At 43.2% G+C, this 144,179-nt stretch overlaps 2 protein-coding genes across 2 annotated transcripts; both read right to left on the reverse strand.

Annotated features, from left to right (window-relative positions):
* Positions 1-11,492: 11,492 nt before the first annotated feature.
* On the reverse strand, positions 11,493-22,259 carry FAM3B (FAM3 metabolism regulating signaling molecule B). The gene is made up of 8 exons (XM_027742008.2): positions 22,162-22,259; positions 18,352-18,489; positions 17,450-17,573; positions 16,692-16,750; positions 14,487-14,537; positions 13,773-13,860; positions 12,911-13,043; positions 11,493-11,582 (listed from the first exon to the last, which is right to left on the reverse strand). The coding sequence occupies exons 1-8, from the start codon at positions 22,178-22,180 to the stop codon at positions 11,493-11,495; spliced, it is 702 nt and encodes a 233-aa protein (XP_027597809.1). The 5' UTR covers positions 22,181-22,259.
* A 12,823-nt stretch (positions 22,260-35,082) lies between these two features.
* Positions 35,083-83,891, reverse strand: BACE2 (beta-secretase 2). Its single transcript, XM_027742039.2, has 9 exons — positions 83,484-83,891; positions 59,550-59,638; positions 52,733-52,949; positions 51,028-51,156; positions 49,668-49,802; positions 46,418-46,519; positions 42,862-43,011; positions 41,527-41,695; positions 35,083-36,382 (listed from the first exon to the last, which is right to left on the reverse strand). Exons 1-9 carry the CDS (start codon positions 83,793-83,795, stop codon positions 36,129-36,131), a joined length of 1,557 nt encoding a protein of 518 aa, XP_027597840.2. The 5' UTR covers positions 83,796-83,891; the 3' UTR covers positions 35,083-36,128.
* Positions 83,892-144,179: the final 60,288 nt, after the last annotated feature.

Genomic DNA, 144,179 nt, shown 5'->3' on the forward strand with positions numbered 1-144,179 from the left:
CCTGGCCTGATGCACTGGCCTGGTTTTGTTCCTTGCAACCTGGAATTGCCTCAGTTGCTTCACCAACTGGTTGGTTTGCTAGTTCAGCATTCCCTTGTGTCTAATTTCAGCTGATACATTACCTCAGGTTTCTTTCTTCTTTTATTTTCTCTCTCACTGCTGCAATTACTGGGACATGTTAAGCCTAATTTATCTGTTTGGGAGCTGTTCATCATTCCCCCTCTTTGAGGCTCTGAGGCCTGTCTCTATGACAAGACTCAGGAGCCTCACTTCTTACAACCATCACATACTTTCCCAAAATGAATCACGGGGATGGCAGGTCAGTCAATTGCTTCATGATTTTCCAAATCAAATATGCAAAATATATGCAGCAAATACACAGTGCTGCAATTAAGACAAAGCATAATAGGGTTAATATTAAGAGAACAACAACAGGGTGAAGAGAACAACAGCAAAAACCCCTGTAGCACTCAGTGACCCTCCCAAAATTGTGCCCCCACCATTGATGTTCTGCATGGATAGCTGCACCTTTCTTCCCACTGTCATGTTTTCCCATTTGAACACGAAGAGCCTGGCTCTGCTCATCCTCTGGAATGCAAAAGAAAGCATCTTTTAAATCCAAAACAGTCAAATAATTATTTTTTCCACGATTATTTGGTTTATTGTTCTCAAATCCTACCCATACTCCTGAGAACAAGGCTTCTTTATCGGTGTCTGATTCAGACTGACACTCTCTCAGCAGCATTCAGGACTGCATTCAGGATGTCATTCCCAGGTTCCTCTGAGCTCTGGTTCATCAGTGAACAGATCAGAGCCTTCCATGCTTTTTCTTGTGAGATACATAGAGCTTTCCAAGAAGTTGTTTGAGCACTTAACTTGCATAATGCATCTTGTCCTAACAATGGAAGGGGACATTCTGGCATGGTAGAGACTCATGAGACAGTTGAGTATCTCCAGTTGTGCCCTCCATGAGTTGTAAGAATGTCACAAAGCTCATTTTCCCATTACCCCAACAATCAGAATTGTAACTTTACTTAGCAGGCCCTTTCAGTGAGTTATTACTGAATGTGTGGCTCCACTATACATCAAAAATTCCTGGTTTCAGTTGATATATTATCCTGAATTTATTTCTCGTATTATTTTTTTCTGTAGCTACTGTAATTACTGAGACAGGCTAAACATAATTTATGTATTTGGGAGCTGTGCACCCATGTAGTGACTAGATTGTGAATTTTCAGCAGTGTCTTTATTACATGATCAGTTTGGTTATGGGGCTTTGTTTAATCACAGGACTATGTTTCTCAAAAAAAGAACAATTCTGGGCAGTATAACCTGCTGTGAAGGGTGAAATAGGGGTTTTCCTTTCTCCACATGCCAAGATTTTGGTTCTACTATTTTTTCCTGAAACAGCAAAATAGAATCTTTATCCCCTTAGTGGAAAATGCTTTAATGTAAGGCATTGAAAACAGTTTTCGTGTTTGTGCAATGATTTATAACAACCTGTTTCACCAGCAATACATTTCTACAGATTAAGACAACACAATAAAGGATGTTTAAAACAATTAAGTAGAATTTCATTCAAATCTGAGAGTGTAGAGTATGTTTTGAAATAAATTTAATGAACAGAAAAATGGGACATGATGCAGAAAATGAATGACCAAGCATTTGTCAAAGCCATTTCAGATTGTAATTTAAAAAGAACTATCAAAATGTAATGTAAATGCACTAGTTGGCAGGATCATTATGTGACATAAACCACTAGGAAAAACCCTTAATCAAAAAATTACTCAGATATCACACTAGGTGTTGTCCAGTCAATCTTCATAAATCAAAGTGTTTCAGAGAGCATTGCCTCGGGCTTTATCCCATTTAGTCTTGAAAGCCCTCAAGTATGAAGATTCCACAGCCTCACTATGAAATTAATTCAAATGATTAACTAATGATTTTTTTTTCCTTCTTCTTCTTCTTAATACCCAGGTGGATATATCCCCCCCCCCCCGTGTTTCAGTTTATGCCCCGTCTCTCATTTCCCCGCCATGCATCTCTACAAAGAGCTCAGCACCATCCTCTCAGGCACCAGGGGATGCCACAACCCACCCACAGAACCATCCCTTCCCGAGTGTCCTGGCTGGGAAAGAGTTGATTTTCTTCCTAGTAGCTGGTGCAGTGCTGTGTTTTGGAGAATATGTTGATAACACAGGGATGTTTTAGTTGTTGCTAAGTAGCACTTACCCTAAGTCAAGGACATTTCAGTTTCCCATGCTCTGACAGTGAGGAGATCTCACAAAAAGCCAGGAGAGAGCTCTTTATTAGCTCCTAGGCCTGCGTGGGATTTAAAACCAAACTGAACATCTCCTGGTTGGTCAGTTTTCTGTCACTCACACCCAAATGGGTGCAAGATGGGAATGAGAATCTTGGGTCCCTGCAACAACGCAGAAAGTGAGGAGAGAGTGGTTCAGAGGATGGAAGCTGATGGTCTTCTCTGACAAGAGGTTGTTACTGCCTGGAGGTGCTTTGCAGTTCAAATGCAAAGCTGGTTCAGCACGAGCTAATGGAGACAAAAAGCAGTTTGTCCCTTATGGCAGGAAGGAGTGGGTGGTGAAAGCTTGAAAGGCTTCAAGCTAAACAGAGAAGGGGAAAGGTCAGAGCGAAAAGATAATTGGGGTAGGTGAATCCTCAGGTCTGTGTATGCATGAGGGGTCTAAAAAATACATCAATGGGTACAGTACTCTCCATGGTTCAGAGCAGTGAGACAGACTTAAGTCAGAGCCCTTTTCTTTAGTTACGTGTTTCTGAGCCTTGCTTTTCTTTAGTAAGGGATGGGTTATAAGGATTCAACAAACAGGGTGTGTATGAACTCTTCCACCTCTTCCTGCAAAGGTCTCACGTGTATTTGTCTGCTTTTTGACTTGGCTGAAGTTTGGATCACAGTACCAACTGTTGGACATGCAAGTTTCATCCTTACAGATGAGAAGGAAATTTCTGAAGAACATGAAGAAGGGAGTGAAGTTGTCCATGCGAGTATCTGTCACTGTGTGGCTTCCTATCGGTCACAGAGAGGGAGTCAAGACTGTGATTTGTCTGAGTGTGGTTTAGTGAAGCCTGATTGTCTTATGTAAACTGAATATTGCAATCAAGGGGATCTTTTTCCAGCACAAAATTTGAGAGATCCAAATTATTCAAAGCAGTGGGAGCTGCTGACATCATTAATACCAGAGTAATCCCACATGCACTGGACTAGGACTATCCAGATAATGAGTTTTCTGCAGTCTCAGGTCCTTCCTACCCTCACCCAGTGGGCTGTGCCCTCTTCAGCTGCATGCAGAGACTTACAGTTCCTGTTAAATACTCACTGCCTGGGTGCTTTCCCTTCTTCCACCTGCCCTGCACATTTGTTAGGTGTCATGCTTTCTGGGCAGAGAGGTGGTTCTCAGACCAGTGCCTGAGAAAAACATGTTGAACTACTCTGGGGATGCTTTGCAGAGGGAGTTGTAATGATATTTGGGTGAAAATGCTGTAACTGTGGGTCCTGGTCACAAATTATCTGTGCTGGTGTGTTTGCCAAAGTAATTTTTCCTGTCTGGACTCTGAATCTTGAGCCAGTGTTTTCCTTTTTTACAGTATGAAAACCTCCCCTCCTGCCCCCAGAAGTAGCTTTAAAAGAGTGTCTAAAGGAAGACAGTCAGAAATGAGCCCAGGAACTGACATCTGAACTCCCTCTTTGTTGTTATCCACACTCTGAGTTTATTTTCAGCTACATGTTGGCATTTTCTTTCTCCATTGAGAAAATGATAAAAATCCTAATGTACAGGGGCTAGATGGTACAAATTCCACTGAGAAAAGGAGTAAACATTTGCTAAGAAGCAGTGAAGCAATGAACCCAGCAACAGCTGACAAAGTGACGTATTTTTCTGTCTCCAAATTTCAAGGTAATCAAAGGCAAAAGCAAGTAAACAGAGCAAAAACTGAAGTATCAAACAAGAAAGAGGAGCTTTAACCATGCAATGGATTGGGCACCCCCTCCCCCAAAACGAACCCCACACAACAAAATAGCCAAAATAAATTAAATAACCCCGATGAATAGAATCTATCAAGAAGCATGGGGAAAGAGGAAGAAGCGAAAAAAAAAATCCCCTCCTCAAAGAGAGAGACCATTTCTTCATTTTATATAAGGCAGTGTGACTAAGAATTAAAACTTTGTTATCTGGAGTATAAACCTATTTGTTCAAGGGATATTGACATTTGTTAGTCATCATTATGATGATGGTATCTAAACAGTTGCCAGGAGGTAATGGATCCTGACATCTGGATATTTACAAGTGGTGATATTTTTATCTAACCATTTTTAATACTTTCCTTGCTTCTGATAATGAGAAAGGAATAGAAGAGCATGGTCTGTTACAGACAAGGCAAATAAAGTCACTTCCTCACAGATCTTTAGCACTCAAGCATTACAATTTGCATGGGGTGGGGAGACACTGAAACCTAAAACACACCTTGTAGTGTATATGATTGTCCAGGAACTGCTTGGGTGCAACCAGCTTTGCATGAGCTTCCTCCACTTCTGTTCCTTTATCTTGTTGCTTTAAAAATTACAGAGATGAGCTCCTCGACTCATGTAAATTATCATTGCCAACAGGAAACTAAATAGTAGCAAAGGACCTGGCAGAATAATGTTGGGGGATTTTTGTATCCCTTGAGGCTAATTAAGCACATATTTGTGCTTGAATAAAAAAGGACTTAATGAACAGTGTCTAGAGCAAAGTCCTGCTGCCCTAACTTGTTCTACAAGGCCTGTGCAAAGATGTGGCATGGGCTGATTCCTTACACTCGTGCTGGGATCCATCAGGTGAGTGCTGGCACAGGGCACCTCAGCCCCATGGTCCGTCCTCCAGCACCAGCCCTGCTGTCCAAAGGTGGCCCCTGAGCGCTCCCACTGCACCATTGCCACAGGACAGAGCTGCAGGATTTCTTATCACCCACTGGAACTTCACTCCCTCACAGGGAGCAATCCTGTCTCAGGAATCCCTGCTTCCAGCCAGGGTAACCCTTTCTTGCCCTCTTTCCCTCCATGCCACATCATTCCTTGGTCAGGAATGACCATCGCTGAGCAGTTACAGTTCGAATTATCCCTTCTATGCCATAGTAACCAAACAGGTTATGAACTTAATTAATGCTCATTATTTGTCGCGAAATACGTCAGTATTTCACTGACAAATTCACTTCACCGCAGCAAAACACAAACAGGGGCTCAGACACCAAGCAGTGGACTGTGAAAGAAGGAAAATGCTTTCACCACAGCTGAGGAACCCATTCAGCGCAGGGAGCTCAAGCTGCAGGTTGAGCTCTGGGTGGTGGGAGCTCCAGGCAAGAGGCTGTGAGCTGGCACCAACCCTTTGCACAACAAAGGGCACAGGGACCTGTGGCACCAGCCAGGTGACCAGACACTCAGGGACAAGGCAGGAGCCAAGGACTCAGGAGGAAGAGGGGATAAAAGTCCAAGGTTCCTTAGTTTGGGGTCCCTCCTCAGAGGCAGCAGCTTGAGCTGTTTTTGTGTTATTGAGCTGTGGATAAAGTGCTGTAAAGGATCCAGATGTCTGAGACTCTGCTGTGGGAAACCTGGGGTCGAGCTGGGAAGGAAACCTGGTCTGACTGTGTGGGTGGGGTGTGCAGGGAGTTAAGCAGGGCACCTGTTGGGTCACTGGAACTGCCTGCCATGAAAGTGCTTCAGTCCCAGCAGAGGAAGCCTCTGGTGGTGGGACTGTGACTGCCAGAGTGGCTCCTTAATGGTCAGGCAGGAAAATTTCCTTAACAGCGGAATGACAAAATCACAGAAGCATTTAGGTTGGAAAACACCTTTAAGATCACTGAATCCAGCTGTAGATCTAACACTGCCAAGTGCAGAGGCAGGCCACGTCATCTCGGGAATAAACATGGGATAATAAACGGCATCATGAAATCTGCAGGGCCAGTTCCATGCCTGAGTGGCATCAGTTGTGTCTTACAAATGTTCAAGTACTTCATAAACAGGAACAATGTGATGCCTGACTGATATATATATGTTCAACTGATGTTTTCTGGCTAAATTACATATATGTGAAACAAACCTCGTAAATCTCTAAATGCAAATTCCTCTGTGGGAAATCCCTGGGATATCAGACATTAGTTTCAGCAGCACTGGAAAATAACAGTTGTAGTGATATATGCATAAACAAGGAGTACTTAAGCTCTGCTGGGCAGGATGAGGGGGCTTTCCTTAGTTTTATTGCATCCCTAATGGAGCCACAGCCAGCCCAGATAGTTAGGGGGTATGTTGCATTCCTGCTGAGGTGCACTGGCAGTAAAAACTGGGAAATTATATCAGAAAACTCTTGAGCCCTCATTTTTGGTACAGTGCCATAAAAGTTTTAAGTGAACAACAAGAAAATAAAACTTCCCTTTTTTTGTACTTGGAATATTAGGCAAGGGATGGGAGGGGTGCACCACTGGGCTGGGCTCCCATCAAAGGAGAATGTTACACAAGTCAGAAGGGGAGAGCTGTGGGTAGCAGGAGGAAAATTTACTTTGTTGAAGTTCCTCGGGTGAGAGGGGAAGTACAACCTCCCAGAACAGGGTTATTCTGCACTCAAGTCTCACCAGCCCTCAGCCCTTCCTCTGGAGGGGGTTCTCAGCAGCCATCAGTTGGAGCTGGACATGGACATGGGGTTTGTGACAGGGAAGCCCATCAGGACCTGAACTTTCTGTGCTCCTGGCCCATTCTCTGAAACGACACAAGAAAGCCCTCACAGTTCATTCATCTGAGCTGCCAGTAAAGAAGAGATCACTCTAAAGCAGGTGCTGGCTGTGTGCAGAGCTGCTCAGTGTTGTAGTCAGTGAAGTGAACAGGGGTGCACAGAATTCTGATGAACTCTGAGCTGCAGACACTTCGTGTATCCTAAAAATCACCAGTTGTTTCTTTGTGCAGGAGCTGTAGCTGTGTCCCCCAGTCCTGTCTGTCACACTGAGCAACCAGTTCATAAACCAGGTCTGACTGTAACATTGCACATGCACTTACAGGATGCATTCTAAATGAAAGGGATCAAAAGCCTGATCAGCAAATCCTCCAAGTCAGGAGAAAGCCTGAAATACCACAAGGAATGTCAGATTTCTTGATCTTTGGTGCTGGGCAACTGCAGAGCAATTATGGGTGGTGTGTTGGGTTATAAAAGACAGACTCATGAGGAGTCACAGCAGTGACTTCTGAAGGGGAGGCAAACATTTGTTTTTCATTCTTCTGCAAAACGGGGTTGCTTTTGTCTGGCTTTAAACACATCAGCTATGGTGGCACAGGGAATGAGAGGTGATTTCGTGTATCCAGAGATACTGAAGGTGTAATTCTTCCACTTGCAGTCCTTGCAGGCAATAAAATCAGGTAGCACACTATTAGATAGGAGCAAAAGTGGAATTTATAGTCAGGAGTGACTCTAAAACACTAATAACCCTTTGGAAAATCTTACTTTCAGACTTCATTCCTCTTTTTCAAGTCCAGATTGTCACAGATCCTGGGGGAGAAGGTAGAGTTCAGTCTCATTCCCAAGAACTCTGGTAAGGAATTCCCAGGAGATAGAAAGTAGCTATAAAAAGCACAGCCATCTAAGATCTATCTGAGAAGTACAAAGTTGAAATGTGTATTGCTTTTGGCTGAAACATTACTATTAAAAAATATTTTTTATTTTTAATGACATCTGCAGTGGGGCAGGGACTGGCTAAAGCACCTGTCTGCGTGCTCTCATCTTTGGAAAAAGGAGATGCTAGCGTGAAGTTTGTGCTTTAAGGAGAAGCTACATCTCCTATGATGCTCAAAATCTCTCCCAGAAAAAAAAAACAAAGAGAAACACAATACAAAAAACCCACAAAAAAACCAACAAACCAACCAAATAAACAAAACAAACAAACCCCACAACAGAGAAGTGAAATCAAAACTTCAGAGTCCCAGGAAAGGAGGAACTGCTGTCACTCAAACATTATTAAAACCACCCATCTTAATCCCCTGAATTATAATCATCATTCAGCATTTCATTGCAGCTAAGAAGAGATCAGATAAATCACAGTCATACATTACTTCCCTCTAGGCATTGTGTATAAGTAAAAGCAGCAGTTTCTCTTTGCTGGTCTTCATGGATTGCACTCTGTGGGAGTTTTCCTTTAAGCAATGCCTGCCCTGCAAAAGGGGATCTTTCACCCAAGAACTTTTCCTTTCTTGTATTTTTCTTTTAAATACAGAGGAAACTTCCCACTTTGAGGCAGATAACACTACACAAAGAACATGAAGGAACAGTTAGCACTGAGAAACTGAAAATGTTACCTATTATTTGATCAATATTTCCTACCGCTGCCATCAAATTGGACCGTCAGGGATCCAGGGATTTTTAAGAGGCATGTCGAGAACCTGAAATGCTTTTCATGCTCTTAAATAAAGAGAAAAAAAAGTGCCTTTTTTCCAGGTACTTTGTTCTTTGTGGGATTGGTTGCCACGTTCACACTGGAGGTGAAAGCAGGAGCATCCGAAATGCCCAGCTAAATGGTCAGAGGGTCCCAGAGACATTCCTGTGTGGAATGCTGACTGGCAGGCTGCTGCTGGGGGGTGGATATTTGAAATGGGAGCCTGCCACTGGCAAAGCCCAGGAAAGGAAGGTCTGGAACGTTAGAGGCAGAAGCTGTTGGCTTCCACCCAGCCACAAGGGAAGGGCAAGGTGACCTCCAGCCGTGTCCGTGGCTTCCAGTGTCTGTCCAGGACAGGTAAGCACAGACAGGTCGGGTATTTCTACAGAGATTCGGAGGATCTGGAAAGACACTGCTGCCACCTGCTGTGCCATTCTGCTTCTAAATCCACAAACCCACGCCCTGAGTAAGGCCACTGCCCAAAGCTCATGTCTTCCCGTGGGATTTGCCTGCTGGGGTTAGAAAAAGATGGACTGATGTGAGGTTTTAACCTCATTTCGTGGTAGTGACCCCACTAACCCCCCAGAGGTACTTCACAGGTGAGACCACAGCAGTTATGCAGCCCAGGAGAACACAGCAAACCACTTCCACACAACCACACAACCACACCTGCTGCTTGTGGTTGGCAGTGTCACCTGGAATTGAGAGCATCCACCTCCCCCACTGGAGCTGGTCTGTGGTCTAGAGCACCTGACAGAGAAGGTGAGGGAGGAAGGAGATCTGTGTTAGGGATTCTACACCCCATGGCCTCACCCCCAAACAAAATTAAAGTCTTTAACTTCATGATCTTTTGGTTATTTATAAATCCAAAGCTACTTAACCTTTCCCCAGATTAATTTTTCAGGATTACAGTTCCACAAAAAAGCTTTTTCACTCCTCCCCAGGAGGCAGTGCCTTTAAAAGCCTTCAAGACGTGGGTGCAAAGTCAAAATCCCACTTTCAAACTAACTCCCTGTAAGATTGCTTCTAATCTGAAAAATGCTTGAAAAAGTGGCACCCGTTTTGCCTGAGTGATCACTTTTCCATGATTTCTTCAGATCAGAGGGTTATCAAAGCACTTGAGGCTCCTCTGCCTACCATGTTTAAACACTGTGTCATGAACAAATTAAAGCAAAGCTGATTACAGCTATTCAGTACTGCAGATTATCAACACTCTTGTCCAGATGACTCAACTTCATCTCTGAAAAAGTGAAAACACCAGAGAGTCAAAGGTCATTTTTCATGAATTCGTGCTGTGAAAGGCTCTCGTGTGGTTTCATCTTTGATTCAGACTGCAGGATTACAAAGAATGAGATACTTGCACAGAATGAAGAACAAGTGTAAGGCATGAAAATGCACTACTTGGAGCTCTTGCACAGTTCATGGCAACTGCTAAACAGAAATTGAGGTAAAATTTAATTGTAATTGCTGTAAGATTAATTGTGGCCTGGAGCAGAAGGCAATGACTTGTCAGACTCCAGGACTCTGAGGATTGCCAACAGTTAGCACTGTAATTATGTTATTTTTATAACTCAGGCAAGTAACAAAGGGGTGATTATAAGGTAAGGGTATAAATGTTCTGCCAGTAACATGAACACTGCCTGAATAAAATATTATTATTACAAGAAGAATGACAGATGTGGGAAAACATTGAAACAGCCATTGAAGTACTCAATTTGTAACCGCCTCATCAGCAGCAAGGTGCTAAGGAGCAACCATCGAGTCTGCCAAAGTCAAACTGATTTAAGTGTTTCTTTGGCAGCACCCCTGGGACGTGGAGCAGTTTGCAAACTAGTAGCAGGAACCTTTAGGGACTGGTGAGGGATGTGATACCAGAAAGCTGCTGGGAACACAGCAGTGACTACAAGTAGGCGGTGACAGCTGTGACAAGGGTAGAGATTTGAAGCTGCCAAGCTTCATTTGAGGTTTCAAGAGGGCTTCAAGCAGGAAACACAAAGCTGCTGAACTAATGTTTTAATGCTGAGAAAAGTGTAAAGAAAGATTAAAACATACCAGGTGGGTTCAGCCAACGGAGGAGAGAGCTGATGGGGACAGTCTATAGATGAACAATGGACTGGCATAAAAAGAATAGTGATGAGTTATTCTCCATGTAATTGGCTTGGTCCTTTTAGGTTAAATCAGGATGTGTGGGGAATAACTACAATAACAGTGGAATGCCACAGGAAGCAACTTAAGATGTGGGATCTGCCATATGGGAGGCTTCTGAACAACAGGGGGACAAACAGCAGTTAAGAACAGTCCAGACATACTTGCTGTGCTTCAGAAAAGGGGAAATGGAATAAAAGGTTCTGTGATTTCCTTTCAACCATGTGTTTGATTCTGTAGTTTGCATGAACAGCACTTGAGCTTGCTTGAAGACACTACATTTTTTTAAAGTTAAACTTACAGGGCGAAAAAAAAAATTAAACCAAACTATTTAGGTTTTCACCTTAAATTTGGTAAAAAAAGTTCAAGTAACTGTATTTTTACATGTTAACATGCAATGTTAACATTGCTATCCTGTGTTGTCAACATCACTAAAATCAGCTCAAGAAATGTGACTGCTATTTCCATACTTTTTCTGAAGAGAAAGAATGTTACTAATAAACTAAGATAGAAGTAATTTTCTTTCTTGCTAGGGATTCTATACTACAATTTAGGTTAAGCTCTATTTGCATATTAGTATTTTAAAGGGAATCAAAAGAAAACACTTGCTAAAAAAAAAAATCCAAGTAAAACCAAACCCCTAAAATATACTAATGTATACTTACTTTCAAAAATCATGGCATTTTATGGCTGACTTTCTGAGCATTGTAATTCCAAAATAGAGTATTTTATTTCCACTTTTCATCAAAATACCTATTTGTTTTCAGTTTAGAATAAAACCACAGAGAGGAAAGAAAGGCTTAAAACTGTGCATATGACTTATTTTACAATTAGTGTTCAGCTGCTTATTGGGTTCTGGAGGCCATTCACAAGAGTCATAGATATGAAAATATAGAACTGTCTTTATTAATGAGTTATGCATTTGTTCAAATCAGGTTTCTTGGGATACAGCCTTCTATTTGGATTTCAGCTGGCCAGCCATTGTATCTGTTGGTCTTCTGGTCAGAGTGGTTTATCTGTAAAAATAAAATAAATTTCAAAAATCAACGTTTAGTTCTCTCCATTTACACACTAGTTTGTCAAAGCTCATATAAGAGAAAGGGGTGATGGAGGGGGACCGGGAAGCAAAGTAGCACATCATGCTCGACATAATGAGTGAAGATTCCACCAGTTTCTCTCTTACATGGAGTGCTTTATTTATTTCCCAGATGGCTGTCGTGATATACACTCAATTGAATACCTTTGTCCAGCAGAAGCTCTGAAATGTGAACAATTCTGCAACAATATTTTGCACCAGTACAGGTTGGGGGCTGACCTGCTGGGAAGCAGCTCTGCAGAGAAGGACCTGGGGGTCCTGGTGGACAAAGAGCTGTCCCTGTGTGTCCTGGGGGCCAAGGAGGCCAATCCTGGGGTGTGCCAGGAAGAGCACTGCCAGCAGGTCAGGGAGGTGATCCTGCCCCTCTGCCCAGCCCTGGGAGGCACATCTGCAGTGCTGGGTCCAGCTCTGGGCTCCTCAGGACAGGAGGGATATGGAGCTCTTGGAGCAGGTCCAGAGGAAGATGTGAAGATGCTGAAGGGACTGCAGCATCTCTGGGAGCAGGAAAGGCTGAGGGAGCTGGGGCTGTTCAGCCTCCAGAGCAGACACTGAGAGGGGACCTCCCCCAGGTCTGGAGGGGCTGCAGGGAGGGGGCAGAGGATGGACCAGGCTCTGCTCGGGGGGCCCAGCAATGGCACGAGAGGAACGGGCAGGAACTGATGCCCAGGAAGTTCCACCTGGACATGAGAAAAAACTTCTTTGCTGGGCAGTGACCCAGCACTGAGCAGAGACCAGAGAGGGTGTGGAGTCTCCTCACTGGGGATATTCCAGAACTGCCTGGACACAATCCTGTGCCATGTGCTCTGGGATGGCCCTGCTGGAGCAGGGAGGTGGGACCAGATGACCCACTGTGGTCCCTTCCAGCCTGACCCATCCTGTGATTCTGTAATATTCTGGGAAAAAAAACCACACTATGGCAGTTTGATGTGGCTTTGGAGGGAACTAGCATCATCAAGGACCTGACACCTGTGTTGGGTTTCCTCTCAGAATAAAATGTCTCTGCACAGGACATCAAGTTGAACACTTCCAAACTGAGCCTCTTTAGAATCTCTGGTCACTTCCAAAATTTTTCTACCATTGATTTAGTCCTAGTGTGGTACAAGTCAGTTCTAGCACATGGCCCAGTTCCAAAGCACAGAATGATGCACAAACAGCCTGCAGTTGTTATAAATAATTCACAGATTCTACACCTGAAAGTTATACCTTGATATACAGACAAATATAAAGTGAAAATAAAATGAACATGACCTTTTCTTTTTGGATATCATCTGGGAGCTTGAAGCCTTTGGCAGCTATAAAAACCCAGCTTGACCTGAACTTTATATTCATTATTTCTTTGCTTCCCAGTTCTTCTACTAATTTTTTGGCATCATTTTTCAACCTAGGAAAACGTAGTGAAAAAATGTGTTAAAAATTCAGGATGTGAAAAATGTTGAAAAAGATCACAGCTGATTCATACTTTACAATAAGCATTAAACCAGAAGAAGCAAAAATGAGAATTAAAAAGTCCTGAGAATTGTGTTAGCAGCATGACACTGAATTCCCCAGGAGAATTCATGTTGAATTCATGGAATTTTCTTCCTCCTCAACACGTTCCTGACGTTAATACAACCTGTTTGTAACAGCATAGCAGAAAGAAAAATGTATCCCAAACACTATCTCATATTCCAACCCTTCTTAAGTAAGGACAAGGGCATCAAATGTGGATTAAGTATTTTCCTGGATGATTATAAGATCATGAATCCAGCTAAAAATCCCATAGGAGTCAAAAGCACCCGAAGAATCAGGGTAAGATGTAAGAAGGAATGAAAACTAGGCACATCATAATTGTAAGTGTGGATAAATAACATATAAGAATAAGGAAGGTTGTGACTCAGAGGTAACAGCAGTGTCCTTTGGGGTGCTTTTAAACAGTGTAACGCAATTATCCATCTTTGGGAACATCAACATACCTGATATGTGCAGTCACGGAAAGGACATGGAATCAAAACCTTTTAGGCAGGAAATGAGGGAACAACTCTTGACTATAGAGTGGAATTTACCATTCCTTCACCCCATGACTCAGCAGTCACTTCCCAGCCCTGCTCCTCAGCCTGAATAACCTGCTTACAAGGCGCTTCCATCATCGTGAGTCGCCATCAGCAGGAGGGTCCCTTCCTGGGCATTCCTGATGAAACTCATCATCTCTCCCGAGTGGTCTGTGGGAATCAATCACACAACTGATTATTCATCACACACACATCACCTTCCTGTTCATGCATGGAAGGCCACAAGCATTTTTAAGTGGTCAGAGAGTCAGCTTCCAGTGCCCCAGATCATTCTGTTTCTCCTCAGTAACTTACTGTTCAAAGTTTAGAAAATGTGTATAAACTACTCTTCAAGTAGATCACCTTTCTGGTTACGTGGAAGGATGTTAAGAGACAGACTAGAATATCTCCTATGATGGTTTTGCAACTAAAATACGACAAAATATGTCAGGAAAAGGGATTTTGCTGAGTGAAGGATCTGGATGTAGTATCTGGTTAAGGGCTACTCCTACCAGATTGAAATAATGGAGAAAAAAAAAAGAAAAAAAATGGGAAAAGAACAATAATTTTTTTTTAAAAAAAGACAACTATCTCAACCAACAGGAGAAATTCAGCTTTTAAGGCAACATTTGTCAGCATATCTGGCCAGAGCATATTTTATGAAGACAGCAGCTGTTTGTTTCTAGCTGACCCCTGTTGATGATACAAACATAATCATTGGAAAGAGCAGAATAATTCTGTAAGTCCTTTCTTAGTGCTGAAACTCTAACAAAGCTCTATTGCACTCTTTTCCTTACCTCCTGTCCACATGTCAAAAAATTTTGTTGATGTAACTTTTCCTGTTTTATCTGTAATTAAAAAAAGACTTGTGTAAATATGAGCAATTATTATTTTATTCAATAAGCATATATACTTACCAGTTTCAGCTAAAGCTAGGCTCCTTGTATTATTTGGCTTCTGAGCTTTTTTTGGTTTCAGTTTTTAAATAGGAATATGGACTAATGTGAGTTTAAGATTTGGGGAGAATATTTTGATTCATGTAGTCTTTGAATCACCAAGTGTGACTACAACATTTTTATTACTTCTTGTTTGAAAGAAAAAAAATCAATTTCCATGTGCTTCCAGGTTTTTATATGTAAATATACTATACTAGGTCACAACCATTGATAGGAAAATTAGCTAAGCCTAAGAATATTTGAGTGAGCTTAAGACTATTCTGTGAAGTGTTTGAGATGCTCAAGCTTTCATACCATTTGAATGTCAGCAGACAGAAACACAATAATCATCATTACTGTATCAGAAACTGGGCATGCAAATAATCAATAATTCCAAAACATTTTGGCCAATATTCATCATCAGTTATGCTGCTGTTCAGATGCTTATCTTTGGTTAAACAAGACACGAACAATTGAAAATATTTTACAAATTTCTAAATCCATGCAAACCGAGTTAACTGATTTTCATTATCCAAGACCCTGCTTGGATCCCTGCTGTGTGAGAGGATTTTTTCCATTTAGAGTGCATCAACCAATTTCTAGTGAGAAGATCCAGCAGCTCCTGATTCCTTTCTAGCTTGTCTTTGATCCCTCTGTGGTAAAAATTACGATGGCAGATTGTGCTGAGTACAGGACTCTGCATGGCAGGTTTATCAGTGCTGATGAGGGGAAAAGGTGGCAAAAATCTGTCAGTGGTAAAACAGAATTCTAGGCCTGGGTTGCTTCTGAGTAGAGGTCACCAGAAAATTGAAAAGCCTGTAGTGGAGGCAGGAGAAATTCACACAATCGTTTTTTATTCCCTCTGTGTTGTTGGTTTAGGCTTAATAGTTCTGTCTTCCTTCTTACAAAAGACCATATTCCTTCATAAAAGAAAGTTATCATCATGGAATAAAAGACAAGTGTGATGCCATAAGACACTTGTTGAGCAAAGTCATTAGTTTGACTGATCTAATTAGAGGACATGTAGAAAAAGTGTCTCACTCCAGATTGGTGCAGGATAATGGACAGATTTACCTGCTCCTGTGTGCCATAATCTTGCTTATGCATTCAAGATGGGTATTTGCCCTCTTACTCTACAGCTGTTTGCTGAAAACTAACTTTTTAACCATTTATCTGTTATAACCAGTAAAGTTTTTATGATTATTGCAAAAAAAATTGCAGTAGTTATCTGGAAAAAAAAATGGAATGGATTCTTGTCGATGGTTAATTCAACCTTCAACAAAATCATGCAAGTTTAGACAAGATCAAGGTCTTACTTAGACAAAAAAATTGAAATATAAGTGTTTTGTGATCAAAGTCAACTTGACTGTGCCTAAGAACTCCCTTTCTTCCTCTCCTCCACAGGATTTAGGCATTCATTTTTCCCTGGATCCATAATTGAAGACACTGCTCTTCATCATCATTCCCATTCATTTGAATCAAAATGGTGCCTCCAGATCTGGAATAAAGAGCACCTTCTGCTTCCCAGTGATTTCTACTGCTAATAAAGACTTATATATATAATGGCAATTTAATATTAATCAAGCTTTGAATTTGTCTTTCTGTCCACCGACCAAGACTGGAAAATGAATTTGTGCCATGGCTGCACCTTGTGGCAGAGCTGCACTTCCCAGTTACTGCTTCCCCCTTATCAGTGGAGCAGAAGATATATTTTTTCAAGGATTGAAGCTGAAAATTCAGTCTTACTGCTGGAGATCACAGATATCTGTGCTGTGCTACAGGTTTTTTGTCTAATAAAATACACTTACACCACCTCTATGCACACATCCTCTATTTTCTTATACTGGTTTCTGAACATGTTTCTTTTGTTTACCCAGAAGACTGTTTTTCTCACACAGATTTGTTTTTCTTACATTTAACATGAATCAAGTTTGCAGTATTTTCCTTTCCCTTCCATGCTAGCTGGTAAAAACAGCCACAAACCCAACAACCCAACCCCCCAAGAACATATGTAATTTATCGCTGTGCAAAAATATGTTTCTCTCTAACATTTTTTCTCTTACTTACAATTCACAGTGGCAATGTTTATACCTCTTCCAACATTACCATTCCCTTCACTTATGAGCCTGGAATTGAAATAAGTACAGCATCAGCAAAATGAACCTGGTCCAAAGTTATATTTACCAGTGCTAAGCAATTTTCTGATATTTATGTTTTCTTCAGTTACTTAGTTCAAGACTTTGTAGTAAACAAGACATGTGGCTTAAAAATCTTGCCCATTGTATCAGTTAGTTTCCTTTAAAAATGGGTCCTTCAAAATGAGCCAGATCAAGAAAATACTTCATATAAATGCAGACAGAAAGATAAAGGAGAAAAAAAAAAACCAATATAAAATGTGGGTTTGTGGCACTGTTCTTTGTTGACTGTATCTTCAGGAAAGCTCACTGCAAGGTTCTGAAGTTATTCCACCTGTCCAGTTTGAAAAGCCATGAAAGAACCTGAATTTCAGAAGGTGTTGACCACTCAACAGTCTGTAAATTTGCTGTGCTGCTCCGTGGAAATCAAAAATCATACCGGAAACTAACAGTTGGATGCAGCTTATCCAGAGGAACAAAGAATATAACATGAGATTAGTTTTAAAAAAAGCCCACAGAACAAAACTAAACTGGACAAAACAGCTAAATACTGTCAGTTATGCTCAGAAGTCTTTCACCAGAATAGGAGCCCCCTGGTAGGAACTCATTTGCTGCTACTGGACCAAAACAACACACTCTTTCTCACACTAAAAAGCACTTGTTTGGATGCAAAGTTAGACTGGTACTCACAGCTCATCCTCAAAACAGATTTTAGCCATCTTTCCTTTGCCCCCACCACTGAGGATCCGGTAGGCATAATTCCCAGGTGGGCAGGGGCTCCAGTGGTCACATTTTTGCCTTTTGGGGACTGGGGCTACAACAGCAAAGGTGGGAAAACGTTTTGTTGGATGCTGCATAAACAATTTCTGCGTGGAATGAATAATCACTAAATGTCAACACTCTAAGCTCAGACATAAACACACAGAACCCCATCCTGACAGTTTTCCTGTATCATGGCAACATTATCACAGGTTTGTCAGGGCTTTAACTTATCATTGACTCTTATCCAGGGAAAAATGCCCCATTTAATATGATCTGAGTAATTATTTTGTGCTATTCCATACAACAGGAAACAAGGGCTAGAGGGATGAAGGTTTCCTAGCAAGAGCTTGAAGTTAATAGTTATCATTCTCATTTTAAGCCTTTTTTTTTAAACAATAACATAGTCACAGAATGAGAAAAATGTACACATTAAGCCACTTGGTCAGATTAGAGATAAAAATAATGAGAATCTAATCACAAAGTCTGGTTAGTGGTTCAACAGTTTATCATAATTAGGAAATACATGTGATATAAGCAAAGCTGTAGCTTTGCACGTATATGCCAGCAAACAAATAAGGTGTTCTTCCATCACTGTTCAATTAATTACATTTGCATACTGGCAAATATAGGCTGACATCATATTTCTTCACAGATAGTGTCCAAGAAAAAGTTTGGCCTTGTAATAATTAATTTTACACAGCCAACTTCCTTCTTATAATAGCACATACTAAGTAATTTCTTAGCTAACAAGCCATTTCTTATTTGGCATATAAATACACAATATCAGACATAGTATAAGAAAAAAAAAAGAAAAAAATACAATTACACACCCCTCAACACTGGTTTCTTTCTGATGCCTTGAAATTCAGCATTAGATATTGTCGTTTGGGGTACCCGAACAGCGATGAAGAATCCCAAATACCAAGCAGCCAATGATGTCAACAAGAGCCCTGTTAATCTCACAAGACCTGTGAAGGGAAAAATAAAAAGAAAAACCAAAAAATCCCACAGCAGGACTCAAAATCTTCCATTTCCTTCTGGCATTGCTACACGAACTGACTGTTTTCTGCCTGATATACTGTGTTAACCACAGCCCTCAGAGTCATGGCAAGAGAGGATTTGTTTTATTCCCATCCCTTTTGTTTCTAAAACTTGATCTTCAGGCAGAAAACTCTCCCCAGGACTCCCCTTTAATCCACAGCCATAATACCCCAAAGAAGCATGAAATTCAACTTAATCCTAGTAGGATTTTGACTGTGAAAAGTAAGTACCAGATGCCACACAGGTATTTTGCAGTTACTATTGACTTTCTGTGAAAGGCAAACGCCTATCAGGAATGGTTTAAAACACTTACCATACAGGGAAATCCTTCCATTCACCCTTTTAACATGCTGGGTAAAAATAACTGAAGAAGGCCCAAACAACCTTGTCCACACAACGAGCTCTGACTGCATTCATAGAATCATAGGATAATTTAGGTTGGAAGGGACTCTCAAAGGTAATCTAGTCAACCTCCCTGCAATAAGCAGGGAAATCTTCAACTCCACCAGGTTGCTCAGAGCCCTGTCCAGCCTGACCTTGAATGTTCCCAGGGATGGGGCATCCACCACCTCTCTGGGCAACCTTTGCCAGTATTTTACCACCCTCATTGTGAAAAACTTCTTATATCTAATCTAAACCTGCTGGTTTAAAGCCATTCCCCCTTGTCCTGTCACTCCAGGTCCCTGTAGAAAGTCCCTCTCCAGCTTTCTTGTCAGCTCCCTTTAGGTAGTGGAAGGCTGGTTCCCTGACTCAGGTGCAGCATCTTGCACTGGGCCTCATTTAACCTCATGAGATTCCCATGGATCCACTTCTTGAGCTTGTCCAGGTCCCTCTGGATGCCATCCCATCCCTCAGGAGTGTCAACCACACCACACAGCTTGGTGTCATCTGCAAACTCGCTGAGGGTGCCCTCAATCCCACTGTCCCTGTCATTGATGGAGACATTCAAACATGACTAGAGTGACTGTTTCACCTTCCCTCAGCCATATCAGAGTTTCCATGGACTGTATTAGCAGTGCACCTACATAATAGGACCCACAATTTTCATGGCTATGAAGAAATATATGTAAATTCCATATTGAATGTGTACTCTTCCTCAACACCAGAAATGGTATCAGGAATTCCTGATCTAGAAGAAATGCACCACCTAGTTTATGATGCTGAACAAGGAAGCCTCACACTGCAACTGTGGAACACAGATGTTGCAATGGCATGAGACACCTCCTGATGTGTAAAGAAGCATGTGCTTGAAAATAAGGGTCTGCTGAAACAAAAAAAAGGAAAATTATTACTTTTATAGTCCTGAAAACTAAGTTCAACAGAACCAGTGTCCAAAAATATTCAGCATGTTCACTTTTACAGCTGTCCAGAAAATGTTGTGTATTATCAAGTCTAAATCTTTCTTATAACAGTCTACACTTAAAAGATACTCCCTTCCTTTCCTTCTTGGAACTGCCTTTTATAGACATTAAGATTTCTGCCCTACTTTTTCTCTAGAATAAGGCCAAATTTTCCACTTGTCTTCCTCATGTCCTGTTTTGCAGGTTTTACCACTTTCCTGTGAATTCTGCCCAATTGGTCTGCATCCAAATTCTGAAAAACTGCAGAATGCACACACTAGTGCAACAAACACATTCTTGAGACTTTACTTCTGGTTATATGTGCCAGAAGGAACTTAGCCCTTTTTTTTTTTTTTCATAAGAGTAGACTTTATTGACTCAGGTTCTGTTTAGAATCTATCATAAAGACTGGATTTTACCTCCATATCCTGTATTTGTGCATGTGGTTATTCCTGCATTCTACCTGGCTTTAAAAATCAAAAGCCCAACAAAACACTGCAGAAACATTTGTGTGACTTTAAGAAAGATACTGTGAGAAATTTACAGTATTTTAATTGAAGGATTAAGACTGAAAGAGAAATATAATGAATCTTCAGATATTACAAATTTCCTTAATTATTACATATGAGAAATTTCTCACTCTATGACTAGTAGTGGTGCAAACCCACACAAAATACAGAAAATTACTCCAACATTTCATTCATGCAGTCAGTGTGAACATGAGCACTGACAAAATAAACGTGCATAAATAAGGAGAACTGGTGGAACCAAACAGAACAAAACTCACTTTTTCTCTTTTTGAATACTAAAAAAAAACCCAACAGATTTATACACAATATGTATTTAATTTGTAAAGGAGACCAAGTCACGAGTTTCAAAACCCAGGAAGAATTAAGTGAAAACTGCAAGTTTATTGAGAGATTTTAGTGATTGTTTTTGGGGAGATGGTGGGGTGCAAAGACCTGTGAGATCATCAGTCAGATTTTCTTTTGCTTTTTCTATTATAGGCTTGGTAGGTTTATCTTTACAATGATTTTTCACTGTTTTCCATCAAAACTAAGGAGCAACTCTGTTGCAAAACAGTCTCAACAGTGCAGCATTTTACCTAAATAGAAGAGAAAGTACAAAAGGTCTAACTGCTGTTAAGTCTGACCGTGGTGCCTGGGAAAATCATGGAGCAGATCATCTTGAGTGTGATCATATGGCACAAACAGGACAAGCTGGGGATCAGGTTTAGGAAAGGCAGGTCCTGCCTGACCAACCTGATCTCCTTCTATGTATGACCAGGTGACTTGCCTGGTGGATGAGGGGAAGGCTGTGGATGAGTCTACCTGGACTTCAGCAAAGCCTTGGACACTGTCTCCCACGGCATGCCCCTGGAAAAGCTGCATCCCATGGCTTGGACAGGGGCACTCTGTGCTGGGTTAGGAACTGGCTGGCCCAGGGTGGTGGTAAATGATGCTGCATCCAGTTGGCAGCTGGTCACTAGTGGTGTCCCCCAGGGATCAGTGCTGGGGCCAGTTTAATATCTTTATTGATGATCTGGATGAGGGCAGATGGAGGGCACCCTCAGTAAGCTCACAGACAACCCTAAGCTGGGTGGGACTGTTGATCTGCTGGAGGGCAGGAAGGCTCTGCAGAGGGATCTGGACAGGCTGGATCCATGGCCTGAGGACAGTGGCATGAGGTCCAACAAGGCAAAATGCGGGATCCTGCACTTGGGTCACAACAACCCCCCTGCAGCTGCAGGTTGGGGGCAGAGGGGCTGGAAAGTGCCTGGCAGGAAAGAATCTGGAGGTGCTGGTCGACAGCCCTCTGGGTAAAGAAACATTCTCCTAATATCCAAATTAAGCCTCCCTTGAAGCAACTTCATGCTATTCCCTTGGGTCCTGTGTTAGCAGTGCTACCTTATGGCAACTCCCAAATTCCCTTCTCCCTCAGGTGTTCACTTGTCCCTTGGCAGCAACTAAAGCACTAAATATAAGCACAGTATTGGGTGTGTTTTCCATGCTTAGCTGATTAAATATCCCCACGCAGCCCCACCTCGCTCATACACGCCCACCCATACGCAGCAGGACTTTAACAGAGAGAAAAAAACTGAAAAAGGAATATATTTAAGACTCAGGCATTAATTATTCCAGACTAAAAGCTGGGCGTTGAGCTGGGAACAGCCCTCCCTTCCCTTCCCCGTGGTGAGAGGGGTCTCGGGGGGCTCCTGCCTGAGGAGGGCATGAACCCAGAGGGGTGAACCCTACTCACAGTGCCGGTTCGGCTTCATTATTCTGCCTTCTCCTATTCCTCTTCCTGCTCCTCGTCCCTCTCCTGCCAGCACCGGGAAGGGGAGCGGCCACTCGTCAGTCAGCGCTGCACCGCCCCAGGAGTGAAAGGAAATAACTTTTAAGTTATTCTCTGCAGAAAGCAACCAACTGGAGTCCACCACTAGCAAATTTGCACATGACACTAAGTTGGGGAGGAGTGTCCCTCAGCTGGAAGGCAGGAGGGCTCTGCAGAGGAACCTGGACAGGCTGGAGAGTTGGGCTGATTCCAACGGGATGAGGTTCAACAAGGTCAAGTGCCAAGTCCTTAACTTTGGCCACAACAACCCCCTGCAGCGCTACAGTCTGGGACAGAGTGGCTGGAGAGCAGCCAGGCAGGAAGGGACCTGGGAGTTTGGACTGACAGGAAGCTGAACATGAGCCAGCAGTGTGCCCAGGTGGCCAAGGCCAATGGCATCCTGGCCTGGATCAGGAACAGTGTGGCAGCAGGACCAGGGAAGTGATTCTACCCCTGGACTCAGAGCTGGTGAGGCCACCCCTGGAGTGCTGTGTCCAGTTCTGGGCCCCTCAGTTCAAGAAGGACATTGAGGGGCTGGAGCAGGTCCAGAGAAGAGCAGCGAGGCTGGGGAAGGGACTGGAGCACAAGTGCTGTGAGGAGAGGCTGCGGGAGCTGGGGCTGTTCAGCCTGGAGAAGAGGAGGCTCCTCACTCTCTACAACTCCCTGACAGGAGGGTGTAGCCGGGGGGGGGTTGGTCTCTTTTCCCAGACAACTGTCAGCAAGACAAGAGAGCAGGGTCTTAAGCTGTGCCAGGGGAGGTTTAGGTTGGATATTAGGAAGAAATTCTTTACAGAGAGGGTAATCAGCCACTGGAATGGGCTGCCCAGGGAAGTGGTGGATTCATTGTCCCTGGAGGTTTTTAAGATGAGACTGGATGTGGCATCAGTGCCATGGGCTGGGAACCAGGGCGGGGTTGGATCGAGGGTTGGACTTGATGATCTCGGAGTTCCCTTCCAACCCAGCTGATTCTATGAAGGCTCACACAGCACCCAGCAGCTCATTTGGAAAGCTGAACTTTTTCCTGTTTTTTTCCTCCAAATGTCATAATCATAGAATCATACAGTGGTTTGGGTTGGAAGGGACCTTAAAGATCATCTAGTTACAACCCCCCTGCTGTGGGCCAGGACACCTTCCACTAGCCCAGGTTGCTCAGAGCTCCATCCAGCCTGGCCCTGAACACTTCCAGGGATCCAGGGGCAGCCACAGCTTCTCTGGGCAACCTGTGCCAGGCCTCACCACCCTCACAGGGAAGAATTTCTTCCTAATACCTAATCTAAACCTATTCTCTTTCAGTTTTAATCCATTGTCCAGATGAAAGTTATTTTTGAATCTGTTGAACCCAACCCAGAAGGCAAGCAAGGGCTTTTTCCTGGCAGCAGCCAGGGTCTGCCTGGTCCACTGGAACCCCCTCTCCTTCTTCTACCCATCATCTTCTACCCTGGGATGACACAAGTCCCACCACGAGCACCAGCCCACTGGGCCAAGCCCTTGGTTCATCTTTCCTTGTGAACAAGGTGTCATGCACCATCACCTGGAGGCTTCCTTCAGGTTGGTCACTCCTTGTTTGCATCATACCACCAAAAACCTGGCACCACTTGCACTTGGGATGTGGGGCAGTACCCCTGCTCCTCTCCTTCTCCTCAGCTTCCCAGCCCAGATGCAAGGAGTGCGAAACTAGAGCACAGTGCTGGCAGCACACGGTTTCCAGTCTGTGGCAGATAATGTGAGATAAAGGCATTGCCCATCAGGAGCCTCATATCATGGGCTTGGTTTTCTGCTTTTAAAATGTCTATTTTCCAACATGCTCTGGTTGATGGGTGTGTGGGTGCTGAGCCCCAGCAGCACCAGTCAGTGCTGGCACTGAACCAAAGAAACTACAGCTCACACCAAGGGCAACTTGTGAGGACTGAAGTGGCCACTCAAACGTGTTCAGGAAACTGGGCTGAAGACCTCCAAGCTGGGCAGAACCCTAACAAAGAAACCTGTAATTTCACAAAACCACTAAATCATTTAGGCTGGAAAAGACCTCTAAGGTCAGTGAGTCCAACCTTTGACTGAACACCCCTTTGCCCCCCAGCCCAGAGCACTGAGTGCCACGGCCAGCCCTTCCTTGGACACCTCCGGGGATGGGGACTCCACCACCTCCCTGGGCAGCCCCTGCCAATGCCTGACCACCCTTTCCATGAAGAAATTCCTCCTGATGACCAACCTGAACGTCCTCTGGTGCAGCTTGAGGCTATTTCCTTTTGTCCTGTCCCTTGTTCCCTGGGAGCAGAGCCTGAACCCCCCTGGCTCCCCTCTCCTGTCAGGGAGTTGTAGAGAGCAGTGAGGTCTCCCCTGAGCCTCCTTTTCTCCAGACTAAACATCCCCAGCTCCCTCAGCCCCTCCTCATATGACTCACTCTCCCGACCCTTCCCCAGCTCTGTTGCCCTTCTCTGGACACACTCCAGCCCCTCAATGTCCTCGTTGCAGTGAGGGGCCCAAAACTGGACACAGCACTCGAGGTGTGGCCTCACCTCTCTAATTTTCATTTAGAAATTTAATCAAACTACACTGTGATTTAGTAGCTGCCCTTAAAACTCTCGGATTTGGTTTCCCTTAAGCTTTTTTCATTCCCTCTGCCTTTAATGATGCACAGAAATTATGTTTAGTTCAGCAAACAGATGAATAAAATCCTGTAGGAGGGCACATGTAGGACCACAGCCAGATTTGGGCTTTTCATTCCTCCCAGGACACCCATGAAAGCTATAAATGTTTCCAGACCCTGGAGGAGAGGTGTTTCTTGTCCTTTTCTGTGAGTGGTATATTATAATAGCCTACAAATTGCAGGTAAAACCTGAGGGAGTAATTGCTGCTGGTTATTTTCAAACGTACTCGAGCTTGCAAATGAAAAGTAACATCCCATAAAACCTGGGGTGTGAATAATTAAAGAGGTAGCATGGGACAAATAAACTTGAGGAATGAAAAGCACAGGATAGAAAGGGAAAGGAGTTATGAGAGGGCAAAAGAAAATTAAGGACACCACTAGTCTGGGTTACTTTTCCAAACATGCAATTATTTCTGCAGGAAGTGTTGTCCTGCAAAATGGCACATCAGGAAATGGTGCTAATAAATGATTGAAACTGTTGAAGAGTGCACTTCTAGTCCTTAAAGTAACAATAATATGGCTTTAAACCCAAAATGCTATGGCTTGTGGTAGCCAAATGAAAAAGTCTTCTATTTTTATTTAAGCAAGGGACATTAACTGGGACTTGGGATAATTTAATTTTGAAATAAATTTATATTCTGTGAGCATTGGTGGCTCACGCTTCATAGAGAAAAATTTTAAGCCCTTAGGAACTTGGTCACCACCTCAATACTGTGAAAACCCCCCATCATTAGCAACCAGTGTCTATTGGAAAACTGCCATTTTACCTCTTTTAGTGTAGCAGGTTACTTTATTTTCATTATTGCCTAAACTCCATTGACCCACACCCAGGCATTTCCTACAAAACCAGTCAACACAGCAAGTGCCTTGCTTGCCTGACAAATCCCAGGGATCCAGTGGTCTCCAGCTGAGGGGATTTTAAATACCTAAGGACTAGAAATCCCTTAAATGTTTTACTTCAGGTATCTCAGTTTGGTGTCTGCAAGAAACAAGCACTACAGTTCTTTCTTTAGTAATTAATCACAGATGTGGAACGCAGAAGACTTCCAAAGCATCATTTCTGATCTTACTCTCTGTACCCATTCACTCTGTAATTTGAAAGCTTAGAGGAAAAACTTATAAAAAATATTATTCTTCCCTCTTGATGCTTTGTGAGGCCGTGAGACCCTTCGGTGATAAGCAGGAGAGGGAATCTACTCGGGAAACAAATGGTTCTTGCAGACACTAAATGGCACACAGTGTTAGTCTTGTCTTATCATCACAAAAGCCAGCCAGTAGAGGTTTATGGGCTAACACAGTAAAACTACAACAGAGCAAGTTCCTGCTTGTCCTTTGAGCCAATGTTCCTCCAGAGGTATTTTCTGCATCCGCCCCACTTGACTAGCAAATGAGCAAAAGTGTCACTCCAGTCCTCGTAGCTATTTAATTTACATGTTTTCTGCTCATCCACCAATGGATTTTTAATCCCGCTAGGATGAGTTAAAAGAATTTAATGGTTTAAAATGGAGGCAGAATCCGTAAGGCAGAAAAAGAACACTGTACTAAATCTTTGCTTGTAGGGGTCACAAGAACTTAAAGGGCTACCAGAAAAAAAAAAAACAAAACAGACCACCTACATAAAATGTGCAACTGCTGTTTAAGTTAAGTGATTTTACCTAAGACTTGGGGCGGATAAGAACATACACATGGACAACAGAGGGGTGGCAATGTGAAAGAGCAAGTATTTAACTCAGTCATGCTTCACCATGTGCTTGTGCCCATAATTCAAGTGGAACCTCAGCCTCCTGGCAGTGGTAGCATGAAGAGGAATGTGGAGAAATAGTAAATGTATATTGTAATACAATTACTGTGGGTTTTTTTCTTTTCTTTTCTTTTCTTTTTTTTTTTTTTCTGTTATACCTTGAATGTTTTTATGAAATCCAGGAAGAAATACTTAGAACAAGGTGACAGCTTTTAGACATGATATATTAAAATCACCTTCCTCAGGACATGCAAAAATGGATCATATAACAAAGGGAAAAAAGCAAGCATTGATTACTTTCAGCTGATAAGCTACAAAACCTGTAAAGCTTGTGAGTCTAGGACATTGCTGGCCTGTTAAACAACACAAAGGTGGGGCATATTTGTGTATTTTCCTTATGCTTTGTTAATCTAGAGAAATAGGTGGAAAATGTAATTAACAGACAGAAGATGTTGACTGAGGAAGTTTTCTCAGTATTAGCAGTAGTAGCTTAAATATATTACGTGCCCAAATCTAGTCCTCCTTAATACACAGCAACCCAAACTTTTCCGAGGAGGAAGGCAAGGGTAGGGAATAGGGCAAAATGAGAGGGAAGGGAAAATCCTTCTGTTAAATGCTGGGTATTTTCACATGGCTTTGCACAATCCTACAGGATATCTGCTGACTGTTTCCTTGAAATGCAGCTGTCAGCACACTCATCAGGCCCTCAGGTCCCTGTTAGGACAGACCCTGTGCAACCCCAGACAATTCTGCAAGCCCACTCAATCAAGTGGAGATTTACCAGAGGGAGCTGGATTGGTGAGACCCCTTTTATCAACAGTCCCAAAGCTCTTGTAGCTTGGTGACATCCCGTGGTCCGTCCTGGAGCTCCTCCCTGATCCATTCTGCCAACACCAGGTGTCTCAGCAGGGTCAGGCTGATGCCACCGTGACAGACTCAGGTCACCAGAAGGTGATGCTAGGGATCTAAAAGAGAAAAAAACCCACAAGAAATCCACTTTAGAAGCCAAATCTGCATAGACACTGAAAGAGCTGGATTTTTTTCCTGTCTTCTAGAAAAGGAGAAGAGAGAAAAAACCTATCACCTTACCTGGGAGGTGACATGAGCAGTCACGGTGGGTTGATACTTCAGAGCAGTGTGGGGAAAAGGTGGGTATTAGTTAGTCAGGGGAGACTAAAAATACATCAGCAGTTAAAAATCGGTACAAGACAGCAGCCTGGAGTTTGTTCAAGATGCACAACAATAAAAAAATCCTTCATACAGTAAGAACACAGAAAGCTGAAGTTAATGTTAAACTTACAATTAAAAACCACTCAAAGGAAAAGTAAATAGTGCTCCTAGTCATAATACTTCAGAACAATTCTGGGTGCATGAAAAGAATGTATCTGAAGAATTACAATACCTTGTTTATCCATAAAGAGCAGTTTTATCTAGCTAACAACTATAAAAACCCAATATGCTAATATTTGTGTAGGTACTGGCAGCATAGATCCTTGTAGTCTTTACAATAACCTGTATTTCTTGGGAAATGCTACTGAATTTCCTAGAAAAACAAATGAGTCAAGGTATAGGTAGATGGCACTTGTAAGCCTCTAGAAGGAAAAAAAAAAAAGAAATAATAAACCATTTATTTTTAAAGAGTTTGTTTTGGCGCAGAAATGGAAGAATAGTTAATGTTTACTGTTTAAGTGGCCATCAGAATAACACATTGTCCTGAAAAATTTTATTGAGCACTTGAATTGTAAACCTTCACATTTTCATCTACACTGCACTGTCATTATCAAAAAAAGCCATATTCTTGCAGTAACTTCTTTTGTGTTTCACACAGAAACTTAAAAGCTGTTTTGTCTAAACAGGGAAGCTTTAATGGGGAAAGATGAGCAAGAAGAGTGTGAATGAACAGCTTTACAGTTTTGAATTCAACGAGCCTGAGGCACGAAAGGTGCTCTGAAGATGATGGCAATTTCAAGAGCAGTTTAAGCACGAGAATGAGAAGTTGTACTGTGGCCCTGTGAGCAGAGCTGTGTAATAACAGAGTCATAGAATGGAAGGGACATGAAAGATAGTCTAGTTCCAAACCCCTGACCTTCCACTAGATTGCTCAGAGCCCCATCCAGCCTGGCCTTGAACACTTCCAGGGATGAGGCATCCACAGTTTCTCTGGACAACCTGTTGCAATACACAGAGAATATCAGGACAGTAACAAGCAAAACCAGCTTACTTGACCAATCCCCTAAATTTCCCAACAGGCACAATACACTCTGCTACCTTCAAAAAGCTCAGGGCTTAAAGATTATGGACTTTTTAAAGAGGCTTTTAGGTGGAGGGAAGACTCAAGGGTCAGAAGACCCTGAGGTGAGGACCTTTCAGGAAGGATATTTAAAAAAGAACATGAAACTACTTTTAGTAGAATTCAAACAAGAAAGGGAAAATGCTGTGAAAGGGCTCAGAACTCGGTTTAAAAAACACACCGTGGGCTCCACCTGGCGGGATAAGGAGCACAGAGCAGGGGGTGGCTCCCTGCCTTGGGGACAGGGACACCGATTTGTGTCCCTTCCTCATCCACAGTGAAGCAGACAGCGACAATCCAAAATGTGACTTGAATCCCTTCCAAATGATCAGAAGCTTCGTCTTCTCAACTTCATGTTTTCCGGGCCCGATTCTGTCCAATACTGCGATGAACTGATGAAAAGTTGAAGCAAGAACATTTATTTCCTGTTTATTTGGGAATAAGCAGGAAAAAAAAAAATCAACACCTTGGAACTAAACTTGCCTGCCTCCTCCCTGCAAGGCTCAGATGGGATCTAAAGCAGTTCTGCTTTCCCTTCAGAGCTAAAGCCAGAAGGTAGAATTGAAAGCCACAGGAAGAACTTGGACAGATATAATTTATCAGCTTTGAAGTTCATCCTGACAGTGTTTAAAAAGATGCACAGAATAGGTTGAAAGAATTAATCATTTATTTTAAGCAGCATAAAATCTGATCTTTTACATACTGTTTATCTGAAAATGGCAAGGCCTGAAAGTACAAAGTATCAATTTTTTTGAAAATTGAGTAATGAGGCTTGACAGTAAGTGGGATAGACATCCTAATATCACCTGAAGACTCACTTAAAAAGACTATACCACGTTTTTTTGATGGTTTGATCCCATTTTCCTTTCAGTCAATGTTAAAAATATTATCTGATAAAAATAAACAAACAAACGAACAAACAAACAGGTGAAGAAATGCCTCTACAAGATGAAATCATTTCCTTAGTGGTGAAATCCTTTCCACACTTCCTAAATAACTATAAAATAACAACTGATGTAGTATTAAAGTTTTAAAAGATCTCTGCATCTCCATATAAAATTTTCAATAAAAAAATGTGAACTGCCTTTTTCAGATTAAGACTTATTTGAACACTCAGCTTTGTACAGTTTATGCACAGAGTATTGGCTATCAAAGCAATTCTTTCCAGGACATGTTGCAGCAATCCATACCTTTGTGCTGCCATGAAATTGTCAGTTGTCTTTCTAGGACCACTTTCACATCCTCAAGTTCATTTTTTTTCCCCCACAGAATTTTTCAAAGGACATCTATGTTGCAAATGCAGCCATTTAAACACTCACCTACATAATCCCTCCCTGAAAACACAGGAACAAACATCCCCTTTGCAGGTTTGACTTGGCTCTGTGAAAACTTCCCTCCTCAAAGGGCGGTGTGAGAGAGGATTGTTACACATAATGTTTATTTAAGTGTTTTGCCCAAGTACACGTTGCTGTAAAATCAGAGCAGGTCCAGTTGCTCAGGTGGAAGGAGCAGAAGTATCTCTGCCACCAAAATGAGCCAACAGACCATAATGGTCCAGTGAAGTTGGTGCTGGACAAAAAGCACCAAAGCCTTCAAGAAAGAAGCTGTCACCTGCTTAAGGAATGGCACCAACTCCCACAGCTCCTTGTGGTCCTTCTCTCCACCCCTGTATTTTCTAAGCACAAAGAATTTACAAACAAGACCAGTGAGGAATACCAAGAGTATTTCCAAGTGGGAAGCAAAAGAGGTCTAGGAAATGCAGTCAAATGCACAAAGGAGTTCTTTGCACACAGGAAAAATTCAGGGACCTTTGGAAAAGATGAAGTTTGGTCTCGAATTCTTCTCCTAATATTCCTGCAAGTATTTGCAACGTGGAGTCAATTTCTAAAGCCTTAAAAACTACTTTAAAACAGGTCTGTGAATGGTAAAGAAGAAATCTGCATCTTTTCTTAGGAGGACATGGAGCTTTTAGGAGTTTTTTTGTGGGGGCAGAGGGGTTGAGCGGGCCAGAAGACAATCAGAAAAATCAGATTTACAACCAGAGAATTAGTAGGACAGCAACTACCCTAACATACATTTATGTTAGATGATTACAATCAATTAAAAAAAAGAAAAAAGAGACAATACTTATTGAGGGCTACTTCCTTTTAAATGCTGAAAATTACTGTCTGTGTTTTACTTTTTGGCTGACTTAAAAGAAACTCTGGATGTGCCTTTGCAGTCCAGTGTAAAATTCCCAGTATTTCAAAGACTACCCGACCACAAATATCCACCCAAAGCAAACACAAAACATTCTTTTATTACTACTGTACAGTCACTGTATGCCAACATGTTTTACGACAACGTGTCTTGTTGCCTACAAACAGATATTGCTGGGGGGTGAGACACAGCCCTGTGTGCTTTGTTATACAGAGAGGGGAATATTCAGCAACTGGGCAATGATTCTGCTTAAAGATGATAGTGCCCCTTATTCATCTGTGAGTGGACAATTCCCAGTAGCACCAACAGGCACCTCAGAATGCTAGTTTTCAAAATATTCAGGCAAGGGAACCCTGGGGGCTGACTGATGTTACTCCTACAGCAGCTTCTCAGCAACTGCTGTGGCTCTCCCATTTGGCTCTTCCAAGGGGCCTCAGCCTTGCTCTGGAAGCCTGGTAGAAGACTCAGTTATTTAACCTCTCCACGTTTCACACCTCCAGCCACCTTCAGCTCACCACAAGTGCAAGTCACAGCAGTGGCTTTTGTGGGACAGATGCATCTCATCCGCCGTTCATTCGGCTCAAACCAGCACCTCTATTTCTGCCAACATTCCTGAGGAGCTATTACCAGGGTGCTGGATTACTCACAAGCCTGGATCAACATCTAATTAGGCCTCAGAAGCCAGAAAATCTAACTGGCTCAGAGATTGCTCGTATCCCGTCACCAATCTGTCTTCACTTCTCTGAACAGCAGCAAGAACTACAGCAGCCAGAAAAGAACAATTTATCAATCACAGAGTCAAGTTTGACAGGAACTAATGTCTTGGTAAATCGTACAGCCATTTCTTAAAAGGATCCATCTGTTATGCTCCTGCAATTTTTAATGAAGTTAAAGGTAGCTTACTTCTTTCTTTTCAAAATTTCCTTTTACTTGCAGCTTCATAGGTCACTGTACCAGCACCCTTCACTACACAGCTCATATTGCTACTTATATATATGTCTGAGATCAGGATATCACAACCAACCAACCTAGCTGATGGAAAGCCCTACAGAAATTAAAGCTTTCAGCAGCACAATCATTCTGGATTATCAGAAACTTTAAGGATCTCTCTCTCTCTTTCTCCCTCTCTCTCTGGGAAAATTTGCTGTGTTAAGTAACTCTCCTAAACCTTTTAATATTTAAAAGGACAAGGTTAGCAGGAAAATGGCTCACCCTTGAGCAAAACCAGCCAATACACAAAAAGAAACTGGGTAGGATGCTCATAGGTTGATTTTAGCTGATAAATTTAACTGTTGTTGGGCACCTGAAGTGTTTAACCAGAGACCCCAAACCCCACACTTCTGTGATCACCTCGAGTTAACCTGCACAGCATCAGAGCTGGGAACTGGAATGCTGCACTGTCTTGGTGTATTGTGTTTGAGTTGATCCAACATACAAATCCTAAATACAAAGCCCTTTCACATTAAAAACAAAACAATCCCCTCTACCTAACTTCTTTTACAGAACCTGAACAAAAGGCTTATTCCAACCTTTCATCTATTTTCTTCAGCATTATATTGAGCCAAAAAAGCCCATGATAACATTTCTAAAACTTGTGAAGGCAGTGGGGTAGAACCAACATATTCCCCTGCCTGAACTCAGGTTTAACTAGTGGAACTCAAATCACATCCCTTCAAATCCCTCATGATTGCACTGATAGTATCAATTACCTAAAAGGCTGCACCCAATGAAACACAGCTTTCTGACACTCTCATGGTATGTGATATTACACCCACATCAGAAAAATGCTGGTTCAGCAAGAAATATTGATCCCTGTACAAGGAATGATGTGGAGTTCTGTGGTTTGGAGCATTCCTGACTTCCACAATAAATACAGGATATTTTCCAGCACCATTTTTACTCAGTGCTCTGGCTTTTTTGTGCCCTCGTTCCCCCCCCCCCCCCCCCCTTTTTTTCTTTTTTTTTAAGGTGTGGTTTAATCTTACATCTGAAGTTAGTAACAGGAACATAAAATACCTCCCAGCGTATTTTTTTTCCCTTTAAAGATATCAGGGAAAGAGATCACTAGTGACACACACTTGGTAATACTGTAGTCTGCCACTGTATTTCATCTTCCACACAAAAATGCTCAAGAGCATTATTTTTCTTAATGTGCTGTAGGCTAAAAATGAACCCTCAAGGGTTTCTATTGCTCTTCTTGTTGCCAGAGCAACAAAGCAATACTCACCTGAATATCTACCAGTGTAAGTATCAATTTACAAGCTAAGATGAAGTTTGTGCTACTAGCAGATGTCACTAACAGCATTTTTACTATAAACCAAATGTTAGTAGCAAGGAGTGCCATGAAAGCTCAGGAACATATTAGTATTTCCTCTGTGCTGCTTGATTATTGCTCCTATAATTCAAGTGTTTTTATTAAAATATCTTGACCAGTGACATTCAAAGTGAAAGGGTAAAACTGAAAGGCTTTTATATGAAATCCAGTGCATTAAAAAGACTTTTGTTAACCAACTCACAAGAAATCTCAGCTGGCACTAGAAACATACTGAGAACCTTTCCCAGTAAATTCCTTCCTAAAACTCTTTGTGGTAAGGAGATAGGAGGGGCTGGGGTGAGGGAAGCGGTGATGAAACCTTTTAATAGCAAACAAGTGTTATTACTTTCTGAATTGAAAAAGGGTTTATTGTTTAACACCGTATCAATCCAAAATTCAGACTGTGTTTCTGGTTGAAGAAGAAGCATTACTTCTATCGCCATACTGTAGAAAAAGGAATACGACTTGAAAATTATTTGTTATGTGTAAAGCCAAACCCAGGAGGACAATATGGAACTCAAAATTACAGTTATGAGATATTAAGAGATATGGAAAACGGAACACTGGGAAAACAGCTAAGCTCCGTGGTTTCTTATATGTCTTGTGGTTCACAATTTTTCTCCTCTTAAAAACCAAGAGGTAGAGGAAGAAAGAGACAAACTCAAAAATTCCCGTTTGTTTCCAACTCCGATTTCCAAGAGAAATAATTTTCAGACGTTGGATCAGCACATCAATTATTTCACTCTTTCGAGCCAAGCAATCTGAGAGTGCAAGTATTCAAAGGGAAAGAAAACCACAGGCCCTGCCAGTTATGACGTGAAACACACAAGTCAGTTAAAAATACCCCCGCAGTGTTTTATTTTCACACACATGACGTGCACCTCTGTAAATGCACCATTCCTGAAAAAAACCCTCAGAAATCTTTCCTTATTCCATGCAGAGTCAGAAGCAGTGTGAATCAGAGAGCTATATGAAGGGATTATAGGCAGAAAACTGTCTAGGCAAGGTATTGGGAAATTCAGAGTTAAGCTTCCTTTTTTTTTTTCTCTCCTGGTTTCCCACATGGATATGCAAACTGCTCTGCTATCAGAATGCAAAGGAATAACTTTTTCCTTTTTTTCATATATATAAAAATACCTCCCAAGATAGTTATCAGTGAAATCCTCAGCCTTGCATTGTTTATCTTTCAAATCCAAACACTGGCCAGTGTTACAGAGAAGCCATGGAGGTCCTGCAACGCTCACTGACTAGAGACAAGAAAAACTGTCCTATCTGCAAAGAAAAGCCCAAGTTCTGACCCCAGCATTAAGATCTGCACTTGCAGAATAGAAAGCTGGACAAATATACTCCCCCCTGCTCTCTCCGACTATTGTTCTCAGTCTTACCATATGTTTGTTTTCAGCCAGTCAGTCCACACACACTTTTCATTTGATTGACACAGCGGTGAAGCTAAAACTAAACACCTCCAACTGCTGCTCGAGTTGGAAAACAAGTCAGCATTAAGACTTTCGCTTCATGGTCTGTCCATAAAGACAGATACTTCTCTTTTGAACTCATAGTTGCTGAGCTCGGCAAAAAAAAAAAATAAAAAAAATTGTCTTTCTTATTTGGTTGTTTCCTTTTAGTTACACACTCACTGGAAATAGAGAAAGACATCACAGAACACAGACCTTTGCTTTATTGCCTGCCCATACATATGCAGATCAGCCTTTTCTAGGTATCAGTCAGCCTCAACTCAAAAAACCAAAACAAACTCCCACACGAGGGGGAAAACTGAAAGGCTTTTTTTTTTGTTTTGTTTTGTTTTGTTTGTGCACCAAACTGGAAAGTCACGAAGTACTAATTTTTATAAAATCCAAAGAATTCAAAGCCAAGCAGTTCCATTTGGTTGGATGGAGCATCTTGTGCTTCAAGACCAGTCCTAAGCCACACGCTCACCAGTGGTAGCATCCTTGTGAATTAAGAGAGGTAGTCTTGTTTTACACTAAGGCTGAACAAGTTTGTTTACCCAGTTTTCACCACCTCGAGCTGTTTCGTAACACTCAGGGAGGGTGACCCTCTCAAGTGGCAGCAGTGATCTTGAGGAGAAGAAACCACAAACCAACATTTCCTCTTGACCTCACTTGCTTTTCTCTCTCTGCTGCTTACTTTTCTGGCTGACTTTTCTCCCTCCCCCACACCATAAGCACAGTTTCAAAATAAAGTGGTGTAAACAGAAAGCAATATTCATTTAATGCAATTAATAAGAAAGATTATTAAAGTTTTTTTTTTCTCTTTTTCTACAGTCAGGGTTCGATTAGTTAGAAAATACTGACAGGTCCTTTTTTTGTGAAAGAGAGATGGACAATTTTGTTCAGACAGTGGAAGAACATGATGGTGTGGTTTTTTATCTTTTTTTTTTTTTTTAAATCTTTTTCTTTAGATTTTTTTTTAAAGAAGGTACTGTTGAGAGCATAAAGGCTCGTTGCACTGCAGTAGCAAATCCAGTACCGTAGCACTTCAGAGGTGGTTAACAGTGCTTTGGTTCAGAATCAGTGTTAGAAAATAAAGCTATAAAAGTTATGATGCAGGATATTTGGTGGGATTTCAACAGCAATTCGCAATGGGCGTAGAAAGGACCGAGGCATTGGCTTCTTCCCCTTGGCAAAGTTCTCTGTTCTTTGTTCTGTTGGGAGTCCCAGGTTTTTCAGGATCAAGTTTCTCACTTCCACCGGTGACGCACTAAGGAGGATTCGTCATTGACCACGTCATTGTCCGTGTAGCGGTGCTGGCACCGGGGTGGGATGAGCAGCAGGATGATCAGCACCAGGAGGATCACTCCACACAGGCTCATGAGAACATAGGAGGCAATCCACAACACGGGCTCGTGGAAAGAAACGCTGGAAACACAGTTGCTCGCAACATCTGCTGTTGTGAAAGGGCCTTCAATCTCAGAGACTGGAGAGCCATCAGCTTCTGAGAAAATGCAGAAAGAAAAACATTAAGTCTATAGACAACCTTAAGTCTACAGACACCATTTAAAAGCAAATAACAAAGAGATCTAGCCTAAATACCTGTATATCCCTTTCCCTCCATCATCACACGTCTCTGCATACTCATGTTTTATTGCATTTCTCATTGCAACAAAAATGCTACAATCCCACGTTTATAAAAAGGGAATCTGAAGCATAAGGAGACTGTGACACTCCCACATCTACACAGGCTGTCTATGAAAGAACAGACATTTAAATCAGCTCTGCCACAGCCACAGTCAGAGCCCAAACCCCTGGATCGGTTTTTCCTCTCTGGACTAACCTTTCAGAAATGTCTGTTTAAATATCCTACAACATCTACACTGGTGTAGGTCAGAGCCAGGGCAGTTTTTGTTTGTTTCTGCCGTTTCCAGCAACTGGAAAAGTACCTCAGATGATTGCTGTGCCTTCTGTGTTTGCTGTTTCCCAGGGTCTTAGGGAGCAGCATGCAGGTTCACAGGCTTCACAGCTACCTTACAGCACTGCACCCTAAATATGAGGTGCAAGGTGGAAAGCAGCACAGACACTCTTGTGGGAGGAGGTGAAAATTCAGAAGGAAGGGGAGGTGAGGCAGGAGAGCTGGGTGACAGCTGTCCAAAAAGGGGAACGGTGTAGAGGAAGGTCAGTGTCAGAAATGAGGAGCTGGGGCATGAAGGAGCAGCGCTGTTGGGCTTGGAGGGAGAACTAACCAAGCAGCTCAAGAAATGACGACAAAGCTAAGGCAAGAAGCACGAAGGGCTGCCCTGGCAGCTCGGTTTTTGAACAGCCATCCATCTCAGCAGCATCACAGACTGTGTGACTTTGTTTCATTACCACCACAGCCCCCTACTTGTCAAACCAGGATGTGCTAAAAAGGGTTATGCTGCCCATGGTTGTCACAGTAACCGTGGCAGGCACAGCCAAGTTCCCCTGAGTTGTGGACAGGGCTGAGGGTGCTGGAATGGCAGAGCAAGTGAGTTGCCCTGGGGCAACAAAATATTGGGAGCATTTCGTACCTGTGGGTGTGTGGCTGGGGAAGGATGGACACCTTTCAGCTTGCTTGGGGCAGCAAGGAGTCTGCAGTTAGCACTGTCTGTATATTTTAACAAGTCTTCCAAACAGTTGTAATCCACTTCTCTAGTGCTCAAGACACGTTTGAGCACTTTTTAAAAGGGCCTCAGTTCTACTTGTCCTGCTTGATTTCTTTTTCATTTTATAAACAGACACACTCTTGCCCAATTGTAAGTGATCCCACTATGAAAACAGTATCTCTTATTTACACAACTCAGTCATGACTGCTGAAATCATGTTTAAAGAGATTAGCATAAAATACCCCTTGGAAGGAAGTGTTTTGCAAAGGCAGGAAGGGTGGACTTTAAGGTTCTTTGTGGACAAACAAATGCAGAACAGGTTGGTTGCTTTACCTGCATACATTTCAGCTGGTATTCAGTCCCTGGCCTCACAACACTTTGCATCACTTTTAAGATTTAGCTCTTGTTAGACTTAATAATTGTGGGCTGGTGCTGCAGCTCACAGATCAGATGGAAAACCAATCTATCATAATGAAAAAAAATGCCCCAAAAAGGAATTTTCTGTAGGATTACCCAACTGAACCAACTCCTTCTCCAGCTGTAAGTGTGGGAAGACTCCTTTAGCAGTAATACACAGTTAGAGTGGACTAAGGCTGCACCCACAGCACCCTGACATTGGTGAACACCAAACACAGACTCTCTAAACTTATCAGATGGTAAAAGACTGCCTAGAAAATCAGTGGCAGAAATCCTTTTTGTTCAAAGTCCCAGGATTGTGCTTTGTCTGTCCTGCCATTGTTTCTTCTGGACATCTCACCCTCTCACCCCCTCTTTCACTTGTCTCTATGAAGTGCTGCAGCAACAAGGCCTAAGTATTACTACTTAGTAGTATTTTGGAGAAGTGGAGAAAAAAAAAAAAGGCAATACAATTTTCCACCTTGGAGAGAGCTTTGAAAATAAACAGTCTCTAATTATTCATTATTTGCCTTGAGTGCAATAATTACTCCTATTTGAAAAGACAATACAAAACTGTTGCCAAAGTGGCTGACGTTTTAAATTACATTTTGAGAATGTCTGATAGCAGCACAGCTTCTGATTTCTTTCCCCCAAAAATAAAAAAGTTTTCCCTCGCACTCTTCCATCCCCAGAGAAATTGAGGGGAAATTTGCCTAAATTGTTCAAACAAGCCCTGAACATAGACTACCAGTCACAGGCACTTAGCATATTACACATTAACTGAATTAGGATATTTTGGTGTATTTTCCTAGAACACCTGGTGATAGCTACCTACAATACTTTCATGACCTTGAATAAATGAGATTTTCTTCATTACTGATGATTACAGGACATGAAAGACACCTCTGGAAACGTGCTCTTTTCTAACATTAGTGTAGAACTTAACACCCACACTCACTAACTAACTTGGGTGCTTTGCAAAGGAAGCAAACCTGGAATTAGATCAAATTTATCTAAAAATTATGAAGTGCAGCTTGGAAGAGGCCCCTGGAAGTCACTAAAACTAACTCATGGATCTGAACATCCTGTCTCAAGAAGGGACCTGATCCCAAAACCTTTCCTAGTCATCCTGTAAACAAGTTATCAAAAGGCAAATTGAAACTCTTTGCCTGAGTAAGTCTTAAAGGGTTTCACATATTGAGGAAAAAGCAAGTTTCTTTTCCTGCTACAATGGAATAGCTGCAGCCATCTATCTAACTTTCCTCATTCTTGGTGTATCCTGGAGAATGAAAATGGTCCAAGGAGTGGTGTGGGATAAGCCAGTTCTTATTTGTAGCCAAGCCTCAATAATAACTTGGGAGTTGTTCCCATGATTTTTGCATTCAGCAGGTACCAGTTTAACACCTTATAAAAACACGGATTTAATTTAATGTTAACACCAAGAAAGCATAAGGTCATTGCAAAGCCACACCGAATGGCCTTTTACATTTCCCTGTTTCTGAAGATTTATGCCCCCAGCAATTCAGTTTGACTTATGCCCACGGACAGCCTTAAAAAGCTCCAAATAAATTACATTAATATAGTTGCTATGGAGGACAAGGCTGGCCTCCACAGGAAGCCAGTTAGGCAGCTTAATCCCTCACACTGCACCGACACTCACCACTCACAGTTGTGGTTCTCTGATGGAAGCAGAGTTAAATACGGAAACCACAAGCTGCGAAGGAGCGAACTCAGAATAACTGGCACATCCAGCAAAATGTCATCTGCCCCATGTGAGTGGAATGTGACAAATCAGTGTATCTTGCCTCAGACAGTCATCTGACTCCTCAGGAAGCTCAGTGCCCGTGATGCTTGGTTAGACATATGCACGGAACGTGGACAGAGAGACGAGGAGGAAACGTCTTCCAGCACCAGCTGGGTCCAGTCATGTGCCCAAGCTCACGTAGATTCCAACTGCATTTCTCTCCAGCAGTTCTTCCTCTCCAGACAAGCCTGGCAGAACTACATGAAGCGGCCAAACTACCTTCCAGGTAGCAATGTTAACACTAAGGTGTTTTTTATTATTATGGTTCCCCAAGTATTTTTCCCAACAGAGGAGTGCTGTCACAGCAGTTCTCATGCCCACCAGCTGGCTCCTATCCCCTGCTGACCATCACACCTCAGTCAATATGTCCTGTCAAAATGCTCCACTAATGGCTGCAGTGTGACAGGGACAGGAGGCAGCTCTGCACTTGCTAAAACTGCAACAAGGAAGCACAAGGAAGAGTGAAAGGCAGGAAAGCCTGGCCTGCAGTATTTGTCTAGTCACACTCTCCTGCCAGGTGCATTCAAAATGTGTCTTTCATCCCTGCACAGTACCTCCATTGAGCAACCCATATCAATATCTGGATTTTCTTCCACAGCAAAACTGACAATTCTGAACCCATTCACAATGGAGACATTGCAAAAAAATAAAATAAAACAAAAAAAGGCAGTTTTAAAAATGCCCTACAGCTACAACTTGGCCAGCTAGCATTTCTCTTCCTCGCCTCTATTCCCTGGCTGCATTAAGCACTCAAATCCTTACTATCCCTACCCTCTCTAACACAAACACTGGAGATTAAAGAAGCACTGTCAGTCCTAGTCCTTTTCTCATGCAAATCTCAGGTGACACAAGGTTTTTCAGGGCATAAGCCACTCCCCTTTGGGACAGAGACTTGCATATGGGTGCACGTCCTTTCCCTCCTCTCCCACTTGTATGTTCTTGTGATGCCAAAGCAATGCCTGAACAACAAGGCAAGGAAACCCCAAACCCTTTGGTTTTAGCTACTCTTGGTGAGGTAAGAGAAATGATGAAAGAGCGAGAAAGTTAACCAGCACAGTAAAATCAGCCAAAAGTTATCACGGAATCACAGAATATGCTGACTTGGAAGGGATCCACAAGGATCAGAGTCCAACTCTTAGCCCTGCATGGGGCCATCTCCAAGAGCCATGAGCTCTTTCACATCTCCTTAGCAACTAATTAAAAAACTTATGCCTTTCTACTTCCACCGATAAAACCATTTGTTTGGAACCACATAAACACCACAAGCCTTAATGTGAAATGTGAATATGTCCCATTTTCACCTCAGCTCTTTCCTTGTGAATTTCCAAGAGGCTGAAGAGGCTCAATTTACATTAAGAGTAAAGAGTGAGTAAGGTACTTCACTGCACACTGCAAAAGTCAGTTGAAGAATCCATTTATCCACAATTTAGAGCAGGAACTACACAAAAATGAAGCTGCCTTAAAAACAGGGACTCATCTGATATAACTGTTGGGGAAACTGCACACACAGACAGATGTCTTGGGAAGATCATCTCTGTGAGAGGGAAGAACACAGTGAAGGTACCCAGAGCTGAGGGCTGATTCACTTCATGCCAGAAGACTGTAGCAACACAGCTTTTTTTTTTTTTTTTTTTTTTTTTTTTTTTTTGCTTTTTTCCCCCTTTCTTTGAAGTGTGAATAGCTTGGAATTGCTCAAAAATATACTCTTCACACTCTATGAGTAACCACACTTTTCCCCATCAGGTAAGTGGCAAAGGTGTTCCTCTGAGACAGCAGGGGTTTCCTCACTCACCAGGTCCTCAGCAATATTTCTCTTACCTGCACACGGACTCACTGCAAAGCCCACTCTCCTCTGGGCTCTGTCAAATATTACATAGAAGCCTTCCATGACTGTAGCACCAATAACCAGAGCGTTTGTGGAGGAAGAGATGCCAAACCGGTAGCACTGCAAATTCTCCCCTATTCCGAGGATGGGTTGGATATAGAGCTGTTAGAACAAACAAACAAAAGATCCAGAGTGTAAGAAGTCACACCACGCAGTAGTCAGAAGTTCAGTCCTCTTGGTTTTTATAGTCAAGCACTCAAAGCCCGCTGGAATTAGAGAATTAATAGGGGCAAAGGTTTCTGTGCAGGATTTAAAACTGGTCGAAGCTCACATGCAGGTGAGAGGTAAAGCTCTTGGATTATAAGCTTAAATTTGAACACAGTCAGTCGCTATGTGAAGGTCAACAGCAAATTCACAAGAGCCCCTTTTCCCTGTATTTTCCATAAGGGAATGATAGCTGAGAAAGAACTTGGGATATGAACTCAAATGAGAGAATCATTTTATTATTTAAAAAATTATCAGGATGGAGTTGTTTCAGAGAGGATTCAGTATCAGCTTCAAGGTTCTAGATTTATAAATTCAAGTCACATTTTGCCCCCTGTCTCCTCAGGGAAGATGAATGACTGCCAAGCTACATGATCAATACAGAAAAAGCTTATCATAAGGCTTTACTATATTTCAAGTTAAAATGTACTTAATAGGTTCATTCTCTCCTTTGCTCCTGCTGTCCCCTGAGGTAAAAGACTATATTAGTAATGTTAGAGGATACCAGCCTGCACTGCAAACCATACTGGGAGGGGAAGCCAGAGAGGAAAAATAAAAGTAGCACATTATATTCTAAAAGCTGGGATGGAATATTAATAAAAGATAAACCAACAAAGTTACAGAAACTGGTGAAGAGCTCACAAAGGGTCACTGCCAAGATTTTCATATTCAGAAGAAGTGCTCCAACTCAAAATGCCACAAAAAACAAATCAATTTGCTTCCCAAAAGGAGAAGATCAAAATGAGCAGAGACATTCTGTATTGACATCTGATGTGGCTAAAGCTCATGAAAACAAAACAAAAACTTGCCTGTTTTTCCTGACAAATTGAAAAAATCATTCTCAATTACATGCACTGCACTGAGAGGGAAACTGCTTTTCTTTCTCAATTTTAGGTTTGAAAAGTTTGTTATTTTCCCTATTTAAAACCTGATTAAAAAAGATTTCCCTTGTATGCAATAAACCAGTTCTCCATTACTGCTAAAAACAGCTCCTATTTTTTAAGAGCATGTGCTTTATGACAGTAAAAATAAATGCACAGTGAATAAACAAAGAAGGTTGAGACCTGTGGTAGGATAGAGATCCGAAACGACCTACTGGAGTTTTCATCCCTCAGGTAAATGGAGAGTTTGGGAAATAAGGACCAGGGTCTTTCAGTTTTATCCCAGCATGCAAGCTGGGAACCAGTCCAGAAACCAGAAGAGAATTCCTGTATCTATTAAGAAAAAAAAAAGGGGAAAAAAAGAAAAAAAAGGTGATACTTACATATTACATACATTTCGATAGATTTTTCTTTTAAGTGAACACTACCACTATTTGATACTTCTTCCATTCCCGTGGAGAAATTCAAGCATGAACGCAAACCTGAGCTGCTTCTTTAAGGGTCAAAGCAAAAACCCAATCCCCAACACCCAAACTGAGGTGTGTCATAGCCCAGCACGACTTGGAAGAAGGGGGAAGAGGCAAAATCAAGGTCAGCCCCCCCTTTCCTCCCCGTTTGTGTCTCATTACTTTCACTGCTCCAATGAACATGTGTGAGGCATCAATGGGCTTTCAGTGTCTCCCCACCTCCTCTCTGACCAAACACCAAGGTTTTGAAGCAGCAGACACTTCGTAAAAAAACACAAACCAAAACACAAACCACGTGAATATGTAACGAAGCGACGACCCTTCCTCACATACCTCCAGCTTCTTACTCAGCCTTCAGGGTTTTGAACCCAAGGCCTAAGCCAAAAATCTCCTGGCATCTAAGGGAATCAAGTCAATGGGAAGAAAGATGACCCTCTGCCTCTTTTGCTGCCCCATTCACTCAGTTCCAGTAAAACCTGACATGCCTTTGAAATAAGGCTGATTAACAGTACTTTGTAATATATCCATGGAACTAACAAAGCAAAAAGCAAACCCCTACAGAGCTTGTTTGGCCAAGACAAACATCTTGCCTAATGCTGTTGCACCCTGAAGCTGACCTGCTGCCAGATCAGAGCAAAGACCTTCCTTGTTTTACTGCATTGCTTTGTGCTGGTTTTCATTCCCCCATGAAGCAGCATTCAAGGCAGTGTCTTGTTCTGAGGTTGCACAGCCAAAGCCTTCCATTTGGGTGAGAGAAAAAAAAAAAGGATGGAATCCAGCCTCTTTGCTCTCCTCACTTGTATTTATCTGTGATATTGATTATTTTGTAAACATCAGCTCACACATTAGTTATATGGCATTGTACAGGTGACAGGTATTCAGCCCTCCCCACACACCTGCCAGTGAAATATTGGTTAGGGCTGCACAGAGACTTCATACTTTCAAGTGCTCATCTTTTTTCTTGGGTCAAAAAGCACGGGCTCATGTAAACAAGGAGACTTAACCATCACAAACAGGCTGCTTTTACCCTTAAATCTCAATGCAAGCTTAAGTACATCCCTCAGCACAGGGCAGAACACTCTGCCTCTCACAGCTTAGTCCCAGGCCAGACCTGCTGAGAAATACAGTTCTCCTCTCTTTCCATTTTGTCTTGAAAAGCAGAGCTTGTGATCTGAGAAAAACTGCCAGACAGCACCTAGACTGGGCAGACCAAGTATATAAAGTGCTCTGCTTTAAGTCTCTGCTTTAATTTCCCATAAAGACTGCTTAATACATTGCATTTCTTTGCCTTACTTCTGTATGCTGAAGCAATGCATTGGGGAGATCTGAGTGTATGATACCTAAAGGGCTATTAAAATAAAGATTTTAGGTTTACTTGAACCTTCTTTTCTTCAGCTTATTAACTCAGCATTGTATTAACACTGTGAGCAGGCACTGCTCTGACTTCAGCTCTGTCAGGTGTAGAAGGTGCCACCCTTTTGTGGCTCATCTCTGCCCATCTATGAAAACCACCACCCTTCAAACCTACCAAGAGCAAACTGCAGCTATAGCTGCTCCCTAAAAGACTTCAGCCCAAATAAGTCTGGTTTAAAAAAACACCTGTACCACCGAAGAGCACAAAGCTCACTGCCCTGTTTTTTAAGGGAGCTGAATAAAGGAATGTGCCACACACAGTTATCCCAGAATATCTGAGGGGGAAGGGACATCTGGCTGGGAAGATTGTAGCAACCAAATAGGAGCAGGGACTCCTTACTTAACCTGGTCCACCTGTGGTCAGGGAGGGCTGTCTGCCTAAAGCAGATGATTTTATGTTTCAGTGGTACATATCCTGCCAGAAGCACAGAGGACTAAGAGTACAGTTGTGATGCTGCAGTACAGTTGCTGAAAATACCCATTTTTCTGACACTGTTCCCACACAGCCGGAATCCAATCCTTACATCCCTATGACTACTTTCTTATTTAGTAGACTGCTTCCTTTTTTTTTTTAGAGCTGTGAAAGTAAATTTTGGGGTGTGTGGAAGAAAAGGGGTACAGCAGGGAGGTCCCTGGGATTAAAAAGAAACCCTGAAAAAGAAGAGTTAGTTTATGCATTTTTAATAGGAAGAGCAAAAACCATTGAGCAGAGTGAGTGAGTTGTTCCCCTTTAACACCTTATTGGTCAGTCCACTATTCACATGCCATGTCCTGACCAGCAGCAGACTGTGAACCACTGGGACCCACTTCACGGGATGCCCCATCCACAAGGTACCATCACAGGAGCTCTGGGGTGGCTTCAGTCAATTCCCCCCCATCGACTGAAATTGTACAAGTCAATACTTCAGTGTTTTGCAAAGAGAAGAACTTGTAACTGGTACATTTATTTCAGATATTGGACACCTGCAGGCAGTGAAGAACACTTCATGCCAAATCTCTGCTCTCCATCAGGTAGGAAAAGGACCTCAGTCTTGAATTATCAGCACACAAGAAAATACTCTGTCTTTTGGGAAGCTGTTTACTGTATTTCCTGTGATTTGCTACTGTCTGATTGTGAATCCACGACAAAAATGACAAAACTGTTCACACTGAAATACTTGGGATTTGTTCTTCATCTTTAACCTTGTTGTTCTCTTCCTTGTATTGAACAAAAATTTATGAATAGTTTTTATTAACCAGAAAATGCTGCTTCAGCTACTCTACATGCAGAGAACCATCCCCATGCCCTACTTCTAAAGCCCACTCTATTTCCAAAGAAAGATGCTTTTGAACATAAATAATTCAATAATGAAGGTCAAAAGCAGCTTTATTGATAGGAATAATCCTAATGAATGGCATTTATTCTAGACAGCAATAAGCATTATACTTGGAAAGGAATTGCTTGCAGCAGCAGGTTCTTCTACTTTAGAAACACTGTTTTGAATGAAATGACTGATTTTTGCACTCTTAATACTTTGAATCAGAGCAACAGGGATTATGACTGTGTTTCTGAAATGCTCAGAACAAAATACTCTGTCTCTGCCCTATTTTTGATGCATTTCAATACAAATACTTTTACCTGTACTTGAACCCCCCTTTTCCCTCCTCCCTTTCCCTTTTCACCTCTTCCTTTCCCTTTCCCCTTTCCATCAGTCATTTCTCACTTATTAACAGGACTGCACCAGGTAAGATTCTGCTCCCCTCAGGTTTAAAACCTGTGACTTGCAAGGCAGGCAGCGAAGATGACACTCCTTTCAGAGATCACGGGATCATTCAACAGGAATCTCACATTTTGGGCAGATTTAACGCCATCAGCTTACCAGGGACGTTCGAGCTATTGCCTGCACCACAGCACTGAAGACTTTCTCTGGCAGACGAAGGAGTGTGGTTCCACTGTCCACTATTGCTTTATCAGCATTGTACTGGGGAGTGGAGGAAAAAAAAAAAAAAAGGAGACTGTAGTTACTGTAATGCAGATTCCACTGTTTCATAACCATAACAAAGCTGTTCCTTTCCTTTTTTTTTTTTTTTTGGCAGCTGGCTTCCCAGACCTGCGTGTCACTCCTGTCAGCAGCCCTCTCCAGCTGATAGCTTGAATTCAAATGAAGTCTGAGAGCAAAAGCAAGATACCATCAGCTTAGACACAAGAGTGAGTTTATCTGCAGCACTCAGGAAATTGCTGTGTGCCACCACAGCTGGTGCAAATGGCCAAAACACGCTGGAAAAAGAAGTAAAGCCCAGCCCCTCTCAGAGGGGGCAAGGGCACTTCCATGTTCAGTACAGACAGGTGCTAAGCACACATGTCTAAGCCCTCAATCAAGGTCTCTGCCACCATGAACACAACTCACTACAGTCTAGACAATGTTTTAGTGGCTGGCATATCGAATTTAAGCATAGCCAGAGAAAATTAGGCCTTATTGTGTGTCGGTACTGGCTCAAGAGTACAAACACCACACCTTTCTCCCTTGGCTGCTGAAAACCACTGAAACACAGACAAAGGCAAGCACAAAGAAACTTCAAGTTTCAGTCTTGCTGCCTCAAAATCTGCACAAAACCCCCCTCCAAGTGAATATTTCTCTTATTATTAAAACCCTAACCCTCAGACTAAGAGATTTCAGCAAGTGTCAGATACAGTAAACAAGGTAAAAACTTTTTAAGAAGTAGAACTTTTTCCATGAACTCCTTAAAAACTAGGGGGTGGGGGGGGAAGAAAAAGTAGCAGTGACAGCTGTTTGTATTAATTACTTTTGTTGCCAGCTTAGGCAGCAGGATTAATATAACTGAACAGTGACATGTTTATGGCATAATCATAGGACACAAGATAATATACAGCATAAGCTACTTAGGAAGAGGTCAGACAGCAAGTAAATTTAAAATACATTGGTTTAGATGTTATCAAGTCACATGGACATGGAGTCCCTTTAGTGAAGTGACAAAAATAAAACCCACCAAAAAGTAAAAAAGTAGGTCTGACAACTATTTCTTTATTATTTCTTTTTTGGAAGAGCTGCTATAGGCTGCCATGCTGAGCTGACAGAAAAGCAAACAGGAAACCATTTATTATACACTCATAAACTTCTTTATATTTCTATTATACACTTCTAGATAGTGGAGAGAAATGTCAAGGCCTTGTGGAGTCCATTGTAACAGACATGTACCACAAATACACAATCACTGCCATCCTTGGAAAACAAGCAGTTAGGAGGGTCAACCACTGACATAACCCATGGAAAATGCTGGGAGTAGTGGGATGGCTCAGCTAGGGACTAGGATTTTCATGCTGTGTACAGAGTGCTGGCAGCAACTTGCCTTCTTGGCCTTCCTGGTTAATATTTACCAGGGCAGCCCAAGCAGAGGGCACTGCCAGCAGCTCAGGACTTCTCCCAGCCCCAGCCTGCTGGGCTCAGGGACACAGCTGTGCTCTAACACTGGACAGATTCCCAGCACTGAAGCAAGGGGACAACTTTTCCCTGGCAAGGAAAGGAGCAGCCTCTGGTGAAGGTTACAAATAATGTTCCATTTCCTAGAAAACAACTGAGAGGAGAGAGGGCGCGTAGTTCACCGTCCCATGCAGTGATTCATGCATCCTCTGCAAGCTCCTAACCAGCCAAACTTTAATCACACCGGCTCCGTTTCACTGTTCTTCCTCTAAATTTTTTGTGGGATGATTGCCTGCGCTCAAGGGAGGCACAGTCCTTGTGCATAGGTGACCAGCGTGCTGTGCTAACACACACACACAGCGTGAAAGCAAACCCTGGCTCAGAAAACAGCAACAATAACAGGAAACTTTTGTAACACACCGCTGGATTTTTAAGTGAGTCGTTTTCTGGAAACAGCACGGATTAAACCATTAGTGCAAGGGCTACACCTCCAAAAACATGTTGACTGTTTTCAAAGGCAAGAAAGAAAAGCAAACATTTCTGTTAAGATGACCAGCGGTTTTGCTTTCCTAGCAGTACAACAGAGAAAAGCATTTAAATAGACCTTGTTTTGCTTATTAAGTTGAAAGATACTGTGACTAATTCTAAATAATTTATATGGCAATATGATTTCCATATTTTGTATGAAAATATAATATTTATGCACGTGTAATATTTTAATCATGAATTTCACTTAATTTATAAGTACTATAAAACCCTCAGAATTATCATGTCTGACATGGTTTAACCCCAGCCAGCACAACATCCCAATGATTTCCAGCTAAGAGCACAACTACAAGATAAAATTAGAATGTCTAATAAAATCGGGGCATGAAAAATACAGAAATAAAATCAAAACATGAACAGCAAACAGCAACAGTGAAAGACAGATAAAAGACACATACACCGACATCCTTCACAAGAAAAAAAAAAAAAAAAAAAAAGAAAGAAATGGCTTTGGAATAAAAATTGTAACAACACAGAACATTATTCCTAATAAAAACAGAAAATATATCCATCAGGAATAATAACTGGCAAGGCATAAGAGATTAAAAGTAGATTACAAAAATATGAAACAAAAAAGAAGGCATAGGATGAGAACTTTATGGAGCATCCCAGGATAACAGCTGCCACTGCCATCCTGAATTATGTACTCAGACAGCTCTACAAGGGTCAGTCCAAAATCTCCCCTTTTCTCTGTTTGATCAGAACTGCTTTAAACCCATTTGAATTGATTTTGCTGTAGGAAAACCACATGCTGCAGTTGTTTAAAGACTCTTGTCTCTTGAATCATTGCACCATCTTCAGTGTTTAGACACCTTTGTTATGACTGGAACAACCCAAGAGGCTGAGTCCTCCCAAACCACAGCAGCCTGATTCTCGGTGGACTGTTGGCTTAAAAATTATAGCTTAGTTTCCAAACTACTGGAATATTATCAACGAGTTTTAAAGTCCTCTGTGAAGCAATTTTAGCATGTTTGATGCACATCCTGAATTTCACACGGCTCACTCATTTCTTTCCAAAGTTACCAGTTATCAGAGGAGACCGTGATACACATCTGCTTGCAAAGACCCAAACTGATCAATCAGGTGGGTTTTTTCTCAACCAACCTTACATTTTATATAGACTGAAACACAGAATGGCAAATACCTCTCTGCAGTCCAGTTGGAGGTTCTGACCCCCAACCTCCAGTTTGAGAATTTCCACCTGGTAATACCACTCCTCTTTGATGGGTGTGTACCAAATATCCCCCGTGTACAGACTCGGTTCAATTCCACCCAGGACCTGAGGGAAAGGAGAAAACAATTAGCATGCTTTAAAATCCCAGAGGTTTAGCTTTGGGCCAAGTACATGCAGAAAGGGAATATTTAATTGTGATACTGAAGGCATCGAAATTTTAATTTAGCATCATTTGTAAGGATTTTAGTGACAAGTTCATTGTCAATAATAAAGCAATATGAAACATCTAGACATTAAATAGATTGTGCCTCAGTCAAACAGAATTCCCATATTGGGCCAAATTACTAGCATCTTTATCTAAAAGCTCACACTGACTTTATTATGAAAGCTCCACGGTTTAAAATCAAAACAGAATCTTCAGGGCAATGTATAAAACGGGCAATGTATAAAAATGGGACAGAATATTAAACTTACACATGATGAATTTGCTTTATCAGATCAGAAAAGCTTTAATACTGTTCAAGAGCATTTCATTTTTCTTACACACATCCAAAATGGAATTTGACCATCTTGTCACTGATATCACTATTGGCTTCTATCAAAACTGAGGTTCAGGATGACTGGGAGCATCGTGGACTCTCAGACTTTGTACTGAACTAACTTAAGTGAATTCTCTCTTGGGCTTCACCTACATGAATAACATTTACAGTATGTGAATTCACTGCAAAATAACTATTTGTGATCAACTCCTGTGCTGATATACTTATTTCAGCATAATTTGGGAACAGTCATTCCAACTCCCAATTCTAGATACATAATGGCCAATTCTTGGTCCCACTAAAACTGATGGAAAGACTTTCCAGAGTAATAACAAGCAGAAGATCTCATCTTCAGATTTTTTCCTTTAGTATGTTGTCAACAACAACCACTGAAAAAAAAAAGACCCTTGATTCCTCTCCCCCTTTTCACATCATGTAAAAAAAAAAATTACTGTAACATTTTGATGAGATTAAACAAGTTTATCAGCTGAGTAAGGGACTACTCAGTTTGAGAAAGGTAGCAGAATCTGCCCTGAGGAAACACCACAACATTTATGTTTTCCTTTGTTAAAAGAAGAAAGGTTTGCTCAGATTTGAGAGAGAAAAAGAAGAATTGAGAATGAAAATAAATAAGACGCTTCAGTTTTGCCTAAGGACTTAACTTTTCCTTAAAAAAACCAGAAAACATAATATATTTAAACACTAAATTTGGCAGAAGTAAAATAGTCACAGAAAAGAGGGGGAGAGATTAACAAAGATACATCTTCCCTCTCCGATTGACAGATACCCACAAGACTACCTCCGTTGGTACCACTTCCAGAAACAGGGAGTCCAGCACCACACATCTGCAAGGAGAAGATGTTGGGGATCTTTGCCTGCCTCACAAGAGAATCAAAGAACGTCTCCACGGAACTTGAGGGCTTGAAGGTGTCGAAAAACAAAACAAAAAGACCAAAAGAATTGCAGGATTCATTAAAAAGCTGCTTTGCAGAAATCAGCAAATCATTCAAACAAGGCCACTTTTTCACGAGTAAATTGAATTTCTGACAACAAGGTGATGAAAGTTCTAGATATAATAAGTCATTAAAAACCCAGCATCTGTCATTTTTCTGTTTCTGTTGTTTTCAAAAACATTTTTACTCTTGACCACTGTCACTATGGCTGCCACCAAATCCCTAAAGCACAGGAGTAATTTTCAATTGCCGTTTTCAAACTCGAATAGCGGTTTCAGGCACAAACTCTCACCGATGCTTTCTGGTAGGAAAAGGCTTTGGGTTATTAGAACAGACAAATGTAACTTGCCCTTCACGCTTTTCCATGGTTCAAAAGGCAAAATTTTAAGGTCAAGATTTTCAGTTTTTCAAAATAATTTAATTCTAGTAAACTTCTTATTCAATGGCCCGTTAATTCCTCATTTCTTTCGAAGAAACTTCATGTCCGAGCACGTTCACTTCAACTGACTGTGGCCAACAGGTTCTTCCCTACACTGCATGTCGTGCTTTGCTTTGCAGTTATCAGAGTATTGCAACCTCACTGTAATTCAGAATTCTGAGCACGTAGGTCTCATGATGGGCAGAGACCCCGGCAAGTGTGAGGGGCCAAGGGCTCTTACTACACAAAGACAGAGCAGCCCCAGAAGTCAACAACTCTTAAGTCTTTGGAAGAAGGGAAAAATCAACGCCCTGAGTACACTATTTGCCCAAACCAGAGTTTGAAAAGCAGCTCTTCCCTTCCTGTTGACAGTACATGTCAAGTCAACAGCAGAAATCAATACAAGGCTCACACAACCCTCGAATAAAGCAGAGTTGTCAGGCAGTATTGAATCATTTGTTCTAACTGGAGAGATCTCACTTTGTGATGTGTAAATTGAAAACTATGACTATGAGGCATTCCAATCACATTTTCAGTTTTAGATTATAAGGTTATAAGCTTTAGTCTATAAATTTTGGGGTTTAATTTAAACTTCTACCTCTATTTCCTACCCCCAGAAGACCGTGATGTGCTTAGCTCTATGTTCAGGGAAACACTGTGGCTAATATTTGTTATGAAATTATCCATCTATCCCCTCCATCCCAACTTCTACTTGATGAACAGAGAATGTCTTACAATGAACTGCCAAGGGCTTTGCCAAGTAAGTTCATCAGCCCATGGACAAGTCTTGAGGATTGTCATCAGTGCCCTAATAACACCCCTCACACATATCAGAAGACTTTAGACCCGTACTCTGGTACTACAAGCTCTGTAAAAGCTTATTCATTCCAGAGGAGCTAAAATCGGAGTTTTCATCACGAAAAAAAAGCCGAAATCCTCACATGGGAATGCAGCACCATCACAAACCAATGAATTCTTTCAGGAACAACCATAAAAGACCCAGGAAAGAGTGGCTGGAAGGGAGGGAGTCTAATGCTGACAGATCATCTGCACACTTTATTTTAATTGTCACATTTCTGTTTATTGTCACTGTGAAAGACAGTCACTGGGGAAAGGATGATTTACCTTGGCTAAGGCGTCGTAGGCAAGGCCAAGAATCCCGTGCCATTTAACCCCGGGTAAGAAGAAGTTCTCTGACTCCAGGATGGTGGCAATGTTGATGGTGTAGCTGCCATAGATTCCTTTGGGCATAGTAATGACATCTGTACCCAGCACTCCAGTCCAGCTTCCTTGACTGTACTTAACTGTGACTTCAATCCCTTCAGATCTGTACGTGCTTGACCTTTAAAAGGAAAAGATACACTTATGCACAAGCTGTTCATCCTCGATGCAAGACAGAATATATTCCATCTCAATTTTGCCCAGAGACAGAGAAAAAAAATTAAGCCTGCAAAATATATATGCATACTGTCTGTAAAAGCTGTAAAATGCAGAAATAATAAAATCTCAAGGCCCTGTTTTTATCCAGAAGCCATCAATAACTCAACTCAAAACCCCCCTCCTTTTTTTTTTTTTTTTTTTAAATCTAAGGTATTATGTCACCTGGTGCAGCGTGTCCCTGACTCAGACTGGTCCCTCACAATAGGAGCAACACTCTAACTGGAGAAGGAACATCTTAAGTGGTGTTAGGAAATGAAAAGCTGCTGAATTCAAATAAAAAAACTGAAATGCCAAGCTAACTGAATAGCTGTAGACTAACACCTCATTAATATTCTTAAAAGATCCATTTTGGGTAAATTGGAATGTTATTGTGAGTATCAGCAGTAAGACAGAGGCTTTCTAAATCTGTAGTTTGGTCTATCTATCAGGAAGCAAGCAGACTTGGATATTATTAACAAATGATTCACTGACTTGGAGGAGGAAAGGAAGGAATTCTTTCCAGACCAGGGTAGCAAATGCAAAGGAGCAGTTAAGTATGACAAGCAAAGGAAGGAACAGAATCCTGTTTAGAAGACTTAACACAAACGTTAGAAGAAATCTCAATAGATTTTTCCATTTAAAATCCTGTAATCCCTAAATACGGCAATCATATTCCACCCACATCGTACCAAAGAGCTACAAAACTTTTAGATCCCTCACAATTTATCTTGGACTCATTCCTTGGCATACAGCTTCCCCTTTTGAAGACACAGGTGACCACACCCAGTTTGCCTGAACAGACTTTTCTCTTGACATCTTTTTAAAAAGTAAATTGGGGGGGATGTAAAATAATTTTATAACACCACTTTTACAAGTGTGTAGAACAAGAGAAAGGGTAGGTGATTTATCAGGTGTGGATATTTTTATCAACCCAGCTTTAATCTAACATCTGCTCTGACGGAAACATCCACATGAAGTGGCTTCACACCCCCCTGCACCTGAGCTCACCAGCACAAAATCCGTGTGATTTTGCCTATTATGGGGAATAACCTTTAGATGGCAACACAGACAAGTTCCATCCATTCAAATGCCTTATCCTGAGGGACAATTTGGCCACGTGGACCACACAACTGACTCTTCTCCTGGAAAAGGGAGGAAGAGAAGCCAGGCTCTAACCCAAAGTGGGTTTTGATACTCCCAAGACTTAACCTTTCAAGGGTTAACATCCCAGACAACAGAAATACATGAGATAATATTTCAAAAGGCATGAATTCCAGAGGTAGTTACTACCTGTGTCTGGTTATTTCTACTGCTGTTTTACTTGCTGTGTAATTCTGCAATTGTATGATACACAAAGGAACATCTCTGCTCAGGCTGGGCCTTCAGAACACCTCTGTGATACTGGCAGTACATTTCATAAATCAAAATAGAGTCTGAATAATTAGTGACATAAGAGAAGCTGGGGGGGCAGGAAATGAAAGGGAAAACACAGGGTTCTTCGTGTAGAAAAGTATCTGGCCAGGTAAGAGAAGAGGAAACATCTGAAATCAGAGAGAAAACTGAGTGCTGGGAGAATAAAGTGAAGCAAATCTGCAAACACAGAAGGTGTGTGACTGGCAACAGCAGCAGCACACAGCTCTTGTTCCATAAGCAGTGACAGCCTGATGGATGAGCTGTGGGCCAGGACACAGAAAAAATGGGCTCATGAACTTTCCTGTGGAAAGGCAGGACAAGTCACCTCCTCACCCTTTGTGCCTCGGCTTTCCCACCTGTAGAAATGGATATGAAGATGCTCATCTCATTTGTAAACCTCACAAATATCACATTAAAGACAAGACCCTATTATTTCCTTCAAGGAGCAAAATACCTATCATGGGAAGGGATCTCACATAATTCTTGTGGCGCTAAATTATATTCTGTTCTGCAAAACCACTTCCTGCTCCATCTTCTTGCCTGTAATCAGCCACTCTGATTTTTTCACCTTTCCACTTCACTGATCTAAAAGAAGAAATCTTCTTTAGAGGTCAAAACTAGAGACTTGTAATTCATGGGCTGAGTGTTTCAAAACAAACAGACAGCACAAAAAAGGAGAAAAATTACAAACAAGCTGTTTTGGCTGTGATAAGAAGGAAGAAATTCAACTCTTCCAGCAGAACAGAGTGCAACTTAGCCAGAGGCAAGGGAAAAGGTCTCCTAGACCATGGTGCTGTAGTGACCCTACTCCCTTCTCTCTCCCTTTCCCATTTTTTATCTTCCCTCCAGAGCAGCCAACAGAAACATGGCCCTCAAACCTCAAATGGATCTCAAGCCTCAGCAGTGGTTAATTTTCTCTTGCAGAGTTACTCCTCATTACTAGCATATAGCATTGAACAAAACAAATAAGGAAATAAATGAAATGACCAAAATGTTATTTCTCATGTCATGATTCCTCTGAAGGAAGCTCAATGTTGCAACAGCAAATCCACTACATGCAGGAAGCCCTGCCTAACACCCACCTTACCACACAACTTTAGGACAAAGCAAATGTGAAAACATAACATAAATTATTGATTTTTAACCAAGAAGTCCCATTTAATTTGCAGGGCTTCTGGAAGAAGCTTATAATTCACCCCAAACCACAAGCTGTACAGTGTACACAACCAAACTCAGAGCATCACACTGCAAGGCAGTTTATTTTGCTTGCTGGTATATAACTGATTGTATTACCTCAATTTATTGCCTTTATTTTTCTTACCTCCCTATCTCTTGAAAAGATCAATTCTTGAGCAGCTTGCTCCTGAACCTTCACATGGTGAGGCAGTAGTTCTCACACTGAAATAAAACTGGATGCTGTTGCTGAATACTGAAAGCCCTGGGTATGTCATGTTGACATATTGCTGCAGAGCCATCACAGATAAGTTGGGTTCAACTGTAAAAACCCCTTTATATGTCTGTTTAAGTATCTCTTTTATCATAAGTAGTGTATTCAACAAAACTACTTGTTATTTTGAGCAGCATGAGAAACAAGCACCGTGATTTCTTTTCAGTTCAGGACAAATTGGGCTGTTTCGCAAAACCTTATACATTGTGGTGACTTATAGAGCATGATTATCACAGCAAACTCAGAACTTTTCACAGCAAAGTTTTGTCAGAGCCACTCAAAAGCCCAAGTTGTAAAAGAGTTCATGATAACAGCTTTACTCAATTTGTACAGAAAGATGTAGATAATTAAACTGCATAGTTATACGACACAGATTATATGATACATGACATCATTTAACGGGCTAGTTCTAAAATTGCTCCAGGAGGGCTCTTTCTGAAAAACACACCCTCTGGGTCCTTTGAAACAAAGATAATGCCTTTCCTATGCACCCTCCTCAATTTCAGTCAAAAAACACTCATGCATTCCATTTCAGATTATGATCATCGGAATAAAATTAAACTAAGAGCGTGGCATCAGGAAATCCAGACCCATCACTCTCTTTCTCCAACACGACATTAATATTCTAATAAGCACACATCCATAAATCAGCCCCATTAACCTAACAAATTACTAATCTTCTTCAACTTGCAGTTTACGACTTTGGAAGCCACTCCATGACAACATAGGGAAAAACTGCAGGATCGATTACCAGACAAGAAGAAACCTCTTTATCTAATTTTGAAGTGTTCCACCTAGCGTGGAAGGAAGTTGGGTAGCTCTTGCACAGAGTTGAGGCCTTTTCTGCCCCTCACCCCATCCCACCATTGAGCAGGTTGGGTGTGCATGAGAATTTGGGAGGGGACACAGCCAGGACAGCTGACCCCAATTAACTGAAGGGATATTCCACACCATATGGTGTCATGGTCAGTATAAAAAGAGGGGGGAAGAAGGAGCTAGACATTTAGGGTTATGGTGTTTGCCTTGCCAAGTCACTGTCACGTGTGTGGGTGCCCTGCTTTTCTGGGGATGGCTGAACACCTGCCTGCCCACGGGAAGTGGTGAATGGATTCCATGTTCTGCTTTGCTTGTCCACGTGGCTTTTGCTTTACCTGTTAAACTGCCTCTTTCTCAACCCATGAGTTTTCTCACTTTTACACTTCTGATTCTCTCCCCAGTCCCAGTGGTGTGGGAATGGCAGAGGGGCTGTGTGGGGCTTAGTTGCCATCTGGGGTTAAACCACAACACCAGGGAAGGTAATCCAACTACTGGGAAAGGTTATCTTAAGGTCAATCTCAAAAAGAGAGGAGCAGCAGAGACCAAGGAACTAGAGGTCACTGGGCTTCACCCCAAGTCACAAAACATCTCAGAGAACAACCTCCCAGGATCAGTTCTCAAGCACCTGAAGGACAAGAAGGGAATCAGGACAGATTGGGAAGCAACTGAAAAGGGCTTCAAAGGATTTGGGGTGATGGTGGACACTGGGCTGGATAAGAGCCAACACCGTAAGTCGCTCCGTGCATGCAGTGAAGTCCAGACCAGGCCACATTTGGAGGGCCAGGACAACACATCCAAGGAAAATGCTCTCCCAGTGTGGTCAGCACAGGTGAGACCACACCTGGAACAGACTGTGGACAGCTGTGGGAACCCACTTCAACAGGGATCTGGCACAAGAGGGACTGGCAGAGGGTTACCAGGCAGGTCAGGGTCCACAAACACAGGACCCGTGATGAGGAGCTGAGAGGAGCTGGGCTTTGGTTTTGCAGACAAGAGGCTGAGGGCAGATCCCACAGCAGCTCGTGACAACTTGAAACACAGAAAGATGACACAGCCAAACCTTTCTCTGCACAAGGGCAACGCCCACGAGTTACATTTTGTGAGGTCGAGGCTGGACAATAGGAAATATTTCCTCCATGGGAGAGTGTGGCCCAGCACTGGAGCACAGTGCCCAGGGAGAGCACGGATTCTCCATCCTCAGAGGTTTACAAGGCTTGACTGGACTCAGCCATGGCTAACCTGATCTAGTGACAGCCCCACCTCATTTGGGATATGTGCGAGGTGACCCACAGAAGTTTCCTGCAACCAGCATTTTTGAAACGTCTGATTTCATTGGGGCAAGGATCCCTCCAGGATGACATTTATTTAAATGTATTTAAAATACTTAAAATGCAAGAAGCATGGTGTAGTGAGGTTCAATCATGCTAACAGTTGCACTTTATTCTGAGCACACTGTAGTACTCCATCAATCCAACACAAACCAGAAACTCTTATTGCAATTGCTCCGGACTGTAATGTCTTGAGTTTGAATAATTTTGCAAAACATCCTTAACTAACTCTTCAGGGCCTAAATGTCAAGGTTTCATTACTAACTTTATATCAAAGTTCTCAAAACACAGTGTACACTGAGAACACTGATCAGAGACTGTAACCTTCAAGTGATTTCACAGCCTTTCTCAACACACAACCTTTACTGTAGCTGTTTCTAATGGCTTATGGTTCTTATGAGAGAGGCCTTGTCCTTCCAGTCTCAATAACATCAATTAAGAGAAAAGGGGGAAGGAATGTTTGTGCTTTAAATTCTTTGCAATTAAGTTTCCTCTAGGACTACATATGGAAGAGGATATCTGGCATAGAAAACTCTGCAGTAGTGCAGAAATAGCTTTTAAAGTGCAAATTCTTGACTTTCCAGACCTGTAGCATATCAGAATGAGATGTGAAATATCTCCATTAACAGGATATATGACAGGAGGTAAGGCTATTCTAGTAAGGAGCATGGAAATAATGGATTTCCCTCCAGCTCATCTTATTGCAAAAAAAAGTGCAAAACCTCGTATTAAAGTACATAATGAGGTAATGGGAATGGTGATACTCTCCAGCCTCCCAAGTATTTTCATCCATATGCTTCAGCTAAAGATAGACACTGTGTTTTGGAGAAGTTTACCTGAAATAATTGAACCTAGAGAAGGGCAGAAAGGAAGGAAGAAAAGAGGGAGAGTGATTCAGACAGACAAAGCTGTGCTTGGCTGTGATTAATGTCAGCTTATGCTAAACACAGTAAATTTAGTGCATAACAAGCACCAAAACCAACAAAATTGTATTTTATAAATAACAAGATTCATCAGGGTCTGTCTAGATCATTAACTGATTGAGACCCTTGAGCCAAAATAAACAACAAATTAGGTTTTGACTAACTAATTTTGCTTTTGGAAGTGATGTCAAGTAAACAGATACAATTAATTTAATTAATTTAACTTAATTAATTTTTGTTTTCAAACAAAGGTAAAGTATATTTAAACTTTTAATTTCTTCCAAGACTATTCAAAGAAGAAATTGACTGGAATTGGTGTGATTCTCTGCAGATAATTTTTACCCTGTAGTCTTCTTCCTTTTTCTCCAGCTCTAAGCAGTGCTGTGCTCAGAGCTCAGCTGTGCTGAAATCACTGGACTGCTCATGGTGTCAGGCAGGACTTTGCACCAAGCAAGGCCAAAATTCCCATTCAGGCAACTAACATCCCACTCTCACAGGATGCCACAGGAGCCCCATAAACTGCCTTTTCATCCTCTCTTGCGTGGAGGAACCAGAATCTAAAAGACACCTCAACCCAGCACAGAACAGGTACTTACAGCTCAGCATCGAAGTAGGAGGTGACATCAGGATCAGGCACACCTGCCACTGCAAAATTACTGCTCCCCGTGTCAACCAGAATATTTAACTGCCAAAACAACAAAAAAAAAAGATATAAAAAAAAAGGAGAGGTGATTTGCATATCCAATTAAACAAACAAACAAAAAATCCCATTACTGTTTCTGTCTAAACTACCTTCAGTTTAAAAGATCATGATGAACATTGCCCTGAAAAATAGATTTAGAGTCACTTTTGTGGGGAAAGATAATGTTGCTGCAGGCCCTTCAAAACAGCTGATCATGCTGAAGTGCTTTAAAATAGTCATGTTCCTGGAAGGGGGGAAACTTGCCAAGCCCATATTCGCACAGCAGATGAATTCCTGATCATCTCAGATTTCTTTTTTGGCCCAACCCATGCGTCTCAAAAACTTGGCTCATCCGGGACACAAGCTGAATTATATACTGCTCAAAGCACTGTTTGCCTTAGAGCTTATGAGATTTCTAAGTAGGGACTGAGTGCAGGTCTAGGACAGAAATAAGGAGAAGCACGAAGGTGCCTCGTGGCTTGGAAAACATGGGAACGATGCCCAGTTTGTCCTCAGCAGCAACAACCTCCCACAGCCTTCACCACCTTTACACAGAAGGATGGTGGATTTATAAACACCCTGAAAAACACTGATTGAAAGGTGGCCTAAGAGTGGGCCACTTGTTGGTTAATCAGGAGGGTGATTTAGGGCTAAAATTGCCTCACAAAACCACAGGGACAAAAACGAGGTACCTCCTTTCCCCATTTGGCTCAGGTAACCAGGCTGGTTCCCCACAGCTTGTGCTAATACAAAGCTGAAGGAAACAGCAGCCAGATGCAGGATCAGTTCTTTCAGTGAAACCAAGAAACTACATTAGATGTAGTGTCGTTAGATGATAATTTAAGTCAGTCAGTCAGAGACTGTACTGCTACTGAAAGTAACAGTCACACTTTTTCCCTGCTCTTGGCTGGGTGCTTCCCAGGGCTTCTTGGCATATCCATGAGACTGTGATGCAAATCAGAGCAGATTCCTCACCTAAGATACAAAAAAAAAAAAAAAAAAAAAAGGCAATCTGCCATATCAGGCAGCTACTCAAAAAGAGGTGGTTGGTGCAGATACTAGAAGAGGGTGATTGCCCCTTTTGGTGACAGTGTGGTCTCAGATCGGCTTAAAGCAATTGTGAAATGACACCCTAGGCAGCAGGGAACACCTGCTCCCCAGAAAAATATTGAGGAATTAAGAATTTTCCTACAGGAGGGAGTGAGATGTGAAGACTTGGTTGCCCGTGATTTAAAGACAGCTCGAATCAGCCTCTTTGTCAGCACTCAGCACTCCTCAAAAAGTGAGGCAGCTTGAGATCTAGCATGGAAAGGGGATGTGGGAAGGGTAAGAGAGAACCATCAGGGAAACAAGCTTAGTGTTGACAAAAAAAGTGGAGAAACACAGCTGAGCTCAGAAATGAGAGTAAAGACAAAGGAGGATAAAGCATTTGGAGAAGATACGCTGAATCTTTCTTTATTAAGCCTAAGACTGAGCACAGACAACAAAGTGTGAGTCAGTGTTCAAAAACATCTTTGGTTCATTCATGGAGTGGGAGGGAGGAGATGGTTCCCCTTGTTTTACCTACTTAATATAGTATGGAACTGAGGAGCTCTGAAATTAAAACATGAACACAAAACCAACTAGTAAGTTGTGGGAATCCCTTCTAAACTTCATTCACACATTGGTATTCCCAGTCCTAATCATGCAGAAATTTTAAGACTAAAAAGAAACCAACCTACAACCTCAGTCAGGTGCCTCACTGCAGCCCAGATTTTAGATTAAGCAAAGACAATACATTAAAATTTATTTTGCAACCCCACAAGGTAGACAGAGACATTTCAAAACAAAAGGACATCTACAAGTTCACCCGGCTCCAGAAGCTGAGGCTTTAAAAGAAAATAAGAACCTCTGAGGCATGGCTTGCAAAAAAACCCCGAAGTTTGCTACAATGTTTGCTACAAAGTTTGTTTCAATGATATCAAAAGCCTAGCATTTGTTAAACTACCTAACAAAGTACAAACTATTCATTTCACCCCCCCTTGCCTTCTCTGGGATAGAAATCATATTAAAAATAAATAACAAAGAGCAGCTACAATATGTGCATCCATCAGGACCGACAAAATTTGCCTCAAAGGGGTGCTGCAGGGCTTAAATTAATTAGGCTTCCTGAGGCAGTCTGTGATGCTTGAGTAATGGGCATTATACATCAACTGTGTAAATATATGTAGGTGTTGCCCCAGCCTCAGGAATATGCATGGCACCATACACGGAGGAGGACTTGGGGAAAAAAAAAAATCCCCAACAAAATATGACACATATGAAAGATATTTTACCCCCACACCTTAAATACAATGTTATCACCACAGAATTCACAAATCACTGGAAGAAAAGGGCAGATTTACTACCCACAGTACAGGGCGAGTCAACATTTCCAAAAGAAAATAGATATCTCCCACGAAAAAAAAAAAAAAAAGGGAAAACACAAAGCTGGCTAACCAGGCAAGCGCCAGCCCACTCGGACACAGCAGCACTCACATGACAGATCCCTATTGAGCCTGACATTCCCTATCCGCATGTTTGTGCTTAATGAGATGCAGGCGGCCAGGGCAGACACTGATTTATTGTAGTCCTCACAATAGCGCCAGTGATTAGCAGCTCATTTTGGGGTGGGTATAACTTACTGAGTTCTCTTTCTCTCCCGGCTACCCTTCGGGTCTGCATTTCCTTTAGTGCCTTCACATCTCATTAAGAGCCACTTTCATGTTGTCACCACTGGAGCCTTCTTTATTCCGTGCTGCTGCTGGGGGAGCTTCAGGCGAGCTCTGGGGAGTCACAAGGTGGCCACTGAAGGAGCCACGGCCCAGGGCTGCCCAGCCTGCCTCATCTCGATCAAAGATCCACAGCAGCCCTGCTGAGAAGGTCTTGGGGCTGTTGGTGTGTGAGAGGCTGGACGTGAGCTGGCCATGGGCTCTGGTAACCCAGAACCACCCCCGCCGTACCCTGGGCTGCATCACAAGCAGTGTGGGCAGCAGATGAGGGGGGGATTCTGCTTCTCTGCTCCACTCTGGTGAGACCCCACCTGCAGAGCTGCCTCCAGCTCTGAGGAATAGCACAGGAAGGACATGGAGCTGTTGGAGCGAGTCCAGAGGAGGCACCAAGATGATCAGAGGGATGGAGCAGCTCTGCTATGAGGAAAGACTGAGAGAACTGGGATTGTTCAGTCTGGAGAAAACTTCAGGGTAACCCAACTGCAGCCTTCCAGTACCTGAAGGGAGCCGAGAAGAAAGATGGAGGGACACTATTTACAAGGTCCTGTAGTGACAGCACAAAGGGGAATGGCTTCAAACTGAAATAGAGTGGCTTTAGATTAGATATTAGAAAAAATTCTTTCTTGTGAGGGTGGTGAGACAATGGCACAGGTTGCCCAGAGAAGCTGTGGCTGCCCCATCCTTGGAAGTGTTCAAAACCAAGATAGATGTGGCTCTGAGCAACCTAGTCTAGTGGAAGGTGTCCCTGCAGGGCTGGAACAAGATGATCCTTTCCAACCCAAACTACTGCATGATTCTGTGGTCTTCAGAGGGCAGCCCTGCCCTCGCCCAGAAGATGAAGCCAAACACACCATGTGCTCACTCCCCAGCCACTGCCCTTCTCTGCCCAGCTTACTAACGAAAACAGAAATCCACAGCACCTCCACCTGATTCCCTGAGCAATCCGCTGTGACAGCTGGAGAGTGGCCAAACCTCTCTGTGCCTTTACCTTTCTCCCACAGGGATACAAGACCCTGATGCTGAGGCAGAACCAGCAGTGGTGGTATCACCCTCTCCAGCTGCCCCGGAGACGGTGACTCGGTGACTCGGAGCTCTCACAGGCAGGCAGAGCAGCTTCCTTGGGTTTATTTCGGCCATCGAGTGAATCACTTCCTGTCACTCAGAGCTGATTATTTAGTGGTCTCCCCGTTTTGTCAAAGACTGTCAGACAAAACCAGGTTTTGCAAAGGCCAAGACGTGGCTGAACAAGGATATGAAGGCAAAACTGCACAAGGTCTGCTGACTGATCACATGCCCAGCCTTAAAACCAATGAAACCCTACTTTCCTTTTGCTTTCAGAGGCACAGAAACAAAGCCTTGTTGTTTTGGCTTTTCTTGTATTTATTTATTTATTTATTTATTTTATTTTTGTGGCTTCCAAGTTCAATTTCAGACCCGCATAGCAGACACTAAGAGCAAATGCAATAGGCTGTTTTTTCCCCCTCAAGGTCACCTTTACCACAGCCGTGGGACATAAAACCTGCACCTAGTAAAGCACCTGGAGATTATTCTGCTGGATGCATTTCCTATGTGGAAACAGTGTTGTTATTATTAATAGGAGGTTCATAAAGATCCCTGTTATAGAGTAAGCTAGACAGAAACATCCACCTCTGCCATGACAAACTTAGAGACAGAATCTGACACTCCATCTATATGCCATTAAATTGTGGTTATAAAAAGAAACAAATCCAAACCTGTTTACTGAAAGTCACAAACACTGAAAGTAGAAGTCTCTTTGGTCATGCATTTTACATTTTTTTCTACTCTGAAGAGGTAGGAACACTAAAAAAAACCCACCCACTTGTAATGATTTTTTTCAGCTGGAAATCAAACACACTGTCATTACTTCAAGGATCCCTCAAACTTGCCAGTGCTTGATTCAGCTCCAACATCGAATAGCACCTTCTGTATGCTTATCCCACTTCAATAATTTAACTTGCCACTACGTCTTTAATATTTTTAAGCCTTCCGTTGCTGAGTGTTGTGTTTTGATATCAGAAAACAAAAAGTAATTGTCTATTCACGTGTCATCTTTCTTTCATTCAGCCAAGCTTTGGCTGTCTGTGTTCAGGCACCTGCCCTATCTGATACAGCAGGTGATGTCAATGTGACGACATGAACGCCAGCCTAGGCATTACGTATGCACCATTTAACTGCAATTTGCAGTTATCCACCATGCATTCAGAAAGTGATTTCCTTCACATTTTCAAGGAAAATTGATAAAATGTAGCAATCTTTCAATTTTTGTCGCATAGAGGTAGCTCGCATCCCTTGGCAGGCAAACCTGCCCCTGTTCTGATACACACCCTGCTCAACTGCACAGAAGTTTCGCTTCCCTGTTTTACCTTGAGGTTGGGAGTTTTTGGTAACTTTCAGAAAATGTATACAAGGCAAATCCCACAGGCTACAAGGGCAAAATGCATTTCTTTGAAGCAGCTCTCTGCATGTTTTAGCATACACAGCCTTTTCCAGGTGTGGAATACTAGGGCTTGCATGCAACCTTGTCCCACTGCAGCTTTTGATGTGACTCCTTGGGCAACCCACACTGATAGTCTTCATTAAAGGACTGGCCCATGGAAAAATCCACCATAGGTTTTTTTTTTTTTTTCCAGCTTAATGGGTCTGATCCTTTTTGGTCAAGTAGTAAAGTTTCACCACTGGACAGACTACAGTTTCTACAACTACTTGAAAGGAGGTTATAGTGAGGTGGTGTGTTAATCTCCTTTCCCAGGTAACAAGTGACAGGACGAGAGGAAATAGCCTCAAGTTGCACCAGGGAAGGTTTAGATTGGATATTAGGAAAAAATTTTTCTTGGAAAGTGCTGAAAAGCGTTGGACCAGATTGCCTGGGGAAGAGGTGGAGTCACTGACCAAGGAATTGTTTAAAACATATGTGGATATGGCACTTGAGGACATGGTTTGGTGGTGAACACGGTGGTGGTGCTGGGTTGATGGTTGGACTTGACGATCTTACAAGTTTTTTCCAACCTTAACATTTCTATGATTCTATGAAGAAACCAGATTGCAAAAATATATTTGGCTCTTCATCACTGCTTCAGCTGAAGCATAGGGGGTGGGGGAAAAAAAAAAAAAGGAGTAAGATTTGCACAGAGAGGGCCATAAATACAATAATCTCATTCAACCTTACATTTACTCTGGGGTTCAGTCAAAACCTTAATAACAGACAACTGATAGTTTCCACTGCATAAGCCAGCAGAGCAAAGCAGCTGACTGTAAGAATTCATAGAATCACTGAATGGCTCAAAATCTCATTCCAGCTCCCCTGTCATTGGCAGGGACACCTTCCACTAGCCCAGGTTGCTCCAAGCCCCATCCAACCTGGCCTTGAACACTTCCAAGGATGGGGCAGCCACAGCTTCTCTGGGCAACCTGTGCCAGGGCCTCACCACCCTCATAGTAAAGAATTTCCTCCTAATATCTAATCTAAACCTACTCTTTTATAATGACATCTCTTTTCATGATGAAAACGATAAGCCATCATGCCTTCCCTGGGATTTTAACTTGACCCAAGGGCACTCCTTTCTTTTCCCTTCTCTCCCATCCCCAGTAAAGAAAGAGATGGTTCCACACCAGTAACATTCATCTGCCATTCAAAATCTTGTCTTGCTGTGCTTTCATCATTTCTCCCAAAGTACACACTTAAAACAGGGCTTATAATCCTACTCTGCTTCATGGAGATTGCCACACAGTGAACTATCACAAAGTAAAAAAGTTTTTATCCCCATGTAGAGACCAGTAATAGGAAGCACCACATCACCTGCTCATGAGCTGCTGCCACACAACACAATGTACTGGCTTAGTAGGAGTCCACCCCATCTAACCCCTGAGCTTGTACCATCTCTTAACTCTCTTTCTTATTTTGTCCCACACATAATAAACCCTCCAGAAAATAATCTGCTAGACAGTGCTTAAAGAAAGGTGCAAAGCAGCACTGTGTTTCTTGTTAGGGATTAGCAGCTAGAAATCATTTGGGTAACAGCCCTTCTTTTTCAAGCTGGTTAATAGATAGGAAAATTAGTTGCCAATTTAAATGCCGCCTCATTTAACACAACGATTCCTAATTACATTATCAGCCCATCTGGCAAGAATTGCTTACAACTATCTCACAGAAAAGAAAACAGTAGAAACTATATGCTGTGTTTGCCCATAGTTATTACATGTTATTATTGGCACTGACTGTCAGTCAGGTTATTTCAGCAATTTGTTTCTACAAATTAGTAATGTTACAATATACAGAGGCTTTTTAAGCACTGCATGATTTTTTCCTCTGTGTTACTTGGAATTAACATTTACAGCCTAGTTTCTATTAAAAAAAAAATCAGAAAGCTAGGCTTTAATATAGATTCTTCATCTGCTCTTCTTATGATGTAGAAATAAAACCACTTTAAAAGATGAGTTAGAAGAATCTTTGGAACTTTTCTAGATGTAGAGGTCTGCAAAGTCAGACATAAACTTAAAAAGCCTCTCCAGTGACGCATTTCTGCTTGCAGAATAACATGTATTTTGCTGAAAAGGTAAGCCTGAAAAGAAAAAGAAAGCAAAGCTTGTTGGACTAGGGGCAGGGATGGGACTCTCCCATTTTCCCCTGCTCGTAAGCAGTCCCTGGACCAGAGCAGCCCAGCAGCACTTCACAGAATGGCTCAGGTTGAAGACACCTCTGGAGGTCATCTGGTCCAGCCCCACATGCTCAAGCAGGCTCAGATAGAGCAGGATGCCCAGGACCAACACATCCAGACAGCTTCTGAAAGTCTCCAAGGACAGAAACTCCACCACCTCTCTGTGGGCAACCTGTGCCAGTGCTTGGTCACCCTCACAGTAAAAACGTGTTTTTCCATATGTTTAGAGGGAACCTCCTGTGTTTTGCAGTTTGTGCCCTCTGCCTCTGGTCTTGTCACTGCCACCTCTGAAAAGAGCCTGGATCTGTCCTCTTCACACCCTCCCTTTAGATGTTTATGTACAGTGATGAGATCCCCCTGAGCCTTCTCTTCTCTAGGCCAAACAGTCCCAGCTTTCCCAGCCTTTCCTCATGCAAGAGGTGCTGCAGTCCCTTAAATGTCTTCATGGCCCTTTCTTTGCTTTCTGTCTTGTACTGGGGAGCCCAGAGCTGGAGACAGAACTCCAGGTTTGGCCTCACCAGTGCCGAGTAGAGGAATCCAGAACACAACCCAGCTCTCTGGCTGAGAACTGCACAGCCACTGGTGGTGGTGAACACCTCACCCAAAGCCAAAGGACTCTCTGCACTTTGATGGTGTCACACTCTACCTTTGAGGAGGAGGAGGAGGAGGAGGAGGAGGAGGAGGAGGAGGAGGAAGAGTGCAGGCCCACATGTTACACCAAGTCTGGGAGGAGAAGTATTTCCAGTGTTGCCCTGAGTGAGGTCACCTCATCAGAGAAAACAGACCTATCTGCTCTTACCTCCAAAAAAACCCCCTCCCACAGTCATAAGAAGGGTTTAACCACACAGCCAGGATAAGAGAGGCATTGTGAGAAGGAAAAATGAATGGAGATTGATTATTTTCTGATGATGTTTGTTCAGCAGGTGGTGCCCACGTTTTGCTGCAACGTCACACTGGAGAGGCAAAGGAAGGTGACTTATTGCAGCATGAAAACGTGGGCAAACCAGAAGGTCAAGTTTATCACAAGGGTAATTCCTGCCCTCACAACAGCAGAAGCTTTTCACAGAAACTGGTGTGTTTGTAGGTTGGGGAGTTAGAAGGAAAACAAGTGGCAAGTGGAGGCTCTGCAGGGCAGCAGCAGCAGAATGAGCTCACCAGAGAGTTTGGCTCTTGCTGTCATTCCCCTCATCCAGCTGCTGTCAGGACCTGGAATTTGACCCCATATCTACAGTACCTTCATATTCACTCCCTCCCTCAACCACCTAAAACACTCAGCTATTCCTGGACATTCTCACTGGGCCCAGCAGAAGACCAAGAGTCTTTCACCCTCAGTCCCTTCATGATCTGCACTGCCAGACTGGGAGGAACACTTTTCTTTCTCTCTGAAAAGCAATAATCTCTTTCTTGGCCAGAATATTACAAAGTACTATCTGGATTAGCCAATCTATCCGTGCTTAAGAGCACTGCATGCTTCTGTAGTGGAGATTTGTATAAAAAACACAAATGCTAAAATGACAGATTGCTCAGAAGTATAAACTTGCTAAACTAAATTGTGAGTTGAAATATGAGCATCTGACTCTGGGACTGACGAATAGTCATTTTGAGGAGAAATATTACAGGAAGTGCTTTATATATATTATCATTTTGACAATAGGGGAAGGCTATTATGGTTTAAAGACAAAAAAAAATAGTCAGCCAATCAATCCTGGGAACAAAACAAAATACCTATTCTTCATTTTCACGCTCTCCTTTCTGCCAACGCCTTCGGTTCCCTAAACATTAGCATTCTTTCTGCACATGCCGTCTCATGTGCTATCTTATTTTTCAGACTGAAATTTATTTGCTGTGTCCAGATTTATCATACAACACATCCATCCTATTCATGCTATATGAACATGCTTTGCTGTTGAACATGAGCTATTACTTGCTTATCTTAGAGCTGTGTGAATCGTAGCAATTTTGTCCCATTACCTTTTCAGAAAAGATTAACCTTTCTTCCTCTTTTTTATCCCCCCCCCAGATACAAGTCCCTCTCCCATATCACAGCCTATAGCAAACAGAAAACTAGGTGTGTGTGAAGCAATCCCCTAGCTCACATAAACCAGCTACAGCTGAAATCATGCCCTGCTCTAGGCACCGAGTTTTAAGGAAAATCTAGACTAGTTAAAGTTCAGTAACAACAATAAGCTAGAGGTCTAGCAAAACCTCACCTGTAAATAACCATTGACAGGCTTGAACTGGTTTGAGAAGCCTGAGGAAAACACTGATAGTCTTTTAACAGACACAGGATTGCCACAGAGACACCCTGAGAGCAAAATCTTTCAGGAAGAAGGGGTTGCGTGCAAGCCAACAGGTACCTTCATCAGCCTTTCCCAGGGCAGCCAGCAATGCACGTTAACCACGAGTGGACTGTTAGTTGCTGCTCAAGGGCTCACGAATTTGAGCGAGGAAATTCTATATATTTGCTATACTTATACTACAGACTTTCTTGAATGGAAAGATTAATGAGTGCCTGGATAAATGGAGGATTAAACCCCCCCCCACACACACACTCTGAAATTCAAGAATGAATGCAGGAGACGTCAGCTATTTGCAGTTAAGTGCACACAAAGCTCTTGTTAAACCCCAAAGCCTGTTTCCACCTGTTACTAGGTGTAAAGGAATTAAATTCATCAATTTTCTGCTAATTACAGTACAGCACTGACGAGACAGGGAGACTGTGAGCCGAATGCCACTGGGAGCAACTCTAACTGCAAGACTCATGAGGAATCCCAGTGCCCACGCAGCCTGGGTTTAGAGATAGGCTACGTCTAAGCTCTGGGCTGTGTCCTAAATTAGTAAACACCTCATTCAGAGCTCACCCCGCCCTCCCTAGAGAAAACAGTGGCCAGAGGTGTTGGAGAGACAGCTATTAATTCAATAATTCAATAGCTAAAAAGAGCCTCACTTTTGGAGACAACGCTCGTGAACGGCATCACTGATTTCATAGTCACCTTCTCAGCCTAAACCCCCTTTCTCACTTGGAAACCACAGAGTGTTACCACTGCAAAGCAGACCTGCTGGACACTGTCTGGCAGGATTTTGAGCTCTTTGGAGCAGTGGCCAGTCACATCAGATGGCTAATGGGTATTGCAGGAAGACTTGAGGAGAAGGAGAGCTTCCAGCTCCATGGTAAATAGGACAGCGACAGAGGTGATAGAAGGGCTGCACACTTGTATTTCACAATCCAGGGGCACAAACACCACCAGGAAGCAAAAAAGGGTTTCACTCTTTCCAGACAGCTCCCTCAGCAAGCCTCTGTGCACTTGTACCCTTGTGCTCCACCACAGCCTGTCTCGCTTCGTTCCCGAGAAAACCACTGTCAAATTATTTCAGTTGACCTGAAGCGAAACTTTCTCTGCAAGAAAATAAAAAAAGACAATCACCTCACTGAAAAAACAACAAACCATCCACCTCAAGTGTCTGAGGCTAAATGTCTGCTATGGCTATTCTGTTTACCAGCACTACTTAGGGCATGATCCTTCTAAAAAAGTATAATCACGTCAAAGAATTTTAGAGGTTTGTTTTTTTTTTTTTTTTGTAGGGGCAAAAATAAAGGAGAAAGGGACTCACCATGCTAATAAACTGCCTTTCAGAATACAGTATCAAGGAGGGCTTTTTGCTTTATTGTTTTGCCTTTTTTTTTCCTAAGGAAATGAAATCAGTAAGCCTGCATTAATATATTATACTCAGTGAATGATTACAGTTAGAAGCTGCATAAAGTTCAGAATTTCAATTTTCCAAGGCTTTTGCTCTGCAAAATTAGCTTCCAATTTATTCTGTCAGGTCATTCTTTTCTTTTCCTCTATTGTTCATTAGACTCAGAGAAACTGCTGTCTGGGAAAAAAAAAAAAAAAGGCATTTTTAGCTCTTCTCTACCTACCTTCAGAAGTCCTACACTACAAAAAAAAGTTTGTTTTGAAACTAAATCAACAACCCTCCAACTGCAGTTAGACCAAAACAGTTTTATGCATTTGCAGAGAGCCAAGCCAGACTAAGTAAACCCAAGGAGGCTTGAACTGACTGGTATTTAAACCTTCCTTACCCTGTACAAGCTTCTACACCTGACTCACTGCCCATGTTTATTCTGCCATTTGGAAATAACAAAATTAATCAAGGGCCACATTTCAAACTTCAATATTGTTTATGAAGCCCATTCCTGATGTTCTCGAGATTAGGCAAGGAGGGATCTCTAGCCCCATGAGCACTGTTATTTTTTTGGTCATCTCCCTTTTTGTCAGAGACACCACAGCATCCTTATCCTTCAGCAGCAGGCAGAAACCTTCCAGGAGAGGTTCAGTCTCACTCCTTTATTTCTATCTCCATTAAAGGGTCCCCTTCACGTCAAAAATCTGAACTTCAGTCTCCAATTTAAGTAAGACCCTGGCTTTCAAATTGCACTGGAGATGTGAAACCAAGTGCCAAAGCTGCACTTTCAATTTTAAGAAGCTTTTTTTAATATATATTTTTTTTGAGAGAGAGACCATTTACGAGAGTGTGCAGTGACCGGACAAGGGGGAATGGCTTCAAACTGACAGAGAGAAAGTTTAGATTAGATATTAGAAAAAAATTGTTGCCTGTGAGGGTGGTGAGGCCCTGGCACAGGTTGCCCAGAGAAGTTGTGGATGTCCCATCCCTGGAAGTGTCCAAGGCCAGGCTGGATGGGGCTTGGAGCAACCTGGGCTAGTGGAAGGTGTCCCTGCCCATGGCAGGGCGTTGGAATGGGATAATCTTTAAGGTCACTTCCAACCCAGGCCATTCTATGATTCCATGATTTGAAGGCAGCAAGTAACTTTGGAAAAACACTGCATCTCAAAGGCAAGTAGGAAGAAAACGAAGCTTGCAGGACAGCAGTGAGACAGAGCAGAGTTTTCAGAAGGCTGCACGCCAGGTCTGCTCTCTCACCTCTCCTCCCCCCATCAACTCGCTCTTGCAGTGACACAACTCTTTTCAGGTTTTTTTTCCCCTCCTCTGTCAAGATGTTGGTTTTGGAGACGTGTGTTTGTTAGCAAAGGTTTTTCAAAGCCTGGGGAGCTGTGAGGAGGAGAGGTGAAGGCAGGACACTCCTGACTCATCAAGTCTATCTGTTCTCCCCAGAACTAGCTCTTCCCCACGCAGTGGGGCCACCACTCATTATAACATCCTTCCAGCTTCAGGGAGTCCTCCTTATGTATTTTTAGTGCTTTTCTTCAAGAAGGACACTGAATGCTCTCAGATATTTTCCCCTAAAACACGGTAGCAAAACCAAAGTGGATAAGCATCTTTTTTCCCCAGGTTTTCTTTACCCATACACTGCAACAGTGAGACAACCAACCTTCCCAAAACAGGGAATTCAATGGATGATTACATGGGAACTCCCACCTTGCTGCTTAAGTGAAGTTCATGGCTGTGAAAGCAGCCTGTTACTCCTGGAGGCCAAGAAACTACCACCAATCCCACATTCACAGGCTGAGATCCCTGCATTAGCCGAGATCACGGAGAGGCAAATAAATTAGCACACACCTTGGAAAGCCAGCTGAGAACTCCCTGTTCTTCAAGGCATGACCTCTGCAATAAAAATGCCATAACTTGTTCTTCAGGACTGGATTTGCAGCACTGCCAGATTTTATTTAACACGTGAGAGCTGGGATGTGTCAGCCTGGAGAGCTGAAAAGACTGACCCCCATTCCCTAACTCCCTTGAACTACCTGTTCTTCACCTGTCCATAGCAGCTCCCACCTCTGTTCCTCCCTTTATGCCAAGAAAACAGCCACAATCCCACACTTTCACACACCTACTGGGCTGCTGCTACACGGATGGTAAAGGGACACGACTGGATCTGCTGGTGCAGGCGAAGGGAGGGTGGGAAGAGATCAGGATAAAAACCGAAAGAAGTTCGGCTATATCAACCACAAGGACTGGAATTTGGTTATTCTGATTACACTCCCTGCTAAAAAAGCTGTGCCATACCTCTGGGGAAGAGGTGAAGGACCAGGCAGCTTCCCACTGCTCCGTGGCATCTTTGGAGGCGGCAGGAATGTTCACAGGCAGCCCCAGGTCTCAGAGCGCAAACAAGGTGACGCAACCGCGGCGGTTTTATTTCCCCGGTAATTAATAAAGGGAATACAACAGACAGAAGGCTTTTGCTCCCCATTGCACCTGACCTATTTAGGATATTACCAAGCAGAATTTGATTGTCATCATGGGTGTTCCCTGGAATTATACAAGGGAGTTCAAAGGCACAAACAGAAAGCAGCATTACATTCCATTAATAGCAGGAAGGACTATTTGATTGGAGAAAAAAAGAAAACAAGCTATTAAGCACTGTCAAAATGATGAGCCTGATTTATTAAAAATAAGAATCACATTTTTAATCCATATTTATTCTAACATTTCTACTTAAAATTTTGGCAGGACCATTTAAAAGGCAGTTTTGACTCTCAAGTGAAGTAAGATACGATTTTTTAGTTCTCTTTTCTAAAAGCAGCACTGTTCCTCCCCCTGCTATTGGGCTCGTTTATTCCTCTCTCTCCTCAAACATTCGTACTTTAGTCTTTACCTTGGCTAATACTGTAGAGGCAGCAGCTCTGGGAAATGAACCAGCTTTGCCCGTGGCTCATACATCAATACAATTGTTAAACAAGTTCCACTATAAAAATCTTGATTACGCAGGAGAACATAGAAGCATGCAGGAACACAGCTTTATTTCCAGATACCGGGCTGAGTTTGTAGGGCAGGAAGTTAAAAGACTTTGTTATGCTCTCAGGTTGATGAAGTCTGCCAGGACGCATCACAACAACACAAGGAAGACACATTCCTACTATCCATTCCTCCAGACATCAACTTGTGTGTAGGACTAAGCTACTTCTACTTTGGCCAAGGGTTATAACCCACTGTGAGATGGCAGATACGTGATGGGAGTTGGAACTAGATGATTTTTAAGGTCCCTTCCAACCCAAACCTGTCTGTGACTGTCTGGTACCTCAGGTTCATTTTACACACTACAGGGAAGGCAGCAAGTGCAGCCACGTTGGAGCTGTTGGTGCTCAGGGCACCAGAATTGTGGAATTTCACCCACTAGCAACATCAGACGTTGTGCAAGCCTGCCATTGAGAAAGCTTCCAAACCTGACCAAAAACCTGCAGGCAGTATCACTAGGATTTGGTCACTTGCCAATACAGAGTTAACCCCAAGGCTCATCAGAGTGCAAATGAAAGTTAATTTTAGCAGGAGCATGTAACAGGCACCAGCATTCCTTACTACAGCTCCTGAGAAATTTTTCGAGCTTTTCCCACCCCTCTCTCCCCCCATTATTTATCTCAGCAGTTCAAATGCAAAAATATGGCACTTTGGATCATGTGAAATGTTTGTGTTATTCCCTGAAGGACTTTGCATCCCGAGAAGTAATGAGAAGATTATTCTGTGACAGTTAAACTGAAACACTGTGACTGCATCAGATGTTATCTTGCTACAGCGCTTCTCAGACTTTTGGGAAGTGTGACCACCTTTGAACTCCTTTGTCTTATTTGCAACCCGAGAGTCACTGAGAAGAAAAATGAATGAATTAAATAAAAATCTCTTTAGTCACAGAAAAGTAGCAGTAGGATTGATGAATCATTTTCTGACATGCCTCACATTTCACTCTTACCCGTAGCAGATGTGTATTAGGCAGCACAGTGAATAAAAGCACAGGTCTTTCCACACCACGCTTTAGCAGCAGGGTAATACTGCCCTAAAGACCTTCCAAATTGATACAGTGTGTTCTCTCTTCAGTCATGGAATGGCCTCGGTTGGAAGTGACCTTAAAGATCATCTTATTCCAACCCCCCTGCCACGGGCAGGGACACCTTCCACTAGACCAGGTTGGTCAGAGCCCCATCCAGCCTGGCCTTGAAAAGACACTACAACTGTTAATTTCTCAGGCTGCAAACACTGACAGCCAAGGTTTCTGTATCAGCAGGTATCTTAATGGAATTTTGGAAGGAAAGTTTCTATTTAGGTAGAGAAAAAATGAGAGAAAAAAACTCCAAAACCTGCCTTCGGATTTCACGAAGCCGCAACTTCAAAAATGGATCCAAAGCCTGCACTTGAAACGGACACCCCAGTATTTTATTTTCTATGCCAAAGTTATTGCTGCCAAAGGCAACCTTCCAAATTTACTTCTTCCTTAACACCACAACAAAATTCCCAAGGGGGCACATGCAGAACCCAGCCTTCCATATGATGACACAGCAGGTAAGCCTTTCATTTCCATAGAAGCCCCAAATGCCTGATCTTCTCTGGTATTAAGTTTCATATGTCAGGAAAGTAGGAAGCAGAAAGAGCCTGGGTGGGTTAGAAAATTCTCACATCTGGCCTTGACATGAGCCTGAGCACCAGTTGCAGTGTCACAGCGGGCTCTGAGATGCTCTTCTATGGGCCACTCTCACAACCAGATCCCTAACAAATATCAAGTAATTATCTGAGAGGTGGCTGCCAAAAACATCCAATTATTTTTTTCACTGTCAAGTGGCAGGACCTGGCCTTTAATCCCTCCATCAGGTGGAAAGGTGACTCTCAGTTCTCGAGTTGTCATCTCTTTTTCTTTAAAACAAAAATGCTGGTTTTGGAGTTTTGGATCCCTAAGAACAGACTCATTTGTGTATAGGGAGAAGAAGCTTACCAAGTGTTACTGCAAGCATTAATACCTTTCCTCTTTTAAAATGAGAGCAGACTACTATGTGACACAGACATTTTCCCTAAACACACACAATCTAGCTTAACAGCAGTTTTTGCTAGTAAACAGGTACAAAAATAAGCCAACCATAAAGCCAAATAAAATAAACTAATTTTAGTACTCACAAGCTGAACAAATAGGACAAAATCTACAAGTAATTTATTTTTCAGAATATCAAATTATTAGTAAGCAGCAGTGAGGGGAAAAAAGATTGCAGAGTGCAATTACTGTCTTAACAGATTCCCTTCAAAAGGGCCTAATTATGACACATTAATTGTATTAAATGAATTGTAATTTTCACTCGAATAAAATCTTTTTTCCCCGTCTAGCTTATTTTCCTCAAATTGCGTCCTCACCATACCCCACAGGTTTCATCTGTTTGAGGAGGATTCTTAGAAAAACAAAACTGCTCTAGAACATCTGTCCCCTGCTGCCCTCCCCATAAAATACTCTCGGCCATAAAAAGGCAGAGAGAGCAGTAGGAGAGACCAGCAAAATGAAGGGAAAAGAGAGAAGAGGGGAAGAAAGGTATTATTTTATCAACTTTTGGCAAAAGATGGAGCAAACACTGCCCCTGGCCCAAGGCCTTCTGAAGGCTCAAGAGATGAGTTTGCTACACGGCTGCTCTGGGATGAGCGCGGCCCAAAGCCCAGCGGAGAGCCACGCCTGGAGGAAGCCTGTTCAAAGGGCTGGGCGTGTGGGCACCAGCAGGTTCAGTGGCCAAACTTTCATCCCAAGGGGGAGAAGTTTACCAAACTCCTTGGGGAGGCTCTCGGGTGGTTCTAGGCTGCTGCACCCTTTGCTGCGCAGAGCACGCTGCCGTGGCAAAACCAAAAACAGGGAGTCGATGGAGACGTGCTCAAGCTACCTCAGGTGCTGCCAGTGGTAGAGGAGCTTCGCTGTGTGTAGAATTTGTCAGGAAAAGCACAGTGGATTGCTCATGCTGAGGTCTTTGTCTCGACTAGACTGTTACCAACCCAAGTAAGCTGGTTCCTACTCCCTCTGTTCTTTAATGCCAGTCACGTGGGTGGCTGTGATGGAGGCAGGGGCAGAGGAGACAGACAGGCAGCCAACTTGTTCTTTTAAAACAAAGGGAGGAGTTCACGTGCAAAAAATTGCAAATATAAATCTGTTCTAGTCCTGGGCTACTTGAAGTGCTCTGAAGGACTATGAACTAACGGATACAAACTCAAACGTAAAACTTTTGATTTGAACAGCAGTGTGGTATCTGCTTTTGCTTCATGAGCTCAGATACATAGATACATAGCTCAGATACAACCCAGGCTGAAAAGCAGCAAGATGCAGGACAGGCTCACCAGTGGCAGGAAAAAACACTTCCTTTTCTGAGGCAGCTGAGAGCTGCCTCCTTTACTTTGAAGATTTGACTTCAAGTCCTAATCTGCGCTGAAATAGAAGCAACAAGTTCCTCCACTTATTTACACAAGTGTTTGTGCAATTACATCTGTATTTTACAGGCAGTAAGAAAGGGGAGAGAGGCCTGTCCCACTCATGCTGGCCCACGTGCAAGGGTATGCCATTTTACCAGCTTCCTTCTTCAGATGGAGTTATACCTGACCACGAGCAGATAACGTTTCAGGTCAGACTTGTTTCACCCACAGTAAGTGAGAAAATTTCAAAGATAATAATATGTGGAGGCAATTTAATAGCTAACGTGTCCTTGCATACTCAAAGTCGTAAGTGCCCTTCAAGAAAATGAAGACCTCTGCAAAGTGTAGGATTTTTTAAATCTGTCTTGCCAGACACTATCCCTAGAGCTCACAGTCCTCTGGTTAGAGGGGGGAAAAAAAGGGGGAAAAAAGAAAAACAACAAAAAGAAAAAATATTCCTTTCTTAATAATCCCAATCATCCAAACACATGGAAATTGCACATGGGCTTTCTTTTGTCCACTGTTTCATTTTCATCTAATTTTTACTCCAAATCCCAACTCAGTTACTCTTTAATCAGGCAAAACAGTTATTTGCTCACCCTCTACTTTTCTCTTTCCAAATTTAACTGATGCTTTTGCCTTGATGGGGAATGAAATCCAAGGAGCGGTAAAAAATGTGAGCCTGACACCACCTCTTGCCACCACTCTTGCTCCTCAAAACAGCTCCTCTGCCCTGACCCACCAGGGTCTGAATGCACAATTGCTACAACCAGCAACCCTGGAAAGTAAAGTGTCCACTATTTCTCTGAAGAGGGGAAGGCACCTTTAAAGGAGCAGTTAGTGAGGCTCTACATCCTGAGGAACAACCACAAAGAGCCTCTTCCATTTAGTGTCACCCTGTGCATGGATATCACAGCTCACTTACACACACAGAAGGACAAAGCCTTGCTATAAAACACTCACAGTGCTATATCCTGCTTAGGGCAGCTGCATTGCAATTATTACTCATGTTTTGGGTTATTTCTATAGTACAGGCTCTACTCCCACGCAGTCCCTTTTACCGGAGCTAATTCTGGGTGGTAGGAGGTGCTGGAATGCTAATTTGTAAAGGCAGGGACTTTTCTGTCAACCCAAACCTGGTATGTTTATTTGCTTTGTCTTTGGTCAAAAATACATCACACCCCACCAAGCCACAGACATTCACTGTATTAGTCCTGAAAAGGGCTGCCAGGTCCTTTTCATTTTTATTTTGTAAGCGTCCAATAACAACGACCAAAATTTACTCACTGTTTAACAACAGGAACATTTTGCACTTCAATAGTACTTCCATTAGGTGGACATGGAGGGATTTTGACCCTGCCACCTCAAAATACTCCAATGCACCACAGCACTCATCTTTGCTTCTCAACCCCTCTTTTCTTCAGCTTTCATAAAGAATTCAAAAATAAACACAAAAGACTCAAGTAATTATTAAAAAAAATAAAGCAAAACAAAAAGACAGAAAAAGAGGCTTGAGATGGAACTTGCCTTCTGATATTTGAACGGAGAGAGATCACATTTTTCAAACTTCTTGTATCTAGAAAGACAGTAACCCCTTTTCAGCAAAATTAAGAAAGCAGAGCTTAGCTTCTCGGGGAATAGCCCAGCTCCAGAAATCAGGCTCTTATCACCTACTACAGCGTGACTAGTGAAGCAGGGAAATTACAAGAGCAGTTGAATCTTCCCTCACAATCTTCATTCCTTCCAACACTCAGGGAATAAAGGCCATCACCAATTAAGGAGGAATGGCTGCAAGTTGAGAACTTGCTAATGCGCGTGTTCATCACCTTCAAAACACGAAGCCATAAATTCCAAGAGTCCATGACACACTTGAGGTACTTAATACATATCCTTCCTTACCCTTCTTTTCTTTAATAGCTGGAAGAATCTGAAGCAAAGATAACCTCCCACCAATTATATGGGAAGTGGAGGTTGTGTTTCACAGTGAAGGCTGTCAGACCCAGCACCCACTCCGACCTTAAAACTTCAGAGCAAGTTTACAGAACAGGTTTTTGCTCACCCCCTGCACAGAACAAACTGCCATTAGGAAGACCAGCAGATAAACCCTCTTCATGCACAGAATGAAAAAACTGACACTGAAAAAAGGGAGCTGTGGCATTCAGAGCACAACTCGGATCCTGCTGTGGTTTCAATACCCGCTCATCAGACCAGAGCTATGTGATCTCAGCTCTCAGGAGGCACAAGCCCGGCCTCTCTTCACAGTGAAGCTGCAGGAATAACATTCACCTGGTCTCAATAAAAACACAGTTTGGAAATGCAGTGGGATCAGCAGGACTACCACCTCACACCATGAGGACTAGCACAAGAGGCAAGATGAGGCAATGGTACTTTCCTTGCAAACATTTAATGCAGTCCAGATGGACTTCAAGAAAGCTGTGAAGAACATGGGTTTTTTTTAAGGGTTTGACTATTCTTTTGGTCAAAGGCTCGTAGGAGAAACAAAATGAATATGAAGAGAACTGCAGTGAAGATAGCAAAAAACCCTAAATGATCTTTGATTCAGTTTTTCACAGTGCTTATAATCTCAGGGGAGGCAAAATAATAAAAGATAGAGCAAAGGAATTCCATCAGATTATTTAAAGAAATAACTAAGAACAGTGCACACAATTCATACCGGGCTCTTGGCACCTCTTATTTAAATCTGGAATTGGAAGAAGTGCACCTATACAGACAGGTATAAAGCACATAATCCATCAGAAGTAGGACATATAGTAATACATCCATGAAATAAGGGACAAATACATCATATTCTTCAATACAATACACCTTTTTCACCTTTCACATAATTCTTAAATAGGTCTACATGTGAATGAATAGGAATTAGTGGGAGTAATGACATTTGACACCACCTGGTAGCTAGTCTGGAGATCTGATACGATTAGGAAGGATACTGTATTGTAAAACTGTAAATGATCAGAAACACTTTGGCTGCAAACACTTTGCAAAACTGGATTGACTGCACTGAAGTTTCCTGTCTTGGAAATAAAATAAATTTGACTTCACACAGCTGCTCTATTTTTGTACCGTCAGAACAAGTGTTTCAGAGCTGCCATTGTGAATCGCAGTTCTGTGCTGTGTTTATCTGCTATATGACAAATCAGAATTGGAACCAAAGCCAAAAAAGCGTGCCTTAAATGACCTGAAAAACGAAATTCTGTCATAGTAGCTTCCTTCCAAGAACAGAAATTAAAAAAAAGGAAAATTTCTAAAAATGCAGCTGAGCGGTGAAGCAAGCTCAGTAGTGCTGAAGTCGTTCACAAATGTTCATTCCCCGTCCTGGCACGGCACCTCCCGACGCTTGACGCACACACTTGCAAAGTTACCAGGTGCCAACACTATTGTAACCATGACATTAAGTCTGGTGCCTCTTCTCACAGCCTGCTAGATGGTCATGGTCCCCTACTGCCCTGTGTGCATTTATTCATCCCCTCTCTTCAAGGCCATCCAGGGCAGCTCTGCCATCCACCCTCCTGCTCCGACAGCGCGGAAGCGGAGCTGTGCTGCTCTGTTGCTCCCCTCTGCCACTATCCTTCTTCCTCCTTGGCAAAATGTCAGGAGAGCATTACCTGCTGCGTGGGCTTGGCAGTGCTAGGACAGGCCTGGGTGAGGAAGGGAGTTAGCCTGGGAATTCCCCACATGTTGGAGGGGTGCAAGCATAAAGGAACCATAGAATGGCCTGGGTCAGAAGGAATCTTAAAGAACATCCGGTTCCAACCCTCTGCCATGGGCAGGGACACCTTCCACTAGCCCAGGTTGCTTCAAGCCCCGTCCAACCTGGCCTTGAACACTTCCAGGTATGGGGCAGCCACAGCTTCTCTGGGCAACCTATGCCAGGGCCTCACCACCCTCACAGCACAGAACTTCTTCCTAATATCTAACCTAAACCTACTCTCTTTCAGTTTGAAGCCATTCCCCCTCGTCCTGTCACTCCAGTCTTGTCAAAAAAAGTCCCTCTCCATCCTTCTTGTAGGCTCCCTTCAGGCACTGGAATGTGTCCAAGCATCACTTTACGCTGCAGCTTCTGACGTGAAGCAAAGTCAGGTTGGGAGGAGCGTTTAAATCAGTAAGAGACATCTCTCCTTTTCTACATGATCGTGCACAGCCCACTCCAACTCCGGAAACTACTTGCACAAGGAGCTTAACACAATCCCAACGCTTGGCAGTATCCAGACACTTGCTTTTAGCATCAGCATGTGAAGGATTCAAGTAGCACCAGCAGCAGCTTTGTAGCTTTATACTATTCATTGCAAAGCGGAAAAAACAACAAGTACATTTGTGATCTTTAAGCCTTCCAGTTTCAGGCGGGGAACGAGATAACAAATTCTGCCTCATCAAAAGTAGAGAATAAATTTTAACTGCACTCTACTGAGTCACTACACACCAAGATCTGATTTTGGAAGCACAATCGCATTTATAGCCTTACTTACAACCTCGGTGGGCCTACTTGTGAATAAAACCTCACATGTGCTAAACACCAGTAGCAGTCTTTTAAATAATTAACTCTGCAAGAACTCAGAACTAGTTCAAAACAGTAAAAGCTTTGCAATCACATTCAAAGCTTTTTTTTTTTTCCAGGTGGAAAAAGAAATCGGAGGCAAGTTTAGCTGAAACCTTACATCACCTGTAATACAAGTAATAGGAGCTGTTAAGCGTAAGTGAAGCCTCTGGGTGTACTGAGGGCAGCACATTTCTCCCTCTTAGACCTCCAGTCATATTATTAAAAGCGTGTCACATTTTTCCTTCTCCATTTCTTCCAATTGCAGAATCCCCCTAAGACACATAAGGAGATGATACGCTTGATAGGCACTTTTTCTACCTGAAATTATTTTTTTTCATTTAAGACACACTGAATTGGATTATTAGCCCAATCAACTCTGGTATCTTGATCCTGGCAGAAACCAATATTGAATGTTTGAATGTTCCCTGGAGTAACGAAGCACTCACAACGCCACAGGAACAGAACTGGTCAAATATGCAACGCTCAACACAGAGGAAAAATTATTTCGTGGCCTCTGTGGCTGTGGGACCACACCTTGATACGCCAGACCTAGTTAGGTTTTGCTTTTTTTTAAAACTCCATTTATTGATCACGCCAGCCTTTCTCAATACATGTATTGATCCTAGTGTGGTACACTTCGATGAGAGTGATGATGTGGCCAGTCCTCTCACATTAGAAGTGTAAAGAAGAAAGAGTTCACAGACGTCCAAAAATGTAACGACAGCTGAACACTTCCTGTTGGCTGGGCATTTTGGCATTCATTGGCTTTTTATCACGTAGAGGAGTTAAGTAGAAGAATAAGGATTTTTTTTTTTTTTTTTTTTTGTGTTCACTGGGAACAGAAGGACCTAAACTCCTGAAGCAAACACGAAGTTCTGAGGGAAAGCCCCGAGGACTCTCAGGAAATTAATCCCCACTCAGCTGACTAGTCATCCCCACCAGCAGCCCAGCACCGCTCCTCCTGGGATCTCATGACACAGATGAAAGAGCAACTACATGGCAAAAAAAAAAATCAAACCAAAAAAAAAAAACAACAACACTTCAGCCACGCTGGTGGATGCAGACGGGAGAGATTCAGGGCAACACGGTCTATTCGAAAACAATATTCAGAACACAATCGTTCTTTGCGCTGTTAATGAGTAACACATGGATTCTCGACAGAAGGGGCTGGTTTTGCCCAGCCATCACTTAGTTTAGCAGGAAGATTTCGAGCGATTCTCCCGGGAGCACCGGGAAGATCCACCAAAGCGCCCAATCACGATGCAAAGCAGCTTAAAAAAAAGCAATGAATAAAAAAAGCACCCTCTGTCTCCAAAAACACGGTCATTTCGAACAGACAGAGCAACTCGCTGCGGATTCAAACGCCGTGACACAGCCTAAAACCGGGGACCAGGTCCGCGGGATTTCCCGAGCGGTCACCGGGTCGGGGCAGGACAGGACAGCCGGGGCTGGGCAGCCGGGGTTCGGGAGGGCGCGGGGGATGCGCCTTTCTCCTTCCATCCCTCCTTCCCGACCCGTGGAAACTCCCGTCTGCTGCCGCCGCTCCCCCGCGCCGAGCACCGGCACCATCTCTCGGGAAGGGGGGGAGGGAAAGGGAGAAGGAGGGAGGCGCCAGCACTGAGCACCGGGAGAAAGTTGCGTTTGGGCCGGGCGGGGTGGCCCCGCAGATTCGCTCCCACCCAGGAGAAGTTTGCCCCCCTCCCACTCTTCTCCCAAGCCCGCATCCCCCATCCCGCTCCTACCGCCTGCGGCGGGGTCCCGATCAGCATCTCCAGGTAGTAACCGCGGCCGGAGTCGCCCTGGAGGTTCTCCACCATGGCCAAAAAGTTGAGGGTGCCCCCGGGATCCGAGGCCAGGGCCAAGCCGTCCGCGCCCCCGGCGGGGTCCTGCTGCGGGGCGCTGCCCCCCGGCCGCAGCACCACCGGGGCGGGCGGGGACCCGCCGGGGGCGGCGGGACGGGACACGCGGAGCGGCAGCGAGAAGAGAGCCCGGCAGAGCCCCGTGGTGCCGGCCAGGAGGAGCAGGAATCCGGGAGCCGCCAGCGGCGTCCCCATCCCGGCGGCAGCGCGGGGGCCGCTTCCCAAGTGCGGCGGCTCCGGCCGGAGGCAGCGGCCGCCTGGCTGCCAGACGGGAGCAGCCGAGGGGGAAGGAGGAGGAGGAGGAGGAGGAGGAAGGAGAAGGGAGCGGCTTACCCACGCCCCGGCTCCATCTCCCCCTCCCCCGAAGCGAGCTCCACCTCGCGTTCCTCCCGCACGGTCCCCAAAGCTCCGAGCGCTCCGGCTGCCCGGGGACCGTGCGGGAAACTTGCTCCGACCCAGCGCCCTCGGGAGAAACTTCCCGGCAGGGCTCGGCTCAGCCTAATCCAGCTCAGCTCAGCCCAGCCCACAGCCCTGCTATCGGAGCGTGACGGCACGGAAGGGAGAAAAGTTTCCGAAAGCCCTAAAGGGAGAGCGGCGGAGCGGGGATCCCCGCCGGGGCTCCGGCAACCTGCCAGGGCTCGCCTCGCCACCCCGCGGGAGCAGAGGCTGTGCTCGGGCAGGAGGAGGCGGAGGTGGGAATGCGGGGTCACCCGGGGATGCGGGTGTGTCTCCCGCACGGGTGTCCGTGTGCGAGGAGCGGGCGAGTGGATGGATGTGCGTGTGGAAATTCGTCTGCTGCGCTGGCAGGAGCGAGGCGGGCAAGGCGTCTGCTTGGGAGAAAGCCTGCGAGGCTTTTTGAATGTCTTCATCATGCACGGAGTTAATAACGGCAGTCAAGTGCGGCCTTTTGAAGGATGGGAACACTTAGGATGGAATTAGTCTCTACATCTCTGGAGTAATGACAGCGCCAGATAGATCGCTGGATGGAGCAGATAGTCCAAAAGCCTTGAAATATAACACCGGGCAAGTCTCAGCAGAGCCACTTTGTGGCTGTTTCTGACCCTTCCCCCCATCCTGTGTAGTACTTAAAGTTGAAAATTACTCAGCCTTAGCCGTGTGTGCTCTCGCTGTCCGCTGATCAATTTGCTGTCCTAGGCAACCACCTGGTCACTCTTTGTGTCTAAATCTGAGCTAAGCTGCGTGGACTAAGATCCCTCCCCTGCCATAGTAAACAGAAAGAGCTCCCTCCCTTCCTTGAGCTGGAGTAATCATCCACAAGATTTCCAGGTGTTTCACGGCTATTAAATGAAGTTTCACTAGAAGGCAGACAGCAGTAGTGTTCATTCCCAGGAAGGCTGAGCAAACTGTTTGCTGGGAGGATACTCAGGTGAGGCTGTTAATCGTAGCCGTTGTCAGAGTTGCTTGCAGAGAATAATCCTTAAAAAGAAAATGGGAGCCCACCTTCACTTGCTGAAGAAAGAAAAAAAAAAAGGTGTTTTCACATTTTTTCACTGATGTTTGCAGTGCTCTGGCTCTGTCATTTAAAATCTGGAGCTCTTGCACTCACTTTGTAGGTTCTCCCTTACATCAGATCAGTACTTCTTGTCTTCTTGCGCAGTTGGATGCTTTCCCCCCGGGCAGGAGGGGGATGTGGCCCCTGTCCTGGCTGGTGGAACTCTCCACAGGGAGGAAAGTGCTGCAGGGGAGGTGGGAAGCCTGCAAGGACCTTGGCCTGGCTGGGGACTGGAGGAGAGGGCATAGATGAAGCTTGCTCTCAAAGAGGTTATTGTACTTGTGGGGAAACTACACACCTTAGTAAAAGGTGAAATTGTGCGAAGTTCCCCTGCTGCACAAAGCTTTCTGTTTGCCTGACAAGTAGGAATGTGAAATATTGCAGTCCTGGTATGTCTGGTCTCACCTGCTCCCGACACAGCAGGGAAAAGCTGCTGCGGGCTGATGGCAGCTGAACACCTGAGGGAGTGGCAGCACAGCTCACACAAAGAGGTTATCTCCGGGGTGCTACAGTAATGGCTTTTCCTAATGTAGCTGGGATGGTGACAGGTTACACTGTAGGGCCTGTCTAGTCGGAGCTGTAGCTGAAGGGGAATTAAAATGCTCGGGGCTCTTCATGGGTGAGCTGAAAACTGGAGAAATGCCCCCGCCCCTTTGGAAAAGGGAATGTGAAAAGTAATCAGGAGTATAATGGAACACCCCCTCAGAGTGGTAGGGATGTATTTATAACAGTCAGCAGCTATATGCATTTTGTTTTAATTCTTTTACAGTACAGTAAGTCTTCCCCCTTGCTGCTGTTGCTAAGATACGTTACCACACTTCTGGCTAAAGCAGCTCCAGTCAAAGAAGTGCATAGTTTTTGGAGCATAGGAGATATAGCATAGCCTTTAAGTGTTTCAGAGAAAACTTGTCTTTTTTTCATGCTGTTTGGCAAAAGTTCTTCTTGTCCTGTTTTCCACAGACCTAGAGAAGTCTTGTAATAACTGTGCATCTGCTGCATGTGAGATGCTGTGTGTGTGACCTTTCTGTCCTCCCATCACAGCAGGGCTTGTGCTCTCATGCAACAGCTTGTTGTGAGGTTTCTGCCTTGTCTCCTCTGCTGCTTTATTTACTTAAATATCTGATAAGGCTTGTTACAGGTGAGAAGTTCCACTGCATTTCTGAATGATGGCAGGAATGAGCCTTAAAGGAGCAATGTGAACAGCTGCTTGGGAAAGAAGATATCAAAAACTCCTCCCAGAGAGCCAAATGTAACTATATCCAAAATGTTCCTCGGAGGGGAAGTCATCTGTATGCAACGAATGCCACAGTCAATATGCACATTTCAGTTTTATGTACCACATACAGAAAAGAAATGGAGTGCCAGAAATAGATACAAGTTCAAGTGTCTGTACACCTTGTATTCTGCAATATTTGGTGAATCTTTTTTTCCTCTGTTTTTTTTTTTTTTTTGTGTGATTCCAAATATGTGTTCTTTGAGTAAATAATAAAAAACTTTAAATATCAGCCCCCGTGAATAGGTCTTCTTTTTTTTTTTTTGGATAAAGTCAGTTGTCCACATAAAAATTTTCAGATATAGCTTGACTTTGATCCAACTCTGCATTAATTTAGTCGATGGTACCGTCGTGCTTTAAACCTTGAGCCACTTGACAGTGAATTAATGCTTGTCTCTATAACACAACTTTCCACCAGTATTTACAGAATACAGAGCATCATAAAAATGCAGCTGCTCTGTGCTACGGACAAGGTATCTGAACTCAGTCAGAAGGGCAGTTGCTGTGTGGAGATGTTAAATCAGGACTGTTGAGAAAACAAGCAGGAACGGAGAAGGCGTCTGAAGATGCAGAGGAAGTGCTGGAGCTGATCCGAGCATAGGAACTCTGTGTGGCTAAAAAGAGATCCTCTCCTTCCCAAAGAGGAAGCTATTAGGGGATTGCTCAGATCAAAGCGATTCTCTGCTGTGCTTCTGAAGGAGTCAGACTGACCTGTGCTGTTGTTACACAATGATAAGGGCAGATGGACACAAAGACTTCTGTTCTAAGATTGCTTTGTCTACTCTCTGTGTTCCCTCTGTTAGCATAATCAATACTTTAATCAGTTTTAAGCAGACTGATTGTTCTTTACTGCTAATTGCACACTGGTACTGAATGAAGCCCAGCTGGACCTGCAGCGTCCAAGCTGTTAATTCATAGAATTTGGTAGCTCTGGGAGAGGGGAGATTTTGTTCTTGCTGGACCTGACTGGGAAAAGGTCTCCTCTGTCTCTGGTTGTCTTGCAATCAGCTTTTTCATATTTTGGGCCCAGTCCAGTGAAATGTTGCTGGTAAATGACAGAAGAGTAAACAATCAAGGGGCAGCAGAGGCCACAAGGTTTGGCTCTATTCTGTGTCTGCCAAGGCAGTTTGCCTTTGAAGGCCACCAACAAAACAGCTGCCCCACGGAACAAGAAATATGCCACCAAAGAGAGCTACTCCAGTGGCACTGCCAGGGCACTGTACTGTGTCCTGTGCCAAAGTGAGGGCATGGACAGTTCTGGGACTTTTTTAAGGACCAGGCGTATGTACCCTGTATAGAGCTCATGCAAAATGAATTTTGTGGCTGAAGACTCTGTTGGTTGGGGGTGTAAGTGGAAATATTTATCACCCTCCATCTCTTTATTTTGGGTAGAGAATCTGTGGGTAGGGGTGTCTTCTTTGATCGCTGTGCAATGAGTTTTCTGAATGATGATAAATCTCTTTGGCTGCAGTTGAATGTGTAAGATGTTGAAGAGCCAGCTGTCTTTAGTCAAAGTTCCATTAAAAAACAAGCACAACATTATCCTTAGTTTCTGTTGAAGGCATGAGATCACTGGGGGAGCCTGGCTGAGCTGATTTCAGAAGTCCTCTCAAGGCAGTGATTTGTGGGGGAGGCTGTCACCTCGTTGGGTGCTGGGGTCCCTATTTTGCAAATTTTTCTATGGAGCAAAGTCCTCCACCCCAGCAAGATTTCATGGGATGTGTTTATCTCCATTTGGAGCATGGGGCCCTTTCTCCTGTAGAAATCTCCACACCCCAATATGTTTTCTTTCTCTCATAGGTCTTCAAGTCCGTATATACAACACCCTCTCCTTTATCCTACCTTGTCCAAGTGCAAGGTCCTTCACTTGGATCAGAGCAACCCCTGGTATTTAATCCAGGCTGAGGGATAAAGAGATTCAGAGCAGCCTTGCCAAGATGGTCTTGGGGGGGTGTTGGTGAATGAGAGGCTGGACAAGGCCTGGCCATGTACTCTGGCAGCCCCAAAACCAGCCATGTCTGGGCTGCATCACAAGCAGCATGAGCAGCAGGTGAGGGGGGGAATCTGCACCTCTGCCCCCTCATGTGAGATCCCTCCTGCAGAGCTGCCTCCAGCCCTGGGGTCCCAGCACAGGAAGGACATGGAGCTGTTAGAGAGTCCAGAAGAGGCACCAAGAGGATCAGAGGGATGGAGCAGCTCTGCTGGGAGGAAAGGCTGGGAGAGCTGGTATTGTTCAGCCTGGATAAGAGAAGGCTTCATAGTGACCTAATTGTGGCCTTCCAAGGAAGATGGAAAGAGACTTTTTTCTGGGCATGTAGCGACAGGATAAGGGGGAATGGCTTCCGACTGAAAGAGCGTAGATTTAGATTAGATGTTAGGAGGAAATTCTTGGCTGTGAGGGGGGCAACAGGCTGTGAGGCACTGGACAGGTTGACCAGAGGAGCTGTGGGTGCCCCATCACTGGAGGTTTTCAAGACCATGTTGGACAGGGCTTTGAGCAATTTGATCTGGGGGAAGGTGTCCCTAACCACGGCAGAGGGGTTGGAGCTGGATGACCTTTAAGGTCCCTTCTAACCCAAGCCATACTATACTCCTAGGATCACTTTTTTTTCTGACAAAGTGGTGTGTCACCAGTCAAAGGGAAGAGATGCAACAACCAGCTTGTTTTCTGCTTGTCTCGGTGCTGGAGCAGGGGGGCTGTGCAGAAGCCACCATCCCTCCTTCATGGAAAGGAGTAGGAGCAAAGGAAGGGGAGGCAGAAACGCAGCTGCAGGTCCGAGTGGCTCAAGGTAAGGTTTGCTCAGGCCCCACAGGCTCAAAGGGCAGCACAGAGCAGAGGTCAAGGGAAAGGTCATGGACATCCTGATGCTACAGTGTCATCAGTATGTTTGGTATTGTGTTTGTCCTGATTGTTTACCACCTTCTGTTTGAATCTTGCTAGTGGAGGATCGGGTATAACTCACTGTTTGGGCATCTCTGCCTCACATCTGAGGCAGCCTGCAGAGTTCTTGATAAATGCATTGGCCACTCTCAGAAAAGTGTTATTTCTCCTCAGCAAGTTCTGCAGGCTTCCCCAGCTCTATTCTTTAGCCGGCACAATGGAAGAAATAATTTGTGGGTTAGACCTTAAAATGATCCAATATCGACCTTCTGATTCCAGACTTTCCTACTCCACAAACAGCAATGGTTATAAATTTATAAACTATGAAAAATTAAAGAGGCAGTGAACTACAACAGTGCTTTAAAAACAACACACTGAGAACTGGCACGTAATGCTGAGATAACTCATATAAATATATGGGGCTACAATCCACTTGCCCAGAACTGGAAGACTATTCATTTATTGTTAATAGTAGGAATAGCTTGTTATCTGATGTTCAGGAAACTAGTCAGCTTGGTTAAGACTTTTCAGAAGTGCTTAGGCCTCCATGTGAGGTCTAAACAGAAGTGGAGGACATGGGATAGGGAGTCCTTCTGGAAGTCTGGGCACTAGTCTTTTTGGGGAGGTAAATGCCTTGAATGGGTTTTGTTCTGATCTACCTGTGATCCAGACGTTCAACAAGGCAATTATAGGTGTGCTCCTGCCTGCACTCCACTTAAACACTGCAATAAGGAATGTTTTTAAAATAAGTTTGTCATTTAATAGAGCTGTGGGTCTATATTTTTGCCCATTTTTGGAGAGACTGAGGAATTTATTGATGGACCACATTGTCTGGACAGCCAGCCTTCATCTGGGAAGTTGCTGGCTGTCTTCATTTCCTTTGTGATCATCTGTATAACCACTCCAGCCTGGAAAGTTCAAGAAATAAAGGAGCTCACACATGACAAAATTAGTTCCTGCAGCCTGTCTTTTTAACTTGCTGGGTTTTTTTGGTCCACCTTTCTTTATCACCCTGCTGCTGACCCTGACAGAGCCTCTGAAGACTGGATGCAGCAGGTAAATTTTGACACAATCTATAAACATCTGCAGTTTCCTTAACTTGGGGTCCTCAACTCAGTGACTGCCAGCTGGACAGAGAGCTTAATTCCTTCCTTCCTTGTCTCTCCTCCTGGACCAGTAAATTTCTGGATTCTAGTTTAGATATGCTGCTGCAGTAAATAAAATCTGAAATGCTGAAGGCTGAGCACGAACCACTGACTTCCAAGGGTCTGAGTGATACTTGGATGAAGGAGAATTTAGAGTGACAACCTAGGTACATGTAATTAGTAGGATTAGTTAGAGATTTTTTTTAAAAACCCGTTTTCCATTTTGATAAAAGATTATTTTCAGTCTGACAATGAGCTCTTTATTTTTTATTTTTTACTTTTTAGTGTTGAAATGGTACTTTGTTTATAAATTTTGCCTTTTTTTTTTGTTTTGGGGGTTTTGTTTGTTTGTTTCGTTGTTGTTTTGGTGAGTATTTGTTTGTTTGTTTTTCTGAAATAGTAAGAGAGAAACACTGGAAAAAAAAAGTTACATTGGTCTCAGTGACCTTAATCTAAATAACCAACTTTGTATCCCATTTCTTTCTAATTTAAAAAAAAAAAAAAAAAAAAACCCCCAAAACTTGAGCTCTGTTTTTCTAAAATTCTTAGAAAGGTTGAAGTTTTTCTGTTCATGCGTGTGAAGACAAATATGTGCATGAAAAATGAAGATGTTACCAGCAAAGTCGACCACAAGCACTGAAATATTCTTGGCATCTAAGCCATGGGGAAAAAGTGGTGCATCTAAGAGAGGTTTACAAAGCATCTCTCAGCTTTGTAAAATAAGGTCTTGTTGTTATCCTTCTGGGCCTCTGGAGATCTCTGAAATGCTTTATTGGGCTGGAGGAAGATGAAATGGAATTGTGTTTTACAGAATGAACTGCAGTGGCAACTGTAATGCTGGTTCATGATGTACCAGGGTATATTTAGCCTTTTGAGCGTGCTAATGATAAGCCCAAAATGCTACTTAAAGCTCGCACATACTTTAAAAAAGTGATAATGAACTGTTTTCAGCTGTGAATGTTGGACTTTCTGCAAGATAGAGCTGAAAGATTGGTTTAGGTGCTTGGTGCTTTAAGGTTAAATAAGTCAATTAGTAAAAGGGCTGTTAATCCTACACTCACCTGGTAATGACAGTAGATGAAATGGTCCAGAAAAAAAATACATCCTAAGGCAAAACACTCAGATCCCTTTCTAAAAAAAAAAAAAAAAGACTAAAATTTGTGATCTTAGAAAGTTTGGTTATGTTATTAATGTGTAAAATTTTACATGCCTTTGCACTTCAATTTTTCTCTGTCTTCTCTCTTCATTATTCCTCATCAGACACAGACTTACAGGCCTTCTCATAACTTATGTCTCCTGACGTTTGTTTCAAGAATCCAACAATGAGAATAATTGTACCTGCCTTTTGGAATTCTTTGTTTTTGGGAAACAACGCGTCAGGGAGATGCAGCCTCTCCCAGGCAGGCAGCCAAAAGAGGCAGAAGTCTGCAAACAGAGCTTAAAAAACTTTAGGTGATTCTTCCCTCATTTGTAATAGAGCCCACTGAAGTAAGATAGATTGATATGCTGCTTAGAAGGGCAAGATCTAGGAATTTTACCTCAATTTGTCTTTCCTTCTTAATAGTTTATACTATTTCTTATGCTGGGCATCAGAAATATATTACTTGGAGCTGGTTTTGTGACTTCTGATGGGTAATGCCCAGAACCTCAAATCAGAGAAGTTCGTAATTGCTGAACTTAGAGGCTGAAATCTTTTGGGCTAAAGGTTTGCCAGAGACTCGTCCTATTTTCTGCAAGTTTGTTCCTGGCCTTTCTGAGGAATGCACTGGAGAAAAGCACGTTGTGATGCAGTTAAAAAACAAGCAAACAAACAGTCAATTTGAGGTATTTAATTGTGAGAAGCAGATCTGGAATGTCCAGGTACTAGAAAAAAAAAAGACTCAAAGGAAATTTGCCTGTCTATGAGGTATATGTGAGGTATATATAATGAGAGGTGTGTATATATATATATATAAGATGTATATATGATGTATATATAATAAAAACAAATGTGAGCAAAGTCACAGTTATTTTCCTATAAAAATCGGTTTACATGTGCTCAGTAGCAACTCAACTAGCAGCTAATTTCTTCCCAGGGCCCAGGGGAAATTATTCCATCTCATTGTTGGTATTCACCTTCAGGCTGGAGAGCTGTTTGGTCCTGGTGTGGGGCTTGATAAGACTTTTCCTTGGAATTCCTGCTCTTGTGCTGAATACAGGGACAGAGATCACAGCAGTGACAAGAGGCTCTCAGGAGAGTGCAGGAAGGAAGGCAGCTGAAGTGGAGCAGGACGTGGCCTGGCATGCACAGGGCTGGACAGAAGAGCTGTGACAGCACAAAGAGAAATGGACCTGCACAGTGATGTGACCTGGAGGAGAAAAAAGGGTGTGTTGGAGTGACAGGAACAGTCTGACACAGAGCAGAAGAGCTGGTGGTGGATTTAAAGCACTTCCTACCAAATGAGGATGCGAGTGCCTGAATCCAATATGCCTGGGATGAAGTGGTTTGTTAACTAATTAAGATTTTCCATACAGGAATCCGTTCTGTCTTATTTTGAGAGCAGCTAGACCTTCTGGATTCTCAGAGGCCTTTTCCTTCTTAGTCGCTGCTGGAGGAGTTTATTGACTGCATTTTAATACCTTCTGAAGAAACACACACAAAAAAAACCCTTCAGGGTTTCACCTTCTACTCTGGTCCCCGTGGCAAGGGTTTAGATGCTATTGCTTTTGAATATGAATATCAGGATAGAGTACTGATAATCCTATTAGTTTATTTAGGAAATAAAAAAAAATAAGAAATAGAAGCTGACTCAACTTTGAAGGTAATCTCCTTTATTAGACTTGTATGAGAATACATATTTCAAAGAGGAAAAAGCATTCAAGAATTGCTGTCTCACCTTTCTGGGGTCTCATGTAGGCTGAAGTACCATGTAGAAGCACTGAATGAGTTTTTGGTTACCTTATATTAGCAATACCCTTATCCATCCCCTGTACTCAATTAGCACTCAGGTAAATCTGATCCATTTATAGCAAAAGGGAGCTGTAACGTGCAGTTTGGGTTCACTCCACCTTGTACAAGCAGGCTCTACTTTGAATAGTTCATAATAACCCTTTGGATTTGAAGGAAAGCTGGCAGGAATGCCTTCTGCCAGGTGACCTTTGCAAATGTGTCTGCTGCTGCTACATGTAGTACCTAAGAAGATGGTGTTTACTGCACTGGTTCTCTCCTGGGAGCTGGGAAAGAGGACACAGCAGCTCTTTGAGGCTTGGCAGAAGATAATCAGAGATGTCACTCCCCACTCCATTCCTGCCAGATGCAATTAGAACTTTTGCTGGGGAGAAAATCATTTAGGGGTTGCACTTAAATCTTAGAAGGGAATTTAAGACACATGTGAAATGCTTCCTTATCAGCAGCTGATGCTGTAAACAGAATGTAGATACAAGTAATGCAGTAGAATTTGTTTTTCTTGCAATGAATACAAGGCATAAAGTGTTTATTGACTTTAAAAGAAAAACTGAACAAACAGAATAAAGAAGAAAGCGTTCGTGTCTGCTTTGAAGGAAAGAATGTTTTTATTTCATACTTTGAAGAAATTGTTCAAGTAGTTCAGCTGTGTAAAAATGTGACCCCTCTAATGCTGCCAAGGGCAGTGAGATCAGGGATAATCTGCTGAGGAAATGCAGCTCACGCAAGCCAAAAGCAGAGTTTTAAACTTACAACACCAGTTTTTCCAAGAGTGAGGCATGTGCAGAAGGGGTTCTTTGCTGGCTGAAGAATCCCATCACCTGTTTTGAAGAACGTTCTCTCTGTTTTTTGCTGTAGGTCCATGTGAGGGACAATCTGACATATCCTCTCCCTCCCTACTCCTTTGTCTTCCCAGTTAAAAGCTCCATATAAGGGTAAAGGAAAACTATATGAAAGTTACATTTCATCCTGCATTATTCTTCTTCTGAAAGAATTGCAGGATAACTGCCCTAAAAAGTGTAGACCAAACTGGTACATTGCAGCACCATCACATGGTGCAGGGACACCTTCCACTAGACCAGGTTGCACATAACCCCATCCACCCTGGCTTTGAACACTTCCAGGGACAGGGAATCCACAGCTTCTCTGGGCAATCTCTTCCAGTGCCTCAACACCCTCACAGCAAAGAATTTCTTCCTAATACCTAATCTAAACCTACTGTTTCTCAGTCTGAAACCATTTCTGTGGCTGTACAGCAATGAATGCTCTCGTCATTGTTGTGGTGATGGATGATGTGCACATGCCAGGCTCATAATGATTCTGAGGGTGTGCAACTTGCTCTTCATATTCATGAGGTACTGCAGTGCCCTTGTACACTGCTGGATACACCCTCTGACTCCCAGTTGCTGCTGGAAAATCTTGCCAGTGCTTTCTCTGTGTAGGAGAGCTGGGGAGGAAGAATGGATGGAGACCATTTCCCCCTTACCTGCCCCTTGCTGATCAGTGTTGCCAGGTCTGTGTGGTGCTGTGAGTACTGCAGGGCAGTGTCTGAAAGAGGAGTCCTGTTACTCAGGTGATCCCAAAGTCCTCACACAGATATGAGAGAGAGATGAAGTATTATAGAGCATGTCTTTATAATTAGGGAGAGAGATACAACCTCCAACACTCTGCTTTTCCTAAAATGTCACTGACTTCTTGTTCTTGGAATGTAATAATATCTCTTTTTGGTGTTCCTGTTGTGAAAAACTCCGGTGTAACTGCTCAGTAGTCCCTCGCAGTTCCAAATATAAAATCCTATTTAAAACACTCTTCTTCATAGGGCCTGAATGGTTTTCTGTGCAATGAAGAGGTTCCCCTGGCCATGCCTGGGCTTGGGCTGTCAGGTTTGCTGTCTGGAGGGACTGTGAACCTGATTTTCAGGATGATGTTTCCTAGGTCAGTGTGGTGGTAAATGTTAAGCACTGGTGAGGCCCCACCTCGAGGGCTGTGTCCAGTTCTGGGCCCCTCACTGCAAGAAAGACATTGAGGAGCTGGAGAGTGTCCAGGGAAGGGAACGGAGCTGGGGAAGGGTCTGGAGCACCAGGACCAGCTGACGGAGCTGGAGGGGCTCAGCCTGGAGAAAAGGAGGCTCAGGGGAGATCTTCTTGGTCTCCGCAACTCCCTGACAGGAGGTTGTAGCCAGATGGGGTGTCAGCCTCTTCTGCCAGTCAACCAGTGACAGGATAAGAGGAAATGACCTCAAGATGCACCAGGGAAGGTTCAGATTGGACATCAGGAAGAATTTCTTCACTGAAAGGGTTGTCAGGCACTGGAAGGGGCTGCTCAGGGAGGTGGTGGATTCCCCATCCCTGGAGGTGTTTTAGGAACAACTGGACATGACACTCAATGCTGTGGCCTGGGTGACAAGGTGGGGATCAGTCAAAGGTTGAACTCGACAGTCTTGGAGGTCTTTTTCCAACCAAAATGATTCTGTGATTCCTCTTTCTCCATATATTTCTTTGTAAGCTGAAAATGGTTTCCTACCATATAAGCTGGCATCCACATTTTTTTAAAGGCAATATCATTGCTTTCTGAGGCATCTTTCTATCCTGCGGACAACAGACTGGTGGAATCTTTACATCTTGTTCTCATCCTTGCCCTGTAACATATTTTGGCTGTAGTCACTGAGTACTTCCATTCTCTTGCTTTCCAAGTCTTCCCTAGAGCTGCTTGTGCTGTAGCTGAAATATATAAGGTCAAGATACCAATTTGCTTGAGTGGGCAGTGCTGCTGTAGCTGTTGTAGCAGACAAAAATGGTGGTGCTCTACTTCTCTGCCCGTCAGACTTTGTTCCTTCACCCTGCTATGTTAGTGCTTTTTCCCTTCTGGGAAGAGAACCCCAGACACAAGTTAGTGGAATTTACCAAGTTAGGAGTGCACCGAGTTAGAAAGAAATGCTGCAGGAAAGAAATGTGCCCCTGATGATAATCCTCAAGCATTAAGGGATGAGCAGCTTTGTAGCACTTTGCCCTTCAATGCTCTTACTCTGTGTCACTCTGCTGCCAAACATCCTTGCTTTGCTCAGCAATCATATCACCAGGACTGTGTTTGACCCACCAGTTTGTTTCCTTCTTCTTCATTATCATGGTACTGGGCTTTCAGTTCACCTTTCTTCCAGCCTGACTGCTGAAGTTCTTAGGAGTTTTGAGGCACTTCTTTCAGCACTGTGCCCAGGGTATTGTTTTGTTGTCTGTGTTATCTTTATATTTACCCCATCAGCAGCTCTTTTGCTCCTGGCCAGTGATATTGGTATGCTCACAGCACCCAGGTATGCTCCTTCTTTCTTGTCAGCTCACATGCTCATCAATAATTCTGTTTCTACCTCCCTTATCTCTCTCTTGGAGACACACAACTTCTTTAAAGATAACAAAAAACAGAAATTCTTTTCTTCCCCTCTGATTCTCACCATTCATCTTTCTCCTCTCACTAGCAACGTTTGTGTCATTTTTGTTGTTATTGCCAAGAAAATACCTCTTAAAAAAACAGTGGTGCTCTGCTCTGGACCCATCTCGCCCACACTATCAAAACAGGCATGTTTATTTTTAAGCACAGTTCATGGCAATTCTTGGTTCAGTGGATAAGCCCTTCCATGTGTCTTTGTTTTGTGCCTCCACATCAGCCATATTATCTATGACAATGTGTTCATTTCCCTCCCCACCCTCTGCACTCTCCCAAAGCTGGTGCAAATCAGACTGATTTTCCACTTTTTTTCTGTTCCTCATGATCCCCATCTTTTCTGAAGACTAACTATTGTAGTCTGATATTCTCACCTTATGCTTATTATGGCTTTTCTGTGTATTTTTCTCAGCTCCCTCTCCACCTGCCAATTCACATTTTTTGGGTTTAGCATCCTTTTCTCGTTCCTTGCTGTTTCTACATCCCACTTTTCTCATTTTGTCCTTTGGATATTTTTTTTATTAACTCCTTTCACTTCTTGTTTGTTTCCACAAATTAAATCCCTTCCTAAAAGGACTTTCTGTGTTTTTCTACTTAATCCCAAGCATACTGTCTCTCATGGATCAGCATTGCTTGTTTTCTTTACTAGGCTATATTACCCTGGAAGATATTGAGCTTGCCTGATGTTTTTATGTTTTTATTGTTCTTTGTGTCTTTATACAATCCTCCTCCAAGTGTCATATTGGAAACTTCTACAAGGGGTATGGATATTTTATTTCCAACTTCATCATTATTCTGTTTCTGCTCAAAACTAACGTAATTTTAAGACTCTATTTTCCAGAAAGTCAAAAACATAAGAAGACTGATTTTGAAGGGAATCAAAGATGTGAGAACTCACAGGCATCTTCTTCGGAGCCTAAAAAAAAGTACTGCATTGGGCAATGCAACTGTGGAAGGGAAAGGAAAACTTTGGAGAGGGTTCAAGGCCCAGCTCAATGTAACACCTTGGGCTGCAGACAGTTTCTTGGCTTTTTTTTATCCTATGCGTTTTCGTCCCATGTGCCAAATCCACTTGGTCACAGGTTTCAGACGTGCTGGATGAGGCACAAGGAGAAAGAAAAAGGCTACAAAATTGTGCTTCATGGGTGGCTGTGAGCCTGGAGGCAGAACCCAACTGTGAAAGCCAAAGAAAAATACTTCTGGTTGGGTGATTCACTGTGTTGTTTAGGGCCCCGATTTCATCCCAAGTCTCTCTGTATTTGATATAATACTCAGCTCCTGCAGACAGATACTTTTGGTGCAAGTCTCCTCTTTCACTGAAAAAAAGCCCATTATCTATTCCTGGCATCTCTATGGGAAAGGACATTTGATGTGACTGTGTCTGAAAGATTCATAAACCAGAATGTGGTTGTTGTTTGAAGTCTTTTAATTTTTTTTTTAAAAATCATACTATGATTTTTAAATCCATCTTCTTGATTTGGGGGACAGGTGATTTGTCATTTGCCATCACAACCAGAACACAAATACCTCTCCTTCCTACCAGAGGTGGGGAGATATGGAAAGATCAATTCCTTCAGTAGGCCTTTGTAATAGGATGGGCAGTGGGGGAGAGGAATATTTCCGTGGGAAAATCACTGAAGAGGCTGGATTTATGTGATACAATTACTGAGGGGAAAGGCCCCATCATGTACAAACTGAGGAAACTGGGAGAGAGTTCTGAGAAACTGTTTCATGTGGAGGCATGCCTGGGAGGATAAAGGTCCCTTAAAATGCTCTTAAGCTGTAGCTAAGTCTGGACTGGGCTTATGCTTCTGTTTCAGAGGTGAGAAGCTTGGAGATGTGCAAAAATGCTCCCAGGCTCTTTAAAGGCCTGGAAGGGTGGCAGTCTCCCCTGTGCAGTCCAGTGATGCCCAGCTGCAGGGATTTGGATCAGCCATTTGATTTCCTGTCTGGCTTATAGAAACCAGTATAGGAAGAGAGAGGAGAAAGTGCTTCTAAAAAAAAAAAAGGAAAGGTTATACTTAGTGTAAGGGAAACCTGAGGTATCCTAGTTGTTGTATAGAGCTGCCCTGGGCTTTTTATGAGGGGAGGGAGTCAAATAATAAGGAGTGGACAGGAGGTTTATCATTAGGGTGTCGTGATGCTCCCTGTCCTGGAAGGTGAGACCAGCCTGTGGCCGCTTCCAATATGTTATTAAAGCAGTGGACCCAGCTCAGGGGCTCTGACAGTCGATTTACTGCTATTTCCTTGGCACCTCAGGGGTCTGCTTAGGTGCAGGGATGGTTCAGACAATGTAGGGGAATTCTTTAGCTGGAATGTCACCCTGCACAACACAGCTGTACTGCTTTTGGGCCTCAGCCAGCTCGTGTAGGTGCTGCTGTGCTGAACCAGCCAGATTTGTTGGGCTGGGGAACATCTGTTCAGTGGTCCCTTGAAAGATATAAAAAGATCTGAAACTGTTATAGGCAGATCCGAAACTATGAGATGGGTGCAGGTTGATGAAACTGGTCTGAATGCTGGACTCAACATGAGGACCTTTTTGTGTCTCCTGCAGGGTGTTGTACTGTCTGCACTCCCAAAATAGCTCTGGAAGGAATTGTTCTCCAGAGGAAAAACCTCTGAAGTATAGTTTCTTCCATGCAGTGAAAAAGCATTCATGCAAGCTCACAGCTGGGCTATATTAGCAGTAAATTATGGGAATTGGCAGGTAGTCCATCTATATGGTCTAATTTGGGGTTAAGGGGTGGGAGGAAGAGATTTTCACATGCTTCCCACCTCTCTTCAGGAGCCAGGGAATGTTTGGTTTTGAAGTGCTTGCACACCCTTATGGCAAAAGTCACAGTGTGACACTGTCATGTCAGCAGTGGATTCTTATTTTCCTCATTGTTTTCTCGCACAGACATATTCAAAAGCCATGAGATCCTTATGTGGATTTTAGGCATTTCAGTCCAAACTGTGATCCTGAGGACTTTGTGCCTGTTACTGTCTAAACTTGGAGACAGTGAGGGTTTTTCTTTTTTTCTCTCCTCCTCTCCCCTGGAATTTTGCTCCCCTGAAATACACCTGAACGAATGTCTCTGCATACACAGAGACACAATCACTTCAATATCGTAGAATCATGGAAAAATCTGGTTGGAAGGGACTTCTGGAGGTTACAGAGATCACATTTCTACATGCAGTGATTATATTCCTGGCACTTGGTCTGCTGTGGCTCTACCCAGCCAAGCCCTGTAAACCTCTGAGGATGGAGAATCCATGCTCTCCCTGGGCACTGTGCTCCAGTGCTGGGCCACACTCTCCCATGGAGGAAATATTTCCTATTGTCCAGCCTCAACCTCACAAAATGTAACTCGTGGGTGTTGCCCTTGTGCAGAGAAAGGTTTGGCTGTGTCATCTTTCTGTGTTTCAAGTTGTCACGAGCTGCTGTGGGATCTGCCCTCAGCCTCTTGTCTGCAAAACCAAAGCCCAGCTCCTCTCAGCTCCTCATCACGGGTCCTGTGTTTGTGGACCCTGACCTGCCTGGTAACCCTCTGCCAGTCCCTCTTGTGCCAGATCCCTGTTGAAGTAGGTTCCCACAGCTGTCCACAGTCTGTTCCAGGTGTGGTCTCACCTGTGCTGACCACACTGGGAGAGCATTTTCCTTGGATGTGTTGTCCTGGCCCTCCAGGTGTGGCCTGGAGTTCGCTGCATGCATGGAGCGACTTACGGTGTTGGCTCTTATCCAGCCCAGTGTCCACCATCACCCCAAATCCTTTGGAGCCCTTTTCAGTTGCTTCCCAGTCTGTCCTGATTCATGGAGTTGTTCCCTCTGAACCAAAAATCTTCGGGCTTCTCTTTGCTGAATGCTGGGAGGTTTCTTTTGGCCTGATCCTCCCGTTCTGCAGGATTCCTCTGGATTCAGGTTCTGCTGTCCAGCAACTGCTCCCCTTTTCCTGGTATCAGGTCACCTTCCCTGCTTGTCACTATTTTGCCTAGATGGTTTCAGCACTCTGGGGAATTCTGCAGGTCTGGATGAGCTTTTCTGTATAATTTGACACCAGTTGCTCTCTCCTGCTGTCTGCTGCCCTCCTTCCCAAACTCTGTGGTAAGCACAGAGGAACTTGCATTTGAAGACTGAGGAAAAAAATAAGCACTGAATACATTGCCACTTTCTGCACTGCCCATCTCTGTGCCTGCACTGAGGTACACGCAGTCTGCACTTGTGCTGTTGGGGTGTTCTCAGGGGGTTGTCAGTGCAAACTGCTGATGGTGATTTAAAAAATAATACCTTTCATTGTACCAAAATGGCCTTGCTTGTCGTTCTCAAAACTGCCTTGGCTGAGGTGCAGCGTGTTCTGCCTGAAAATGTCACTGAAAATGTCTCAGGAAGCCTTTTGGTGAAACAATCGTGCTCTACAACTCCATCTAACGCAAAAGAATGTGCAGCAGTGTTAAATCCTTTCCTTGGGGATTTATGTGGTTTCAGAACACAGTAATGCTGATGTAATGGCCATGGCTGAGCTGGTACATGTCATTTGTTAAGGTGCAATGTGATGTAACCCTCGGAGTGCTTTGGGGGGCTTGAAAAAAAAAAGTGACGTAGTAGAAGAAGACTTGTCATCATACTCAGGACATTTGAGGGTATTTGTATTCCCACGAGGGCGAAGGCAACAGAACCATGTGGGACTGAAATCCTCCCTTGTTTTACACCTACAAATAAGTGATGAACCAAACAAGAGCTGACCAGGCCAGTCTTAGAATCATAGAGTCATGGAATGGTTTGGGTTGGAAGGGACCTTAAAGATCATCCAGTTCCAACCCTCCTGCCATGGGTAGGAAATCTTTCACTACACCAGTTTGCTCCAAGCCCCATCTAACCTGACCTTGAGCACTTCCAGGGATGGGAGATCCACAGCTTCTCTGGGCAGGGCCTCACCACCCTCACAGTAAAGAATCTCTTCCTAATATCTAGCCTAAGTTTGAAAACTAAGTTTGAAAACCCTCTTTAAGTTTGAACCCATTACTACTTGTCCTATTGCTACAGTTCCTGCTAGAGTCCCTCTCTTCTATCATTTAAAACAAGAGATAACCAAATTATCTGAGAGATCAGAAGAATTTGATGAAAGTGGACCAGAACTGCAGGATGAGGTCACGCTCCTGCACGAGAACCTTAACCACAGTGCTTGTATAACTTGGTAAAGAGTCCAGATTAAAAGATTATGAAACAAGAAGCAAGCCTTTTTTTTTTTTCCTGAAGCTCTTTCTCACTTCAAAGAATGAGAAGTTTCCTTACAAGAATGAAAGGCAGTGAATTCATAACAAACAGTCAAACCACAAGTGCTTTGTGTAGTAGTGAACTGCTGGAGGCAACAGAGATGAAGGGCTCGTTTTCTCCTAGAGTAGGAACTGAGGGTGGCTGTGGAAGTGCACTGGACCATGAGCCTTTTGAGCTCAGAGCCTGGCAAGCACCCACACAGTGCCTGGCTTAAGCTAGAGCAGTTTTGGGGAAGATTTAGTTACCTTTTAGATCCCTTGGCCCTTTGTAGCTGTGTAAAGGAGAAGGAGGGTGGATCTACAAGCCACATACTCCCTGTGGTGTCCCACGTGTCAGCATCATCTCAATGGCCTTCCTTCAGCAGGTATTGTGAGAAATGCCAACAAAAGGCCATTGTGTTAGCTTTTCCTGGTGGAAAATGAGCCTTGTGCAAAGCCTCATGTTGCCTTGTGCTATTTCTTCCTTTCCGCGACATCAAAAGGTGAGGTTTGTGTCTGTGCTAAAAATACAGCTGGGAGTAGAGCTGATGGTTCAGGACACAAGTTTAACATGCAGAATTCAGCTCTCAAGAAGTGCTTTCAGTCACAGAACTATACTAACTGTTGAGCATGCCGTGGGTTTCATTTTTTCCTTGAGAATGTCTGAAGCTTGGTATTGTCATAAATGCTGGACTTTGAGTCACAGCTCTTCTATTTTTGTCCACGTGCAACTAGTGTGTGAAGGCTTAAAAACTCTTCAATCTATTTGGTAATTAAAACTTCCCTGCTTTAATAAATGCCCAGCAAGTCCTATGTGAGGCAACTAATGTGCTGGGGTATTTTCTTCAAGGCAATGTGGTGATGATTTGCAGTGCCAAACTCTCCCCTCTGCAGGTGAGAAATGCATCAGACTCTCATTATTCATTGTCATCCATGCACATGAAAATATCTGTGTTTAAATATCTGGCAGTTTAGTTTAAGCATAAAGTGATAAGGAATAATGGTCCAGAAAGTGAAAATACTGATTGCTGTGAAAACACTTTTTGCTGTTCATGAACTGTTTATAAACTGTGTGTGGATTCTGCAGATCTATTCAGTGGATAATATAGATGAACAATTGTCAATTTACATGTGCAAACCACCTAGTTTGACTATTTGCCCTCTCTGATATATTACTGGTTGTGTGGCTACATAGTTATTCATGGGCTGAAGGAGAGATTTTTAAGCAGGAGAATACTGAATAGCAAATATTTGTGCTGCTGCATTGAAAAACTCAATTATGTGCAGGCATTTTGCAGAGAATAGGTATTTTTCAAGCATTCACATGAATCAAAAAGCTATTCACTGGAATGTTTATGAACTTCAAAGCAGGGGTACATGAACAGAAAAGAGCATAAGAGTGCTTCAGAATTCAAAGAGAGTTTCTTAAACATCACTTGGCTGTGCCAGCCTTAGGCCAAGAGTCAATGCTGCCTCTCTGCTTAATATTTATTATTCTGGTGATAAATGCACTGAATATTTGGGATGGCAAAGTGTTCTAAGTTTCTGGTTTTCTTAAAATATTTATGTCAGCTAGGGGTTGTAATCTAGGGAAATGCTTGGAACTGCAAACAACTGGGAAGGAGAATCAAAGCATAAAGAGTGACTGCCACTCTTCATAAGAGACAAAACTTCTTATCCTCTCTTCACAAAAGCTGTCTGGAAATTATTTGACTGGGTGAATGATCCTGGGATCAGGGAGGCTTTGAATAAATTGCCACTTGTTGACTGTTGAGGGACTCCAAAAGAAGGCTGGGGAGAACTATGGGCTGATTTCTGCTTTGTTTATGTGGGATTTCCCAAATTATGCCAGACTGTCATGGAGAGAGGCAGTAGAATAGAAGTAACTTGAAGTTGGCCACTGACCAAACAGGGTATTTTGGACTACAAATATCCTACTTGGAGCACTGTGTAGCTGTTTGATTTATAAATTACACGTAGACATATCGCTCATCTCACGCGTGATTCTCTGTCGAAGAAGGAAATACTGGAATCGGGAAGGAATATCCCACACGGGAGGATGGTTAATTACTGGAACACGTGCTTGGGAGTGGTTGTGATATCTGCATCCTCGGAATTTTTCAAAACTTTTTTAGATGGAGCAACCTGATCTCACTGTAAGTTGGCCATGCCCTGAGGAATCGCGTGGACCAGAAATCCCGTCTAATCTGAACATTTCTATGGTTCCAGGTGCTGAAGAAAAAGTCCCCAGGGCAAAAGCAGAGGGCACAAGGCATGAGATTAATATCTGTTTCCTGTCTGGGCTGCAAGGCAGAATTCCAAAGAGCTTGATAGCTGGAGCCTCCTCTCTGTGCTGTGAGCCTTGCACAGATTCTTTATTCAGCCTTGATTTTTCTCTTGTGGTTTTTATCTCATCTCTAAAGTCATGGGAACTGAAATTTTATGTTACAATTTTTCTCCTCTTATCAGAGAAACATTGCTTTTTGTTGTTATCTGTCTTGTCTAAAACCACTTGTAGCATTTTTTTTTTTTTTTTAAGCAGCACAAATATCAGGCTGGGAAGAAAATTATTGTGTTAATTAGGTATAACAGTATGAAATGAAGAGGGAGGTTAAGGACAGATAACAGGGAAGCCTTTCACTGCAAGACTTCAAGGGATGTAGCAGTATTAAGTCATTTAAAACAAGTCTGAGCAACTTCTTGAGAGTAACATTGTAGAGAAGTACCCTGGCTTCCTTGTCTGCAAACTACTGAGCTCTTGTAAATCTAGTTGGAGATGACAGAATATATATTCAACTCTAGTCCTTTTACATCCCAACAATTTCCACAGAAACACACCAGAATTACTTTATAAATAATATTTCACTGTGCATGTGCTGGCCTAACCTCTAAGCTTTCTTAGCAGAAAGGACTTTGGGATATCTAAAAGCTCAGCAGAATGTTTTATCTGCAAACACAGGGGGAAAAGTTTGGCAGCGTTAGTTTCTATTTGAGTACAAATTAGGAAAATAAGTAAGAAATTTTGTTTTCTGGGGGGTTAGACTGCAATGCCTGGATTGAAGCTAAAATACGTTTAGCGTATTTAAAATACACATTTGGCCACATCCTCATGTAAATAAAAGAAGCTATGAGGTGGAAAGCCCAGGTGGGTTCCCTCAGCCACGACTGGACAGCAGTAACTGTGACAGAGAAAGAAATATGAGCTGAACTTTGCATTGCTTCAGCTGCTGGAAAAGTGAAGCCACGAGAGAAGAGCTTTGGTGTAACCTCTGATCACCCTGGGGCGGTTCAGGCATCTGTCTGGGGACGGTCAGCACCCCACATCCAGTGGGGTATTCATTTGGGGGATGGTCCATGGCTTTCCAGATCATGTGCTTGCTCAGCTTCATAAATTCTCTGCTGTGACAGGCCAGGTGTCACCGGGCCCCTCTGAAAGCTGGAAGGGTGATATTTAAAGCGCTGGTTGAGGGCAGCACGTAGAGACATAACATTAGACATAACTCACAGAGTCATTACCATTAAGGAATAAATAATTAGTGTTATCTCTAACTTCAGCTCTGAATAATTTTATCAACTTTTTGAAAAAGGACAGCTTGGAACACTGAGAAACTTTGCTTTGCAAAATATGCGACAGTGTTCTTGACCACAGAAAGAAATTTATAAATAATTAACCACTTGCATATATCACAACACGTTCAAAGCAAGGGGGTCTGCTTTGAGAGGTCAGTCATAAATTGTAGAGCTAGGGCAGCTGAAAGCTGCCTAGAACTGGGCTTGAACTTAGGCAGGGGTGACTCTGTGATCTATGAGAGACAGCCCCTCAGTTTGGCAGTTTCTCCAGGCTTGTGCCAAGCGTGCTGATGACATTTCAAGGGGTTACCAGCCAGGCATAGTTTACAGATATTTCTATTAACGAGTGAATCAGATCTGAGAGCAAAGTGAAAGATAGCTGTTGTAGTCAGTGAAATGATTGATGATGAAGGTTATGAAGAACTTGGCATTTTAAAGCATTCTCAGTGAAAAATTATGTAGGAGACAGAGGCTCCCTGCATGCTGATGTGTTGAGTCTCCCACCTCAGCCTCTCATTCAAATCATGAAACTACCTGCAACAGTACTTTGCTTTCATGAAAGCAATGTTATGTGTATGGGGCAGGATTTCATATCTGAACTAGATGGAATATTTTCTGGATAGCATTTTGTTCCGTGCCGAGACTTGTGAAGAAAGATTTTGTTTAAGCCCAGCGAGGTGTCGATGTGTTGATATAAAAGCTTGTGAAAATGAAATTGTAGCAGAGGACAGGAAGGGTGGACCACTAAATTTCTCACTCATAAAACCCCCAGACCAGCAGGGGTGTGACCCAATGCCAGGTCAAGGGAGGAACCTGGTATAGTTGTCGTGGTCTGCACTGGTCAATTCAACTGAGATGGTGAAGTGTTTGTGATACTAAAATGGGAATCCTGCTGTCAAACACCTTAAATAGAAGAACTGGCTGTGCACAATAGTTGCTGTGATCATGTTCTTTGAGAAGGTCGTATCTCTGATCTTGACTTCAATTACATTCAGTTACATATGAGTTTGCTCTGTAAATGCAGACAGTTCCCTTCTCTCTGGGAATGATGATTTCTCCAAGTTCTGATCTTTCTGGCTGCTAATTATCTTTCTAATTGAACAACAGTGTCCAAAGTCATGTAAATTAGATAAGCAGTGCAGCTGATAAAGAGCTCAGACACTCATTTGGTAATCTTGTCCTTGTAACTGGAATGTTTTCTCTTTCAGAAGAGAAACATAGAATGCTTTGGGTTGGAAGGGACCTTAAAGATCATCCAGTTCCACCTCCTGCCATGGGCAGGGACACCTTCCACTAGCCCAGGTTGCTCCAAGCCCTGTCCAACCTGGCCTTGGACACTTCCAGGGATGGGGCAGCCACAGCTTCTCTGGGCAACCTGTGCCAGGGCCTCCCCACCCTCACAGTAAATAAAGTATAACAACATTTTTTGTGGTTATATTTTGCATAATATATGAAAGAAAAGCAATTTAGTTCTGGTTACACATTGGAGCAAACATACAAGGTGTGACTATTCGGGTTTTTTTAAGCTGATTTCCACTCTTTGATTTTGCAAAGATGGGAAATCTGCCTCTGTGTGGAAAAATGTGTGTTTTTGTGCATCGATTCATCATAAAAATGTGTAGTAAGCATCACAAAAAATTATTTCAGTAATAACCACACATCCTGTGTGCATTTAATTTTTAGCTGTGCCTATTGCATCACACACACAAAAAAAAAGATAGGAAATCCTGTATAAATTTGTCTCAAGAAGATACAAATAAAATTCTTTAAATTGTTAAAAAGAAGTCTAGTTATAAATAATTTGCACTTTCTGCTCACATGTTCACACTCCAGGATGCATTTTTGTCTGACACTGCAATAAAGCAGCAGCCCGAGCCCTGTCGTGTAGGTCCATTCATACCCATGGCCACCGGGTGTCACTATGATATAGATAAAAAGAGGCTCCAGCACAGGAAGAAAAATTCCAGCTCTGCAAAGCTTTTCTGCCAGAGTTTATTAGTCATGGCAGTCTTGTAAAGCACATTCGGCTCTTCAGGTCCGGGATAATGGAGTCTATGAGGAACAGCCTTTCTGATGGTGCTGCCACTCATTCAGGATGCCAAAATCACGCCAAGGTTGAGGCTCTGATTTGGAACTCAGGGCAGAGTCTGGAGTGTTGGGATGTTCAGCAATTAGGGCAAGTGGCAGGAAGGAGATTGCATTTGTTTATGAGCATCAAGGGGTTTCTGGTTTTACTGTTTTTCATTATAAACTCCTGTGGCCAAAATGTGAGGGAAAAAACCCAACAACCTGCTGTTTCATCTATCCAGCACACTTCTGAATTTATGGCTTCAGAGCTGTAATGGCAGTTAATTGGAACATTCTGTCCTTGCAATGCTCACATTTTCCAGTTTTTCCTGTTTTATTCCAACATCTCTCTGCCCTGCCTCATCTCTGAAATTGGCCTTAATCTGAAAATGAAGGTAGAGCTCCGTGAAAGACATTCATTCCATGTGGGAACTGTGCTGCTTTGAATGCTGGGAGAAGGAAATAGGAAGTCTTCTTGTGGAATCGATTGTTTCTTTGTTTGTTTCTTTGATTTTTGTTTGTTTTTCGGCCACCTTGTCTTGTTCTTGGCAAACTGAGTCACTGAAGCCTCCTGAGTTCTGCCTGCATGAGTGACAGCAATGCAATTAAAGGAAGGTGCTGCTAAAAACAGCAGGCCTGTTTTTTCCTGCGTGGGAGAAGGTTCCCTTCCAGTTGTGACTGTGCCTGGGATTGGTGGGTGGACATTTTCTGTGGGATGCAAGGGAACATTACTGCTCTCCTTGCCATTTCTCATGGTATCTGGGATTATGTGGCTCTCTATGCCCCAGCCTCTGGCTTTTCCCACAGCTTCAGGCTCTTCCCTGTGACAGGTGATGGGTTGTGGTTAGAGGTGGAGATTCCTCACCTCCTGCACAACAAGCTCCATTTGTCTTGGTGGGGTTAGACAGAACCAGGCAGGGTCTCAAGGCCAGCATTTTAAACAACTGGCAAACAGCAAGTGATGGAAAACCTTTGAGGCTCCACATAAAAGATCAAAGGAGACAACTGGCTATCTCCTGATCCTATGGAAATGTTCAGGACATATCTTTCATGTGGAGCCTACCTAACCTTAAAGGAAACGCTTCCATCTACTCACCTTTGTGGGGAAGAAGAAAACCCAGAGGGGTGAACTGATTCCCTTCAGATCAGCCTTGGAGTCTGGATCTTCCATAATCCCAAACAGAGCTGGATCCAGCTTCCATAGCCAGACTGGGTAAGGCAAGAACTGGATGGTATCTCTTGTATTGTGCAAACTCTGACACTCATTTTTCAAAATTACCGAGGAGTGTTGTGCAGCAGAGTTTTTTATGTGCCTCATTATATTTTTTGGCTGGTGTATTGCTGGCTGCCATACGGCTCAATATAAAAATCTTTATGGGTATCTGCTGTCTCTCATAATACACAAAGATATGTTAATTAACACTAATTAAATCAATCTAAAACATATATGAAACATAGCCCCACAAATTAGATAATTGAAGTCAGTTGGCCAAGTCCTTAGTTTTTGGCTAAATGCTGTTGATGCCTCATGAAATCACTGATAACACTCTTCTGCTCTGTGTGTGTCTGTCCTGTGCAGACATTCCTGGTGCTCCTGACTTTTCTTAGTCATTGAGGGTACAGGAACAGGGATGTGCATGTTGTAATTTTGAACACAGCTGGACAAACTAGTTGCAACACAATGGGATTTCTTGCTGTTGCTCTGAATGGGGGAATATTTTCTCAAGTGTCCTTCTGACATCAGTGGCCAATTTGGATTCACAGCTCAAAACTGGTCTGTTCTGTAGCAGGGCTGAGTTTAAAACCTGATTTAAAAAGCAAGGAACATCAAGCAGATTTGTTTACATGATTGTATCTGGAAAAATTGTTCAGAATACTGAGAAAAGACAAAGTATCACAGGCAAAACATCTCTGCTCAAGGAATTTCACTTAATTTATTGTCAGCCACTAATTACTGACTCAGACGTTGAGAAAAGATGGAAAGACAAATAATTAAAAAACCCAAACACTTAAGGAAACACTTTTCCTCTCCTTCCCCAGGATAAAGTTCAGTCCAGCACTTCTCCTCCCTTCTTCCCACTCTCCACATCCCTTGTCCCTGTGTGCTGCAGTGAGTCCCCACTGACTCCTTTGGGCAGGTGACAGGCAGCACAGGAGGTTGGCTCAGTGTGCAGTGGTTTCTTTCTGCTAATACTTGCTTTGGCTCTTTTCCTCTACTGCTCCTTGCTTCTCCCTGCTCCGGCCTGGGATCCTCCAAGAGCCACCATTCCTTTGGGGGTGCCACTGCTCTGGAATGCCTACAGGCTGACATACATTGAGGCTGTCCCTGCCACAGCACGTGTTGCCCACAGGCTGCGGTTCCCAAGTGCCGTCCTTACCCTGGTTTGGATCACCCACATCCTCAGACCCTTTTCTGTGTCCTCACTGCAGTGAGTCACCCACAGCCAGAGTCCCTTTGGGTGGCCACTGCTCCAGCACGGCTCATCCATAGCCACGGCCTCTCCAGGGTGTCCCTGCCTCAGTGGGGGTCACCTGTGGGCTACAGTCCCTTAGAGGGGAAACATCTTCTGCCAGAGAGTGCCTCCTTCCAGGAGTGTGTCTCCAGCCCTGTCCTCAGGAGCATCTTCCATGTGCCCCCTCCGTTCCTCCAAATCTCTCTCTTTACTTTCTCCTCACGGATTTTCTTTGGCATCCTGAGAAGATGCCTTTGTCTTCTTTGTCTCCTGTGCCTCCTGCCCTCAGTGCTTGCCCCCATTTCTTAAATACGTCTGAGCAGAGGAGCCAAGTGCTGGAGTCCTCTGGCTGGTTGAAATGTTTGAGGTATGGGTTGTTTTCATGTTTCAGAGCTGTCTGGCCGTGGCTGTGATCAGCCCAGGGCAGTTCATGGCCTCCTCCCACACAGGTCACCCCTGCAGTCCTCTGCTTCCCAAATCCTGCCAGTGATGCCCAGTACAAGTATTCCCAGTGGGGTGTGAAGAATGTCCTCACTTGCCCTCCATGTTCCTATAAAGCACTGAAAACTTTACACAGCTCTGTTATCCAGAAAGAAATAGTCAATGCAGCAGTTAAGGCACAAAATTAAAAAAAATATATAAAAGAAGAAAGAAAAAAGTGTTGTTGTTGTTGTTGTTGTTGGTTGTTTGTTTGTTTTCCTAAAAGATTTCTCCAGCTCGTGTATTTTCTTTCAGATTACTTATTTATTTTAAGGAACCAAAGTGTTTGCTGACAGAGTCATAAGACCTTTTATAGGCTAAAATAACAGCAATCTATCTCCTCCTGTAGCTCTCTGACAGCTCCTAAATCAATGACAATAAAGCATCAATGGTTAACGCCGTATGGTTTATTCTGGAAAAAAATAGCTGTGAGGGTGCTTGTTGTGATTCCAAAGTTAGGTACCAAAGGGAACTTGGTCTAAAACTGGACATTTGGAATCTGCATTATGTAGAAAAACATGGCAACTCAAACCAACAATGTAATAGCCAGACTCAGAAAATCTGTAGGGGCTAAAGGGCAAAATTCCTGGCTCGGGCACTGATTTGCTGTTTGACAAAAGCAAATGAAGGCAGGGCTGCTGATACTTTCCCATTGTTTAGAGGAGAATAGCATCAGTTTTTGATCAGTTATTCGAGGATCTCTGGTGGAAGGCACTAAACAAGTATTGATTATAGCAGTTGTGTTATAAATGTTGGCTGGAGCAGAATTCAGTTCATGGTTTCCCTGCAGGAACAGGAGAGTCAGCACTGTGAGAGAACCTGCACATGATGTAAAGTAGATTCCTTTTCTGGTTTGGTTGGTACAGGTTGCTTACAGATGCTTTCATTCCATGTTTGGAATGAAAGAATACAGCATCTTCTCAGTTGGGTTTTTGCTATTAAAGTTACTTAGTAGTAAGTTTTAAACCTCGTAGTGTTCCTGAAAAGAACAGAAAGTACTAGTAAAGTATTGCATCTGCTTGGAGTGCATTTTAAACAGAGGATTATTTACTGTTTAAGAGAGGGCTATGTATACATTTTCTTGAAACAAGACAATTTAAACACAAGAGAGAATTTTGCCGACATTAGAAGGAGAAGTCCCTTTAAAAAGCCTCATAATTAAAAGTTAACAGTGTTGCTTATTTAGAGGAAGGGGCTGTAAAATGGATTGCAGAATTTGTTTCTGTTCAGAAAGCCCTCTGATTGTGAGGTAAGGAGTGATGTGCATGACTGCAGGAGCAAGTTCACTCATTAAGATTTGGGTTCGTTTGCTGTGGTCAGCTTATAAATGACATAGGTTATAGACACAGAGGGACCTCCAAACGTCTAGTCCACTCCTCTAAAGAGTATGAAGCAGATCTATATGATTTCTGATATGTTTCTCTAACATACCACTAGACCTCTAGTGATGGAGATGCAGCCTCAGCAGGAAACCCACTGCACTGCTTCACTAGGCTTTCCAGAAAAATGTTTTTCCTAATGTTTAATCTTTCTTGCTGCAAATAAACCTCTCCTAGCTTATATTTCCACAAAGAACAGATTATTCCCTCCCTCTTTTTATGACAGCTTTCTATTAGAAGATGGCTACCTTGTATGCTTTCTTCTTTACTTTCAACTGAACATCCCAGTTCTTTCAGTTTTTCCTCCCTTCTAGACTCTTTTCTTGTAGTCCACACTTTCCTGGAGTGCTTTGCCCCAGCCCAGCTGTGTTCTTGCCAGCGCTGGGCAGAACAGAAGGATTGATTCATGTCTCAGAAACCTTATTTTTGTTTCTGTATCTCAGTATGACACTTGCCATTTTCACAACAATGTGATGCTGCTGACTCATGCTCGGTTTGTCATTGACTGTAACACCTACACCCTTATTTGCAGAGCTGTTACCTAACCTGTTTCTCCACATCCAATATTTGCACAGTCTGTTGAGTGTAGGGTATTGCAATTGCATTTTTTTTAACTTTATTTTTTTCCCCTATTTTTCTAGTTCACAAGTACAATTTTGCATTCTGTTCCTATGTGCCTCTAGTCACATTTAGCCTTATTCCATGGTGGTAGCTATGAATGAAAACACTGAAGAGGACTGAACTAGGGTATAAGTATGTAGACAGCTCCTCCTAGACTGGGTTTTGCAACTTGCTTGTGTAAATGTTATGTCAGACCATATAAACAGACTTACCGAAGTCAAAACAGAGGACATAGACTCATAGAATCACAGAATGGTTTGGGCTGGAAGGGACCTTAAAGATCATCTGGTTCCAACCCCCTGCCATGGGCAGAGACACCATCTACTAGACCAGGTTGCTCAGAGCTCCATCCAACCTGGCCTTGGACACTTCCAGGGATGGGGCAGCCACAGCTTCTCTGGGTAACCTGTGCCAGGGCCTCACCACTCTCATAGTAAAGAATTTTTTCCTACCATCTAATCTAAACCTTCTCTCTGTCATTTTGAAGTCATCCCCCTTCATCCTGTCACTCCAGGCTCTTGCAAATAGTCTCTCTTCATCTTTCTTTTCTGCCTCTCCTATATTAAAAAGACTCCTTATCCTTTCAAAGTTAGAAATTAAACTCACTTGAAGTAAAAACCTTTTTTTTCCTTGTGACTAAAAGATTGTGAGTGTGTTCCTTTGCTCCAGAACGTTCACAAGGGTGACAGTTACAAAGACCAGTTGTTGGTTCCCTGTTTTTTCTGTCCCTTTTTAATGATGTGCAGTGTTTTGCACCATTCCAGTCTTCTAGTGCCTCCTCACCTGCCCTCCCCTTGTCCTGGGAGGTGACTGCTGGTGCTTTTGAGGTTGCTTGGGACACTTCTGTAGAAATCCTTGGATGAAGTCCATCTTGCCAAACCAATTACTGCCATCTTCCCTTCATAAGGGAAGGACCCTTGGTTCTCTCTTCTGCTATGTCCTTTTTCTACTATTAGTAACAGAGTAGTTTAAAGGGTACAGTTTTCTAGGGGAGACTTGATGCAAAAGGGGCATTGACCACTATGGTGTTTTTGGCATCACCTGACAGTCACTTTCCCTGCCTGTTAAATAGCTGAGTAACACTTCCCTTGTTTATAGTGAACAAAGATTTTCTCAGTCCCTTTATTACTATTAATGTATTTATGGAATGACTCTTGTTACCCTGAGTCTCCTGCTTATTTCTTTATCCTTTATCCTTATGTGCTCATGTTTTTCTTTTATATTGTCCTTGGTGACCTGATTTAGTTCCCATCTATTGTGTTCCTCTGTCTTATATCTGACATCAATGAGCAGCTCACCATATATCTTAATTGCTCTATTATGCATGGTAGCAAAATGAAGGGTAAACAGTTTCAGCTCCTGATAATTTTTGCCTAAATTGCTGCTGTGCAATAAGGGTCACTCACTGAGAACCTTTATCATTCATCATTCTGGGAGATTTGACAAGGTGAATGTTCAGGGCTCGCTTTTCTCCCCTCACTGCAAAATCATAACAAATGCCTATCCAAAAAGTTCTTTGGTGTGATTAAAAGTAGGATGACCTATGGTTTAGTCAGCTGTTCTGCAGAGACAGATCCCTGGTAGTCCAAAGAGGTGCCAAATGTGTTACTCATTCCATATATCTTACTATCCAGTGGCTCATAATTAACAGGCACTGATCTCTCTGGTGATCAGTGACAGGAACTGAGGAAATGGCATGGAGTTGTGTCAGGGGAGTTTTAGGCTGGATTTACGAACATGTTCTTCCCCCAGAGGGTGGTTGGGTGCTGGAACAGGCTCCCCAGGGCAGTGGTCACAGCCCCAAGGCTGCCAGAGCTCAAGGAGCGTTTGGACAATGCTCTCGGGCACCTGGTGGGATTGTTGGGGGTGCAGGGCCAGAAGTTGGGATCAATGATCCTGATGCGTCCCTTCCAACTCAGGATATTCTATGATTCTATGATTCTGTGACTACTAACAACACTAAACCAATCCAAGAGCTGACTTCAGCTTGTGTTTTGGTTTCAGATCCGTGTTTGAGCTGCCAAGGCTCGGTGTGGTGAGATGATCGCGGCGGTTTTACGCGAGTGACGATCATCTGCACCTCCCACTGGGGTGAGCAAAGTGGTTTATATTAAGTGCTGCAATTCAGCATCTCATGGTGTATGAAAATGAAAGAGATTAGTGCATTTGTACTGAACCTATTTCCACATCAGTAAAGTGAAGGTGCAGTGACAAGACAGCTCTCTAAACCCAATTAGCTAAAGCAAATCCCAAAGATCTGGTCCTATCTTGTTTAAGAAATGTCACCTAACATTGGAACATGTGTTACCAGGAAACACACCTTTTGATCATGTCAAAAGCCTTCAAGGAAGCAACGTTCAGATAACCTGCAGATTTTCTGTCAGGAGACATGTGAAGGGAAGAGCAAGGCAAGTTAAGAGAACTCATTTGTAGAGCTTTACATCAATTCAACTCATCAAAATCCTCTAACAAAAATTCCTTTAAAATTAAAACAAAAAGAATATGACCTTAGATGACTAATTTCATTAGTTTGACTAATGTTCATTGGGGATTTTGGAGATTTAAAGCACCATATGAAGCTGAGTATTCTTTTAGACTGCTGCAGGGTTGGATAAATGATCTCACATTTCTCACCTGCCTACACTCTGTGTTTCCACCCCCTCTGCTCACAATCTGGGTTTTGCTACTCTCTCTGGCCTAATGTCTCAGCATGTTCTGACTCCTCCTTCTTAGTGCCAAGACGTACTGAGGAACAGGCTAGAAATAAAGGCAGGTTCCTGTTTACTTTGTACACATACTCCGACATTATTTAACTTCTGTGGGTCCTTATACATACAGGAAAAAACATATTTGTTGGGAAATGGTAATATTTATTAATTTTCATGTTCATTGTACATGACATTGAACTGGAACCTGTGCTTGGATGTTGTCTTGGAAGACAGTGCCCAAAGCAATGACCAAAACAGCATTTTGTACAGCAGGAGGGGTTTGTAGAACTGGTTTCCTTGTGTTCCTGCACTTTGTTGTTAAATGAGCAGGAGTGTGCTGCTTGATACCTCTTACTAAGTCCTTGTTTTGAAGGGAAAAAAAAAAATCCTGCAAGGCCTCATAATTTGGCTAACTACTCAGGCCTAACATTGAATCCTTGGAGACATCATGAAGAGGCCTTCATTCTGCAGCAAACAGATTGGCACTGCAGTGATGATAATTGTAATTATCATGAGCATAATAAATAAATGGCAATGCATTTTGCTAGCTTTAGGAGACTGAGTAATCTGGCAAACAGCTTGCTGCACTCTATCACACAATAATGATATTCACTGCCAGCCCGGGAAGTTTACCTAGGGGCTGTGACTCATGTTTGTTTTGAAAGGCACAGCATTAAAGGCCTGTGAATTATGTCTGTTGTAAAGAACACTGCATTTAAGTAATTACAAATGCAAAACTAAAACAAATCCACAAGGCAGGAAAAAAAAAATAAAAGAAAAAAGCCAGTTGATCTCCCTGCTTCACACACAATTTCAGTCCTTAATTTTCTTTATAAAATTTTTGCTGCTGGGGCGGATCTCTTGGAGTGGTTTAATTTCTGGTGCATCGGTACTGAATGTCTACTGGCCCATGTGTGGGGTCTCCTGCCCCTAGTAGAGCAGCTGGACATCTCCCCCTTCACAATGTTGGAACACTGTGGGGAATGGAAATGCTCAGGGAACCCAAGGAGAGTGGGTCACTGGGTGTGAGAGTCCTGGTCCACTGTGGGAGCAAATGTTTCAGGTCTTTTTTCTTGCCATGCATAAAACCCACTGTTTAACAGTCACAGGACTCATACTGGTCATGCCTGAGGATGATCTGCTGGAGACAGACACCACCTTGTCCCCCAGCCCAGAGCACTGAGTGCCACGGCCAGTCCTTCCTTGGACACCTCCAGGGATGGGGACTCCACCACCTCCCTGGGCAGCCCCTTCCAATGCCTGACCACCCTTTCCAGGAAGAAATTCTTTCTGATGTCCAACCTGAACCTCCCCTGGCACAGCTTGAGGCCATTTTTTCTCATCCTGTCACTGGTTGCCTGGGAGCAGAGCCCGACCACCAACCGGCAACGTTCTCCTTTCAGGGAGTTGTAGAGAGTGAGAAAGTCCCCCCTGAGCTTCTATTTCTCCAGGCTGATCCCCCCAGCTCCCTCAGCTGCTCCTTAGACCCTTCCCCAGCTCCGTTGACCTCCTCTGGACATGCTCCACCACCTCAATGTCCCTCCTGAATTGAGGGGCCCAAAACTGGACACAGCACTCGAGGTGTGTCCTCACCAGTGCCCAGTACAGAGGGATGCAGAACACGGAGCCAGGCTCTGCTCAGTGGTGCCCAGTGTCAGGACAAGAGGCAACGGGCACAAATGAAAACACAGGAAGTTCCATCTGAACAAAATAAACCCACTTTTTCCTGTGAGAGTAAGCAAACACTGGCACAGCCCGGAGAAGCTGTGAATTCTCCTTCGAAATACTAAAAATCTGACTGGGCACTGTCCTGGGCAATCTTGTCTAGCTGACCCTGCTTCAACAGGGAGGTTGGACCAGGTGATCTCAAGAGGTCCCTTGAACCTAAATGATTCTGTGAGAATAGAAATAATTGCCTAAAATCTTCTGGAATGACTCAGACTTCTGACAGTGGTTTCTTGAGTGACTCGGGCCAAACTAAGTCCAGGCTGCTCACAGTCCTGCCTCACTCTCTGGTGCTGGGCACATGTCTCTAACATTCTTTAAAGGCCAATGAGAATTAGCACCAACCCTAAGGCTTTTCAGACTTCTGGGATCACTGGTCACTGGGGATATTTTCACCAAGCTCTGATTCTGGGAGCTCGACACTGCACGAGCCTGAATTTGGGGAATGCTGAGGCTTTGCCCTGACCTGCTTCTTGGGCAGATAAACTGTGTCATAGAAGGTAAGTTAATTTCTGGGGGTATAGCAGGAAGATGTTAGGAAGATATTAAACATGCATTTGTCTTAGAAATTACAGACATTTATGTTTTTATTTAAAGAGATATGTTATTATATATATGGTTTCTCCTATTGTTTATCTTACCTGTGGGTAACTTCGTCAGCTGCTCACAAACAAAAGCACCCTTGTGCTCAGAGAACTTCCAGGACCAGTATTCAGATATTTTTCATGCTGTAACAAGCACATGAAGAGCCCTTAGAATAAGGTGCAAAACCTGAAAACACATTAATATCACAAATGACCATTTAGACAAATATTAGGGATGGTGCCTTAAGCGAAATGCTTCAGATTAGACTCTAATAACCAAGAGGAAAACATAATTCCAAGTCTTTTTTTTTCTTTAAAAATTGCTCCCTGAAAAACATAGCATATAGGCCACTGAAAAATTTAATTTCAGTTTTGCTTCTTATCCTGGACAGGCACTTAACAGCTTTCCTAAACTGGGGCCAGAGCAAAGAATAAATTATAACTCCAGTCATTTCTTCTGTGCTGAACTGCAGGTTTCCCTGGTGTGCTCCCAGGAGCTGTGGCAGGGAGAAGCTTCTTCTCCTTGTCCTGTGCTCCTCTGGGTCGTGCCACACTATCCAGCATGCCTGGGGTTCAAGTAGTGAAGCTACTGGGTACCTGACTTTGCAGATAAACTGGGAGATTTATTTTTTATCAGCAAACCCTGTTACCTCTGCCAGCCTTCTAGTTTCTCACCCAAGTGTTGTTTAGAGTTACTGTCAACCTTTGCTATTGCCAAGCTTTTAGTCAAGATGAGTCAGGCTAAAATAGGCATCGAAGAGTAATGCATAAGACTTGGGAAAATAAGTTAGAAATCTTTCACATTTGCCTTCTAGCTTCTGAGTTATTCGCAGCACATTTGTTTGGTGTTTCCGTGCAAACTTTGAGGCTGGAAATCATTTTGAAAAAACAAGTAAGATAAGGTAGTGTTACAGAATCATAGAATGGTTTGCTAAGGAGGGGACCTCAAAGATCATCTTGTTCCACCCCCCTGCCATGGGCAGGGACACCTTCCACTATCCCAGGTTGCTCCAAGCCCCGTCCAACCTGGCCTTGGACACTTCCAGGGATCCAGGGGCAGCCACAGCTTCTCTGGGCAACCTGTGCCAGGGCCTCACCACCCTCACAGGGAAGAATTTCTTCCCAATATCTACTCTCTGTCAGTGTGAAGCCACTTCTCCTTGTCCTGTCACTCCAGGCCCTTGTAATTAGTCTCTCTCCATCTTTCTTGAGGGTTCCCTTCAGGTCCTGGAAGGCCACAATTAGGTCACCCCAAATCCTTCTCTTCTCCAGACTGATCAATCCCAAATTCTCTCAGCTTTTCCTCCAAGACTTGAGGCACGATGGAAAACACCCAGGCTAACCAGGGCAAGCTGAAAACTGCTGTTGATGCTGGGTGCCCCAGTACCTCTGGCATTTCCAACAGCCCTCTATCAAGGAGAGCAGCCCATGGCCATGGCACAGTGGCACCATTTCAGCTGTGTGACCTGTTCTTCTCCTTCTCTGTAATTTCTTGAGGTCAGAGGTGCTGTGTTCCCTTCCTGGATGAAAAAAGTACTCAGAAATTCACTTGCATTTTTCTCTTTCATTCACTCAATGTGTGATTTTTTTTTTTCTGCTGCATTAAGAACAATTAACTTGGTGCCACATCTTAGGTCAGCATTAATTATGTCATTGCTGTGTATCATTCATATGTGATATTCATTCTGCAAGTTGCATTATCTATGTAAGACATTCTATACATTTTGATTGTATGCATTTAGTATAACATATTGATAAATTTTAAAGTTGCATAGCTTAAGTATTGCAGTAACCACTGAAATTTCACACAGCAATAATGAATTACTCTTGTAACCAAGGAGTGCAGTGTGCTTAAGCATAGTGAATGTGGAATAATATGTACTAAAAGCAATAGTTCAAAAATACATTCTCAGTTTATAGGATGGTAGCTCAATAATAATCCCTTGCTGTGTGTTTTGATTCACAGTTCCATTATGGAAACTGCCTCTTTCTCTGCCAAAGTCTTGGCTCAGAAGATTCACAGTTGATCCCCGTGAAAAAAAACAGGTGATTGGATTTTACTCTCATTATCCTGCCTCTAGTTGTGTTGCTTTAAAAGTATGATTCTGGAAAAGAAGAAAGGAGAGAGGATGAAGTTTGAAAAAACCCTTAAGCATCAGAAATCAGAAAGAGACTACCTGGGCAGCAGACTGGGCAATATCTGCCTCTGGAATAGTTGATACTGGCCCGTGTCAGAACCCAGAGGCTGAAACAGGAGGGCTTTGGATCTCATCAAATATGGCAGTTCCCTCCTGTAAAAGAATTATCAGAGGGATAAAAACCCCAACCCCACTCCAAGGCACTTGGGTAAATAAAACTTGGAGTGGAAAGAGTGCAGGCTGGAGGAAAAGCCAGAGAAGGAAAGAAATATTGGTGTGGAGAAGGGATTAAAGGAGGACAACTTTCCATAACCTGCTCATGTGGAAAAGAAAAAAGAAAAAAAAAGGACAAACTCATGAAAAGAGATGGAAGACAACTGATAAATATGATGTATATGAAGTTTTTTTTGCTTTGTTTGGCAAAACAAGAACTGGCTATGATTTTTGGAAACATTTGCTGTAGACTTCTAGCAAGGAAGTTGCACAGTGCTGGAAGAAGGTAATGATGTGCTAATTTTTGGAAACTTTAATAGGTTTAACCCGAGAAACTTTAAACTGACTCATTTGATATTGCCTCCAAGAAGACTCCTAAAGCTTATGCTTTACCTTGAGTGGGGCAAAAACTAAAATGTGGTTGTGTAGTGCTGTCATCCAACACTCCCTCCAGGTAGAATAAGTATTCTGTTGACATGATTTATTCTGATTTCTGAGAGCTATCTGAATGGCTCTTGTGTGCCCTTTTGATAAAAGAAAAACCACAAAGGCAGTAGGGTGGGTTAAATTGTCCTTGCTCATGGGCCATGGGAATGATGCAGGTAATGAGGGTGTTAACATAAGGTTTCTCCAGGAATCTGTTCTCGGTTGGGTGGGGTGCTGTTTAGTATCTTCAGAACTAATCACAATAAATCACAGGTGATGTCACAGACATAAATAAACAGAAAAGAGAACTGGTTACTGATACAGCCTCGCCTTGATCTCCTGAGGAGGTGGGTTCATCTGAACAACATGCATTTTACTAATGTGACATGCCAGGGCACACATCCAGGGACAAAGAAAGGACTTCTCACTTGTAGGACGGGGCAGTGCATTCCCAAGGCAGCAGATCTGGAGAGGAGGCAGAGGCAGTAGCAGGTAATCAATCAAGCATGAGCTCCAGTGCAGAGGCAGAGCTAAATAGCAATGAAAGGAGGAGGAGGGGGGCAGGACTTCTGATTATTAGCGGGATCACCTCGGGAATACCATCTGCTTGGATGTCAACGCCTGAACAAAGGGATGTTGACAAGTTAGAGGTGATGAACCATGTGAGGTCTGCGCAATTTGCCTCAGCAGAGAGGAAGTTGCAGCTCTCAAATATTAGTCAAGATAATAAAAGGTATCACATCTGAGGTATTAAATGCATCAGTCTTTTAAAAACTGGCTGTGTAAAATGGCTTGAAGCTTCAAAGATGCAGAATTCCTGCAGCTGCCTTTGGCATAAATCAGATTTGCAGGTGCTTCACTCCTCTCTTTCTACTTAGAAGCTTAGACATGAAGCCAGGAACATGAATTTTATTTTCTGGTTCTGAAATCCTTGTTTGGAATCAGGGAATATCCACAGCAAGCTGGCTCTGTCACACACCTTGATGCCATTTCAGAAGAATCTCCCTGTTCTTCAGCTAAGGGGAAGGCATCTCTCTAGGTATGTGGGATCCTCAAAGCCATCCTTGCCTTAGGTTTGTGCACCTTTAGAACTGAAGAACTGATTTGTTTTCCCAAAAAGCCAAGCATCAATTCCCAGCAGAGCAATCTGCTTCCTGTGCCAGACTTCCAAGCTAACCCAACTGATGGTATTTCAGACTTTTCTCTCTGCTCTGCCCAAGTCTGGAGTTTTCATCTGAATATTCCTAACTTTGAGGAAATGATTATTTGGCTAAGGATTCCAAGTTGTATATATTTTGTCAGGATATTAACTCATTAATATGGCAGAAAAACTGCATATGTTTCCTTCCCTTCTAGCACTAAGCAACCAGGCAAGGAAAAAATGTCAAGTTTTTGGCCATATTCGACACAGGAGTTCAGCACAGCTTTAAAATTTTTTCCTTCAGATGCATTTAGCAGTATCTATTCAAGGAGCTGTGCAGAAATACTGTGGGTACATTGGCATGTTCTCTTGAAATCCTAACACTGCTCTTTGAGGGAAACGCATCACAGGAATATTTCAGGTGCCGTGCTGCCCATGAATCATGCATAATGCTCTCACTCCAGGAATGTTTTCTTTCAAAGGGTGGGTTTGTTTTTTTTTTTTTTCCTGCAATCTGGGACCCCCAGCATTCCTCAGAGTTCCTGGTAATAGTGCCCGTTCTTAAAATAGCAGTTTCTGGCAGCAGAAGCACACCCTGAGCTCTGCCACGCCGCTGGTGCTCAGGTGAGCAGTGACACCTACGCTGATGCCATCTGGGCTCAGCGGCAGGACCGAGGACAGCGGCAGGGCTGGGGTGATGCCTGGGGGAGAAATGTGTTTTCCAACTCCACAGAGCAGGGATTATAAGAAAAACAAGCACCGAAAGAAGGCGGAGAAGTCTTCTACTCAGCTGCTTTTTTGTAAGACTAATTTTGTGTCAGGGGTGTTCATGCACGAGGGAATTCAGCCACACGAACGTCACCCACTGGGGCCTCTGCCACTGCAGTGTCAAATCTGGCACCTGAATATCCCCCCAGCCAGGACACACTGAACAAAAACAACAAAAATGTGGGGAGACTGCTAGTGAACCCCTTGAAAGGAGCAAAGAGAATTGCTAATGAAAGAATGAATGTTTGGTGGCAGATCTGTAAAAGGGGAATAGAAGTGTTAGCAGATCGAAAATAAGAAGTGATCCCAGTTTAGATAAATTCTGGAGGGTTTAAATTTTTTTTCTTCATAAAATGCTTTTTTTTGTGAGAAAGCAGCTTGTTCTCATGCTGGTTTTAATTTCTTTCAAGAAGTTGCAGGTTTTTCGTAGAACTCAAATCAAGGGCAACTCTTCTCTGCAAATCTTTCCATTTTCAACACCGAAAGCTCTCCTTGTTGAGTGAGTAGGAAGGGAGAATATGGTATGAAAAAAAAAGCCCAACTCCCTTAAAACTTTCCAGGTGTCAAATTGCATCCACAACATCTGCAAAACAACCATTTATTCCAGCCAATTTAAAAAAGAAAAATCCTGTTCTTCTCCCTTACACTCTCCAAATTTCCAACAGCAAACCAGTACCACCATGGGATGAACCATTTGGGTGTCATGAATCTGTCAAAGCTGCAGGGACACTCTCCGGGGAAAGGGAGAGCAGAGAGAGCAGAGGAAGGCTCATCATCATCGTCCACCACTATTGAGGATTGTTTAGGAAGGAAGGCAGCAAGACAGTGGCTGTACTGTGGGAGGAGAGAGAAATGGAGCTTGAATTTGAAGAAGTCAAGAAGAGGATGGGGATTGCATCACAATGACAGTGGGCATTTCAGTTCTGGGTAGGTTTTTGGTGGGGCTTTTTTCCGTTTGGTTGGTTTTTTGGTTTTGCTTTTGTTTTTTTAAAGATTAAATAATTGAATTCAAATGTTTATTGGGTTAACTGAGCTCCACAATGAGACACTTCCTAAATCTTTTTCTTGTTTGTGAAGAAATATACATTCAGAACTGATATTTTTAAACCTCCTTCACATACAGTGGTTGCTTTCCAAGCCCTCCAGGAAATCCTGGATGCATACTTAATGTCTGCCTGGCTGCTAACAGCCAAGTAACTGAGCTTGAACACATTTTTCAGGCGAGGAACTATCACCGGGATATTACCAGGTAAAGGTGAGCAGTTCAGGCAATCACTGGGAAGACAGACTTGTGAAACTACTGATTCAGCACCGTAATGTTTAGGTAAATGCTACAACAGCTCTTTAAAAGAGAAAAGCGAGACACTTCTTAGGTGTGACTCACTAATCACTGTCTGTGCTGTAGAGCCTGGAGTACAAATTCCTTTTGTCATGAAAATGCTCGCTCCTTTGATCCCCACAACATCATTAAACAGTTTCTAAAGAGTAAGTAAATCTTTTGGCACATTCTTTGCAAAATAAGCGTTTCAGGACTCAGACGCATGTGGGTGTGTTTGTGATGCCGAGGAGATTGATACCGATACAATTTTTAGCAGCGGGTGCAGACTGTGCTGTGCTGAAGGAAAGAGGGAGAGGGACAGGTTTCTCCACCTCCTTTTCCAAAGCAAATATGTATAAAATTGAAATGCACGTGGTAGCCATGCAGGATTGCTGCAGAGAGGCTGCTGTTGGAAATTAAACCCATTTTACCTGTCTGTAGGATGGCTATGGATGTAAACCACCCAGTTGACACATGACATGTGCCCATCAGCACACTTTCCAAAGGGTTTTGAAGAATTTTATTAGTTCTCATAGGTGAAATGCAGAGATGGTTTTTCTGGAGAGACTGGTGCTGTTGAGGGCATTACCAGCTTTTGTTCATGACCAAACAAGGCTACAGGCTGGTGGTTGTGGTAACTTTAGGTTGTGTCCTGTCTCCTTGAGGACTCAGTGCAGGTTGAAGGCACATGGAGGTTATTTTGTTTTTCAGAGTGTGTGTGGATCACTTTCTGAGCTGCTTTAATACCTGGCAGTTGTGGGGGTTTGTGGCCCCGTGCACATCAGCCCAGTGCCTGGAGCAGCTGCCCTGCTGACCTTCTGGTAAATTTAAGGGGCAGGGGCCAGAATAGCTATCCATAAAAATTTCTCTGAAGGTTTTCTGGTATTTATCTAGTAAGTTCACAAGGCTTTAGCTAAAATGGGAAGAGCTTATGAGCTTACTGAAAGAATACTGTAAATCTGAACCATTCAAAGAAGCACGACTATTTAGGAGTGTAAGAACAGCATTCTCATGCCACATAGCACTCTGTGTGAAATAAGTTTATACCCTTCCAACACGCCATCTGGCAGCAAACAGTATATTGGTTTGCATCCCAGCCTGTGATCTTGCAAGAAAAATTAAGTCATATATAATAAAATGCATTTTTAAAAGACAGCGTTTTCAGTAATTTTCACTGGAACAAATGAACTTAAAAGTGTTTCCAGTTATCTGTCAGAAAATGTTTTGGTAGGCAAGTGACTGCTCTCAATTGCAATGTGCATGTGAGCAAAGGGGTTTATGTCACAGTCAGACACATGTTGTTGGGGTGCATCTGCACCTCTGAGTGCTGAGAACATTCAAATTTGCACTCCTGCCTGAGCCATTGCACTGGGAGGACTCAGATTGTGGGCTTTCATATGGTACCAAAATGTGGGTGGAAGTAGTTGTATGCTTGGGAGAAAATGGAGCAAGTTTGGTGATTTAGGAAATTGGAGGCTGATTGGAGTGAGATACAATCTCTGGAAGTTCATATGCCTGAATTCCTCTAGAACTGTTTTCTTTCTCTGATAATGATACCCTTAAAGTTTAGGGAAGATGATTCATGTCTGGGTTGGATAAGGCATCTCTCCAGTTTAAAGCATCTTCATTCCTAGTACTGTGATATTTGAAGGAAAAGAAAATCTGGTGAAAGGAAATAACAAATATTTGTTTAAAATTCTCAGCAAATCAGGCAAAAAGCTTTCATGTAGTTGGATTATGGACAAGTGAGTATCTCAAGGAAAATAAGATAAAATACATGCTGATAGATCTGTTCTTATTAGGTTTAATATGGGGAAATTAGGCTGCCCACTTGATATATGATGAAATGATTAGGAAGGACCTTCTATCTGGCTGTATACACAGGGCTGCAGAGATTAGATCATGTGAAAAATAAAAATTGGAAGCTCAGATTTATAGGGATGAGGATGGGTTAAAATAATTCATGGAGAAACTGCTGTAATTAAAAACATTCTATCTAATATTCAGTCTGTCTGTCTCCTTCCATTAAGGGGGCATCTTCAAGTTCGCATTAATATTCTCTGTGCCTCACCCATGTCTAGGAACTCTTTCATTTGTCACTCCATGTAAATTTAAATTCTACCCTCCCAATCAGTGTTTTGAATCACTGGGATATTGAATAAGTATATAATTCTTAGCTTAGACACTGAACATCTGTTGCCATTTGTGTCCAATATGTAATTACAGCAGGGGGAGCTGGACAGTCGGAGATTAAAAAGATGCTGCTTAATCTTCCACCACATGTTTCTACTTAAAAAGAATAACACACTAGAGAAATCTCATACTCATGGTGTATCTTCTTCTCCCTCTATCCTTACTCAAGGCTTCATTTGATTTCTGCCTGGAATTGCCACAGTCCTTTTGTTTGGATCTGGGAGTGTGTTCACTCAGACCATGTTCTGAAGGACTCCCTGATTTTCTCCTAGTAAAATATTGCATCTTGTGCTCTTCCTTACTGCAAAGCAATGTGGCCAGTGTCCTTTGCAAAGGTGTTTACACAAATGTGTACCTAAGAGCTGATTCCACACTTTGACCTTTAAAAAGAGCCTGGGAGGAAAAGCAGGGTGCTGATGACTGGGCTGGATGGGGCTCTGAGTAACCTGGTCTAGTGGAAGGTTCCCTGCTCATGTTTGTTTGGAACTAGATGACCTTTAAGGTCTCTTCCAATCCAAAACATTTTATGCTTCTCTGTGGAGCAAGAGATGATCTTGAAGGAGCAGACAGTGGGAGAGGGAAGGGTCACACTGGAACCACGTGAGGTGGGGGGTGTGTTGCTGCAGCTGCTGAGTAAGGAAGTCATGTCTCTTAGAACTTTCTATCCCCTGGAAGCCCTTGAAAAATGTGAGTGCAAAGTTTCATAAGACTGACAAAACAGTTGTTGTATTTCAGTGGAATATGTTTCACTCATTTTGTGCTCAAGAGGGGAAACTCATTTTACTGCTGGTAGGAATACAATGCCTAATGAGATGTGTCCACACATACCTATTCTAAACTAATACAGTTTTTGTATTTGTGCTGTTGGCTTCTGTACTTTTCCAAGTACATCCTTCTAATCTTTATTAAAAGTCAAAAATTATATTTGTTTGGTTTTGTTGGTTTTGTTTTGTTTTGTGTTTTGTGAGGGTTTTTTTGGGGGGTGGGTTTTTTTTACCTTTTTTTTTGTTTAAAAAAAAACTAATATACTGAAAATTTCATCTTGTCTAATTTTCTTTAGGACAGAACTGCAAATATTGGTAAAATATAAAGTAATTTCTTCTTCTCCTTTTTCTTCTTTTTCTTCTTCTTCTTCTTCTTCTTCTTCTTCTTCTTCTTCTTCTTCTTTTTTCCAGAAGAAAATCAACTTCCATGCCACCTCGAGAGGATTCTGATTTTCCTAGGAATAGAATTTGGGACTCAGAAGGATTTACTGAGAGACATATGTGAGACTCAATTTCAAAATGTCACATATATTAAATTCATCCCTTAACATTATGGCATGGTAAGATGGTCTGCCAAACATCTTAAAAGGTGTTTTGCTCAAACAGCAGGTTCTCCTAGCTGATAGAGACAATTCAAGAAGAACTACTGACTTGTTTAAATTGAAATATAAACACAGTTATACCCTAAACAACCTCAGAATTGCTTCTGATGTGAAATTAGTAACAGTGATGTGGATGAGGGAGTGCACAACATTGGGTGTTGAAAGATGGTCACAAGTAATGCTTCCCCTTTCCAGTCCAACTGCATTTTATACCCTCTCCTAATCTTTAATCCTGGAAAAAAGCAAATTAAGATAGAAGAGACCTGGGCCCAGAGTCAAAGCTTGCTGAAAGCAATTGCAAAGAGTCCCTTCAGCTTTGGTGTGACCTGCAGCCATTCCTGCCAGCTCTGTCAGCCCTCCCGTGTGCCCACCCTCTCTGAGTCTGTGGTTGCTGTCCCTTCCCTCCTTCTCCAGGCACGGACTGGGGACCTGCACAACCACCTCCTTGGGCTGCTTGCCCTTGAGCAGTCCACTTACAGAATCACAGGATCATTGAGTCATTCACGTTGGAAAAGACCTCAGAGATCACTGAGTCCAACCTTTAAACGATCTGCACCTTGTCAACTGGATCATGGCACAAAGTGCTCTGCCCAGTCATTTCCTGAACACTTCCAGGGATGGGGACTCTGCCACCTCCCTGGGCAGCCCCTTCCAGTGTTTAACCATCCTTTCAGTGAGGAAACTCTTCCTGATATCCAACCTGAACCTCCCCTAGTGCACCTTGAGGCCGTGTCCTCTTGTCCTGTTGCTGGTTTCCTGGGAGCAGAGCCCTCAGCTGGCTACAACCTCCTTTCAGGCAGTTGTAGAGAGCAAAGTCCCCCTTGAGCCTCCTTTTCTCCAGGCTGAACACCCTCAGCTCCCTCAGCCCCTCCTCATATGATTTACTCTCCAGACCCTTCCCCAACTCCGTTGCCCTTCTCTGGACGTGCTCCAGCCCCTTAATGTCTTTCTTGTCGTGAGGGAACCAAAACTGAACCCAGGATTTAAGGTGAGGCCTCACCAGTGCCGAGTACAGAAGGACAATCACTTCCCTGGTCCTTCTGGCCACATTATTTTTGATACAGGCCCATGGCCTTCTTGGCCACCTGGGCACACTCTGGGTCATGTTCATCTGCTGTCTCCAGCACCCAAGGTCCTTTCCCACTGGGCTGCTTTCCGTCCACTCTTCCCCCAGCCTGTAGCACGAAACTTGAAAAGCTTCAGGTGGCTGAAATGGAAAAATAACAGTGTACAGGGAATTCAGATGTGTGCCAGACCACTTCAGTGAGGGGCATATCAGGAAAGCTGTTCCATATCAGCTGAATGCTCTGTTTCCTCCACCCCAGGTAAACACCAGACCCTTTGAAAACATGATCTTGAGGCCCTGGCCAGGTGGGCAGAATTCTGCCTGTGGAGCAATTTTTGCTTGAATCAGTTTTCTGGTTCCAGGAAGATGGTATGTGGAGCAGCAAAATGCAGTCCTGGAACTTGAAGGTGACAGATTATTTACAGAAAACGAGTGGGTGTGTGGCTGTGTGTGTTTGTCTGCAGTTTTTGTGCTGCCTAAATGCCAGTGGCCATTTAGCATCATTGCATTACAGTCACATGCTTTGCAGAGCATTTAAACCATCCACAGGAGGAGGTGTGGGGGGGTTAAGAGTCAACACATTCATTACTTGCACGGTTCTCCATGTGGCTGCCATAGCTCATTTTTGGTCAGTGTTAAATTTGTATCCACAGTCAATACTGAAAAAAAATATTCTTTTATTGCACCATTACTGTTTTCATGTTTCTTTAGTTACTCACTGTTCAACTCCTTTGTTCTTTCTGGGATCTATTTTTCCCAAGAACCTCCAACTCGCCTCAATTTCACAGGATTTTGATTGCCTCAAAAATTTTTCAGGAGTTTTTCCTGTAAGCTTACAATTTTTAAGGGGTTGCATAATACATGTTTTCATCTTCTGTGGTGTCTTTGGAAAATTGTGTCAGAAGAAACATACTTAGAACAGTAGAATTCAATTATGCATTAAAGTGCTTCAAAACCCATGTTAGTCTATGGACCAGAATAATGGTACAAGCATCTTCACAAAGATTTGCTGGATTTTGCCAATATATGTTTCTTAGAGCAGCCTGTGCTACTCCTTTGTTTTGGATATGCACGAAATCTTTATTTATGTGAGTTCTTCATTCACATTGACTGTCCCCTGTACATAAACAAATGAGAGCATCCAAACAATATGATTTCACCTCAAAATTATGAAGAAAAAACGCTGACAGAAAAACACCTATATACTTAAAGAATAACAGACATTATTGTAGCTTGATTGCATCTTTTCTCCCTTTTTTAAAGACCTATTTCTTTTTGTGATTAATGATTTGTTGTTTTAGTGATAGTGATTTATATCACAGAATCATTTACTGTCAGAAATGAATACCTAGGTGCTTGCATATTTCTGATAATTCTAAGTTGAAGAAATCTTTTTAGTGGAAGATCATAAGGAAAAATCAGGTTTATGGTTTTCTCAAAACACATTAAAAATGAAGCTCTAGTTTTCCATCAATGAAATTTCCCCCTCGCTAGGTGGTGGCTTGAGTTTTATTTATTTAATACTGTGCAGTGAGTTTGTGGCCAAAGGTAGGCTGGGACCCGGAGTTTGGGCTTTCTGTGCTGCCCACAGCCACAAGATTGTCCTGTGGAGGGGTCTAAGGGCCAGGTAGTTGTGGTGTTTCACAAACATACCGTTTCAACGTGGAAATGTGCTTTATTTTTATTTTTATGATGAAATAGACCCAGTTTCCGAAGCACAGAATGTACTGTCTGCCCTTCTTTCCTCCTAAACATACTTTTAGAAAATGATTGCAAATTCTTGCAGAGCGATTACAGTGACAACTGCAGGAAAGCTCCAGCTCTGCAAGAAAGTGATTGATGGTCAGTGCTGGACACCTGCATATTGTGTCCCTCCTGAAATGCATTCACTTAATCTCAGGGGCATTCATTTAATCTAAACTGCATTTTGCAAACTTGAGCACACCGCTCAAGCTGGAGGGAAGTAGTTTTCTTTTGACAGTATCCATTTGTGGGCAATAGTATGTAACAAGGAGTGTGTATTACTAGAGCTGTCTCAAAGTAGAAAAGACCTGGAAATTTGCTGAAGATGAGATACACCTCCAAAGTCCTGTCCCTTAAAATGCAGGTAAAAATAGCCAAGGTTTTCCCTCACAGACGTCACTTAATTTGTTGTCCCTTTGTGAAAGTCATCCAGCACTTCAGGGGCTGCAGAAACTGCAACTTGGATCTTTTTGGAGAAGAGAATATTATCTTCTGTCTCATTAGCTTCCTTCTAAGTCAATATTTTTTTTCAGTGCCGGGCAATGTTTGCAAAGCTTCCAATCTCAGAAATTCCTTAAAACTTTGATAGTACCATCACTGCTTCAGTGTGTTTTTCCATTGACTCCACCAGGCTCTGCGTCAGTGTGTTTGCAGTTCCTGAGCTCTTTGGCACAGCAAGCCTGTCATATGCTTGGTGATGCTCAGAAACTGCAGTTTTGTAGTTCTAGGCAAATAACAACAATACTACTAATACTATTTTGCATCTGCTAATGGAAGACATGAAGTTCTTTTAACGAATCTATAGGCTGCTGTTCTGATGGGGGCATTTGTCTCTCGCCCCCCTCCCCCCAACAAAATGGATTTTCTGACATTTCTGTGACCTCTTAGAGAAAGAATTAGGTGCACAGTTACCAAGCAACAGAAAGTCAGGCAACACACTTTCGAAGCCCTCTAATTGCCCATAATGGTTAAGAGCAGCATCCACGCTCACATCCTTGATACTCTGCTGCGGGAACTCATTTACCTTTTATTATCAGCGTGGTGTTAAGATGTAACCACCAAAGGAGGAGGTGCAAGTCTGAAGGGTCTGCAAGACTTGGAGCTCCTCTGCATATAGAGGGCCATAAGGATTGTCATTTTCACAATTCATGCCTCACATTTCATTTTTCTGGAATATTTTAAGTGCTTAACTCGCAAGAGAGAAGGCACATTCATCTCTGCAGTATTAAAACCAAAGTGAACGCGAAAAAAATAACTTACAAAGTCTTTCAAAGATTTAAATGAGAGACCAAAGAAAGGCTTTAAAGCACAATATATTCTGACAACTTATCCTCTAAGGTTTTAAAATGACACATTTCATGAGTCACACAATGAAATCTCGGGGGGGGGGGAGAAATGCATGAATACATGTTTGAGAATTTGAAGGATTTCGGGTTTTTTTTTCCTCCATCTTGTACCTGACTGCATGTGAGGAGTCAAACTGTCCTCTCCTTGCATGGCATATCTGGGACACTGCGTGCCACTCCTTCCTGAAGCTTTTCCATTGTCTTCAAGGGCTGTGGCAGTCTCCACCTGCTTTCCTCAGGGGGAACTGGGGAAGTGTTTTGCTTCTCTCTCATGGAGATCATCATGGAGGGACAGTCCTAGACTTTTCCACTGGGCATTTTGACCTCACCTCGTTGTTTCCTGTGGAGGATGGTCTTGGTCATGGGCTGGGACAACTGGCAGTCACTGACTGCTCTCTCCCACTGCTGTTCCTTGGGGAATCCCTTTCAATCCTGAGTAGGAGAGGTGGTGTGCCTGTGCTCTGGATACCTGTGATCTGCTTTCCCCCTCTGCAGCAAGGGCTGGTTTTCACATTCAAAAATGGCTTCTGGGTATTTCTGTGTATGCTTTCATTTATTTTCAAGCATGCAGACATGTTTCATCAGATACAAAGCTCTGGAGCTTCCTTCTCATGTAATTTACACTGGGGTTTGCTCTGGTGAAGTTAATAGGCATTATATTTGCATAAATAAAGACAGGGCCAGAAACTCAGTTTTTTTTTTTTTTTTGTCCCAAGACGTAAAGAAAAGCATACTGTAAACTTGGCATGGCATTCTGAGCAGGAAAGCACCTTGCACATGATCTGTGCCTCCAATATTCTTTTTTTTTTTTCCCTTTTGCTGCCGTCCTCCAGCCAGAACTGAGGTTTAATGGAGTGGTATCATACAGAGGAGGTGAAATGGCCGAGGGCTCAGTCATGCAATCTGTCAGTGCTAGAGCTCCAGTCCAGCAAAGCCCGTAGGCACCCGACTGCTTTCAGAGAGCCTCACAAAATGATACAATTCTTCAAAATGAGCCATGAATTGCCGAGAAGGTGGGTACTCAGTATTCTGAACTTAGAGGGGGAAAAAAAGGAAGCTGAAGTTAAAGCAGCTACGTATACAAAGACGTTTGAGCAGTGTTTTTCTATTTAGGACCTTTTTACTTCAATGACTGCGCAATTACCATAATTTCCAGTGGAGTTGCTTCGAAATTGCTATGTAGTTTATTGTATCTGTCTAATTAACTTGTCTCACAACTGTAAGTGGAATGTACCACCATTTCCAGTCTGGAAAGGACTTCTTTGGAACGATATTCTGACAACTCAAGAATATTTCTGCTGCGTTTTCAGTTCTGAGAGTAGGTATTGTTTGGAGACATGCAGTGTGGAGGCATGGGAGGAAAGGAAGAATTACTGTGTTTGGCCAGTGCCTAAAATGAAGCTATTTTTCCTGGTTTTGGTTAACCTCTTTTTAATAGGAATTCATCATAGAGTGAATTAGAATTTCCATGAGGAGCTACATGTTAGAAAAGCAAAAATCCTGGCTGAATTTGGATTTTTATTGCTGTAGGACGCCTGAGAGCGTATTTATGCTGATTCTTGCAGTTAATATGGAAATTTAAGCGATATCTTCTTACAATTATACAAACCCCTTAAATCTTGCCCACCTTCCTATTATCAGAAATTCAAATATTAACAGTGTAATCAGCACTGTCGTTGGTAGACACATCAAGATATAAATATCAAGTCTTCTCCCTATAAGCCAGTTTTACACCTGGGAACAGCAAAGCTGTAGTGGGAGGCTGCAGAAAGATTCCCATCCTAACATATATTTTATTTTTCCCTGTTATTGTAACAGTTGTGCTGATGTCTAGCACATCACTGCTGTACTTTATGTAACACCCTGCTACCAGCAATAGTTGTCTCAGCCTTTTGATAGCAGAAAGCCAAACAGATGTGGTTCTCTAGGAATGAGAAGCCTTTGTAGGAAGCTTGCTTTAAAAAAGGAAGGTTCATATCTACATGTTTTTTTTTGAAATACACTCGTGAAGGATAAAGCAAGTTCCTGATGATAAATTTGCTGGTTTTGAGGGCAGTGAGAGAAAAAATATCATACATATGTGCCCTCACAACATAGGCCTCTGGAGAAAGATGCTGTGGTTCTCAGAGTAATTGGGCACAGTTCTGAATTTTTGGTTGGTGTAAAGGATACAGACCAGAAAAGAAGGGTTTTCTATTGGAAATGAAAGGAAGATCAAGAATGCAATTTCCATTGCTCATTCTTCTCCCCAGTCCAAAGGACACACACATCCTTATGTGTATCCATGTGTTCTCTCCACACTGTTTGCATATGTAAAATCTTTATAAGACTAAAACACTACTTCTTCTCTAAGAGTCCTACAAGGACTACATCCAATATATGTTTAGTTCTGATTTGCTTCTTTTCAGTGGGTAATATTATACTACATAGCAGAATATTAACCATCTGCCATGAATTTTCTTTACTGTTATTCCAGCTTTGATAAAGTCTCTGAAAGATTTTTATTTGAACTTTAATCCTCCCCAGCTCACATCCCTGGACATTTCTATCTCTGCCTCCTACCCTGAGGACTTCTGGCCCTGATCTGGAGTCCCCATTTCTTTTGTATTTAGGGTGGAATCTAGAGCTGTCAGTAGAGGAAGACATGAAAATATCTGTCATTCTCAAGTTCCAATCTCCTTTCTATTGATGGCATTTCTGGATTCTGGACTAGCAGCCCTCAGCATCTCACCCTCTGCAGATTTCTCCAGCTCTCAAAAATAGAAAATTGCTCTGGGATTTTTCCTGGAAGGCACTATGAGTTTGCAAAAATGATTGCTGCAGAGGACCTCAACTGAATAGCAGCCCTTGTGAGTGCACTCAAGAAAAACAACTCCAGAATTGCTGCGGAGTGTAACTACAACTGTATTTTGTTTGTTTCATGAACACCATACAATATTACAGGCATAGATTAGCCAGTAAAGTCAGATGTAGGTGCTGGCTGGGGCTTCTGGCACTTGCTTGTTATGCAAATAGCAAACAGCAGTAGTAACTCACTCCTAAAGGTAATGACAACATACATCTGCTTCCTTATTTTAGCCTGTTCTCGGAGCCGTCTGCACCTTGGGGCTAGTGTCAGTGAAGACTTACTAGTTCCAGCCATGCACATGTAATATTAAAAAGCCAGGGAGCAGTAGATGGCATCTCCCTCTTCACTGTCAGACCCTCCTCCTGAATGCAGTAAGTACCATTTCACAGCAAGAAATGGCCTTGTTATCCAGCTTGGATTGTGGCAGCAGCACAGCTCTGACCGATTGCTGCTCGGTCCTCATCTGTTTGACTCCAAAACTGCTCACACGTTCAGCCCTCTCAAGTCTGGGTCCTGCCACAGATCATCTTGTGTCTGGCGCTAATTCTTGAGGGCGCAGCTCACGTGAGTACCTTCTGTGCCTCACAGGGACCCACTCCTGGAGGTGTGCTCTTGGGCAAGGGGGTTTGAACAGCTGGTTCAGAGAGGCTGAGACAGCAGGGGGCTGGCTGTGGTCCCCACAGCTGCTTCAGTAGCTGCTCAAGTGTGCAGATCTGAGGTGGTCCCTGGAGCTGGTCGTTGTCGGCCTCATCAGACCGGGACGTGGGATGTGTGCTCAGCTCAGCTCTGCCGGGCTCTGGGAGGCTTTGTGGAGTTGTCTGGGACATTCCTCTGGGAAGGAGAGCTTTGATGTGAACTCATGCTTCTTTTGGTTTTGATCACCCCAGGTGTCTCCGTTTCTGGTGGGGATGTAGGCACTGCAGTGATGAAGGCAAAGGCTGGCCTTCGCAAGGGAACTGGCACTATTTCGTGGGAGCTTTTTTTGTTTTAAAAAAATGAAAGCTGTCTCCTGAGCCAGGATGAATGAAGATGGAGGGAAAGGTTTTTGTATTGAAGAGCATCGTTCTACACAATATCCATGTCCAAACTATTTTCAGGTTTTGCAGCCAAGAGGCTGAGGTCTTCAGAGTCCAGCTCCATGGAGCAGAGATAAAATGGGAGAAAATCTCAAACTGAGGAGCCTTGATTTTCCCTTCTGAACTTTCCCTGCCCAGGCAGATATGGCTCTGTTTGGGGCCTTTTTTTTTTTCCCCCTGAAAAACTTGACATGAAAAGAGTTAAGCAACCAGCTTTTTGACTTTGACTTGATTTGTCCTCACTGTCACGGAGAAGATTTCACATTCTCACCTCAGATCCTTACCAGTCATCCGTGTGTATACCCTGCATGGGCTCAGCATCCCTGTCTGTGAAAGGGATTTTTTTGCTGCAGACCGGGATTCAAACCTTTCAGGTCGATTCCTCACTCACAGTTTCTGAGCTCAGTTGGAGAGCAGAGTGACCAGCCCTGTGAACAGGGCAGTTTGGCCCCTTTTCACTGTATTATTTTTTCTGAGAAGAGCTGCTCCATGGGCACCTGCCTGGGTAACTTTGCTGTTCCTCAGAGGTGACCTTCAACGCAGGCTTGGCTCGGGGAGGGGGGGCATTTTTGTGCACAAGCTCTTGGAGAGTGCAAGCTGTCACAGGGTGACCAGGTTGCAAACTCCTGGGTGCTACAAATTAGTTTTTAGCACTTCGGACGCACTCTTCAGGTGTTTCACTCAGCTGTTATCTCCATCTCTGAGTTTTTTCTGGGAAGCTTTGCCAACAGAAAGCAAGATCCTCTAAATAACCTTTTCCTCCTCTTCTGGAAGGCCCTCTAAATAAGAGAAAATGAAAGTATCATTTTTGATGTAAACAGGTTCACGTTCTGGATCTGCTTTTTGCATGATTTGATACATTTTATTGTCCTATTTACTCACAAATCAGAATGAGGCCAAATCTGATCTTTCCAGAAGCAACATGGGTTTCTTTTTCAGGATCACAAAGACCTGTAGATGTTCAGACTTGTTGGAAGCTGAGTATGTTCTGTAGGAGAGGTTCTATAGCAGCTCTTTCTCCTGAGGCAGGGGTATGGTCTGTTATGGTCTGTTCATGGTCTGTACCAGTAATGGTTGGCTGTCTGGTTCAGGTCTGGCTCCAGGTGCCTTTTTATCTGGCACACAGACTTTCCTGTTCCTCTCTCTCAATTTTGCACCTCGGTGGTAAAGGGAATGGAGACCCATGACCTGAGATGAACATCCTGATAATGTCCATCTTCCTGCCTGAATTGACGACTTTCTCATGCAAAAAAATGCAAATGGCACTTTCCTCCCCACCTCCATTCTACTGCTTCCATGTTTCTATCAGTCCAGACCCACCCCTTACATGTGCTATCCCTGTTCCACCCTGTTGGAGCTCCTGTCATGCAAACCTGTAGTTGGGTCAGCAATATTGTGTTGTCTTTGCTAAGGCACTGACCAGGTGATTTGACCCAGATCCTGATGAGCCATTTCATGCTAACCAAGATATGTAATATTCACTCATTCTTGTTTTCCCCAAGACAGAACAGGTTAGTTCTTTGCCACCCTTTGCAGTGGATAAGAGAATGCAGGATAATGTGGGATACAGGCGTGGTCTTCGTCAGCAAACCCCAGACCTGCCCACAGTCTAGTGGGCACTTAATATTTTACATCAAAGGAGTACCAAGGCTGGAAAAGTCTGACTAAAGGCAGATCTTGCAACCTGCTTTCACAGTAGTGTGTGCTTAGTCTTATCCCACTCGGAGAAGGCTTATAGATCAGAGTATGTGATTGCATAATAAAAGCTGTGCATGAATAAGGAACTAGATTTATAGATTCACAATTCCCTTTTGTTTGACTTTAAAAAAAATAATAATTTATTTGTTACATTTGTTTTGGTTTGGTTTTAAATTCTGCTTGGTTGAGCAATGCAACTTTTTGAATGTAATCCCTTGAAAAAGAACCCTGGAAGACTGAAATCAAATCACACGAAACCTCACTGAGTCCTTTGTACCAAGAGTCATTAGATTCCCAGTTCAGGTCTCAACCACATGAGCCCCATGAATGTCAGGGAGCAGCAACTGCTTTTTCTTCTATCTCTTACCCATGAGAAAAGGACTGGAAGACAGATGTTGCTAGGGGGTCATATACTGTTTGCTAGCTACAAATGTTTGAAGGATATTTCTTAGATCTTATTTCTGACTTTGGGGGCTGTGGTCACTTATAGATGTCACTGACAAGCACATAAACTTCATATGCTTATGTGGAAAGACAGCATGAGTCATTGGTGGAGACCTGAATCTGCCACCTTGCAGCTGAAGTCATCATTTCACATCTGCAGAGAGTGAAATATTCAACTGGCAAATGATCCCATCTCTAAAATGGGCAAAAGATTATACTGGCCTTGTCTGCTCATGAAGACTTAGGTTTCAGACACAGTCTTTGTCCCATGACTGGAATCATACGTAGGGAGAGTAATAAAGAATTCCCCTGTTTGTCTGGAATTTCTGATCAGTAGTATCCTTTTCTTCAAAGAGGGGCCAATATTTCTGCATGTCCTGTACACTGACATGGCATGTTGAACCTTTCAGCAGAGGCTGCCACACCTTCAGGCAGCTTTGCAGGCCCAATGCAGCTCTGTAACCTATGTTTGCTTCCTTGGGGCTTTTGGAGAGCATTGTCATACCTGGAGGGAGCCTATGGGGAAGACGGAGAGAGGCTATTTTCAAGGGTCTGGAGTGACAGGACAAGGGGGAATGGCTTCAAACTGAAAGAGAATAGGGTTAGATGGGATATTGGGGAGAAATTCTTTACTGTGAGGGTGGTGAGGTACTAAAACAGGTTGCCCAGAGAAATTGTGGATGCTCCATCCTTGGAAGTGCTCAAGGCCAGGTTGGATGGAGCTCTGAGAAACCAGGTCTAGTGGAAGGTGTCCCTGCCTGTGGCAGGGACACTGGAACTCCATCCAACTTGTCAGCTCCCTTCAGGTCCTGGAAGGCCACAATTAGCTCACCCCAAAACCTTCTCTTTTCCAGGCTGAACAATCCCAGTTCTCTCAGTCTTTCCTCATAGCAGAGCTGCTCCATCCCTCTGATCAGCTTGGTGAACTTCTCTGGAGCCGTTCCAGCAGATCGACATCCTTCCTGTTCTGGGGACCCCGGGGCACAAGAGCCAATATCCACTTCCTGTGTCATACTGTAGGTATGATAAATATCTGACAGTGCAATAATCATTTGTTCCTGTTTGACAGAAATGGACGCTAGCTTTGGTCTCTAAAACAGCTTCTTGCCTGAGCATGGATAGTAAAACACGAATCAAGAGCGACTATGGGAAGAGAAATTCATGGCAATGTGAAAGAATTCAAAGTAATGCATTTAAAAGGGACGGGAACGAGGAAGAAACCAGTCTGTGAGGTCTGTGGACAACCAGGGCACAGGTGCTGCACAGACTCCTGTCTCACCCATTGGCACAACTTGGGATGTGTGGCATTTGGTCCAGTGCTTTAAAGGCCTAACGAAATCTCCTGCTGTACCACATAATAAACAAGAGAGGTGTTGACTGACTGTGTGCTGATTGCAGTTTATGAAATGAACAGCAGGTGGGAGAGAAGCAATATGCATCCTCCTGTAGACCTCCAGCTAACAATGCCACATCTGACAACATGTAGCCTGCTAGTCCCAAAATCAAACCTTTTATACCACGCTCCTTGGAAACGGGGAGAGGTGGGAAGGAGCAGAGTGGTGGGCTAGGGGAAGGGGGAAGGTGGAATAACGGGATTTTTGTATGAAATTATTTTTCTTTTCAGTCTCTTTGGTCCTTCTTTTTGTATCTCATACTCATATTTCTCTGCTGCCTGGCAGTTTTGTCATTCGTCAGCCTCTCCCAGGCAGCCTGACTCCAGATGATATTTGCCTACCCTGGTGGCAGGCACCTCCCTGACTATTCATCTGTCTCTTAACCTCCTGCCTTTATGTTTTGTCAACCTGTTTAATTTCAAACCCGCTTCTCTGTGCCCCACCTTGCTCCCATCCTTATGCCTATCCATCCATCTCCATTAAAAATCTAAATATTGAATATCAATAGAGATAACACAGCCCGTTTGGGGAGGAGGTCATTTGCCTGATGCTTTATGACTGACTGTTGATTTGTGGTCAAACGCAACAGTCATAAAAGGGATGTGCATCAGGCAAATGACATAAAATGCACACATCAGCAATTAAAATCAGCTGTATTATCTGGGCACCCAGCAGGGCTGCCTAGTTAAGGCCCTGCCAGTGTTTTGATTATTACAACTCTGTACAAGAATTCATGCTGTTCCTCTCTCCTCACCCCCACATCTGATATCTGACCCTTCCTCTCCTTCTGTGTGGCTTTGCTGGTCACCCCATGTCTGGATTCTCCCCTACATGACGTAGCTCCCATGATCTTTCCCTCCCTCCAAGTCATTGCAATGCAATGCAATATTGTCTCTCTCTCTTTCCCAAACACAGACTGTATTCCTCCACCTCAGGATTCCTGCCAGGAATGTGTTTTCTACCTGTCATGTCCGTTTCAAACGCCCTGTCCTAGTGTAACCCCACCTGTGTCTCCCTCTCTGTCCTTCCATTTCCTCACCCCTCCCTGGCTCCCCCCTTGCAGGGGAAGGTGTTCCCATCCCCTGAGCACTGCAGCAGGGGGGAGGACCCCAGGATTTGTGTGGAGCTTATGGACTGCAGCGGGAGCACCGGATCTGCCTGCCTGCAGCTGCTTGCAGAGGGGCTGCATGGATATGGTGTCTTTCTTCATCACCTTCACGCTCACTGCACGCCCTAACATCCCTCCTCTCAGCCTCCTCTCACATTTCTCCCTGCTGTGTTTGACTCCCCTCCCACAGGCTCTTCTCCCACACCTTTTTAGTCTCCCTGGCTACTGAGCTCCACCATGGAAATGTTCCCCGAGGCATCTGTGCAACCCTCTGTCCCCTCCATGCCACCATGTATTTTTGGAGCCAGTAGGACATCTACCACTTGAAAAAACAGTGTGATGCACAGACATGGAAAAGCCTATGTGGTTGTATTTGAGCACTCACCTGTCTTCATATCACTATAATATTCCTTCATTGTAAACACTTAGGCTGCTCTTAATGAAATGATTTGAGAGTGGAAACTCCATGGTAGTATTTAATTTAGTGTTGTGGGTTTTTTGGTGTCTGGACAGTAGACAATCTTCAAAGTAAGAGAATGCCTCTCATTCTTCACTAAGAGGGTGGTGAGGCCCTGGCCCAGGTTGCCCAGAGAAGCTGTGGATGCCCAACCCCTGGAAGTGTCCAAGGCCACATTGGACGGGGCTTGGAGCAACCTGGTCTAGTGGAAGGTGTCCCTGCCTGTGGCAGGGAGGTTGGAATGAGATGATCTCTGAGGTCTCTTCCAACCCAAACCACTCTGTTTTTCTATAACTTTGTGGTGTAGATTTCCTTTCGGTTGAGAAGTTGCAAAAGGGGCTGGAGAAAAGAACTTCCTGCATTCTCCTTGTGGTCACATCTGGTCATGGAGCAAAGCAGAGGTGGTGTCACTGAACCACAGGCAGGTGATGCCATTTGAGACTCTCCAGGGTATCCAAAACACCAGACAACAGCTGACAGATGTGATGCAGTCCCTAGAACAGGCATCTGTGGGGGTAGTGAATAAATGATCTATACTCCCTTTTGCTGCTGGAGTTTTAGTGTCAGAATTAGATTGTCCTGAGAACATATCCATATTCCATGCTGCCACCTTCCCATCTGGTAAGAAACTCTCTTGTAAAGTGCAGGCATGGGCTGGTTTAGATTTTCCAGCTGCTTTATTTCCCCATGCTAATCAGAATGTGCAGTTGCCATCCTTGCAGCCTTAGAAGATCAGCTTCTGGTCTGATAGTTAAGGGAATGTGAAGGAGGAAAGCTTTGAGATGTTTGGACAATCTCTGGATGGATTTGGAGGAACTCTGGAGAAAAGCCACCTACCTTCCAGAAAAAAACTTGCAGTCTATGAGATTTAGGCCTACACTAATTACTCTGGTAACTCTCATGACCTTTGCTAAATGTGGGTTGTTCCCACTGGCAGAGCAGGATAAGGGAACAATTCACTTGCTTGTGCTGCCTGCACGGTGCATAATGAAAATATTTTACAGGGAGTTTTGCATGAAATGCAGATTTTTGTATGAAAGGACACAAAATAATATTTTTTCAGTGGTGAGTTTCAAACTTTCAGCTTCTGATTTTGTCTTGCTTAGACATGTATCTTACACAACACATGATTATAATTTTTGGGTAGAAGTTTCAGAATTATCCAAAGGGATTAAACAGGAACAGCAAAGGAAATAATATTTTTTTTATTCTCCTTTTCCTACTGTCTAGCATACAAAGAAATAAAATCAACCAGGCAGCTGCACACCTCTGACTTCATAATTGCTGGAAGTGAGTTCTTCTGCTTACCTAATACTGAGCTTCCATTTCCAAACACTTGTGGTTATCCATGATTCCTGGCCTTTGTGAAATCAGTGGCAAAATGCTAACTAGCTACAGTGCTACTGGATCCAATATTGATGGCAAACACTTAGGCTCCAGATGGTTAGGAAGATTTCCATTTTCCATGTGCATTATTTCCATATTTTGTAGATTCACAGACATATTTTGCTTTAATCTGTGGTATTTGTTTTGTTGTGATAGCAGACAGTAAATCGTGCCTTAAAACTGATGCTTTCAAAGCCCTGAGACCAGCTTTAGAAATATTTCATAAGGTTCTCTGTATGTTTGTTTAGTGTTTGTTTAGCTTTAAAACTGCTTATATGGGCTCTCTAACATGGGAGGTCAAAACAGGAAGGTTATGCTGCTTGCTGAGTCACCACTGAACAGACAGGGGCCTTCCTTAATTTCATGGAATCATAGAATCCTAGAGTGGTTTGGGTTGGAAGGGACCTTAAAGATCATTTAGTTCCAACCCCCTGCCATGGGCAGGGAACCTTCCACTGGACCAGCTTGCTTAGAGTCCCATCCAAGCTGGGATGATTGACAGCAATTTTTACCTCATCAAACCATATTTGGTTAATTTTTTTTGGTGTCTTCTTCTTCATGCCTTTATGATAAAACAGGCCAAATAAGGCTTATTTCTCTTGAGGGAGAAAAGGTTGGTTTTCCTGGGTATGTGATACAAACCTGAATATGCATTTGTCCATATGCTGCTTGGAAAAGTTAAGTCAGCATCCAGCTGCAAAGGGAGCACGTTAAATTCCATTAGTTTAGCTGGAGAAACAGCTGCAAGGCCCACCTGGACAAAAGTGCTTCCCACTCCTTGCAAGTGTAAGGCGTGAGCGTGGCCCCACACTCTGGAATGTCGGCAGGGTGAGGCATCGGGAGCTGGGAGTTTTCCCTCATTAGCAAACAGTTCTGCTGCTGTAAAGCCAAGAAAGAGGAGATGGAGGGACAGGATGGGGAAGAGCAGTGCCCCCAGAGGGAGGGATGCCAGCCAATAACAGGAAGAACAATTCCAGGTTTTAACTGAAGTGGCAAGACCCGGGAAGAGGACGAGACAGCAGCAGGGAGGGCTTGTTTCTCCTAATTTGCAAGAGGCTTTATTCCATGAGCTGGAAGGGTACCTGCCTGGGGAGGCAGGCAAGGAAATGGCACCTGACACGTGGCATCCTCAGCATGTCAGTCATGAGGCAGGGAGTCAGCAGCAGGGTGCTTTTAAGCAACTCGCCTCTCTTTGCAACCTTTAGCAGCCTCGTCTATGCACCGTGGCAGAGACTGGAGGGACGCGACAGCCGTGCTGATGAGGGGATGGTTGTGGTTGTGATGACTGGGAGGTTCAGTGGTGAGATGCTTCCCTTCAGTGTGCAGGTGGCTGGTGATGCTCCTGGCTGCTGTTTGGGGAGGGGTGCTCTGCCCCCCTTCCAAGTTTAGAGAGGTGGCCAAATACAAAAGAAATTAAACATCAAAAATGCATGTCGGGAGAATCCGAGATAAGCTAACAAAAGCCAGGGAATTCAGGGCTACTTCCAGTTAATGCTGTGATTTTTACCAGCCTGGGGAGAACAGGGAAAAAGGTAGAACCAAGGTCACTTCAAATCACGGGGCTTTGTGAAGCATTGCTACTGTTAGCAGAGGAGTTGAGCTGGCAGAGGGGAGCTGCAGAGGTACAGGCCTATAAAATGCATTATTAAAGAAAATCTGAACGAAATGGCAACCAGAATGGAAAACAGCAAATAATACTTACAGCATTAGAAATTCATTTCAGTTTTATGGACTATAGCTTGGGTATAAATATAAAGCACTGCATTAAAATTCATGATAACAGATTATAGTCTTCTCCCCTATCTGTTCCTCTGCAGACATTGTGCTTGCAAGAGAGCTCAGCCCAGCAAGTTAGGGACAGGGCTGACAATTCATGTGGCAGGTATTGGTGGCTCCCTCCATTCCCCACTTCAAAGGTAGCCAACAGGTAGCATCACCAAGCCCAAGGACAGCCATCCAGACAGTTCAGCCTGACGTCAGGAGACAAACTGCTGCAGGTGCTGAGCGATGCTGAGAGGAGCTGTGCTGATGCCTGACAAGAGTGGAGATGGAGGCAAACACCTTTCTCCACCTGAACTTCATCTGTCACTGCCAGTTTTTGACCTCCTACAGTCTTAATGACTTATTTTCTACAACCGTAATGCGTTCTAATTCTCTTTAAGATTATTCCAGCTGAACTGGACACATATCTACGTGAAACAGAAGTAGCAGTGGCATAGCTAAGATTTTGTCACAATTTTCCTTTTAATACAGCTTTATTAATCTCCTTGCTGTGTTGCTACTGGAGGTTTTTTGGGACTGTGTCCTGCGTGAGAGATAGGGATTGCTTTCTATTCCCCACAATTTTCTGGAGAGCATCATTAAAACTGTCAGGGTGGGATGGGAATGGATGATGTTACTCTGTATGTGGAAGTTAGGGATGGATGTAGATATGACTTGT

Source organism: Pipra filicauda, unplaced genomic scaffold, assembly GCF_003945595.2.
Source record: "Pipra filicauda isolate LSUMZ 115617 unplaced genomic scaffold, ASM394559v2 scaffold436_size1054928_pilon, whole genome shotgun sequence".
Taxonomy (NCBI): Eukaryota; Metazoa; Chordata; class Aves; order Passeriformes; family Pipridae; genus Pipra; species Pipra filicauda.

Bases quoted from the DNA above. Each gene is read 5' to 3' on its own strand.
- FAM3B (XM_027742008.2), bottom strand. The intron at 13,861-14,486 runs GTAAGGAAAAGA...TGATTCCCACAG, and splicing joins TTTTGACATGTGGACAGGAG to ACCACTCGGGAGAGATGATG. The intron at 11,583-12,910 runs GTCATGTTCATT...TTATTTTTACAG, and splicing joins ATGATATCCAAAAAGAAAAG to ATAAACCACTCTGACCAGAA.
- BACE2 (XM_027742039.2), bottom strand. From the start codon at position 83,795: ATGGGGACGCCGCTGGCGGCTCCCGGATTCCTGCTCCTCCTGGCCGGC. The intron at 51,157-52,732 runs GTAAATCATCCT...GACACCTTCAAG, and splicing joins CCTACGACGCCTTAGCCAAG to CCCTCAAGTTCCGTGGAGAC. The intron at 43,012-46,417 runs GTAAGCTGATGG...TTTTCTTAATAG, and splicing joins CAATAGCTCGAACGTCCCTG to ATACAGGAATTCTCTTCTGG.